The sequence below is a fragment of the Amborella trichopoda genome, chromosome 7 (genome assembly GCF_054954075.1).
Source record: "Amborella trichopoda isolate Santa Cruz 75 chromosome 7, AtrichopodaSantaCruz75HAP2 v2.0, whole genome shotgun sequence".
Lineage (NCBI taxonomy): Eukaryota > Viridiplantae > Streptophyta > Magnoliopsida > Amborellales > Amborellaceae > Amborella > Amborella trichopoda.
Window position 1 is genome coordinate 4,650,362 of NC_142342.1, and position 116,218 is coordinate 4,766,579.

Below are 116,218 nucleotides of genomic sequence, written 5' to 3' on the forward strand. Positions count from 1 at the left end.
GTAACAAAGGGGCATCACCCTTGCTTCTATATGCCCCTTTTATTAATCTTCTGATGACAATATTTGTCATATGTTGCTTGAATGCATGTTTTCGTAGGGAATTTGGAGGTTGGTAGCATGGAGACGTGGAAAACATTTTAACCCAGATTGCTCTATTGCAGCCTCTTTAAGGAAATAGTAAGTATTCAGATTCAAGTTTGATGGCATCACTAACATTTGGCTCTCTCTGTTCTTCACAACAATATGGATGATTTGGGAGGAACGAAACCATCACATGTTTCAAGGAAGGAGAGTCACACGAGAGCAGTTGTTTAGGAGGATTGCTTGCCATGTCCGTGATTTGGTAGATGTTAAGGCTTGAACCTAGGCAATTACTGAAAATTTACGCCTCACTTGGAGGCAACAAAAGATCAACCTACCCATAATAGTGGCTTGGTCATTTTCACATCCACAACATTTTAAGCTAAATGTTGATGGGTCTTCAATCCAAAGTCCAAGAAAATCAGGCTGCGGGGGTGTCATTAGAAGGGATGATGGTTCCTTTATTGCTGCCTTTTCTGTTCCCTTGGGTACTGCTTCCAATAATTTTGCAGAATTTCGGGGTTTAGAAGCGGGCATTGATTTAACGATTCAAATGGAATATTTTCCTCTTCAAATTGAAAGCGACTCCTCCCTCCTTGTTCATGTTATACAAGGCAGCTATAAATCTCCATGGGCACTTCTCATCATACTTGCTAGCCGTAAGTTCATACTTGATAATTAGTTATGGTCCATCTTCCATGTCTACCACAAGGCTACTATGGTAGCTGATGTACTTGTAAAAAATGCTACGATTTTTGCGGAGGCCACCATTTGATGCTCTAGACGCTCCGATTTTTTTCACCTTCATTTACTTCATGATGTAGCACAATTATGCTATTGTGGGGGGCCTTCTCCCCCATTGATTTACCCAAAAAAAAAAAAGTGTCAACCTTATACTATATAGGTAAGGTACACCTTAAAAACCCACTAGAGAAAGTTGTTCCATGCTGGAAAAGCCTCAAATCGATCATCACCACCTCAAGATTCATAACTATGAAAAAAAAAAAAAGAAGGGGTGTTTAGTCCTAAAAATATTTGATCTTCTAATAATTTATCTGGATCGTCCATTTCAAGATTTTCAAGTGTTTATAGATCTGCCTAATCCTCACCATTTATAGAACTTTAACTTTCATAATTGGGGGCAACAATAGATTTTTCATATCATTGCAAGGCTTTGCAGCACCAAAACTGCATCATTTTCAACATAATTTTGAGGTGAACCTTACTTCAATAGAATAAGGTTGACACCTTATATTCACCCTATATATATATATATATATATATATATATATATATATATATATATATATATATATATATATATATATATGGGTGTGGTTTCTATAAGGTTGTAACCTTAAACAATCCAATTAAGGCCCATCTTAAAATTTTATCATAACATGTAATTTTCTTGTAAAAATTTATTAGTACCGTCTTAAAATATATTTTCATACCCAATTAGAAAAGTTTAAATCCAAAAATGGTTAAAATCAAGTAGATCTATAAATATATGAAAATCTTGAAAATGGACGATCTAGATAATTGTTGCAAGGTGCACTATTCTGGGACTCAAAAACTTTTTTTTTTATATTCATATATCTCGATGTCAAGATGATCGATTAGAGTGTTTTTTCAACATTAAAACAACATTTCCGATATATTTTTGAGATGCATCTGTGATTCTACATTTTAATATTGCAACTTTATATAAACTTTTTCATATATATATATATATATATATATATATATATATATATATATATATAAGAAAAGATGGGATTAGCCCACTGGCTTATATGAACATTTGCGTCCAACGTCCCGGATTGAATCTGGGCCGATCTGATGATCACGGATGTCTGATAGTGTTTGAATTTTAGTTTTTTTTTCTATAAATCTAAATAACTTGAAATTTTAGATGTGTATTTATAAAAAATAGGTTAATCTTTAAAAAATATCAAAAAAATATTTTACATGATATAAATTGATCAAAATATCCCTTAAAAGCTTTGGGGGTATTTTGATCATTTTATTTTTCACAAATAATTTTTTTTTATATTTTTATTAGGTGCACCTTGATGAAAATAATACACACCTAAAATTTCAAGTGATTTGGATTCGTAGAAAAAAAAATCAAGCACTACCGGACATCCATGATCGTCAGATCGGCTCATATTCAATCTAGGTCGTTGGGCTCATATGTTCATATGAGCTAGTGGGCTAATCTCATCTTTTCTCTATATATATATATATATATATATATATATATATATATATATATATATATATATATATATATATATATATATATATATATATATACAAAGATGTTACAATCACTTTTGTCTGTCAAATTCCAAATCGCTAGGTTGTAAGAATATTATTGACTAGACACAAAAAAAAAATTTTAAAAAAAATTATCGAACATTATGACACACCCTAAACCATCCAATTTGACATCTAATGACCAAGACTAGTTTTGGAGTCCTTGCATCAAAGATAAATTATCTCATAGTATACAATCTCTACACATACGCATATAATTTATATATATATGGAAAATTTTGATAGAGATGCAACCCTATCAAAATAAGTAAAACTGTACCTTATAACTCAATGAAAATTGCAATTCAAGTATTGGAAAACTTTTACATCAATCAACTTGGCTTGTATGCTATGGATGTGAAAAACTTAGTATTGCAAGCTCTATAAATAGTGTACATTGTAACAAATTATCTAGACCATCGATTTTTCCCTAAAAACAAGTGTTCACATATCTGCAAGATTTGTACCATTTTTTTAGCTTCGAATTTTATTGTGGTATTGAAAATTAATTTTAGAACCATGATGGAGATTTCCATTGCTAAAAGTGCTTTATGGATGAGGATTTGAGGTGGGACTTTATTTTGTTTTCATAAAGCCTAGGCCTTATAGAAACTTCATCCGTAAATATATAATATAGTGATAAATTTGTCTATATATGCATGATGTGTGTGTGTATTTGAAACATACTTTTTGAATATTTTTTAATGGGTTTGTATAGTATGAGACCATTTATTTTTTTAACAAGGAGGTTACAATCAATTTTAGTTATTAGATGTGAAATCCAATAGATTGTAATGTCACAACAATCGAGAAATTTTATTTTGGACATTCTGCCTTATCAATGACACATCCCCAACCATCTAATTTCACATCTAATCGTCAATAATGATTGTGACCTCATTTTCACAAAAATAAATGGTTTCCTTGTTTACATTTCCTTTTTTCAAAAACCATTTTGTTAGATTTTAGACTAGGACTTGAAAAGGGTCGGGTCGGATCAGATCGGGTCCAAGTTTTGTACTTGATGGATCGGGTCTGAATCTGAGTTGAGTCTAAGTCCAGTTCAACCAGGATCCAGCCCAACCCAATTCCACCCCAAACGGGGGAGCTCTATAAAATTTTTGCCTATATGGGGTTAGGAAACATTATAATCATCGAAGCCTTTAACATCACCCCTCGAGCCCCAAGATTGTGACTTATGCAGTTTATGCTCTAAACTCGCACACGTGGTAAGCTACCTCCTGTTCATTTTCTAGTTAGAAGAAGATAGAATGGGGCCAGGACTTATGGTAGTTATGCACTTTAGTATATTGAAAGATACCCCCTTAAAATTTGCTTTTGGGGGGTTGGGAGAGAGAGATGGAGCTCTGCCAAACAAATAGATACATCATTAGTTAAGGTTAAGAATGGGTCAGATCTTGCCTAGATTCGGATTCAGATCCAAAATATATATATATAACTTGATTGGATTGAGAGTATTTATCTCCAGCTTTGGATTCATATCTGGAATATATACATGGGTTTTTGATCTGATTGGATCCAAAAAATTGTTTATTTTGTATCTATATAAATATATTATATAATATATTTTAAAAATGTTATAAAAATATGTTTATATATAAAAATAATAGCTAAAATTTTAATAACCAGGTCTGATCTGGATGGATCCACCTGTACTCAGACCTGATCCAAATTGCTATTCAGATCCAAGATTTATATCTAGATCCAAGCCATCAAATCCAAATCTTGAACCCGTACCCATATCCGAATCAAGTCATAAATTCAGGTTTGAGGTTGAATCGGGTAAATTCTCAGCACCATCATTAGCATGAGTTTTTGGCACTTTTTCTACATGCAAGTGGCTATGGATCACTTATCGGTTATTTTTTTTCATTTTCAACTGTTAACAAACTCTTGGTTTAATAAATCAAAAAAGTTGCACACCGAGATACTTGTACAAAATTTCATGGCACTAACAAATGGGAATGAGCACTACCAACTTTAAACCCCATCAGAATTCTATACACTCCAAATACAATCGGTTATCTTTGTAATAAATTACTTGGAAACTTACGACTTTGATGGGGACCTTGAGACATAGACATCGACACGTGTATCATGGATTGACACATACTTTAGAATAAAACAATTTGGGCATCAAAAATCTCCATGACGTCTTTAAAAATAATTTTCAATGTAAACTACAAAATAAAAAAATAAAAAAATAATATAGATTTTACTAATCCATGAAAACTTCTTTTTAAGATGAAATAAACAATCTAAGATAATTTTTTATAATTTACACAGTTTTTAGGATTTGAAATCCTTCTTTTTTTTTTTGTAATCATAATGCTAAAGGTCGAGATAATCGATTTAAAAGGTTTTTGACACCATAATTACAATTTTCAATAAATTTGAGATGACGCTTTACGTATTGTAATAGGACCTCCTCATGTTACAATAAGATCATCGTTGAGGGGGAATCAAAAAACGTGATCAAGTGGTGCAACAATCCATACTCTATGCCTTGGAAACTTAGCTCTATAATGGGCGTCATCATCTGTAGATTGGTTTTTTTTTCTATCATATTCGTCGTGGCTTCAATTCGATTGTAGATTCTTTTGTCAATCTAGAGCATCTCTATCTTTTTATTTTATCTTTTTTTTTTTTTTTTTCTTTGTCTTTTCCTTGTAAGACCTTTTATCTTAATCAAATAATCGTAATACTTCCAAAAAAAAAAAAAAAAACCATATCAAAAAGAATTCTCATAATATAATGAACTATCAAAATACTCTCTCTTCCCCATCGAAAAACATTTATATTATATTAATACGGAAACGCCGCTGTTTGGGGATAAGGTGGAGTCCACCTAGACCATGAAACAAAAGCTGACAAATACAAGTATAATCCGTCATTAAGCTAAACATGGTTTAAGGGCAATTCCGTCTTTTTACGATCATTCAATGCGACAAGGGCTCTTCTTAATCGTACCCATCCGTTTGTCCATCACGCCTCCCACAGGGACGGTGCTGATTCCCCGAATGAAACGTCCATCAGCACGGCTGGAACAAATTCTTTTTCAGTATAAATCGGCGTCAACTGGCACGTGTCACAAGTGTATGCTCCGTTGTTCATTAAACTAGGGTAAGGGTATTTTAGAAAATCTCCTTCAAAGTAGGAATAATTGGGGTATAGAGCAAAATATCCTTGCAGCTTCTCCTCTTCCTATAAATACGCCATCAAACAAACCCCTTCCCCTCTCTTAATTGCCCTACTATATAGGGAAAATGACCTCTAACCCTTTTTTTAAATTTCGATTCCTGTTAACTCGCTGGAAATTTCGGTTCTTGTTAACTCGCTAGTAACCAAAATCCCTTGCGCCCCTTCGAACCTTTTTTTTTTTTTTTTTTTTTTATAAATTTGATTTTTTTGTTTTACAAAATATCAAACCCATACATTAGTCATCCTTATTTTTTTTGTGACTGGATGTGTAAATTTTATTGATGATAATAATTTATAATTATTATAAGAGAAGTGATCATATAGGAGTGTGATGCTGATTCCTGTTATTATTATTATTAATTATTAATAACAATAATAATAATATATTAATTGTTAAATATTTCATCTCTTATAAGTATTTTGATAAATTTTTTTAATAAATAAATAATGATAACCATTAACAATAGTAACAAATATCTTGATTAATTATTTTTCAAGTTCAAATGATATTGATATAATTGTAAAATAGGTCATAAATGTTAAAAAAGAATTCATTTTTTTTTTTTCATGTCTAAATTTATAGAGTGGGATCCAAAAATTGGTTTTAGGCAATGGAAGAGAAAGAGAATGGACAATTTTGTAAAAAAAAAAGATTAAATTTGTAAAAAAAAAAAAAAAACAATTAGAAACCTAACAATCTCAATATTTTAAATTTGAAAGGTACAAAAGATTTTGATGAATACAAAAAGCTGATAGGGATAGAAGTTTTTGGGGGGGAAGATAAAGGTAAATTTTCCCTATCATATATTCAAGGCCATTGCTTTTCTCAACCCACAAATACTGCTTCTACTTTATCTCTCTTCTCCCCTCTGATCATTTCTTTCCTCTCTCTACATACATCCTACCCTTTCCGGTTTCCATGTACATTTCTCTCTCATCCCTCTCGATAAATTGCTCCCTGTCCCTTCTTCTTTGTCATTATCATCGTCTCAACTTTTTTCCGATTATTTAAAATCCGATACACCAATTGTATTATATCTCACTACTATCATCTGAGTTTTTTCCAACTATTCGAGATTGACTACACAGCTCTTGATCTTGATCTTGATCTGTCGTTCCAGCAAATAGTTTTCTTTTATCTACAGTATATAATAATTTGTCGCGCCATCGCCGTGCACCCAGTCCTTGCTGACCTTCAATAATACTCTCTCTGCGAAATGCCCTTTTGGGACTTTGTACCTTGTTACCTTCTCTAATTTTGTCACTTAGTCTATTCTTTGTCTTTTCAGTGATGCCACTCAATTATATGTCTCCGGGTTAGGTATGCATTGAATCACAGCCGTCCACCTGTCCTCTTCTTCTCTCATGACGGCTCATCTTTCTTAGGCCAGCCCCATTTTCATGCTCCCCAAAAATAGAACCCACCTATGTCAACAAACCCCACACTGCATCTCTCTCTCTTCTGTGTGTGAAAATCCACCTCTTTCCATTCTCTAAAAACTCTCTTCCAATTTCTCTCTCCACTCAAACCCTTTCAATCTCATCCTTCAGATCAGAACTCCGCCCCATTTGGCCGGAATCCGGCCGTCCATCTCCATAAGTATCCCCACTAAACAACCCATCTCTCTCTCTATAAACATCATCTCTCTCTACCTTCCTCTAAAAACCTCTTCTCTCTCTAAAATCCAGGTTGCCAGTGAGAATCCCATCTAAACCCATGCCCGCTGAAAACTCACGCTCCTCTTAGCTCCGTTTCTTTTCCCTTTCTCTTTCTCTCTCTAAGTTTTGGCCCTTCATTTTTTTTGAAAACATTACTCTTTTATTTTCCCATTTTTTTTCTTTTTTGGAGCGTTCTCTCTCTCTCTTTCCGTGTAGACTTGCTGACGTGGAATAAGGCGTCGATAGACCGGCATGTCAAGTGACAGTAGAGCGTCAAAAAAGAGGAAAATGAATCCAGATTTCGACGCTCAATCCTCAAAAGACTCGAAACAATGTCGAGCCGAGGCCGAGCCGGCTAACAGGATCTTGGCTTACTATTTGGCTCACGAGTTCCTCTCTCGAGGAACTCTTTTCGGCCGCACCTGGAGCCGACCTGTAGGGTCGAGTCGCGCCGACCAGGATGGGACGAATTCTTCGATACGTGGAACGTCTCCGAATCGTCCGATCTACACGAACGTGTCGCGCATCCTGAAATCTGAAAACGTTCACCTTCAGGGCATCGTCAACCCCACTCAGCTCTCCCATTGGCTCCAGCTCTGAAGCATGTATACGCGCGTGTTATCAGCCCTGAAACCTTGCACATGTGCAAAGAGGTTCGGAACGAGTATTGCCCGACCTTTTTATCTTTTTTTTTAATTTTATTTCGCCGTGCCTCGTGATACGGAAAGTGTTTGCATCGCCCAACTCCTGTCTGGCTGCGTAAGCCGTTTTGGATGTGGCGCCCCAAAATAATAAACGGATATTCTAAGCTTGGTATTCAAAATAAGTGGATATTTTAAGCGGTGCTTAAGTGACACGTAGCACTTTATGAAACACTGGATAAGGCTAAAGCGGGCCTTTTAAACATTGGACAAGGCTAAAGCTAGACCTCCACCAAGGCCGTCACGTAATTCACATAGCTGAATGTCCACAAACAGCAAAAACTACAATGTCGAAATAAAATGGTTGATGCATATTACTGAAACGTGGCTTCTTCCATTAAAATTACAACTTTATATAAATTTTTTTTTTTATATAGTTGCAATCATATATAAATTTTTTTTTTTTTTTTTTTGTATATGCACTCTTTTGCATTTCCAGTTGTTAGATGAAACTTTCATGTTCCCCCTTTGTTTAAATTTTTCATGACGGATCCTATTTTGGGGACGAAAACTTCATATTATGATCTAATGGATCCACGAATCAGTTTCTGATTATATTGATTCCAATTGAAGCTTATTGAATTCCTTATTGATTTGAAGACAAAAAATGAGATAACGAGGAAATTAATATAAATATCTTTTAATTTTTTTTGGGATTTAACCTAAAATGGGTTATGTTAATATGTTTACATTATAGAGTAATTTATCATTGTACGTATCAAAATTAGAAATTTCTATATCCTTGTTTTGTACATAGGACTTTTTTTAAGTATACGTATTTTGTTTTTTTTTGGAAATTATCACAAATATAACTATATTTTAGTAAAATCGTAAAAAAAAACCAAATTTGTAAAACCTCGCCTATACCTTTTTTCACTATTTTCGGTTTTTTTTTTACCAAATGACCTTCACGGTAGTCTTTTTTATCGTAAAGAGCATTACGGTAATTTAAATACCTTAATTTGTAATTTATATACCGTAATTCTTAGGCATTTTATACGGTAATTTAATTACCGTAATGTATTAACATAAAATTACGGTACTTGAAGTACAGTAATGTCTTCCACATGTTACGGTACGGCCTCTCTCTCTCTCTGTCTCTATCTCAGGTATCAAAAAAACCCACTTCTCCCGAGCCTCTTTCCTTCGAAAATTTTTTCTTTCTAGACTCCCATAATTGAACCTCCAACCTCTTTTCCCTTCCTCATGCATTTTCTTCACTTCTATGCAAAAACCCACATCGTTCATTCTTCTTTCCACGCCTTTTGTTGCCTTTCTCTCCTATGTAAAGAAACCCATTAACGCTTTGAAACCCAATTCTCTCTCTCTAACCCTTCATAAAAAATCTCAATTCTTGGTGCAGGATCAACATTAACAAACCCTGATTCACGGCAAAATCTGCAACTTTTTTCGACCACCCAATTGACTGAACATGAAAAATCTTTCCTCCTTTTTTTCGACGAAATTTGGTAATTTTTCATTGAAATTTGTATGCATGCACAACTCTTTCATAAAAAACAATGAACCGAGAAAAAATAGAGAAAAACCCCACTTTTATTATAGAAATAAATGCCTCAAAAAACTTGTATAAATCATGAAAAGAGAGAAAAAAACCCAATTCAATAGCCATCTACTAGAAGCTCCCAACCTTACCAATCCCTTTGCTCGAGTTCTCTCTCAAACTCAGCTTTTCATCTGGTTCACAGAGCGCGGGAGGAGAGGGATAGCCCTAATATGCTTTTCCTCTGGTTCACGTAACGCAGGAGGAGAAGGGTAACCCTGACGGTTTGAAGCTTTTCAACCAATGGGCGTTTAGAATTGATCGGGAACATATTACGGTAATAAGAATACCGTAAAGACTTCCCTACACATTATGGTAATTACATTACCATAATAATAATTCAAACTATTACCGTATTTAAATTACGGTAATATTATTTGAATTTTTTATAGTGTTTTAATTACCGTAATGCTTAAAATGTATTACTGTAAAAATACTACCTTGAAGATCATTTTGGTTCAAAAAGAGCCGAAATTTGAGAGAAAAGGCGTAGGCGAGGTTTTGAAAAGTTAGGGTTTTTTTTTTCGATTTTACTAAAATAAAGGTATATTTAAGATAATTTTTCAGTTTTTTTTTTCTTTTTTTTAAAGAAAAAAACGTTATTCGGTATTGGCATTAAGCCAAAGTTAATGTTTGGTATTCATTGTATGAAGATTATTTTTGCAATTATGAAGCTACGAACTTAGTTCAGTATTCCGATTATCAAATTTAAAGGTATTTTGGGTAAACACTTAAGTTGGCAAATTTTGAACACGATGTCTCGTCTCTACAATATTTTATTTTTAATTTTTTTTTCATAAACTATTTTGACACCAAATTTTGAGCGTCCATTCCTCTATTAAACTCGCACTAGCGAAATATATAAAAAAGATATTTTCAAAAAAATAAAATGATCAAAATACCCCTAAAAGATTCAAGTGATATTTTGGTTATTATATTTTATCGAAAAATTATTTTTAATATTTTTTATAGGTGTGCCCCAATGAGAGGATGGCACGCACTAAATTTCATATTCATACAATTTGTATAAAAAAATTAAAATAAAATACTTTGAGACGTCAGATCTAAGATCAAATGGTGAGTAGCTCTCTTGATCAAAATTGGACGATTGGATGATAGGGGGTTGGATAGAACTTCTATGTTGTAGGGGAAGCATAGAAACCCTTCCTTGTTTTAAGAATATGGTTTATACAACTCCACCGACTCATATGTAGATGTGATCCTCTTTACATGATCATTTTTTAGATGGATTTTGGAACTTAATTTTTTAGAATGTATAATATATAACATGGAGATCCTTAACTATGTAAAAATAAAGAAATTTAAAAAATAATAACTTGGAAGAACAAATTTAGACTTTAAGTTTTACTCTTGGAAAATGGTTTGATAGGATGTAGCTCTATCAAAATAAATAAATCCTTACCTCATAACTCATGGAACATTATGTTTGTAAAAAAAAATTAGGATTTCAATCTCTAAAAATAATATATATTATAACAAATTATGTAGACCATCTATTTCATATTAAAAATAAGTCTTCACATATCCACATTATCTATACTATTGTTTTAGTTTCAAATTTTATTGATGGTGTTGGAAATTGATTTGAGAGCTATCATAGAGATTTCTATCGCTGAAAGTACTTTCTTGATGACGATTTGAGGTGAGGCTTTATTTTGTTTTTATAAAGCCTAGGTGGGATGGGATGCTAAAATAGAAGTACATCATGCATAAGACACTTTTATCCTTGAAAATAGGAGACTTTTTGTTAATTGCCCAATAATATGTCACAAAACAGACAAGTCAATGATTTTTAGGGTATTAGACAGCCATTTTGGGTGAAATTTGACCCAACCCTGCATAAACTTCACCCTATTTTATATGGGTGCGGTTTGTATAGAGCCTAAGCTCTAAACGATCAAATTTGAGCCTACCTTTAAATAGTATCGAGAAATGTGGTTTCAATATTGAAAATCTTTGTGATAGCCTTAAAATATATTTTTATATTTATTTATATAGTTTAAAGCTTTAAAAATAGTGTAGATCAATAGGCCTTTGAAAACTTGAAAATTGAGTGTCAAAAAATGCATTACAAAATAACTATTGCCAAAACTTGAAATTCATTTTTTTCTCATGTCCATGCATCTTGATGTTGAGATGATCACTTGAAGATATTTAGGCATCAAAATATTTTTGAGGTAGGCGCAAGTTTGATTTTTTAGAGCCTCAGCTCTAAATAAATTTTTCACATAGCATTTTGATTAAATGAAAGATTTGTTGTCGCTGAAGAAGCAAACTGTGTGTTTGCTAATCAAGTAAAACTCATGTTAGGAATATCTTTTGCACACCAAATTTTAGGGATGTAACATCTAGAATATAACAACAAACCTTACAGGAAAAAAGAAAAAGGAATTAAGTCAAATCTCTATATGCCTCAAAAAAGTAACGTCCCAAAATTGAACAAGAACGATCCCATTTCCAGAGGCACAATTTAGGTATTCAAGAACCTAAACAAGTTTTCTTTTGAATAAAATCATCTGGTGATACTCAGATGGATCCGAAAATTTAGGATAAAAAAAATCTTTCCAAATTGCTATTCTGATAGAGGGAGTTGATGTACATATGCTCCTATAGGCGCATGCTATAAAGCTCTTTGATTGATGAACATTTTAATTAAGGGTGAGGTTTGTATAAGGTGTCAACCTTAAACAGTCACGGTAAGGTGCATCACAAAATCTCATTAAACGATGTATTTTCGGTGCCAAAACTCTTATCACAGCCTGAGAATCCATTTTTCACCCCAATAATGAAATTGAAAGCTCCAAAAATGATGCAAATCTAGCAAATCCATGAGCACTCGAAAATCTTGAAAATAGACGGTCTAGATAATGTATTATAAGATGGACTAATTTTAAGACTTGAAATTTATTTTTTATTTCATATCCATATGTATCAAGGCCAAGATGATCAATTGGAGAATTTTCTAATAATGAGACAACTTTTTTTATTGGGTTTTTGAGGTGCACCATACTTCTACAATGTAAGGTTGACACTTTACATAAACATTTTCTTTTAATTAACTACTAGGGTTGAACCTCATTGCAAGTTTAGAGAGCATTGTTGCCCTCTGTCTCATAACATTAATCCAAAGTGACTTGAGCAAGGGCCACAAATGGGCCAGGCTGGTATTGTTGTGCGTGAAAGCTCTAAACCCAATGGGTTAAATTTTGACAAATAAAGTACGAGAAATAAAACATAAAACACACACCACAAGAACGCAAAGATTTATATGGTTCATCCCCAAAAGGGCTACATCCACGGGCACGGCAAACTGAAATCCACTATACCAAAGATTTTGGAACAAACCACGACAAAAACAATAGTCGAGCAAACCCTTTTAAAACATGTTCTCCCAAACTGTACTATGCCAATCTCTCATCTCTATTCCATAACTAGACCACCATCTACAAAAAAAAACAACTTTGAGAGCAAATGAGACTTTATCTCAATAAAAAAGGAAACAACCCAAAAACTCCATGAGAACTGCTTCTCTACTAGAAACTAATCTCTCACTCTGCAGGAGTCTTCAAGTGGCACTATCAATGTTTCTCTTCATAGGAAGCTATCTTATTTAAGAGGAAATTGCATTTTATGAAGAAATTGTATTTTATGCATAGGAGGCTCTGCCTCTCTCTTTCTCTACGGGAACCACCATTCCTATATGATGACCCAAACGGGGCAAATAAAATCTCTGCACTTTCATCGCATATATATAAGATTAGGAGTCCATACTAAATATGAGATTTCCTATATATATCAAAACTAAGAGATATATCCATCCAGGAGTCCTAATCTTTTTCGATTTCAATTTCCTATAGGAAACTTATCAATAGCAATATCAATCCCACATAATATGAGATTTCTTTTAGTGTGTGGTTTATGATAGCACCAAATCCAACAATCTCCACATTGATATCAAAATCACCTGCTCACCATGCCAACATCTATTGGATAACTTCATAAAATCTTCATCTTTTGCCAAATAAAATTTTCATCATTCTTGCTGAAAAATAGTGTTTCCAATCAAATTTCTCATATTTTATTTGTCAAATATTAACCTATCAGGTTTAGAGCTTCCATGCATAACAAGTGGTATCAGAGTCAGGTTTGGGGTTTTCAGTAGGATGAAAGTGCAGAGAATTTGTGTGTCTTATTTGGGTCACCATATGGTGATTCCTCTAAAGAGAGGGGGCAACAGAGCCTCATGTGCATAATATGCAATTTTCTCTTAGAGAAGAGAGCTTCCTATGAAAAGAAACAATAATTTTGTCTCCTGAAGACTCATGCGGAGTGAGAAGTTGGCTTTTTGTGGAGAAGCGGTTCTTATGAAAATTTTAGGTTGTTTCTTTTTTAGTGAGATAAAGTCATGTTTGCTCTCAAAGTTATTCTCTTCTTAGAGAGTGGTCTAGTTATAGAATAGAGCTGATAGATCGACATGGTGCCATTTGGGAGAGTAGGTTTAAAAGGGTTTGCTCAACTGTATTTTTGTCAAGATTTGTTCCAAAATCTTTGATGTAATTTTTATTGATATAGTGGATTTTAGTTTGTCATGCTCGTGGATGTAGCTTTTTTGGGGTGAACCACATAAATCTTTGTGTTCTTGTGGTATTTGTTTTATGTTTTATATCTCGTACTTTATTTACTCGTATACCACTTGTTATGCGTGGAAGCTCTAAACTAGATGGGTTGATTTTTGGCAAATAAACTACGAGAGATTTTTAACAAATAAACTACGAGAAATAAAACATGAAACACATACACAATAATACAAACGTTTATGTGATTCACTCCATAAGGGCTACATCTATGAGCACGTCAAACAGAAATCCACTATACCAATAAAAGTTACATCAAAGATTTTGGAACATAGAGTTACCTCTCTAACATCAACAAAACTCAGTTAAGCAAACCCTTTTAAACCACTCTCGTTTCCTTTTCTTTATTTTTGGCAATTATTACTAACAACACCAGATAGAGACCCGAAAGTAATGAGAAACTGACTTTCTCTCTAACTAAATGAGGAAACAACTCAAAATCTTTATCAGAACTGCTTCTCTACAAGAAACAAACATCTCAATCTCTAGGAGGCACAATCAAAATGTTTCTCTCTATAAGAAGCTATTTTCTCTCTAAGAGGAACCTTGCACTACCCCCCCTCTCTAGAGGAACCACCAATCCCATATGGTGACTCAAATGGGGCACGCATTCTCTTTCTAAAAATAGCCCATTATATAGAGAAAAGAGACAAAAAAAAGACTTACATGAGAGCCCCTTTATTCATTCTTTTATGGGAAACTAATATTTTTATCTTTAAATATGGGTTTTCAAGTTCCTCCTAATCCAAATAGAACTTATGAATATCAATCGCAATCACAATCCCAAATAGAACTTATGAATATAAATCTCAATCACAATCCCACATGATATGAGATTTTCTAATGTGGGTGATTTTGGATTGCACCAAATCCAACAATCCCCACCCTGATATCAAAATCACTTGCTCACCATAGTAACATCTATTGGATAGCTTCATAGATTTTTCATCTTTTGTCAAATAAATTTTTTAATCATTCTTACTGAAAATTAGTGCTTGCAATCAAATTTTTCCACCTCAAAATTTGCATTCAAAACCTTTACTGCTATACCGAAACCCCAAACCAAGCTTTGATACCACTTGTTATGCGCGGAAGCTCTCTCTAAACCTCAAAAAAACCTAAGTTGAGTAATCTTTCAAACCACTCTCCATTCCTTCTCTTTACTTCTTATTCTTTTTACTTCTGGCAATCATTACCGACAACAACAGATAGAGACGCGAGAGCAACGAAAAATTGATTTCTCTCTAACTAAAACGGGAAACACTTAAAATCTCAATAGGAATCGCTTTTCTGCAAAAAAAAAGCTTCTCCATCTTCGAGAGTCTAAAAGAAGCACCGTCACAATGTTTCTCAATCTTCGGGAATTTAAAAGAAACACCATCATAAAATTTCTCTCCATAGGAAGCTATGGAGACTATTTTCACTCTAAAAGGAAACCTTGCATCTTATGGCCCTGCCCCCCTCTCTGTGTAGAGGAACCACCATGTGGTGACTCAAATAGGCATACAAATTCTCCATACTTTTATCTCATATGTATAAAATTAGGAATCCATACTAAATAGGAGACTTCTTATATATCTTACATATATCTCAAAACTAAGAAATATATCCATCAAAGAGTCCTAATCGTTTTGGATTTTTATTTACTTTAGAAAATTTATCAACATCTATATCAATCCACATATATGAGATTTTTTTAAATAGGTGATTTAGGATATCACCAATCTAACTGGATTGAGATTTCTTTAAGTGGGTAATTTAGGATAGCACCAAATCCAGCAAGATTTGGGTCGAGTCGAGATCAATACTAACCCGACAATGTTTAGGATGGACTTAAATAATACCTTAGTCAGGTCCAGGTTAAATGGACACAAAGCTCGCCTATCAAATCTAGTATTTGAATCCAGACATACCAGGGTCGTGTTGGCAGGGCGGAGGGCGGATTGATGGGTGGATCCAATCCAATTCATACCCCGAACCTAAACGTTTGTAAATCTTCGATAACATTGTTAATTATTCGGTTTGATTGTTAATAGGCAAATTTATCGAAATACTCCTATTTTCAACTATTTAATATGCTATTCTTTATTCTACTATTCTAAATCAAAATCATACATATTTTGATGAAAATTTTGAAATTAAATAAAAAGAAATGGGCAAATGGTTAAATACTTAACATCTTGGGTGCATTTTGACGTATCTCGCTTGTTAATAAAGTGAAATGATTTTTTCTCCCATGGAGGTATAATGTTCTTTCAGTCCATAATGTGAAACCCATGCCTGGAGTATTTTTAGCACCCCAAATTTTGGGGATGTAACCTCTTGAACCTAGTGATTGACTTTGGAAAAAAATAAAAAAAATAAAATTGCACATTCTATTTATCTAACAAAAATAAAGCTTCAAGATTGAGCATAGACCATCCAATTTGTAGATGGAAAGATCTAAATTCTTTTAAAACCCAAATTTTATTTTTTTCAGGGTACTTATATGGCATAATCCTTTACTATTTGGAATTTAAAAATGATCTAGAAAAACATTTCATCATTTGTTTTCACTTCTTAAGAAGTAGTACCCTCCAAGGGTTTCTGATTAGAACTACATTAGTTATTGTTTCGGATTAGAACTACATTAGTTCTTACATTTATATCCATTCAATATTCACAATCTATATTTTTAGGTGAATCAATATTCACAACCATCACGTATACCAATCGAGATTTATTCGGACGGATGGGCCTCCTTACCAAAAAAAAAAAAAATTTAAATGAAGGAGTAGATTAAGCAGGACGGTATTGTACTCTTGCGTGACTCTATTGTAATTTACTCCCTCGGGTATACCCAATTTAGTTGCAATTTCAACCCCTTCAGCCAATAAATTCATTTCATGGGTTTTTTTTTCAATTATTTGGAGATAGTTACATGAATCTTGAATCCTGTAAGTCATATTACCACTAAGTCTGTAAGTCCTATAGAAAATACCCTATTATAAGTAGATACTGCAATTCAAGATTCATAGAAAGTTTTGATGAAGTTTTTTTTTCTTGGGTAAGTATTATGGTAAAACCTCATTTACCCGAGCTTGGGATGGGTCAAGAAAAGCCCAAGGTCTTCACTCTTTTTAGAACATCTTTAATTTATAAACTAATCTTAAAATATAAAAAAAAGAATGGGCTCAAGGCTAAGTGGGAGGGGCACAAGGCTAGAAATGGGCTCTTCTAAGGTTGGTAGATTAGTTTCGCTTCGGCTGAAGAGGCTAAAGTCTTTAGATTTTTGGCCTAGATAGAAGCAAAACGAAGCTCAAGTGCATCCGTTTTGGCCCACTTCAATATGGTTCGGTCGAAGCACAAAATTACTTTTTAAAAGGACAATTTTGTGCTCAGCTTGCTTCGGTGTGATTCCGCCTCTGCTGCTGAAGCTTCTGCCCCTTTGGCTGAAGTGTAAAATCATCTTTTTTTATTGAAATTTTTATTTTAAAAATTGTATTATTATTTTTATATAAATATATATTATTAATATTAATTTTTTTAAAAAATTCTAAAATCTGAACCAAATTGCTTCATTTTTCAAGCTAAACTAACGAACCTCGGAAGCGAATGAATCTGATAATAATGGGCTTCTTGAAAAGAGTGACGTCCCGTGAACATAAACGGTCCAATTTTTATAACCATCTACTAATCCTCCGTGGCTCCCAAAATTTAGATCGGAAAAATCCTCCTCCTTTAGGGACCGAGGGAGCAGGCACACAGTGTATATACTCCCGCGGGAGCACAGCATACACGCTTAGTAATTTGCACGAGCCGCGAGGGCCGGCTCTGCGCTGTTTCCAGAACTGGACCAGAGATGGCAGGAAGGATCGCAGCGAGAAACATTTCTACGGTTTTATGCTCTCGAACCAGGCACTTTCTCTCTCCTTCCTTCATGCCATTTGAGTCCTCTCTAGGTTGCCTTCCTGTTGATCCCACTTTCACCGCATACGGTAATAGTTTCACTCCTCTTCTCTCTCCTTTGATCCTTTGACTTCCCTCTCTTCAGACCTTTCTCTCTCTCTCTCTCTCTCTCTCTCTCTCTCTCTCTCTCTCTCTCTCTCTCTCTCTCTCTCTCTCTCGATCGCACTGAAATTCTGTCATTTGGCTTCTACCTGGTGTGTTTAATTGACGATTCTCATTTACGGGTCCGTGTATTTCATTGAGCATGATGTGTAGTCTCTGATGATTGAAGTGCATTCATGCTACGTCCATTGAATTTTAGGGTTCGGTTCTCATATATGAAACCCTAGATTTAGCTAGAGTAATGCATTATTTGTGTTCTTTCGTTCATATGCTGGCCTTACTTTCTAAATTTCTTGCCCGAAACTATAATTTATAATTTTGTTATTAATTATTGTGGAGTAGAGTTTTGAAATTATGTAAAACTTGCTTCTTATGATTGTTTCTTTTATCTATGTTTGTGGCCATTGTGTGTCAGATTAAAGTGATTAATTGTTTACTATTCTTTTTCTTTGATCAGTAATTAGTTTTCAGTTGTAATGTAGATGAGAGCAAATTTCATATTGCGTATAATGCAAACTAAATTGAAAACTAACAAAAGAAGGAAAGGAAATTAGCGAAAAAAAATCAATGTTTTTAATCTCGCCTCAGGTCCCCTGACTTGGCCCTGACCCGAGGCACGTGACTCAGCCTAGTGGACTCGGGCAAGTAGCGGACAGGGCCTAAAAGGCCCTAAAAAATGAAAAAAAGTTAAAAATAAAATGAAAATTGTAAAAGTGAAACAAACGGAAGGCAAGATAATAAGTTCAAAAAACGCTAAGAAAATATATATAAAACATAGATTTAGAAAAAATTGATTCATGATTGGAGACATATTAGAAAATTCAAAATGAGAGGAAAATATATGTATAGGGCAGATGGAAACAGAATTAGACACAAATTATTGTTAAAAAAAAATCCAAATTATACATAATTTTTATACATTGGTTCCACATTTTTATATTCTTTTACGTTTTTTTTTTTTTTAATTTTAAGTGGCTCAAGTTGCGTCCGAGTACTTGGCTCGGCAAGGAGTTGAGCCCAAGTAACTCAGCCGAGTCTGAGTGGACTCGGATGCGTTTTGAATCATTATTAAATGCATAATTATGTAAAGGAAAATTGTTTCATGCGGGCTGGACCAAATTTCTACATATACGGTCTAGAAAGTGTAAAGCATCCATCTTAAAGATGGATGCAAGTAGGTGTTCTAAAAACAATGGAAACTACCGGTCCGAATGTTTTCTTACTAGAATTATTATTTCAAGGTTTTAAAATTTACTTATTTTTTCATATTTATGATCTCTCTATTAGAGATTATACTTAAAAATTAAGTCTTAAAATCCATCTAAAAAGTAGATTTATTAAGAGGCCTGCATTTCTACATATGCGGGCATGGCCACATAGAAACTGGCTCCTTATGTAAATGAATGACATATGATGCATATATTTGGCAATGGCTGGTATGCAGTATTTCATCAAGGTTTGCCAATTAGTTAGAACTTAAAATTGTTTGAAAAAAGGAAAAAAGAAAAAAAAAGAAAGTGGTTGAATTATTTCATACAATTATTTGATTGAATGCACCCTAATCTACCTCATTCATTATAAGATTCTATTGATTGGTCATCATCATCACCATCATTATCATCATCATTATTGTATGTTTGCTTTTTCCACAACACCCTTAGTTTTCAAACTAAAAGGTCCTCTTGTTGTGCCAACTTTAGGATGATGATCACTTTTACCCACCCAAAAGAAGACAACCTCTTCTGTTTCAGTTTCTCTCGTATCCCACTTCAACTAGGTTACTACAATACTTAAACCTTTAGTGCTCTAAACAATTCAAGATCTTGGCTTTGGAAGACCATATGTAATTCAAATCAACCTATATCTCCATTAGATGCCCTCAATTATTCTTAACACAAAACGTTCTCCCTTGCTTATGCTTCCCATGTTCTAGACTCTCCTATTCCACTTCTTGGGACAACTGTTTCCCATTTTGCCAACAATGCACACTGACAACTGTCTAATGTGAATAATGAATGTTTTTCATTATCATATTTTTTAAGTGTTAAATGGGTACTTTTTCTTTTTGCTATGTTAAGCGTTTTTGTTCCTACAGTCCTTATCTTTGGATATTGCACATTTTATCTTCCTTCTGGCCATAGTTCTAATTATGATCTCGCCCTTGCATATTTGTACTGCACTTTTGTTGACATTTTAGGCATGCTTGTATTGATTTCTATTTCGTAATTTTAGGACGATCACTTGATGTTACCCCCAGTTCAAAAAATAAAAAATAAAAAAATATTTTTTTATTTTTTTATTGTTTTGAACCAGCTGTACCTAGATACTGACATTACTCTTGTGATTGGAATGCCAACAATGTGCAGTTCTTCCCATATAACTATAATCTATTCATGAACTGGCAATTGGGTTTTCCTTGTAGGGCGATGTTCTGATGGGGACATATAGACTGCATGATGCTATCATGTCCTATTTTTCACATTCCGTGACATAATTTTGAAAGACTCATCATGGTCATTTCAAAGATTCCAAAATGTTTGTAAGTTATTTTAACCTTGGCAAACATTTGTGGTTATCTCCGTTAGTATTGTGAAAATATTGGACTTAATTTTGAGATAGTAATTTTAACTTGCAGTTGGCTGCTCAGAAATATTTTTTATATACTCTGTCATGTGTCTATAATCTTGCTCATGTATGCCATTATCAGTTCTGGACATGGGACAGCTTTTTTCTGCATATTTCCCTTTACTCAATGAGAAAAACCTGTTTTCTTCATCCACTGATTTCCCAACCCTTCTGACTATGCTATACACTCCTTTCTGGGTAATCTACAGGCTTCCTTTTCATGTTCACTGAGTTTCAAGACATCCCGTGAGTGTTTTTTACTCTCTTGCTAAGCCTCTGACTCATAGTCTACATGATTGATGAGATACTATTACACCCAATGCTCAAGTGGCTTTGATGAACTTGCAGAAAAATTTGTTTACAAGTTTTACTTTAGCAATGGTTTAAAAAAGACTTTGGATAGATGTCCACGTACTAAAGCAAAAGGGAGGAGAAACTTCCTTGAATTATTCGCCCAACTAAGAGATGTCGCATCAAGGCCTCTCGAGCCCCCAAGAGGCAGTTATTCTTCATTGGCTTCTTTGATGATATCTTGGAGTAATGCATTTGGAAGACTTCTCGACCTATAATGTAATGATAGGAAGATTCAGAGAAAGCCATAAGCAGTCCCTGGGAGTCTACTAATTGCCAACTCTGAAATTCATTAAGCCCTGATTACAAAGAGAAGGAATCCAAGGGGAAAATTTATGTCCATGTGGAACACCTCTCGAACAAGACTAAAAGGCCTGAATCCCCCCAACCAAATTTATAAGTCTATAAACCTTAGTGTAAATGGGCCTATAAGTCCTAAATTTTTATGTGTAACTTTTATTGATAGGTAGCAATACATATTCTACTTTTTAAATTGAAATACAATTTCTGAAAATTAAGCAAATTGAATTACTATGGTTTTCTCCTAGTGACCGGATACACCGGAACTGCAGAGTGGCTTCATAGAGAATCAGTATTTGTCATCTTGGTCATGGGATCTGGATATGGGTCGACCTTGAAATCTTGGGACCAGTAATATGGTTAACAAGTGGTTTGGCTTAAATGCCCATGAGGATGAGGTTCTGTACTTCCCTCTTTTTGCAACAGGATTTTCTGGTCCATTTTGCACTTCATATGCACATGATTGATCATTTGCCCATAGATACCTGAATGTGTTTACATAGTTGTCCTCTCAATTTACATTCATTACCACTCAGCTTTTACAATTTTAACTTAGCATCTAAATTCTATATTATTGCAACTAGCAGGCTTCCTGTTTTAATGAGAATTGGAGACAGACGCTCATTCAGTGCAGATGTGAGTCAGTTACCCGTAATAACTGACCCTGATATCTTGCCCCCATTCAAGGATTTAATGGCTGCAAGTTGGGACGAGCTTCCCGATGCTGTTGTCCATGATGCCAAGAAAGCACTTTCAAAACTGACTGATGACACGGCTGATCAGGATGCCTTGGCAAATGTTTTTCGAGCTGCGGAGGCTGTTGAGCAGTTTGGTGGAGTCCTTGTATCTCTGAGAATGGAACTCGATGATGAAACTGGAATTAGTGGCGAGGTACATTCCATGCTTGATTATTTTCAGCATTTAGTGTAATGAATTTAATTCATTTGGTTTGGGGGCATGGTCTTTGGGATGGGGAGCGGGATAGGGGGACCATGAAAGGCAAGAAGGTCCGTATGGTTGGAAGCGTAATGCATATGTTTAGGATCAAGATCCCAAATGCTAGGGACCTCGACCCCACCCTTGCGGGGTTCTTGTTCCTGACCCTTTTGGGTTTCAACCGCAACCTTTTGGAGATCTTGCTCCCATCCTTAAAGAGTTTATATAGTTTAGGACTTCATATATTCTTTAAAGTAAAATATAGTTGCATTTCAAGCTAACTATAAGTAAACAAAATCATCACTTGATTGTTATCTTGGTCTATAAAGTGGGGATCAAGATCCCTAACAGTGGGGTATTGTTCCCAAACAGTGGCAATCAAATTCTAAAATTTAAAAAGTTGAGATCCCTTGAAGATCCCTTTCCCAGAGCACTGCGAGGTGCCGAAGCGTGATCGCCACCTCTGTTGGGGGATCCCAGCAACCATGACTGGGAGGACATGTTGTTTATATTTTTATTGCAATGCCATAAAAGAAAAATGAAGTACTTTGAGAAACAATTTTCTTTTATTGTTAAGCTGGATCGAATATGCTTGGACTGACCCAGTTCAGACTGATTAATATGCCAAGCCGATCTGGCTAGATTGAACTTGAAAGAGGGAATAATTGAGCCCATTTCCTTTAAATGAGCTGGACAGGTTCGTTCTATCATTTGAACTACTGAATAAGCATGATTGATATAGAGTGTTAAGTATATTTTTGGAGGGGGAAGGGGGGGGGGGGGGGCGGGGGGGTACTTAATTTATTCAATCGTAATTCAATTGGTTGGTTTGGCATTCAAAAGTTTCCACTGATATATTAATATAGACAAACATTATTTGAAGGGAAATTTATCAAGAAGTACCCAAAAGATTAACTATTTAAGATCTCACCCAGTCTTTGATTGAACTTCAAATAGCCCATCAAAGGGCACAATCATGAGCCAGAGTAGTTGATAGTTAAAGTGTGTTTTGAGGGTGAAATGCTATGCGGTTGATGTTTTATGTGTGGTTAAAATTCCCTTATTTGAAATGTACCTATTGAGATTTCATGGTCAAAGAAAATGGACGTGAACCTGTCCAAACAGGATCGCCACACTTTTTGTGTTGGACCCAGTCCAGCTTAGCTCCAGTTTAATATAAATAAGGTTTATTTGAACTAATGTCGATTACTTTATTGTGTCTTGCAGGCTGTGTGTCCCTTGTCAAATGAGCATCAAAAGCTAGGCATGCAGCATATAAGCGCTACGTGGCATATTTAGACCCTTTTGGGCCTGATGAGACATATCTGAGAAAGAAGGTCGAGACAGAGCTGGGGACAAAGATGATACTCTAAAGATTCGATGTGGTGGCCTTGATTCTGAAAGGGGGACGGTAAAATTTCATGTAGTATTGTCTTTTGGACGTCTATTTTGCTAGTGCTAGTAGGTCAACAAATTTGAATGTTCAGTGCTCAACATTCCAGTATTATGTTTTATCCTTGAATCTTTTAAGGAAATTATAATTCCTATGCTTGCGTACTTGCGAAAGAAAAAATGTACTGGTCGGTTCAGTTAAACTTGAAGCAGCGCCTGTTTGGCTAGACCTTATAACTGGCGCTGAACTAGCCAAATTATCAGAGCAGTCTGAACCCTATCCTTAACCGCCCACTCATTTTAAGCTTTGGGAATTTCTCTTTTGTATGGGATAGGGACCATGGGCAGGATCTAAACCTCTACCTCATTAAACCCAAGCACAAAAATCATCTCATGAGCATTTCTACTTGTTATTATGTTGATGTTTCAATTAATGAATGCATATACTTTCTTGTTGGGCACATAATACTATTAACGTAGAGAATACATTAACTTAATGATATTAATCCTGGATGTTGAAGTTTGGAAAATGCTAGTATACTCGAACTCTGCTTGCTTATCGTTGTTATCCTCAAATGATGTGTAATTTGTCATATTTTGCAGATCACGGTTCTTGGGACATCAGGACTTTCAGGATCCTACATTGAGCAAAGAGCTTGACTGTATGGACATACATTCAGCGGTGGGCATGCCTCTTTTCCTTGGGAAGATATCCTCTGCATCCTTTGTTGAGCATCCAAAACTGCAGTGTAATGCTTAATTTATTCAATCGTAATTCAATTGGTTGGTTTGGCATTCAAAAGTTTCCACTGATATATTAATATAGACAAACATTATTTGAAGGGAAATTTATCAACAAGTACCCAAAAGATGAACTATTTAAGATCTCACTCAGTCTTTGATTGAACTTCAAATAGCCCATCAAAGGGCACAATCACGAGCCAGAGTAGTTGATAGTTAAAGTGTGTTTTGAGGGTGAAATGCTATGCGGTTGATGTTTTATGTGTGGTTAAAATTCCCTTATTTGAAATGTACCTATTGAGATTTCATGGTCAAAGAAAATGGACGTGAACCTGTCCAAACAGGATCGCCACACTTTTTGTGTTGGACCCAGTCCAGCTTAGTTCCAGTCTAATATAAATAAGGTGTATTTGAACTAATGTCGAATACTTTATTGTGTCTTGCAGGCTGTGTCCCTTGTCAAATGAGCATCAAAAGCTATGCATGCAGCATATAAGCGCTACGTGGCATATTTGGACTCTTTTGGGCCTGATGAGACATATCTGAGAAAGAAGGTCGAGACAGAGCTGGGGACAAAGATGATGCATCTAAAGATGCGATGTGGTGGCCTTGATTCTGAATGGGGGACGGTAAAATTTCATGTAGTATTGTCTTTTGGATGTCTATTTTGCTAGTGCTAGTAGGTCAACAAATTTGAATGTTCAGTGCTCAACATTCCAGTATTATGTTTTATCCTTGAATCTTTTAAGGAAATTATAATTCCTATGCTTGCGTACTTGCGAAAGAAAAAATATACTGGTCGGTCCAGTTAAACTTGAAGCAGTGCCTGTTTGGCTAGACCTTATAACTGGCGCTGAACTAGCCAAATTATCAGAGCAGTCTGAACCCTATCCTTAACCCCCCACTCATTTTAAGCTTTGGGAATTTCTCTTTTGTATGGAATAGGGACCATGGGCAGGATCTAAACCTCTACCTCATGAAACCCAAGCACAAAAATCATCTCATGAGCATTTCTACTTGTTATTATGTTGATGTTTCAATTAATGAATGCATATACTTTCTTGTTGGGCACATAATACTATTAACGTAGAGAATACATTAACTTAATGATATTAATCCTGGATGTTGAAGTTTGGAAAATGCTAGTATACTCGAACTCTGCTTGCTTATCGTTGTTATCCTCAAATGATGTGTAATTTTTCATAATTTGCAGATCACGGTTCTTGGGACGTCAGGACTTTCGGGATCCTACTTTGAGCAAAGAGCTTGACTGTATGGACATACATTCAGCGGTGGGCATGCCTCTTTTCCTTGGGAAGATATCCTCTGCACCCTTTGTTGAGCATCCAAAACTGCAGTGTAATGCTTAGTTAAGAAGGTTGTTGAAACCAGAAATCATGTTTCTGAATTACTACTTCAATCTAAGGGAAATTTGAGTGCCCTATGAGCTGCTTTCACTTGAATGAGAAACTAGCTTTTGTATCTTGGCAGAGTATGAATAATGAATCACAATTTTCTGGCAACCTTTTATGATAGATGCCATGCATTCCATATTTTTCTTTATATGTTACTGAAATGACAATGTTTTTGCTGCCCTTGAGCAGTCCATGGTTACCTCACCTTTAATTCAGAGTGGGTATTTCTTTGTTTATATAAGTTCTTGCATTGGGCAATCAGATATTCATGCATTTTTAGCTGCTGATTTTCCTTGGAACTCACAGTTCTTTACCATTTTAGCAGAAACAAAGAGCTTTGTGTATTCTGCTTCTTGACCTAGGCCACAACAAGTGTCACATAATCGCTCTCTCTCTATCAATCTCTCTCTCTCTCTCTCTCTCTCTCTCTCTCTATATATATATATATATATATAAAAAACACTACGCAACGCCTATAAACAAAAATGAACAGTGATTTCGCTTACCTCTATCACCGCTTAAAGTTATCGCACAGTCACAATTGTCCGGTAGTGTTTTATTTTTCATTTTTTTCTATAAGTCGGAATAACCTGAAATTTGGAGCGTGTATTCATAAAAATTAGGGGAATCTTCGAAAAATATAAAAAAAGAATTGTATATGAAAAAAATTGATCAAAATACCCCTGAAAAGTTTTGGGAGTATTTTGGTCGATTTATTTTTTACAGATAATTGTTTTTATATTTTTATTAGATGCGCCTCAGTAAGATGTACATACCCTCCAAATTTCAGGTCATTTCGATTTGTAGAAAAAAAATGAAAAATAAAACACTACTAGACAATTGTGACCGTGCGATGAAATTTGGACGGGGATGATGATAGACGAAATCACTATTCATTTTCACCTATAGATGTTGGGAAGACTTTTCCTATATATATATAAGCCAGGCCACAACAAATGTCACATAATCTCTCTCTCTCTCTCTTTCTCTCTCTCTATCTATATATATATATATATATATATATATATATATATATATATATATATATATATATATATATATATATACATAAAGAGGATAGAGAAAGGGGAAAACACTTACAAACATTCGTTGTTCATGAGTTAAGGTCTACAGTACTTCACTCATGACTCATTATCTTCCAAAGTCTATCATAGGGTTACAATTGTTTCATAATATGTGAATTTTAATAATTTTTCTACAAGCTTGATTGACCTGAAATTTGGGTTGTATGTATATATAACCAACTCGAACCTATATAAAATATTAAAATAAAAAGGTAAAAAAATACCCTTGAAATATTTATAGCGGTAATTTGGTCATTTTTATGTTTGAATTATTTTTTATATCTTATTCAGATGCACATCACTAAGGTGCACACATGCCCACAATTTTTGGTCAATTGGATTAGTAAAAATATATATTAAAGTTTTAACATTATCAAACAATCGTGACCAATCGATAAAATTTAGACATTATCAAACTTTCTATGGATTTGTCAAAAAAAAAAACTAATAAATTTAAATACTATCAGATAATTGTGATCTTTTAATAGATTTTGGGCGGTAATAGAACAGAGTTAAGTATTAAAGAACTTTATATGTGTGTGTGTGTATGGAAAAAGATAAAGTGCACAGCCTAGCTTAGATAAGCAAAATGCGCCAACGGCCCAGATTGAATATGTGCCGATCTGACGATCACAGATGCCCGGTAGTGTTTGAATTTTAATTTTTTTTCTATAAATCTAAATCACTTAAAATTTTAGGCGTGTTTTCATAAAAAATAGGTAAATATTTTAAAAATATTAAAAAAATATTTTACATGAAAAAATATTGACCAAAATACCCCTGTAAAGTTTCGGGGGTATTTTGGTCAATGTTGTTTTTGTAGATAATGTCTTTTTATATATTTTTATTACATGTGTCTTGATGAGACGAACACACAGCTAAAATCTGAAGTAAGTTGGATTTGTAAAAAAATAATTAAAATTCAAACACTACTAGACACTACCGGCCATCCGTGATCGTTAGATCGGCCAAGATTCAATCTAGGCCGTTGGCTCATATCTAAGCTAAGATGTGCACCATATCTTTTTCCTATATATATATATATATATACTTCCCGGGTCATCTAATTCCTTACCTGATTTTTTAACCCGTGAATTTTTGCAGGGGGGGCAACACTGACCCTAACGACGAACAGCCCTTATCACTTGCCTTGCAACTGTTCGAGGAAAATAAGAATATTAATATTTCACCTTTACTTTCACCTATCAATATGGGTTCTAGAGACACTTCTCGTAGAAATAAACAACCCATAAACAGTCAAATAATACCATATGAAAGGGAACAACCGCCTTTGGCAATCCGTTCACCTTCTCAATCTCCTGTGCATCAAATCACCTATCCTGAAACAACAGCTTCAAAACCCATATATTCTCCTGCACAAAGTAAATCTGCTACTCCATCCAATATACCCAGATCTGTCTACCTTGAAAGAGCTTATCTCATGGATATCACTATCGATGAGAAATATATTAATACTGAGCCTATAAAACTTGCTCCTCTTTATTTGCTCAACCATCTTAACCCTTCGAATGAGGTTAAAACAAGAGAATACTTTGAAGCAATATTAATGGAAACAGGATCTATTTCTGTAGTCCATTATTACCAACAAAATACTCGGACTATTGCATATAGTAAAGTCCAGATTAAAAATATACTTCCTTATGAAGAGTGGGGTTGTAATCCCGCCCATGGGAAGAAACTTCAAAATCCAGACTTTTCCTATAAGTATTTTAAATATGCTGAATATATAGAAGCATGGAACAAATTTTTCTATTATCAAAACCCCAACTATACTCATAGTTGGTATATTCAATTTAGATTACCAATATTAGAACGTTTTCCCACCTGGTTCAAAAATTGGTTTTTTGTGTGGGGATCAACTGTGCAAATTTTACAACCTGCATTCAAAGAAGTGCAAGACAAATTCCAAGCCTATAACCAGAAAGATGCCACCATAGACCATCATCTTTATTTTATGCCCTTATACCAAATACCCTGGATAATGAAATGGGACTATACCATTTCTCCCAATACTACCTTTGATTATACCTTTATACCCAGACTTGGAAAGACCATTTCAGTAAAATGGTGGGACATTTTCAATATGGACCCATCTTCACTCACTCCAAAAAGAATTCCTCCAAAACCTCTGGAAAAATCCCAAAGCCAGAATACAGCCAATACTTCTTTCGATTTTCCCACATACCTAAGAAATATGTTACAGGCAAATCCTAATGCCTCAAAAGAGACATTAGAAAACCAGATGAAAGAAATATTTGCAGAAGCTGGGAGAAAGCCAGTCTCCTCTGATGAAACCGTACAGTCCTCTCCCAATATCAACCAATACCTCAATCTCCCAATAGAAGATCCGAAAGAAACTGATCCAGATGAAGATGAAGACGACCCAAATGAATTCAGCCAACGACCATAAAAGACCATCACCAAAATCAGAATTACCTTCATCATCCCCGACAAGATTGTACAAAGATACTCCATTAAAACCTGTCAATATCTCCACCGAAGCTGTCACCTTTATCCAAAAGACAAAAAGCATCAGGAACAGTAATCACCGACGCAAAACGACAAGCAAAGACTATTCAAAGATGCTTTATACTGTAGCCACTAAGCACTGTAGCCACTTGGCACTGTAGCCACTAAGCACTGTAGCCAGTTGGCACTGTAGCCACTTTCTCTTTTAGTCTTTTCTTTCTTTTCTTTTCTGTCTTTTTGTGCCGACAGTTGCTTTATCTTCTTTGTCTTTTTCTACCGACGTTTGTCCGCTCTCACCGACACCTGTCCTCTGCCACCTAGGCTTGCTTATCCTCTAAGCAAGAGCGTCTATAAAAGGGGACGAACCCCCTTTCATTCAGCAGGTCGAAGTCTCTTCTCTTCCTTCTTCTCTTCCTTCTTCTCTCTTCTCTTCCTTCTTCTCTTCCTTCTCAACCCAGACCTGAGAGGTCGAATTCTTCTCTTCTCTGCTTAGACCTTATGGTCTACTTATCTCCTCTCCTCTAAGACTGCTCTCTTAGCCTCTCCTTACTCGACCAAGGAGTTTTTCTCTGAAATACTCTTCCAATCCTTCTTCAATCAGAAAGAATCAGATCATCAAATATCAGACCCTGTTTTCCAAACTACTCCAGGTTCCATACTATCTCTTTACTTGAAAATATGTGTGATTGCAATTTCCATTCTCTCCCAACATATTGTCCAGATAACTGGAAACTCTTTTCCAGCTATTGCTTATGCACCCAGTAAGTCCTTAATACTGTTTCTTTTCTGAGTCATTTTATTTAAAGTGTGCTATACTATTTCTGTAAATATCAGTGTGCTTTCAGTGTGGTTTATATAAATATCAGTATCAGTGTGCTTTCAGTGTGGTTTATATCAGTGTGCTTTCATGTAACCAGTATATACTTTCAATAAAGAATGTTGTGAATTATGCAGTTTAAAATATTATTCAATATTAAGATTAGAGAATTCACGTATGCACAGTGGATAGTAATAGATATTTCTATAATTCCTTTTATCTGCATAATATTGTTTGTTTTTAATTATTATAGGATCTTGCAAGAATTACTAAAATACAATAGTATCCTATTTACTTATTTACTCTGAAATCAGTTAAAACTATATGCGAAAAATAGTTCAAATTATATTCTAAATTCAAAGAATCAAGATAATACGATATAATACGACAGTGCTGTAGATCCTGGCGTAAGTTGGTATCAGAGCCAAACAGTAAAACTGTCACGGTTACAACAGTAAAACTGGTCAACAGTAAAATTGTGTAAACAGTTCAAACTGTCGCAACAGTGAATCTGTTCTTATTTCCCAATAGTATGAGATAAAAGTTACATCTTGACTAGTGAAACTAAGTTAAACTAACATCCTAGAAAGTTGGTCCGAGAGTTAAGACAAGAGACAAGTGAACGCCTATTGCAAAGTACCGCCAAGGCCAGGAGGAGCCGCTTAGGGAAAACGCTGGGCCACTGAATGTCTAGATTGTCATTATCCGCAACCTACGGATGGCTAGTTTAATAAAGAATCTAACTAGAAAAAATGCAACTTCATCTCAAACTCTTAGAATAAAAAATAAAGAACAAATAGTCATAAATGACATCGAACATAATATTCAAAATTGGAATATACCTAAGGTCCCAATCCATGACATTTATAATAAAGGATCATTCAAATTCAAGATGGGTTATGCCATCAAAACTGTAGAAGAAAGTTTATCAGTAACACAAAATCAAGAAGACTTTCATCTACTATCCAAGAAAATTATTGAAAAACATAAAGAACATAATTACAAATATTTACATATTGGATTAATCCAAATAGCAGTGAAACCTTTGACCCGACTAGGGTTGAACACCTCTGTGCTTGTATGCCTAAGAGATACAAGACACAATATTTTCACAGACTCGCTACTTGGAATGGTTGAATCCAGTCTCTGTAGTGGTCCCATATATTTTAATTGTTTTCCAAATTTTTCTGTTTCTTTGACTGACCCAAATATTTTAGATATACTAACAATCAATTTAAAAACACATGGTTTTAATATGATACAAGGTTCTCAAAACCTAGCCATAGTATATAGAATATATTATAAAGTCATGAATACCTTATGTCCAAATATTATGCAAATTGATCAAAAAGATCAAACTATCTTATTTCAAACAAACATAGAAAAAGCAAATATGATTGTACCTAAAACCATAAAATGGTCAGACATTAGATTACCTCAATCATGGGCATTACAAAATGCCAATCAAACTCAAGAAGCTCCTCAAGATCATATTCCTAATCAAATAATAGAACATCATGATGGTAATATTGAAATAAAATTCAATCACTTACAAGTCCAAGATGATATTAATATCAATAGAAAAAGGAATATTAAAACTAAGATACCAAGTAGGAAATCTTATTCTACAGACCCAAATGTATATATACTACCACCTCTTAGTGATACTTCAATACCTAGTTCTTCAATACCCAGTTCAGAATTACACTTTCAAGGAATAAGGAGAACATATGATCATGTTGTTATACCTATCTATACTCCTGAAACTCCTATCACCAATACTATTGAACCTAGTATAGAAGAATTAAAAGATTTCCAAATATTAACTTTACAAATAGAGGAAGATGATCAATATTCAGAGGAATATATAGCAGCATATTTAGCCGCTAAATTGGAAAGAAAAAAGAAACCAATTAATCATACTTATATTAAACACGATTTTATATCTGAGGAAAATAGACAAATCAGACAATGGTATTTAACAAATATACAAACACCATTGAGAAAAATATTACAAGCTAAATATAATAAATTCCTAAAAAATGAAAGAAAATCAAAAGGATATTTTTCATGGTTAAGAAATAATTATCAACACCAGCTTCATATCCCTTCTTCTTTTGATGAAGAAATTCAAACAATAGAAGAAAAAACTTATATTAGTACAGATGGTACTACAACTGCTAGTATCCATCCTCCTGAGAAAAGCTTAATACTTAAGACAATTATGCCAATAAAAGACGAACCCACAAAATCACCATCTTTATATGATATAATTGCTACTCCATATAAAATCTTACCTAAAGAAATTGGTAAGAAACAAGAATTGATTCCACATATAATTGAGCAAAATAATTATACCAATCTTTATATGCAATCTTTAGGAAAACAAGCAGAACGAATAGAAAGACTTGTTACTAAAGAACAACCCTCTACTACAATCATACCAAGATCAGTTTTGTTCAAACCACCTCCAAAATTAAATAAAAATAAATTTCATATAGGAGAAAATAATAATCCCTTATGGATCAGTTAATATCAAAATTATCCCAACTAGATATTAAAGGAGTATCTTCTCCACAAATAGCCATTCCATCACCTATTGTTAATATACCACCTGAGTCATCAGATAAAGGCAAAGCAATAGTACAGGAGCATGAAACCATGATGCTCCAGGAAGAAGAACCAATGATAGAAGATACAATCCAAAATCAAGAAAAAGCATTTATGGATATTACTCCTATCACTGAAACCATAAATAGAATAGCTTATGGCAAATATTGGAAACCGATAACAGCTTTACCATATCACAAAAGACCTACACCTGTTGATGTACAAATGGAAGAAGATGCCATACAACAGGCAGTGTCATATTCAGGAAGATCAATAGTCAATTGGCAAATAGATGGATTATCAGAATTAAAAATATTGGATGTAATGAGACATATGACTATGTATGCTTCTGCTAATAAAATGGCAGGCAACCCTGATCAAGAGGTTGCAAAAGCAATAGTTAATGGATTTACTGGCTGGTTAAGAGGATGGTGGGATTTTTATGTAGATGATGAAACCAAACAAAGAATCCTCACCAATACTAGACAATGGACCGCCAGAAATGAACAAAACCAAGAAGTGAATATACAGAAAGTGATGCTGTTAATACTCTCATATATACCATTACACTTCATTTTGTAGGAAGTACAGCCTTACTAGCAGCAAGATCGGAAGATCTGCTATCTAATTTACGATGTCCTACCCTATCCCATTATAAATGGTATAAAGATGTATTTTTCTCAAGATTATTAATAAGAGAAGACTGTCAGCTAGACCACTGGAAAGAAAAGTTTATAGCTGGTCTACCATATTTATTTGCTGAAAAAGTCAAAGAAAGATTAAGAAAGAAACATAATGGAATTATTGTCTATTCATCATATACACTCGGAGAACTCTCCGCAGAAATATGTGCTGAAGGTTTAGCTTTATGCACAGATATGAAATTAAAAAGACAATTAGATAAACAAAAGATCACTAAGCGAAAAGAGCTTGGTGACTTCTGTGAACAATTTGGTTATTACCTTGATAAGAAAAATATGCCTGACAATTTATATAAGAAAAAGAAGAAATCCAAAAAAGAAAAATATAAAACCAAAAGTAAGGATAAAGAGAAAAAATATTATAAAAAATCCAAAAGGAAACTAATCAATAAATTTTCTCCTAATACAAAGAAAAAGAGAAAATTACCGATATGTTATAAGTGTGGTAAAGTAGGACATTATAAACATCAATGTAAATTAAAAAAGAAAATAGAAGCCTTACAATTAGATGAAACAACAAAATCAAAATTATATAATATAATGAATTATGATTCTTCATCTTCCACTTCTTCTGAATCATGCATAGAAAATATACAGGACGATGATTTGATATGGACAGAATCTTCTGAATCTACGAGTTCTTCAGAAACAGAATCCGTAAGTTCAAAAGATAAAGATAATTGTGGTTGCCCAACACATAATGTCCACACACTTACACAAGAAGATAATTTTATCTTAGATATTATTGATAAAATAATTGATCCCGAAAAAAAAAGAGCTGTCATTACTCAATTCATTAATATTACAAAAAATAAAGCAAAATCAATTCCTCTTAATAAAACCCCTGATGAATATAATTTTGCTTCAATAATGAAAAGAGTTAGTAATCAACATACTTCTCAACATAAGGAACCTACCATTTCAGATCTTAAACAAGAAATTAAAGAAATAAAGACTGAAATAGTTCAACTCAAAAATAGAATCAAAATACTAGAATTACAACAAATCTCTCCACAAAATTCAGATACAGATGAAATAGAATTTGATGAATTAATAAAATTGGATTCATCATTAGATATTCCTGAATCATCAGGAACCAAGATACCACATATTCCTTCGGTAAACATGATCGATCAAATAATAGTCCAAAAATGGTTTGTATATGTAAAGATTATTATTGCTCAAGATTATAGCTTTGAAACATCAGCCTTAATAGATTCCGGGGCTGACTTAAATTGCATCAATGAAGGACTTGTACCTTCAAAATATTTTGACAAAACCACTCAGATATTGAATACAGCAGATGGAAGTAGATTATTTATCAAATATAAACTATCTAATGCCTCTGTTTGTAACAATCATCAGTGTTTAAATACACCATTTATAATGGTAAAAGGATTAAGCCAAGCAGTAATACTTGGAGTGCCATTTCTCACTTTGTTATATCCTTTAACTATAAATGAAACAAGAATATCTTCAGTCATTCAAAATATTCCAATACATTTTAATTTTATACACAAACCAAAATTAAAAGAACTCAATAGTGTTAAAAGTCAATTGGATAATAAAGAAAAATTTCTTTGTACCCTTAAACAGGACATAAAGTATAAAACTATTGAAGAACAATTACAAACTTCTGCAATTCAACAGAAGATTCAATCATTACAACAATATATAGAAACCTCTATATGTAGTGAGCATCCAAATGTTTTTTGGGAAAGGAAAAAATATAGTATTAGTCTACCATATGAACAAGGATTTGATGAAAAACAAATACCTACAAAAGCTAGACCAATACAAATGAATACCATCCTATTAGATATGTGCAGAAAAGAGATTGCAGATCTCCAACAGAAAAAACTAATAAGACCAAGCTCCTCACCTTGGAGTTGCGCAGCTTTTTATGTTAATAAAAATGCTGAAAAAGAACGAGGAGTTCCTAGACTTGTTATTAATTATAAACCTTTGAATAAAGTATTAAAATGGATACGATATCCTATTCCCAATAAAAAAGATTTATTAGATAGAGTTGCTCAAGCATGCATCTTTTCTAAATTTGATATGAAATCTGGATATTGGCAAATACAGGTCCAAGAACAAGATAAATACAAAACTGCATTTAATGTTCCATTTGGACAATACAAATGGAATGTTATGCCCTTTGGTTTAAAAAATGCTCTATCAGAATTCCAGAAAATAATGAATGAAGTATTTAATGCTTATCATCATTTCATGATAACTTATATTGATGATGTGTTAATATTCTCAGAATCAATAGATCAACATATTAAACATATTAATACATTTATTCATGTAGTAAGAAAGGCTGGATTAGTTGTCTCAGCCAAAAAGATAACATTATTCCAAACCAATATAAGATTCCTTGGACATATGATTCATCATGGAACTATTATTCCTATAGATAGATCAATACAATTCGCTGATAAATTCCCCGATCAAATACTTGATAAAAAAGAACTCCAACGATTTTTAGGATGTTTAAATTATGTTAGTGATTTCTATCCTAACCTTGCTTTAGATTCTAAACCTTTATATGATAGATTCAAAAAGAATCCTCCACCATGGACCAATATCCATACGAAGGCCGTACAGGTAATTAAAAGCAAGGTAAAGACCTTAGACTGTCTCTCATTACCTCATCCAACTGCTTTTAAAATTATAGAATGTGATGCTTCTGATAAAGGCCTCGGTGGTATTTTAAAACAAAAAATTGATTCTCAAGAACAATTACTTCGATATACTTCTAAAGCTTGGAATACTACTCAATTAAATTATTCCATGGTTAAAAAAGAACTCTTAGCAATAGTTCATTGTGTTTCAAAATTTCAAAGTGATATTATCTTGATTCTTTGAATTTAGAATATAATTTGAACTATTTTTCGCATATAGTTTTAACTGATTTCAGAGTAAATAAGTAAATAGGATACTATTGTATTTTAGTAATTCTTGCAAGATCCTATAATAATTAAAAACAAACAATATTATGCAGATAAAAGGAATTATAGAAATATCTATTACTATCCACTGTGCATACGTGAATTCTCTAATCTTAATATTGAATAATATTTTAAACTGCATAATTCACAACATTCTTTATTGAAAGTATATACTGGTTACATGAAAGCACACTGATATAAACCACACTGAAAGCACACTGATACTGATATTTATATAAACCACACTGAAAGCACACTGATATTTACAGAAATAATATAGCACACTTTAAATAAAATGACTCAGAAAAGAAACAGTATTAAGGACTTACTGGGTGCATAAGCAATAGCTGGAAAAGAGTTTCCAGTTATCTGGACAATATGTTGGGAGGGAATGGAAATTGCAATCACACATATTTTCAAGTAAAGAGATAGTATGGAACCTGGAGTAGTTTGAGAAACAGGGTCTGATATTGATGATCTGATTCTTTCTGATTGAAGAAGGATTGGAAGAGTATTTCAGAGAAAAACTCCTTGGTCGAGTAAGGAGAGGCTAAGAGAGCAGTCTTAGAGGAGAGGAGATAAGTAGACCATAAGGTCTAAGCAGAGAAGAGAAGAATTCGACCTCCCAGGTCTGGGTTGAGAAGGAAGAGAAGAAGGAAGAGAAGAGAGAAGAAGGAAGAGAAGAGACTTCGACCTGCTGAATGAAAGGGGGTTCGTCCCCTTTTATAGACGCTCTTGCTTAGAGGATAAGCAAGCCCAGGTGGCAGAGGACAGGTGTCGGTGAGAGCGGACAAACGTCGGTAGAAAAATACAAAGAAGATAAAGCAACTGTCGACACAAAAAGACAGAAAAGAAAAGAAAGAAAAGACTAAAAGAGAAAGTGGCTACAGTGCCAAGTGGCTACAGTGCTTAGTGGCTACAGTGCCAAGTGGCTACAGTGCTTAGTGGCTACAGTATAAAGCATCTTTGAATAGTCTTTGCTTGTCGTTTTGCGTCAGTGATTACTGTTCCTGATGCTTTTTGTCTTTTGGATAAAGGTGACAGCTTCGATGGAGATATTGACAGGTTTTAATGGAGTATCTTTGTACAATCTTGTCGGGGATGATGAAGGTAATTCTGATGTTGGTGATGGTCTCTTATGGTCGTTGGCTGAATTCATCCGGGTCGTCTTCATCTTCATCTGGATCAGTTTCTTTCGGATCTTCTATTGGGAGATTGAGGTATTGGTTGATATTGGGAGAGGACTGTACGGTTTCATCAGAGGAGACTGGCTTTCTCCCAGCTTCTGCAAATATTTCTTTCATCTGGTTTTCTAATGTCTCTTTTGAGGCATTAGGATTTACCTGTAACATATTTCTTAGGTATGTGGGAAAATCGAAAGAAGTATTGGCTGTATTCTGGCTTTGGGATTTTTCCAGAGGTTTTGGAGGAATTCTTTTTGGAGTGAGTGAAGATGGGTCCATATTGAAAATGTCCCACCATTTTACTGAAATGGTCTTTCCAAGTCTGGGTATAAAGGTATAATCCAAGGTAGTATTGGGAGAAATGATATAGTCCCATTTCATTATCCAGGGTATTTGGTATAAGGCCATAAAATAAAGATGATGGTCTATGGTGGCATCTTTCTGGTTATAGGCTTGGAATTTGTCTTGCACTTCTTTGAATGCAGGTGGTAAAATTTGCACAGTTGATCCCCACACAAAAAACCAATTTTTGAACCAGGTGGGAAAACGTTCTAATATTGGTAATCTAAATTGAATATACCAACTATGAGTATAGTTGGGGTTTTGATAATAGAAAAATTTGTGCCATGCTTCTATATATTCAACATATTTAAAATACTTATAGGAAAAGTCTGGATTTTGAAGTTTCTTCCCATGGGCGGGATTACAACCCCACTCTTCATAAGGAAGTATATTTTTAATCTGGACTTTACTATATGCAATAGTCCGAGTATTTTGTTGGTAATAATGGACTACAGAAATAGATCCTGTTTCCATTAATATTGCTTCAAAGTATTCTCTTGTTTGAACCCCATTCGAAGGGTTAAGATGGTTGAGCAAATAAAGAGGAGCAAGTTTTATAGGCTCAGTATTAATATATTTCTCATCGATAGTGATATCCATGAGATAAGCTCTTTCAAGGTAGACAGATCTGGGTATATTGGATGGAGTAGCAGATTTACTTTGTGCAGGAGAATATATGGGTTTTGAAGCTGTTGCTTCAGGATAGGTGATTTGATGCACAGGAGATTGAGAAGGTGAACGGATTGCCAAAGGCGGTTGTTCCCTTTCATATGGTATTATTTGACTGTTTATGGGTTGTTTATTTCTAGCCTTTATACAATCAAATTAGAGCCTACCTCAAAATTTCACTAGAAGATGTTGTTTTGATGCCCAAATATCCTCACATTGATCATCTCGACATCAAGATGCATAAATTTGAGAAAAAAATAGATTTCAGGTTTTGAAAGTAGTACATCTTGTAACGCATTTTTGGACCATCAATTTTAAAGTTATTCAAATTTTCATAGATTTTCTCGATCTACACTATTTTTTAAACTTAAAATTTATAATTAAAGATGAAAATATATTTTAAGGCTAATCAAAGATTTCCAGCATTGAAACCATATTTCTCGATACTATTTGAAGGTGGGCTCAAATTTGATTGTTTAGAGCCTTGGGTCTATACAAACCGTACCCCATATATATATATATATATATATATATATATATATATATATATATATATATATATGAAAATGAACAGTGATTCCGCCTACCCTAATTACCGTCCAAAGTTTATCGCACGATCAGGATTGTCCGATAATGTTTCATTTTTCATTTTTTTTCTACAGATCAGAATGATTTGAAATTTGGAGAGTATGTACATCTTGCTGAGTTGCACCTAATAAAAATATAAAAAAATAATTCGCAAAAACATATTTGACCAAAATACCCTCAAAAGTTTTTTGGGTATTTTGGTCAATATTTTTCATGTAAAATATATTCTTCTATATTTTTTGTAGATTCGCCTATTTTTTATGAACGTACGCTCCAAATTTTAGGTCATTTTGATTTGTAAAAAAAAAAAATGAAAAATGAAATACTATCTGACAATCGTGACCGTGCGGTGAACTTTAGGCGGTGATGAGGGTACGCAAAATCACTGTTCATTTTTTTCCTATAGGTGCTTTGTAGTATCTTCCTATATAGAAAATATTATGCAATGCCTATATGTGAAAATGAATAGTGATTTCACCTATGCTCATCACCGTCTAAAGTTCATCACACGATAACAGTTGTCTAGTAGTTTTTCAATTTTCATGTTTTTTTTACATATCAGAGCCATCTGAAATTTAGAATATATGTTCATCAAAAATAGGAGAAACTAATAAAAATATAAAAATAATAATTTGCACAACATAAGTTAACCAAAATACCCCTGAACATTTTTTGGAGTATTTTGGTCAATTTATATTTAGTAAAATATTCCTTTCATATTTTTATTAGGTGCGCCTCACTAAGATGTACACACACTCCAAATTTCAAATCATTCTGATGTATAAAACAAAAATGAAAAATAAAATACTACCAAACAATCGTGACATGTGATGAACTTTGGACGGTGATGAGAATAGGCGAAATCACTATTGAAGACTTTTCATATATATATATATATATATATATATATATATATATATATATATATATATATATATATATATATATATATATGTGTGTGTGTGTGTGTGTGTGTGTATGTGTGTGTGTGTGTGTGTGGAAGATACTTCAAAATGGCTATAGGCGAAAATGAATAGTGATTTTGCTTACCATCAAAACTTCATCATATAGTCATAGTTGTTCGGTAGTGTTTCATTTTTTTATTTTTTATTTTTACTAGTCAAAATGATCTGAAATTTGGAACGTGTGCACATCTTAATGAGACTCACCTAATAACAATATGAAAAAAATAATTCGTAAAATATAAATTAACTAAAATACCCCCATAAATTTTTGGAGATATTTTGGTTAATTTATATTTTATAAATTATTTTTTTTCATATTTTTATTAGGTGCGCCTCACTAAGATGTGCACATGTTCCAAATTTTAAGTAAGTTGGATTTGTAAAAAAAAAAAAAAATTGAAATACTACTGGACAACTGTGACCGTGTGATGAAGTTTGGATGGTGATGAGAGTAGGTGAAATCACTGTTCATTTTTGTTTATAGGAATTAGGAAGAGTTTATATATATATATATATATATATATATATATATATATATATATATATATATATATATATATATATATATATATATGATCCTATAGGACCCTCCCCCACTCATGTGTATAGGACCTCAAAAGATCACTATTAAAGTTGCCATGGATCTTTAGAAAAGATATCACATGGGTGGGGGAGGGTCAATAGGATCATTTCTCATATATATATATATATATATATATATATATATATATATATATATATATATATATATATATAAAGCTAACAATAGCTGGGCAGCTATAATGAATAGTAATATAGGTGGAATGGAAACTATCAGATCTTCATCATGTGGTTCAAAATGCATATCACTATATGAATTTTAATATTTTTTCTAAAAATGGGATCATAATGAAATTTTAGACGTGCGTACTAAAAAATAGGGCGCACAATTAAAAATATATAAGAAATATTTTCCAAAATATAAAATGATCGAAATACCCCTAAAAAATGACTGGGGTAATTTGGCCATTTTAAATTATTGAAAATAATGTTTTTATATTTTTTATATGGTGCGCAATAGTGTTAGGTATATACATCCAAAATTTCATCGTAATCAGATTTATAGAAAAACAAAATTAAAATTCATATGGTGATATGCATTCTGAACCACATGATGAAGATCTGATGACTGGGATTCCGCCTATATTACTATTCATTATAGTTGCCCAACTATTATAAATTTTACTATACATAAAGCCTAGGCTCTAAACAATCAAATTAGAGCGTACCTTAAAATAGAGTTGAGAAATGTGGTTTCAACAGTGGAAATGTTTATAATAGCCTTAAAATAGATTTTTATTTTTATTTATAAAATTTAAAGCTTAAAAAATAGTGTAGATCAACATATGTATGAAAACTTAAAAATCTTGACAAATGACGGTCCAAAAATGCATTACAAAATACACTATTTTCAAAAGTTGAAATCCATTTTTTCCTCATGTCCATGCATCTTGATGTCGAGATGATCAATTTGAGGAAATTTGGCTTCAAAACAATTTCTTCTAGTGAAATTTTTGTAGGCTCTAATTTGATTGTTTAGAGCCTCAGCTCTATATAAACTTTTTTATGTATATATATATATATATATATATATATATATATATATATATATATATATATATATATATTACATGGGGGAGATTGGCATTGACTGGCTGACCAAATTGTTCAACAAGGCATTGAGAACAAAGAAAAATGGCAGGTAAATGAAGGAAAAGTACACTGATACCTATTTATAAGAACAAATGAGACATGCATAATTGTGTGAACTCTCAAGGGATCAAACTTTGAGCCACACTAAAAACTATAGGAGAAAGTAATTGAGCACCGACTAAGGCATGAAATTTGTATATCAAAAAATCAATTCGATTTTATGCTAGGGAGGTCAATAACTAAAGCTATTTTCATACTTAGGCAATTGATATGGCAAACTGAAAAGCCCTCTGCATGGGTTTTAAAGAATGCTTCTGATAGAGTACTTTGATATTTAATTTGGTGGATGTTGGAAAAAAAAGGAGTCTACATTGACTTGGTGAGAGATACATATGAGGGAGCACTAACTAGTGTGCGAAGAACTAGTGACTAGATTAGCAAGTTTTAAGTGATAATAGGTTTACATCAGAGGTCACCGTTAAGCTCATACCTATTTGTCTTAGTTATGGACAACTTAACTAAGCACCTACAAGATGAGGTACCATAGTGTATATTATTTGTGGACGACATAGTTTTAATCGATGAGACCCGAAACAATGTTGGCACAAAATTAAAACTCTGGAGGTATGCTTCAGAATTTAAATGTTTCAAAATTAGCCGGATTAAAGCATGATATACTGAATGCAAGTTTACTAATAATATGAGTTAGAAACGAGGAAGTAGTTAATATTGATATCCAAAAATTACCAAAAAGAGCGTACTCTTGATATCTTAGGTCGATAATCTCGGAAATAGAGAAAATGAGGAAGATGCCACACATAGAATAAGAATTGGGTGGGCGAAGTGGAGATTTGTAACTGGAGTTTTACTACACTCTAATGAGACTGAAAGGGACGTTTTATTGGACAGATGTGATATCAACTTTGCTTTATGGGGCACAATGTTCGTCGGACAATAAGCAACATACCTATATGATGAATGTAGCTGAGATGAGAATGTTTATATGGATAAGTGGCAAACAATAAGGGATAGAATTCAAAATGAATACATTCAGAAAAACTCGATGTGGTACCAAATAAGAGATAAGATTGGAGAAAGTAGACTTAGTTGGCTTGACCCTATTTAGCACATACCCAGTACAGCACTTGTTAGGAGGTACAAATTAGTTCAAGTGGAAGACTTAAAAAGAGTAAGGGGTAGGCCCAAAATGGCATGGTTAGAAGTAGTGAGAAAAGATATGGGGACTTATAGCCTCATTGAGTGTATGACTCTTGATAGAGCTAAATGGTGAACCAAGATTCGTGTAGCCGACCCCAAATAGTTTGGGAAAAGGCTCTTGATAATGATGATGATGACATAAGTGTGGTATGTATAAGGTTAAGGCCCTAAACAATCAAAGGGAAACCTCTAAATAGTGTCGAAATATGTTTTTTCAATAGCAAAAGTATTCGTTATGGCCTGAAAATTTATTTTCATCTCTAATTATAAAATTTAATTCTTCAAAAATAGTGTACATCAAGTAGATCTATAAACACTTGAAAATATTAAAAATTGTTGGCCCAAATAATACATTACGAGTTGTAATATTTCTTAGACTTGAAGTCCATTTTCTTTTCACGTTCATATATCTCAAGGTCGAGATGATCAATTTGAAGGTTTTCCGACATCGAAACAACCTCTTCTAGTGAATCTTTGAGGTTTGTTTTAATTGAATTGTTTAAGACCTCAACCTTAATATATATATATATTGTATACAATAAGACTTTTACTTTTGATACAAGGTGGTCACGAATAATGGTCAAGAATAATGTGACCACCTTGTATCAAAAGTAAATGGTCTGATTCTATACTTTCCTATATATATATATATATATATATATATATATATATATAACCTTATCAAAATAAACAAAATCCCACCTCAAATTCATGGAACATTGCAGTTTTGGTGATGGAAAACTTTCAAATTGATCATGTTGATCTTCACCATTTTAGTTGTGAAAAAAAAAAAAAGGAAGGATTTTAAGCTTTAAAAAATAGTATATATTATACATTATCTATATAGTCTACTTTCACGTGTTTATGGATTTGCAAGTTTCATAATGGGTGGAAATTGACTTTAGAGCCATCATATAATTTTCCATGCGTCCCACATGTACCAATTTTTCACAGGTAAGAAACTACTTCCCCCTCATATTTTACAAAGATGCTCGATAAAATAATTTATAAAAGTTATGAGAAACTCAAAAAATAAGTTCAAGCTATTTATCGAGTTTCAAATTTTTCTTAAACCCGTGGAAAAATTATGCCAAAGAGAATTTGATCCCTAGAGTTAAGATTTCCATGTATCCATTCACAGCTAAGGCACTCCACTTATCTATTATTCTAGAACCTTCGCACATGCAGTAATGGATTAGGGGCAAAATGGGTACCCTTTTCCAACACGTCTCATTATTAAAAAAAAAAGACTATCCAATACAGTTATTATATAGGATTGGCATATGAGAATTTAGCACTTCACAAACTTCTCAATCTAAACATAAGTAAAATACGTATTCTTTCGCGTCACCCACTATTAGACATATCTTTGATCTCAACAAATGATGACTTTAAAAAATCTTCAGGTGTTTTAAGTCTCAGCTACAAAGTTCTATCCCAAGCCTACACTATCAAACTTAAGTCAAGTCATAGGGTACTAGAATGTACACCAGATTTGGCACTCCCAGCTGTTGATGGGGATAGAGACGCATGGGAGATGAAATTTGTCAGCTATTTTCAGCATTTATTTACCAAGGATATGGTTTTTACTCCTACATTGCATGGGTTGAATTTTCAAAAGTTGTCATTGGAAGAGGCTAGATCATTGGAAGGATGGGCATCTGAGGAGGAGGTGAAGCGAGTTGTTTTTGCTTTGCCGGGAGATAAGGCTCCAGGACTTGATGGATTCCATCTTAGGTTTTTTCAAATATTCTAAGATGTTATGAAAATGGAATTGATGATGATGGTTAATGAGTTTTTAGAAAGGGGTGTTCTCAATAAAGCAATAAATTCAACATATATAACGCTTATTTCAAAAAGTGACTCTATTTCAGGGATATTGGATATTTGCCCTATCAGCCTGTTAATAAGTATGTATAAAATTATTACTAAGATACTGACTGAAAGATTGAAGAAGGTGTTGCATAGAGTTGTGGTGGGTCCACAATTAGCATTCATTCAAGGGAGAGTTATTACTGATGGGGCTCTCATTGCTCAGGAATGTATTCATTCAAAGAATTTATTGGCGGAACCTGGTATTTTGTTAAAGTTGGATTTGGAGAAGGCATATGATAGGGTAGACTGAGATGTGCTTTTAGAAGTATTGAGATGCATGGGTTTTAGGGAAACGTGGTGCGATTGGATAAGGGGTTGTCTAGTGAGCACCCATTTTTTTATTCTAGTGCAATGAAGCTCAAAAGACTTTTTTAAAACCTCGAGAGGGCTAAAACAAGGTGATCCCTTGTCCCCTTTTCTTTTCACCATAATGGGGGAGGCTTTCAGCTGTAGCATTGGTAATGTGGTAAACAGGGGTCGGTTTAAAGGGTTCAAGGTCTCAGCTAATAGTCAACAAATTTCATACCTTCAGTATGCTTAGGATATGCTTCTCTTTTGTAATGCATCTATAGAACAAATTATGAACATTAGAATAATGCTTTTGTGCTGTGAAATGGGGTTAGATCTCAAGGTGTATTTTGAGAAGACTTCTATTATTGGTGTGACATATGAGAATGGAATCGTGAATCATTTAGCTAATATTTTGGGGTGTAAAGTTGAGGCATTTTCCATTAGGTACTTGGGATTGCCAATCTCCGACTGTCGGTTTGGGATCCCGTGATTGAAAGGATGCATGCCAAATTGGATTTGTGGAAGTCGAAAACTCTATTTCTTGGTAGCAGGACGACTCTTATTAAGGCATCACTTTCTAATTTTCCTATGTTCCAGATGTATCTACTAATGATGCCAACTTCGGTCTCAATGGTTATTGAAAGACTGATGAGAAACTTCCTTTGGGGATCAGGTGAATTTGGAAAGAAGTATCACTTGGTGAGTTGGGATAGAGTGTGTACACTGATTTCTGAAGGAGGCCTTGGAGTTAGGAGAGTAAAGTATGCTAATTATGCTTTATTAACAAAATGATAGTGGAGATCTATGGATGGTGAGGAGGCACTATGGAAAGTGGTTATTAAGGATAAGTATGAAGAGGATAGAGATAGCTTGTAGTTGAGGAATAATAGGAGTTCGAGGTTGCAGTCAAGGGTTTGGGAAGGTGTTATGCAAAATAGAAGGTTCATGTTGAGTTGTTCGAGATGGGAGGTGGGGGATGGTCTTAAGACTCCATTCTGGCATGGGAAATGGATTGGGGAGATTCTGTTAAGGTATTATTTTTCTCTGATCTACAATACATCATCTAACCCTATGACCAAAGTAAGTAAGGCATACTGCAGGGAGAGGGGAATTTGGGATATAAAGTGTACATATAATAGGGTTAGTGATGAATTTATCTTGAAGATGGAAGAGTTACTTAGGCTGTTGGAAAATGAGAAGTTACATCAAGACTTTCTTGATGACTTGGTGTCGGAGGATGAAAGTGATGGGGTCTTTTCTGTGAAATCAGCATATAATCTTCGAATCCATGATAGGATAAGGTGGAATAGGGACTCGTTGCATAAAATATGGTCTTGGAAGATTCCACAAAAAGTGAAGGTGTTTCTTTGGGTGCTATTTCAAGGGAAGTGCTTGATAGTTGATAAGCTTATGAAGAGAAGGAGGATAATGACAAATATTTGTATGTTATGCAAGGAGTGTGATGAAAGTGGTGACCACTTATTCTTACAGTGCCCTTTCACTTATCATATATGGTGTTGGTTTCTCACATGATGGGAATTGCAGGATCATTACCCCAAAGCTACATCAATATTATTTACTACATGTCTTTTGATGGGCTACCAAAGATTGGAAACTTGATCTTCACGATCAGCAGGGCAGCAATCCTTTAGGAGATCTGGTTGGAAAGGAATAGAAGAGTGTTTGAAGGGCTGGTAATGGAGAGGGATTTGCTGAAGAAAAGAATTCAGCATACAATTTGGAGTTGGTTCTCTATTACAAAGGAAGGTATTGGGATCTCAAAGGTTGATATGGAAGTGAACATGAAGAATTTAATGATGCAAAACATGATGATGGCGAGGCACAAGGGATGACGGATTGTTTCGAGATTAGGAAGTATAAAACTGAATTGCGATGGGAGCTCCTTTGGGAATCTGGGGCCACCAGGCTTTGGACGTGTGGTAAAGAATCACCTTGGACAGTGTATTTTCTGCTTTGCAGGACCATGTGGTATAAAAACAACCAATGAAGTGGATCTGATTGCGGTGCAAAAGGGGCTCCAAACTTTAAAAGATAAAAGCTTACATGAAAGATGTGTGATAGAATGTGATTCCCTAAATGTGGTTAATTGATGTAATTGTATGTCTAGACCTCCTTGGAAGTTAAGGTCGGAATGGATGGAACTAGTAGAATTGAGTCGGGATATGAAAGTGACATTCCAAAATGTTTATAGAGATGGAAATGAAATCGCGGATATTTTAGCTAAGAGAGGAGGTGCGATGCAAGATTTGATTGTTTCGGATGTTTTGATTACTTCATTGCATTATAATCTCTTTTGATTAATAAAATGATGGAATATTGTCACAAAAAAAAAAAAATGGAAGTGCTACACGTCACACCACGTCATCTATTATGAGTTCCGCTCAAGACCATATCCTTCATTTCAAATGGGCTTTCAAGTGCAGATGTGCCACACCTCGTTCTACCTGTAAACTAAGCTCCCACTCAAATTAAAATTAAAAAGGTTTGATTTGTACAGAGCCGAGGCTCAAAACAATCAAATTAGAGCCTACCTTCAAAAGGTGTTGAGAAATGGGGCTTCAATTCTAGAAATATTTATGATAGCCGTAAAATATATTTTCATCTTTAACTATAGAATCTAAAGCTTCAAAAATAGTTTATATGAAATAGATTTATGAAAACTTGAAAATCTTAAAGATTGACGGTCAAACAATGCGTTACAAGATGTACTATTTCCAAAACTTGAAATCCATTTTTTTCTCACGTCCATGCATCTTGACGTCTAGACGTCGAGATGATCAATTTGAAAATATTTGAGCATCAATACCACTTCTTATGGTGAAATTTTTTAAGTAGGCTTTAATTTGACCGTTTAAAGCTTCGGCTCTATATAAACTTTTTCCAAATAAAAATGTATCTTTAAAAACCACAAAACCCAACAAGAACTTTCAGTAGCATGATACGCCCTTTTTATGGAGCAAACTCATGCATTTGACATACACAAGTCCTTCCCTAAGTATTATTGAAACCTAGATAATATTTCTTCACCCAGTTTATCTATACTGAACTCACTCATCTTACCACTTGCATTTCATTTATCAATACTCACCCTCTGTTGGTCTCACATTCGCGTATTTCAGTTATCACCTTATAGGCTTCTACCATATCTAATCTCTTGTGCTATTCCAAAATAGACTTTCATGCATCTTAATCAATGAGTTCTTTCTGTGGTATGACAGAGATACACATCAAAAGCACAGTCCTTTTGGGGAACACTATTTATTTTCCATAAAGAAGGGTAGAGGAATTCCATCTCTGATTCAATTTGGTGACCTATATTTGTTTCGACAAACTGTCTGACTTCGAAAAGTACTCCATATATCATTAACAGAGCTAATCAACTTATGAAGGTCCCATTCATGTGGGTTCCTGAGGAATCTTGACAGCTTCAGCTCCTATACAAGCTTGTGTGATATAATTCATGGGATGCCTTGGACAAGCGACAGAAAGGATACAAAGATGTAATGCCATAAGTTCAATATGAGAAACAAGGGATGCCTTTTGACTTTTGCTTGGAGAACAGTTTGTTAAGCCCTCGTATGCAATGAGAAGGTTGGGTACCCAAAACGTTTGTATTCTGTGGATAAAATGCACAAATGCACGGGAGATAAAGATGCGATAAGTTGGATGGATCCTTATGTCATTAAAGGGAATCTCGTTCCTTGCTTTCTTCTTGTGAAACTCGGCGGCCATCATAGTTGGATAGGAAGAATGCACTCTGATTCTTTTGCGTGAACCTGTAAATGAAAAGAAAGTGACCTGACTTCAGTCAAACTGCTACATACCTTGATTGAAGTAATTTCTCGAGTATGGAATCTTACTGATATGTAAATATACACATGAATTCTAAAGAATAAAATGAGTGCATATGATGCATTGCTCCAGGCGAACTCATCCAATTCATTCAACGTAGTGACTTGTTATATTCAATATTAGTTGTAGCATAGTACCTATCAATTGAAAGTAACCGTATATAAAATTCTAGAGCAGAAAAACTTCAATGGCTATTGACCTTTCATGAAAACTCTTTAACTTGTAAAACTATGATGCTAACGCACATCTGACATGTAGGTTATGCTAATAAGTCTAACAAGCTATGCTCAAACTTAATGCCATTATGGGATCATTACAAGGCATGCATTTGAATTTAACTAGTAGATTGCAAGCAAGTACTGAAGTGTGGAAGCTTTACTGAAATGGTCCTAGCAGAAGTATCTCATTACACTGGTTGTTTCATTCGGATTGTGCTATGTATGATGAAGATGTCAAGAGGAAGGCATCACATCATTCTCTGCTCAATTTGTCCAGTTAAAATAAGGTTTTCCAAACTTGGATCGGTCTCCACCGGATCACTTTATGGACCAGTGGGAAGTCTTCACATGCATAATAAATTATAGACCCATAAATCCACATTTCATGGAACAGACATAAGCATGTGAACTGCTGTGGAGGCTTAGCATCTTGTAAAAAGGTTGCATTTGGGGGGTTTGAATTGGATGTGTTAGACAACCAAAGATGCATTTATTAGTCTGTATCTTGTCCGACGAAGCATTTGTTACTGCTTCCATTTTGTTGCGACAACTATCTGAACCACATTTTAAATACCCATAAAGAAGAAAAACAAAATGTATTTACAGGGTAGCCCATTTTGTCTATTTATGTCGATGGAAAAACAACTCCCTTTGCATTCATGGTAACTCTCAAGTATGAAAGGTTATCAGTATTTTAACCTATTTTAGATACCCCATATGTATTCTACTTATCATGAACAGCTGATAATATATTGTTTTATCATACCCTTCATAGTAATATAAATTATAACAAGGCTATTATAACAAAGACAAGACTTTCACTACAACACTAACCAAACGCAGGGAAAAAAAAAGAAAGAGTTCTATACTAGTATGCGACCTATATCATGCAACAGTATTGCACCACCCAAGAATTCAGAGTGGTGAGGGGGTGTATGCTTGTGAGAGCCGCATGTTCTTTGAGATTGTAAAATTCACTTGAGCAAATCAGGAAAAATAGAGGTTTCCAAACGGCAATAGATAACTACCAACATGGATCGCTCTAGCATATTACTTAAAAGATAATTGACTTTTTCCAAGAATGTTAATCTTTAAAGGAGAATTAACTTATTCACCTGGATGTTGCTTTGTAAGATGCATTTAGTCTAATTCTTTTGTGCTAGGGAGGGGAGTTATGACATTGATACACCTAAGCAAAAAGCCAACTACACAGCTCAGGGTATTGAAAAGAACTAAAGGAATGACCACTTATATTCATTTTGAAGTTGTCCCTTACTTCATACAGCACCTTAGTATCTTGCCGCATTTTCGCAGGATGTTTGTTGTAAAGTAGGAACCTTTAGGAATTTTTTACCTCAGATGACACCATGCATCCTCTTAGAAACCAAAGACGAGGCTCACTTTCTCAATCATGCAAATGGCATAAGAATATATATTTTGGGCCTTTGTAGTTGTTAGGGCATAATGGCTGTGCTACTATGGTCTTGGCTTCAATTCCTAGCTTACTTGAAACAGGAAAAGAAAATGCACTATCTTAACCTAAATAAATCAATCCAAAGAACTAAATAATAACTAAAGACATGAATGCATTCTTTAACAACCTAAATAAATAAATCAATCCAAGAAACTAAATAATAACGAAAGACATGAATGCATTGTTTAACAGAGTGAGCTTTTTGTCCATAAGAAAGAAATAATGGAACTCAAATTCTAGTAAGATAACTCCTAAGATGAGGGACATAACCCTGCCTTGATTAGCTTACAATTTTCATAAGCTTTGTATTCATAATTAGACAATCAAATTAACATGCATAACATCCATTATGCCCATGCATGTAGAACTATTTAGTTTCAAAATCAACTCTGAAGAGCATATGAATGAGTCATAAATTAACTACGAATAGAATATCTCGGGAATAATATAAGATGAAAGATTATACGCTCTCAAAGGAGCATATCATCAATTCATTCCCACAGTTAAAACCCCATCTAAGAGTATTTTTGGAACCTGAATTTTGGGTAAGTAACCTCGTCAATCTAGCAACCGACCTCATTAGAAAAAGAAAAAGAAAAAGAAAAGAATCATAAGCTTCCATATGTGCCTAATGTCCTGATGTTGTACAGAAACCCACTAACTTTTGGACAGCCAGATCCAAGTGTTTATCACATCAAATCCCAAATTTCTTCTTTTGAAAATATTCATCTTGTAATTCCAAAGTGGAATCCAAATTTCCATATTGAAAAATTCCTCCTATGTAGCTCATTTACCCAATGGATTAAGTGTATAGCATGCTCCCACAGGAGTACATAATACATGCTCACAATCTGATGTAAGATGGCTACTTTTTCTGCACAATCATGTCATCCATGTAAACATCGACTCTTGACACATGGCAAAACCAAGATATCAATGATATTTGACATATAGTGTGGAGGCAGAGTTGGTAGATCATTGTAGATTGCTCGACATAAATAAATAAAAACTATTTTTATTATTAAAACAGTAAGGGTGGTACAGAATAATTATTTGAGATGTACTTTGTTTTATTTGCACAGACTGTCTAGCAATCTTCTCCAACATCATAATCGACCATTAGGACAGTCTATTTCGAAATGGTTGGAATTTCGATTTCACTGTGATTGTTGTCCCTAAATACTCTTCATTGTTTACTAAAAACATTTGTATCTATCTACCTCTCAAGCTTGTTGGAATCCTTTTCTCTAGGAGATATTTCTTTTGCACCTTCTTACATATGCACAATCTTGCTTGAAGGTGTCTCTATGTTCTCTAAGATCTATGCACGACAAGCTAAAGGTAGCTGAGCTTGATAAGAAAAGGATGAGATATACCCATGGGTTGACCTGCTTCTTTGTAGGTGAGAACCAGAGGAATTATAATTATTTTGCATCATCATATTTGTATACAAGCCTGACCAAAATGCACTTATGAATGAAGGTGGAGAAAAAGTAGGAAGCTGTCACATGCTTGGAAGGAAATATCAGAAGATTCAGAACCAATCTTATGAGGCTCACTTGTGACATGCATAAACAATGACAAAACACCCTTTGGTTAATGGAATGACATATGAGACCTAACAATATTATATATGATGAACAAACCAGTAATGTAATATCTCTACACGCATAGATGACAATAATGTCTGGAAGCACAAACCTCACGTATTAATGTAGGGAAGTCAAAAGCAATAGTTTTTCCACAAGAAAACAGGTCGTTGGTCTAGTCATGACCTCTGTGGTGTCATTTTGCTAGAACTCAGAAATGAAAGAGGGAATTCAATATCACCCAAATAAAATGGCAATAGAAAACAATCATTTGGATCCTCCTTGAACAGAGTTTGCCATTAGCATGTACTGGTGAGAGCATAGAAATGCATAACCCTGGTCAGAAAGACGTCTCTGCAACTAAAAATGTCACTACAACAGACGACCTTGCCTGATATTTTGCATATTTACTGGATTTAAAGCCAATCTAATCATTCTTAGAATTCCAGAATATCAAAGTTTATACCAGAAACATATACAATCCTATAGTACAGAGTCAGGTTTTGAGACATTCGGCTCAATCAGTATTTGTATGAAAACTACATCGAAGGACAATAAAAATGGAAGCTAAAGAGAATGGTCACTGGTGACATGAAGAATCAGATGACGCGACCAACTGTTGCCCAGTGAAGATAAGAATGATTGAATGTAAACTGACCACAGCTCAGGATGAGCTGAGTCGGGACAAATCAGCATCAAGTAAGGTGGCTACCAACAAGTCATATGTACGTCATGGGCTTTCCCATAGTGAATTCCCTCAATGTTGGAGCATTTGACATCTAGCTCCAATGAGTCCATCCATTTTTTATATACGAGGTGGGAATATAACAATTAAGTTTTGGGAGTGCACCAATTGAACATACAGTACATTTCCATTACTAGCACAGAAGGATACTATGGTAAAGTTTGTCAAACAAAGCCTATGGGGCTTGCTTGAGACCATAAAATACCTTCTCAAGCTTGCATACTAGATTTGGATTGGGGAAATATAACTAAGGTGTTGTTGCATAGATAAGGTTTCCTTCAGATGCCCATGACAGAAAGAATTTTTGACATCCGCCTGTACTGTGGTCATTTGCCCAAGGTTTCATCGAAGTCCATTTCATACCCCTGTGAACCTCTGGCTAAGAGTAAGACCCCATAATAATCCAGCATTTCATCAGGCCCCAACTTCCGTGCATATGCCATTTGAAACTGATAGGTTGTTTACATTACCAAGTATGATTATCATGCAAACCCTGCAATTCCTTTTGCAGGGAACTCCTTAAATTCTCAAATTTAGTAATCTTTGAGTAAGAAGATGGACCAGAAGTGGAATCCAATGTAGCTAGAAAGGTGAAGTAAAGGAAAAATGTCATGGATAGAAGGGAACACAGTAAATCAATTACCTGTGATGTGTTAGTTGCATCTACAACTGGGCCATGTTTTGGCAGGGGCCTCTGGACAGACAACATGATGCCTTATCTTCCATATTTGCATGTGGAGGTGACACTCTAACAATATTAATTGACTAAACTATATTTCCCCCAAAAACCTTCTTCAAAGGGTTGGTTTTTCTTTGTTTTTTGGGATATCAATACATATGAAAAGAAACAAATGATGTATTTCGAATCTTTAAGTAGAAGGAACATAATTTAGAGTGGAATAAATAATTATTTGCTAAGTCTTATTTTATGATGGAGGATGAAACTTCATAACCTGATAGACAAACATGCAGCCCTTGTTTTCAGTCCATTCTCCAAGGGACTACACAAAGTTACATTTTAGGCATTCATGTTATCAACATGCTTATGGGAAAACGAAAAACAAAACAAAAAAAAAACCATTTCTTGTCACAGTTTGGGCTTCAACAACTTAAAATCCAAATTATATCCAGAAAGAAATTCATTAAGCATACTTGAGAAAATCATGTAGTTTCTGCTGCAATTGTGTGGCTGCCTCCTCTTCCAAGTTGACATAGGCCAATAATTCAGGAAGCTTCACTGCAGGAAATCCATCATTCTTAGTTTTATATGATAGCAATCAAAAGAAGTAGACTTCATTATTTGAGTACAATAGTTGAATGCCATAAATACCGCTCTTAACTAAAAAAGCCAAGACAAAATATGAATAACAAATAAATAATAATAGCAATTATACATTTGCACCCTCGTAAGTTAATCTTTTAATGGGTAAGATGTGAATAAGTACAGATTGGAACAGTATAAGAAAAGAAGGTACAATCACCCTTCAATGCTGTAAAGTAAACCAAGATGTACGCATATAACCAGAAAAAGTCAATTTATGGGTGTTCTTCAGACCGTGGCTACTATCATCATCATCATCCAAGCCTTATCCCAATAATTTGAGATCGACTACATGAATCTTGTTCATCCATTATTCTCTATCAATGGCCATACTCTCAGTAAGACCAAAAAGTTATATAGGTTCAGGATTCATAATAAGATGTAGCAACGTGTTAAGCTAGCTGCCTATCTAACACAACTCACTTCCTTTACCCCGAGCTTGGGACGGGTCAAGGGAAAGTTTAAGGTCCTCACCCTTATTAGACTACTTCAGAAAAAATTAAATAAAGGAAAAACATTACGAAAGTTCCCATATCATGCTAAAAACTATCAAAATAATCTAAAAAATCATTTCTAAGCAATATCTATTTTTAAATTGATGCAAAATCAGCTTCAATTAGCGAGAATCCACCTACCATCTCTCTCCATTTCACTTGACAATTTTATAAGTAATGACCTAATAAGATCTAGGCCAATGGAGAATAGTTAACTGGAACTGAAGCATTGTTTGGATGAAATCTCAACAGTTAACATATCATCATCATTATCATCATCATAACATTTTCCCAACTGTTTGGGTTCGGCTACACGAATCCTGGTCCGCCATTCTCCTCTATCATAGGCCATAATCTCAGTGAGGCCAAAAGTCCCCATATATTTTCTCACTACTTCCAACCATGTCCTTTTGGGCCCTATCACTCACTTGCCCTTTCTGAACCATATCTTCAGACCGTGGCTATCTGGACTGTATTTTGGCATTCAACTTGCCTAGGGGTTTGATGCATACTAAGTTGTACCCCCATTGCCTACATCAGGAAAGCTTTCTTCTGGCAACAGAATGCTAAATAAATTTACAACCCTGACAGCAGTTATATTTGTTCAAAGAGATGTATAGGAGATGTCAACCCTACCATAATATGAAAGAGTTGTGAAATGAGGTCTTCATACACTAACTATAGTGACTAACATATGGACAGCATATGCAATTTTTGGTGGTTATGTGGCAACAAATACAAAAGACTGCCACTGCCAACCAATCGTCTTTACTTTGCTAAATAAATCACAGCCATCTTTTCTGTGCCAATAAGTTCATATTCGGTTCAAGTGGGTATACACTACTCCAATTTGTTACTTACAAATTTTAATCAAATGAGTTTTATCAATAAGTTGTTACTTTCAGGCACCCACAGTCCTAACTCCTAACAATACGATGTTTCATCTCTTGGACAGAATATCATCCACAACTAGGCTAATACAGACCAACAGGATACTCATGAACCCTTTTCAGTGACGTGCATCTAGGGACTAATCTTATCCAGCCCTGGGTGTGGGTCCACTCTTCTAGCCAAGGCCCAGTCACACACCAAGGCAAGAGTGATGGAGCCCCTGCCTAGACAGAGAGAGCTCCAACCAGCTCCAATGGCCTATTTCATCCAAGTAAAACTCATCACCCTAATAGCATGTTTCATACAACTTCAGATTGGCATGTTTCATTCATTCTAGTCCAAAACTCTCAGCCAAACACGTAATAGTACAAAAAAGAGCTTTTATCAAAAGAACAAGCGTCAAAGTCCAATTTAGGCCATAAAAGTCCAACAAAAACAATCCAGTACTGCCATGATCAGCTTCTCCTTTGGTTTCTCTCTCTCTATGGATCACTTTATCAAAAGAACAAGTGTCAAGGCTGATTGAGGCCATAAAAGTCCAACAAAAACTATCCAGTACTGCCATGATCAGCTTCCCCTTTGGTTTCTCTCATTATGGATCCTATTTTGACCCAAAAAGCTCAGCCCAAAGTAGAGATACTTCTCCATGGAGAGTAACTCAAGTATATCAGCATACATGGCTCCGTCAATCCCTCTAACCTAGAAACCCTAAAAATGCCCAGAAATGTAGAGAGAGAGAGAGAGCACTAAAAATGCCCAGAAATGCAGAGAGAGATGAAATATAGAAGGTACAAATAGAATAAGCTTCAGATAGTGATAGAAAGGAGCTTTTGAGAGAGGGATATTTCTGCAAAAAAGGAAGAAAGTGTTTGTAGAAAGAGATAGATAGGGGGAGAGAAGAATCAGACATGCAAATCAATTTTAAATTGTGATTTTCTTGTGAAAAAATGGGAAGACACAGAGAGCGACAGAGAGAATCAGACATGCAAATTGACATTGGAGATGACATGTCAAGAAAGAGATCCACCAAGAAAAAAACAGAGAGAGAAAGAGAGTCACACTTGCAAATCGACAATGGAGAGGAACCATAAAGAGAGATCCGCCAAAAAAGAACAGTGAGAGATCAGACCTACAAAACTAGATAGAGGAGAAAACCTGCAGGATTTTTTTTTTCTTATTAATAATATCCCCGGACTGCCCTAATCAGCCGAGTTGGAGCACCGGGTCCACTTGTCCAACTCGGAACCAGTGGGTACCGGTTTGGTACACCGAGCCAGTTTTTTTAAAATTTGGTCTTCGTCAATCGTAGGCCTGGCATATATACCTCTTAGGAAGAATCTCATCAACAGGGAAATAAATATAAGGGAGCATTGGACTATTCCTTTCGCATTCAACTCGAATCAGAGAAATGCATAAGAACAGTGAAATCTTGTAGACCTTTGAGGTCAAAAACTTATTGCATTCAATTTTGTATCCCTTCTAATATATCTCAAAGGGAAATATCTTTAAATTATAAATATAAAAAATTGGGAAAATGGTTAAAATTACGAAAAGAATTTCTGGGTTTTACTTTTGGCCGGTTTAATCTAGAGCAACTGAACTAGTAAGTTCAAGCTCCCTTAGCACTTTTTTACCAGTTTTGACCTATTATTTGTTCAATCTGCATGCTCAAACAGTTTTTGGTCGCAGCTCCAGTCCAGTCCAATTCTGATACCATTGCTTTGTCTAGAACTCAGTTGTACAAACCTTGTATATGGTGACGTTCCCACTCCCATGACTTCCACTGCATGGGTGATTCCCAGGCCAAGCCGCTTAAAACATGCTCTTTGGTCACACTAACCACACACTCCAACAGGCATCCTCAAGGCATTACTGGTAACTATAATCCAGAACTATTTATGTGATTTTGTCATCATCCGCAAACAATATATCATCTACATATATTCGTAGAGCAACACTCTCAGATTACCATCAAGGAGCAAGCAATGACTAGAACCAGAATGTCGAAATCCTCCAAGAACGATTACCCCTAAAGCTACAAAAACCAGGCCAGTTGCCTACTAAGGAGCACATAATTCCTTTCAGATTACTGTAACATAACAAGTAAATTTCAACATAGATGATGATGAAGAACACATTCTTCACACCTATCTTGGTTGAAGGCTAGCGTCAAACAGAAGCTACTGCAATAGAGGTGCCTACAGCGGTCCTGTTTGCAACAACAGCCCGTGCCCCATTAAAAGGCATCTCGTACACTTGGGTATACCTTAGCACTACCAAGTGAGTATTCTAACTCCCTAAGACACCATTTACAGAATTCACCATCATTCATTTATATCACCTCTAAGCCATATGCAAGCTGAATTTGGTCACAAGCAGAATTTGGGTATTACAAATTATTAGGCATGACTCCCTTGATACTATTAGGTGGAGAGCAGGGGCATTCTCCTATCCTTAAAGACTGAAAAAGAATGTTTTGGGAATGCAGGACTTGCACACGGAATCTCATGGTGTGCTGTCATACTCAAACTACTAAATGAAGGTTCTTTGGCAAATACATTGGCTGATTCAAAGCAGAGAGGAAGGGGCGGTGTCACCCATTGTTTACCTCACTGTTTTCCTTTTTTATTAATGATTTTTGTTTGCAAACATGATTTTTGTATGCATGATTTCACCATCATTCAATTTGCAGACATGTAGAAATAAAATCCCTTTTCAACCTGCTTGTACAGAAAGTGATTGTGATATTTACTTTCTTTCTGTGAGTTATCTTGTACAAGATATCATATCTTTGAAACTGATTCAAGAAGGATGTAAGGAAATAATACTCATGTATGCAGATTCTCTTCAAGCCATTGATCATACTTGTGTTTCCAAGACTTACAATTCAATGGAATTGCATAAACTGCGGCATAAAGGGCTAGGTCAATCGAATTTGATATGATAATGTTCGAGTTCAGTTGCTTTTCTGTTATAATAAATAAACCTGATAAAGTAGGAACTGTCCCTACCTTAGCAATTAATTAGTCCAAGCCCAACACTGTTGGATCTGTTTTTTTTTTTTAAAGCTTTGCTCTTTCATCAAGATTCACCATTGGGTAATTCCTCTAGTAAGGATCCAATGGTCATCCAACAGAAACTTTTGAGAAGAAAAATGATACAGAGCTATTAGGCATGGATTTATAGCTAAGTAGAGATCAGGGTCCGATTTCATCATTCCTTTATAATAAATGCAGTTAATGTGACATTTATATTTTGGCCAGATTACAAATTGTCCTTTCTTTTCCAGTTTGATGAAACCAACAATGCAGCAAAGTAGCACTCCCTGGTACTCCTGCCCTTCTTGCCCCTGAGTAGGTGCTCATAAATTTATTCTTAAAGAACCTTTCTTGAAAATACGATGGACCAACATTCATCAGTTATCCACAGACAACAATGTAGAACTTTAATCTTGCTTACTCCTCCAATAGTAATATGATAAAAACAAGGATCTTCACCATCTACAACCTCTCCGTTAACCTTTAGCTCAGATCAGCTAGTGAATAATTGCAGCCCTTTGTTCAACATTAGTTCCTATCATTCGTATGGTCATTGTCACAAATTTAATGTGTTCGTTGATAGTGTCACAAAACCAAAGAATTTCAAAGAGGCGTCCTAAATTATTGGAGTTCCCTAGGGGCTTGCATTATTTTCCAGAACTCTCCCTATGTGACTACAAAATTAACTCTTAAAGTCCATGGGCTAAGGTTCTATGGTCATTCATCAAAAATCATCTTGCACATCCTAGAGTTAGGGCGATCCACTCAAGTAACAAGCTGGTTTTATCTTGTATCATATTATTAGCTCAACCTAGTAATCCTAAAGACTAATGCTTTAACCATGTCCAAAGTATATCTTGTTCCACATCATCATCATTATCACCATCAAAGCCTTATCCCAACTATTTGGGGTAGGCTACATGAATCATGTTCTGTCATTCCACTCTATCAAGGGCCATACCCTCAGTCAAACCATAATTCACCATATCACTACTCACTACTTCCATCCATATCCTTTTAGGCCTTCCCCTTGCCCTTTTGGAGCCTTCCACTTGAACCAAGTCACTCCTCCTAACTGATGTTGTTCCAGGTTGACGCTACACATGGCCAAACTACCTAAGTCTACTTTCCCTCATCTTATTTCCTACTGGACCTACTCCTAAGTTCCCTCAAATATTCATTCTGAATTCTATCATTTCTTATATTGCCACTCATCCATCTCAACATCCCCATTTTAACTACTCATATTTTATAGATATATTATTTCTTTATTGCCCAACACTTCCTCTTCAATTTCATTGGCATCCGACAATCACATAAGACTCCAAAAGCACATCTCCACTTCGTCCACCCAGCTCTAATTCTATGTGCAACATCTTCCTCCAATCTCTCTAACCTCATGGACTATCGACCCAAGATATCGAAAAGAATCTCTTTTAGGTAACAATCTCTTTTAGGTACATCTTGGCCATTAATCTTGATCCACATGAACTTGCGAAATGATCATATTCTTTGATTGTTTATTATGAGATCCTTTAGATGATGTCCATGAAGGCCTACCAACATAAGGGGTGGCCCCTCGAGTCCCATTGCTGTCCTGTGGTCCCTGCCCATGCATGCATTGAACCATAGAAATATTCAAGCAAGATCCAACAGATATTAGATAGACAGAACCAACTGCTTCAAATACCCTAACTATAACTGCATTAAACCAGGAGACTTGATCTACTTGTCAAATAGGTCCATCATCAGTTCTGGCCATTTATCCCTATTTGGTTTCAACAAGGACCATAACTCTTGTGGGCATTGTTCCTGGCCTCAACAGTTAGACAAGATAGTCCATCTAACACTGGCTTCAACTTAATCTTAAAATATGCTCATACAATTTTAGCACACATTGAAGGACCCAAATATAGCATAACCCACCGCTGGTCAGCAATACATGTCATATACCATTTGCACAATTAGCACACAATATAATGAACTTGTAAAAGGAAAATAAGGAAAGCAGCAGGGAACCAGAGATGCATCGTGAAATTGTTCAGGAATGATTCATTATTTGCATGAAGTATAATAGAATTGAAAAGGGAAAAGGAAAAGGAAAAGGCACAGTTTTAATTTAGCAAAAGAGCATACAAAATGACAAACAATTAAAAGAATCAAATAAGAGACATGAAGATAAAGAGTATTCTCGTTTAAATACATATGACAGTGAAATATGAGCATACCAAAGAGGCGAAGAAGATGCTCAGCACCATAGATGGTAGAAGGGGAGATGTTACTATTCTCTGGAACCAAATCATGATATTGTTGGCGCTCTTGTTTGTATAAGAGCATTGGTCGTAATGCTTTATCAAAATAGCAGCGTAAGCCACTTAATATCTCTCCGACTGACTCTGCAATCCTGCATAGGACAACAGCACAAGTAATAGATTTTTCCAAGCCAAGGAATAAAACTTTCAAAAAATTAGAAGGCAAACAAAAGTTTCACGTGAACTTCTGAAATAAATATGCATTATGATCCTATGCACATCATTTCTTGTAACTAGAAGCCCAACAATATAACAAGAAGTCAAGCTAAAACACAAAGGAAATGTTGAAAGCGAGCCAAAGTCCAATGCAAGGATCCCTCCAATCCTTCTTACCTAAAATCATAAAAAGAACAGTAGCAGAATGCAACAATGAAACCGTGGTAGATGTAGAATTCTAAAAAAACAGCTTGTTTAATCAATAAATTTTGAAAACTACATAAATATTCAACACTGACGAAAGAAATTAGGATTTGCAACAGTAAACATCCGCACTTGCACAATCGCAACCATTTGTTGCACAGATAGAAAAAGTGATGGAGGCCCCAATTACGTTCGATTGCCAGCTTAATCAACTGATTTAATTAGTTCAGAGCCAATCAGAGTCATTTTTGCATTTTTTTTTTTAAAACCATGTGGGCAGTCCACCATTTTAAGAAGCTACAAACCTGAACCACATGGGGCCCACTTACCTTGCCGAGGCCACCTCCCCTGTGTCATAACGGTCATTTTTGTAATTATAACATTGAAAAGATTGAACTAGGCATTCAAAGAGTGCTGGCAAGATATGCTAATTGTATGCAAGCTAAATAACCACAAAATCTTGATAATAAATGATTTTCAAAAGGTCACATCTTATAGTAAGGCTCCAGGACTCGTGATCGAACAGAGACACCCAAAACCAAGGATTCCATAAAATTTACAAAATGTAGATGGCATACCCTAGACTAACTTAGAAGGTAATTCCCAGTAAACAAATGATTCTTAAAAATAATGGGAGTAAGAATATGAATCCCACTCTATGATCAAGGTCTGGGAAGGATTTTCAAACCTAAATGGAATGAAGACCTAGCAGAATGTATGTGGTTCAACCAGCTACGTTGACAGCAGCTAAAAAAGGGAACTTGGAAAGCATAGTTGCGGGGATCTTGGTCAGAAGGTGGCGATCTCCTCCTAGAATCTTGATCCGGCGATCTCCGAGCCACAGCCCGAGTGATACTCGCTTCCTCCCTGCAGGGGATCTCAATCATTAGGATCCCGGTTCCTAACTTATAGGGATCTCAATCCTTGATTACAAAGGATCTTGATCCACTCCTCCAAATTCCTTTCTTAATTGAAGGTTTCTAGTAGTTTATATCATTTCAAAGTGAATTAAAACGATGAAATTATTACCTATATTTGCTTTTGTCTCTTCATTTTGGTTTAAAATCAATAATATATGATAAAAAAAATCCTTTCTTGGATTTCATAATGCCCTTTATTGTATCTCACTTCAAATCTTCCCTAAAATCTTTTCGTTGATTTTTAATTATTAATATTTTCATACATTATATTTTTTTAAACAAAATGTCTTATCTACCTTTCAAAAGTGTCTACGCAATTGATGAACTTTAATTTCACTTTATTTTGTTTGAAAGTATGTGAAAATAATAACATTTTTAGTGATTTATTTATGCTCTTAACTGTCATTTAAAATATTTTGTTTATAATAGAAAATCTTTTATTGGATTTTACAATGCCCTTTATGTCTTTCATTTCTTAAATACTCAATTGAATATCTTTTCATGCATTTACTGTATCTCGATTCAAATCTTTCCAAAACCTTTTCCTTCATTTTTAATTATTAAGATACTTGTACATTATATTTTTTAACACAATATGCTACTTGAATCCCATATAAACTCTTCTATTATAATAGAAAATCTATTTTTAGATTTCGTATTATATTCTTATGTTTATTCTAAAATATTTAAAATCATCACCAGGCAGAGGATTGTTTTTGTGAATCATCACCAAGTTGGGGCTTATACAGATGCCGATTGGGCTGGCTAGCTATGTTATGCACCAGAGATCTACAACAGGCTCTTGCACTCTAGTTGGGGGTAACTTGGTCACTTGGAGGAGTACAAACAATCATTTGTAGCCCAGTCAAGTGGAGACGTAGAGTATCGTTCTATGGGTCATGGTGCATGTGAGTTGTGGTTCAAATTCCTACTATGGGAACGTGGTTTTACTATGATAACACGGCTGCCACTAGTATAGCTTACAATCCTATTCCGCATGATCAGACCAAACATATCAAGGTAGACCGACATTTTATTCAAGAAAGAGTTGCTACAAGAGAAATTTGTCTTATGCAAAGACAGAAGATCAGCTAGCAAATATTTTGACAAAGACTATTATTAAACATCGACTACAAGTTATTTTAAGCAAGCCGGGCATTGATTGATACTATGCACCATCTTGAGGGGGAGTATTGTGAGAGTGATTATTGAAGACTTAGTCATCATTATATTGCATTTAAGTTCTAAGGACTTATTTATCCTTTCTACCACAAAAGGACATTCTTGTACTACAAGTAAATCTTTTATAACTGATATAAATATATGAGAGGTGCTGGAGGTCAATATGACCTAATATCACCTTCTCTCTTTCTTCCTCTAAATGTCCTCATCCTTCCTCTTTTTCTCTCTCATTGAGCACTTAATCTCTTCATCGTTTTTCTTCCTTTTTTTCTCCTCCTTTCATTATTTACTGTTGTAATTTAACTATTAAAAACTTGTTTCAACCCATTGAATTCTTTGGACCAAACCTTAGTTTCTGGGATAGGCACCACTCTATCTCAAGAAATTTTACTCCAAGTTCCTGACAGTGGTACAGTAAAAGACACTCTTCACTCTTTGTAGTCACAAAAACCTAATACACATATTCTTGAACTCTCAATGGTTTTCCAGCGAGCCAAGGGAGATACTTCATTCATTAGTGGATTACCTGAACAAGATCAGGGCCTTTTTCTGATCAACTAGTAGCCATTGAAGATCCCGTTTCCGTCAGTGACGAAGTTATGTATACACATTGGTTTCGTCATGAATACATGACCTTTGTGGCCTCGATTATGACACAGACTCCCATACCAACCTTTGATGAACTGTGCCTCTTGCTTCTACAACATCAATCCATGTTCGTGTAACCGAATGTGTGTTTAAAAGAACTGCTTCTACAACATTAATCCATGTTCATGTAACCGAATGTGTGTTTAAAAGAACGGGGCATTAAGGAGGAAAATCATGTCTCAAATGTAAAATTGTCTTACTTCCTGAAGAACACTATATAGTCACATGTTGCCCAATATTACAGATTCAACATTGTGAATTACATAAAATGGTAAAAGATCTAGAAAACATATATAATAGTTCAAGAGACAAAGAGGGAATAAAATATAAATTGTTAAGATAGAAAAAATACAATAAACTGAAACAAACTAAAATTGAACAGATGAAAGAGTGGCCTGGCTGAAAGATAAATCAACACTTGGTAGAAATTATTTCCAGCCATTAAAAACTCACATGCCATCCTTCTTTGACCGGTAGTCAAGATATCTCTTCAAAATATCATCAACCGATGGAGAGCGCGGAAGTTTAACAAGCTGTAAGAGAAACTCATTAACACCAAAAGTATTGCAGAAGAGAAGAACAACTTTATCTCCTTCAGCAATAATCTAAAGAGAAGATTACAGATAACTCAATTAAATTTCAAACACTTGCACTTTGACCAACCATGTTTCTGATATTACAGAGACATGATCCCTTTTAAGCCTCTCACACACATAAATGAAGGAGCAAAAGGTTGATTTTGCCCATCACCAAAAAGTGGTCTAGATTTTTAACTTAATAGAATCTTACTATTTCAGCCCCAATACCAGTATAGCAAACCTAGGTATTTCCTTCAAGAGAGCTCATTATGCTCTAAGTGGAGACAATCTCTCTCCTCCCTGCCCCTCCAAATGCCAGCTACCCCCTAATGACCGAGAGACAGAGAGAGAGAAAGCGGGAGAGAGAGAGAGAGAGAGAGATGGGCAAGATAACAGTTAGGAGAGTAGCCAGAATGTTGGCAGTGAAAGAGGGAAAGAAGGCAGAGGGAGACTAGAGACCTTGTTGGGAAAGATTAGTTTGGTTAAAGTTACTCAGCATGGACTGATAGTTCAAGGGGGAAAATAGTAAATTCCTACAAAGATACAGGTTTATAGCAATTTTGTAATGGACAAAGTGGACTTTTTTGCCCCTTTAAATGGCCTCCATGTGTGTGAGGATGAAAAAGATCATGTTTCCATAAAATCGAAAAATATAGATGATTGAATTGTAAATCTGAGGAACTTGATAATCTATATGTTATTATCTCTTGAATGATATTATTAATCATATTACTAACATTGCATAATTAAGATATCCCGATTCTTTGAGATCATCATCATCATTTTAGCCTTTTCCCAGTTAATTGGGGTCGGCTCAGATTCTTTGAGATGAATATCCAAATAAATATACCAATAAACAGCAAGAATATATTATGTTTGTATGATATTTGGTGGGATTGATGAATCTGAGATCATAAACTTCAGAGAAAAAATCAGAAGGATTTTGTAATGAGTAGCAGAGAACAATCATGAAACCTCCCTTACTTGAATTAGCTAAAACCAAAGAAAATTTGGAGACACCATCCTATTTTCCTTTTATTTTACAAAATTTTTTGGGAAAATTTAGAAGTTGCATTTATTCAACACTCAGCAGAAGTTCTTTGCATGAAAGTTCAAGTTAAACTGGACATCAGATTTCTTTCAACCCAAAGCAATTCATTGATGTCAGAATTAAAAAATTCAATGATTTCATGTGAATAAAAACAATGACAGATCATTCAGTGTTTATTTGGAAATAATTGTTTTAGCCGTCTATGTTGATGATATTGTTGTTTTTGGTAATGATCAAGAAGGAATCAGTCATTTGAAGACACATCTAAAACAATATGTTTAGATGAAAAAAGTCGGTAAACTAAGGTATTTTCTCAGAATTGAAGTAGCAAGATCAGAGCATGGCATTAGTTTGTCCAAAAGAAAATATGTGCCTGATTTGTTGATAGAAACTGGAATATTGGGTGCTAGACCAGTGGATAGGTCTATGGATTCAAATGCAAAATTATTGCCTAATCTGAGAGAGTTGTTAAGGATCCAGGACAGTACACAAGACTACAAGGCAAGCTAATTTATCTTTACCATCACAAGAGTTGATATTGCCTTTGCAGTAAGTGTTGTGAGTCAGTTTATGCATACTCCGAGGATTCCTCACCAGGACGCATAGAATTTTAAGGTATCTAAAAGGAGCCTCGGGTCGAGGTTTGATTTACAAGCCAAATAATCATTTAGCCATTGAAAGTTACTAAGATAATGATTGGGTAGATTCACCATTTGACAGGTGGTCTATCACAATCTATTGTATATTTAATGGTGGAAACTTAATAATATGGAGAAGCAAGAAACAAAATGTTGTGGCCAAATCTAGTGTAGAGGTTGAATGTGGAGCAATGGCACATACTACATGTGAATTGATGTGGTTGAAAACATTGTTGCAAGAGATAGGATTTACTATTGCAATAAAGATGTCACTTATAGAGCCACTAATCCAGTGTTTCATGAAAGGATTGAGCACATTGAAGCAGTCTATCATTTTATTTGAAAGAAAGTTGCTAGGAAGCTACTCCATATGTGAAATCTTAAGAATCAATTGGCAGACATTTTCACCAAAGGACTTGATCGTAATATATTCCAAACAACTTGTTCAAGCTTAGCATGAATGACATTTATGCTCCAGATTGAGTGGAGCATTAATAATCCTTTAATCTAGTTCTAGGACCCAAATGCCCTTTCATATTTTGTACGGGCGGTTTTGCTCTTTTACATTTGTTTAACAATATATAAGTGGTTTACGAGGTACGTGAGGGCTCAGTTTTCAACCTCACTTCACTCTCTAGTCTCTCACACATCTCTATCTCTCTCTCTCTCTCTCTCTCTCTCTCTCTCTCTCTCTCTCTCGTCTCTCGTATCTCTCTCTTCTCTCTCCTTTTTCTCTTTTCTCCTCTCTCCTCTGACAAGATGAAACACAAGCAACAAAACATGGACAATAACAAACGCTCTTCATGTTCTTCTACTTTCTAAAGTCCAAGTACAGAAGTACTTAAAGAGTAGTTTATGCTCCAGCCGATCAAAATTAAACCAGGAAAGTAAGACATGAAAGCAGTTGATGAGATGATGTATCATGATAACAACAGATATAAATCACACCATCCAGAATTTCTTAAAAAATGATGCATGATTACCTTACCGAGCTGAGTAACAAACTCCCAGTCATCAACTAATTGCTTCTTCAAAGAGGCAGGAAATTGAATCTTCACATGTTTTTCTGGGGAATCTGCATCTTTCTCCTGATTGTTCAAAGAGCATGCGATTAAACAAAGAACCAGAAAGCATCAAGGTTCAGTCCAATAGGCTTTGATAAAAATGATGGATCCATTAAATCAATTACAACTATAGCAAAACGGTTTTCCTTTATTGTTGACAAGGTTACATAGGAATGGAACTTGAGACATAGTGCTATAAAGACCCAGCTGCTACGCCTTGACCCAAGCCCGATTCCTACTGTAGCAGAACATGTTACATAGGAAAGGAACTTGAAATGTAGTGCTATAAAAACCCAGCTGCTACCGCCTTGACCCAAGCCCGATTCCTACTGTAGCAGAACATGTTGTCAACACCAACTATATTATGAATAGATAGAGTAAAGAAAATAACAAAAAGCACATATTAACAATGGAACAGAAAATTGGTGCATTTTTTCCCTGTTAATGTCAAAATCCGCACTGCTCATAAGGGCCTTGAGATCCAAATGCTAAAAGGATTGAAGGAAAGGCGAATATATGTCTCATATTGAAATCATAATTATCATCATCTGAGCTTTATCCCAACTATTTGGAGTCACTTACACAAGTCCAGTTCCACCATTCTACTTTATCAAGGGTCATGCCCTCAGTCAGACCATAAGTTACCATATTCCTTCTCACTACTTTCATCCACGTCCTTTTGGGTCTTCCCCTTACCCTTTTAGAGCCTTTGATGTGAACCCATTCGTCTCTCCTAACCATTGTTGTATTAGGCCTATGCTGCACATGGCTACTGCACTTAAGTCTACTTTCCCTCATCTTATTACCTATTGGAGCCTCCCCTAAGTTCCCGTGTATCTATTGATTCCAAATTTTATGCTTTATTGTCTTGCCACTCATTCATCTCAATATCCTCATCTCACCATCCTATGGATATGTTGTTTCTTGACTGCCCAATACTCCGTCCCATAAGGTGTGGCTGGTCTTCAATAGTCCTATTAAACTTTCCTTTAGTTTATTGGTATGTGGTGATCGCATAGAATTCCGGATGCACATCTCCACTTCACCCACCCAGCTTTAATTCAATATGTGACATCATCTTCAATCTCTCTATTCTCCTGGATCATCGACCTAAGATACCTAAAATAATCACTTTTAGGTATTTCTTAGTCATCAATCTTAACTACTTTCTCATCTCTACTCCTATTATTACTAAACTTGCATTATGTATATTTTGTCTTAGCCCATGTAATTTTTAAAATCTTTAGGTTCTAGAGCATTCCTCCAAAGTTCTAACATTGTGTTGACGCCTCCTCTAGTCTCATCAATTTTATGCCATCCGCCAACAACATGCACCAAGGTACCTCATCATGTAGATGCCTAATTAAGTCGTCCATAACCAAAACAAAGAGATATGGGCTCAATGCCAACCCCTAATGTCAGCCTACGATCACTGAAGACCCACTTCTCTCCACTAGACACCCTCACACTAGTTAGCGCTCCCTCGTACATATCCTCACGACGTCAATATCTCTTCTACAGACTCCTTTATTTTCCAACACCCACCAAATTAGCTCTCTAGATACCCTGTCATATGTTTCTCTAAATCAATAAAGACTATGCGGAGGTATCTTCCCTTCTCCCTATACTACTCAATCAGTTGCTTAAATAGGAAAATAGCCTCAGTTGTTTACCTCCCTGGCATAAAGCCAAACTGATTTTCTGATAGACACATTTATATGCTTCATCTTGAAATGATGCTTGTAAATACATTAACCAACCACCTGAAAACCACTGCAAGTTCAAGAAGGGAAAGGGTCAATGAAGATATGTATAGGCAGCCAAAACAGACATAAAGCAATGTGAGGTAGCAATCAGCCCAAATTGACATAGAGCAATAGCAATAAAAAATATCAGCCCCAAACCGGTAGTGTGGTCTCTCTTCCTTTATGCCCTTCCAACTATATTAAAAAAGTGAGGATTCATATTGATAGATTTTGTTCTAGCGACCAAGAGAAACGATATTAACAGATTTCCTCCACTCTTTCCATAAAGTTTGGTACACATTTGAGCTTGTTCCATAGCATTGAAAGTCAGCCCTTATCACAAAAGCAACAAGCACCATCACATCTAAGTTCCTTTGGTATTCATGGTCAATTTGCATGTGAAATTCTGAATCCCTACACAATAGTGTTCTCTGTCAAGGATTCGCACGACTATGAAAGCTAGCAGAATGCCCTAACTGGCCTAAGAATCTAATCATGAAATACCCAATTACCAGGCTTGATAACCTTCCATAATGCATGCTCAGAGCATCTTCCAGTCAACGTTGGCTCAATCAACATATCAAATGGGCCCAAAGAGTTGTACACTACAGAGGAGAACGATTATTTTTTGTCATTCACCAACAATACAGCTGATCGTCTAGTCAAGGAGAACTTGAACTCCCAGCTCTGATGCATGTGGGAATTCCCACCCTACAAGATGGTTTTCGGCCTACGCCACTTTCCTTGCGAATTTTTCTTCTCAACAAAAACTAATATACATGTCTCAATTTGTTTTCGCTACTTACCCAAAAAAAAAAAAAATTTGCTTTCGCTTAATTATCAACACAAGTATTTTTTAGAAATCACCATACTTTTTCTAGCCTAGCATTAATTATGAAAAACAAAATTAGCTACCTAACCAGCTCCATCAAAGTTAAAGAATTACAGCTGCGATGAGCAGAAAGAAAGTTCAAGTAAACTTCAACAAGAAATTATCCGAGAAGGCAATGAATTGGAAGGAACTTTTATGATACAAAAATCATCAAGGTGATCATTAATGCAGGAGAATATTTCTTTTTCATTACGAATAGTTCATTAATTTATAACAGCTTCCTTTAGCTAATAAAAAGACGAAAACTATAAGGAAATGTGTGTAGGAGCATTCAAAAGGCTGGTGATGTGGTGCAGTCTTGAGGTAAGAAGCTGGTAGCACTCTCTCATGTTGACTAGGACTTTTCAAGTCAGTGATTAAGAAGGAATGGATGGCCAAAGCTCAGCAACCCAGTGTTTCATTATATCAACAATGAAACCATAGAAACTTCTAAAAATATTATATGTAAATGATGCTGCAGATTTGGTTCTTGAACGTAGACATTAGTATTTTTCTAAATTCATAAACAGATCTCATTTTCTCTAATGGTTCAAGATTGATAAAAAGAGGTAGATCACATAGTAAGTGCGGATCTGCAGATCATGGTAGATGCATATAAAAGAAACTAAGAGAAAAAAAGAGAAGTGGTAGCGGAGGTAGAGGTGGGGGGAACAAATGGAGGAGCAAGCAAGGAATTGTGTACATTCAACATGAGGAATTTGAGATTGCAAGAGAATACTTGAACACTCAGCCAATAAAATTGATCGAGAGTTGGACCAAATTATAATGTATTCAACTTGATACACTCCTTGCTCTTTTAGTTGCAAGAAAATTGCCACCAGTTGCCGATGCTTTGGAAGACTAGTACCACAACTAAGAAACCAAAACATCTAAGATTATCCGTCATGTTCCCATTTCTAAATTGCAAATTTATAACCCCGAAACATTGACTATTAGACAATGGTAACTCAATTCAAAATAAGGACAAGTTTTTGACATCACAATTTAACTGAAAGAAGAGGAGTACATACTTTCTATTTTTCTAAAATGCTATGGTTAAGTACATCATGTACCTTTACAATAATTTTTAACCAAATCCTCATCAGAATGAATATCCAAAGATAAAAGCAGTGTTAAATTCCATAGCTTCGGCAAGTTACTTGGTCCTTGCCGAGATGAGAATCTCTCAAAATCCTAAAAATAGCAATTATGATAAAAACTGATAAAACAATAGAAAAGCAAAAGTTTGAAAATGATGAAATTTGGTGTTATTTGCTGAAATTTCCATATAGAACTCATGTAACATCTAATGATATTGTATCCACAAAAATGAAAAGTAAAACAAGAAAATGACTATAAATCAATTGTAACTATAATTGATTTAGTAAAAAATGAATCAAATATATAAGTCTAAATTGTAAAAGTAAAATTTACTCGAAATTTCTAGGCCAATGCCCCCCAATATTCGCACTTGGTGTCAATCTATGCCCCCCAACCCTTGTCAAAGCTTCCCTTATACAGCCCATATGAAAAACCCCAAACTAGATTTGGGTTTCCAGTTTAGATCTAGGAGACTCGAGCTCTTAGAAAGTTCAGATGAATAGTAAATCTGAATTTGAAATCTCTCAAATCCTAATTGTTTGTGTTTTCTTGTAAAAACAAGCCAATGGTTAGGTGAAGAACCCAAAAACAGGCTTAGGGATCAAATTCCATTGAAGATCGACCACCCATTGAGAAGAAATCACAATCTTTCAAAGTCGGGCAAACCCTTGGTTGAAATCTTTGAATTACCAAATCCACAGAATTACATTTTTCTGTCAAACCTAATATTTAATAGATAAATCAGGAAAAGATCAAGCTATAGACTAAATTTGGCTCAAAGGCACTCCCTAAGGCTCCAAAACTTTAAAATGAAGAAAAACAAAAGGGCCAATTTCTGCCCTACCCATTAAACTGCAATTTGTAGAATACTCAGGAGAGTACCATATGGACTCACTCAATTACTATACAACTATGAAGTACTTATCCAAGTACGTATAGGGTACATATACATATGCTAAGGACGGATAACTCGCCTGAGTCCAAGTCGACTCTCACTAGATACACAATAGTCAGATGTTCAAGTAGAGTTCATTAAATATAATGACTGACTTTTCAAAAGGCAGTTTGCTCTGATAATCCGAATATACTAAATAAACAATGTCTTATGGTTCAATTATACAAAAGGTCTCCAAATCTGACAGAACCAGTGAATTTCCTTGTTCAACTTGGAACCAGTGGGTAACTCATCCAAATCCTTCCCTAAATCAAGACACGAACCTATTCGACCCCAAAATCATAACAAAAGATAATATAATAAAAGAATTGTGTTTTTAAAATCATTTGAAGTTTCTCAACCTTGATTGAATATTTTTTGTTTTTTTAAATCCCCGGGTCTTCTAATTTGGTAGTTCGACTTGAAACTGATGGGTGACGGGTTCAACACACCGGTCAGATTTTTAAACATTGATAAAGATTATACTACATGATAACAGTAACTTAATTGTTATTTATTATTATATATACACCATAACATAATCAATAAGATTATATGAAGGTATAGGAATGTAATTTTATGTTATTTAAGATTATTTGAAGGTATAGGAATGGGTAACATGTCAAATTGACAAGCATCTCAACAGAAACTCAGCATGCTCATAACTGTGCATCTCCATAAACAATGACGCTCATTATCAGATTCAATAACTAACACTACTTTTTGAGCAGCTGATAGAGTAATCACTGCTCTAAGGTTCTCAGTACATCACGGATGAACATAATTTATGCGATATTAGCAGTATTAAGACCAGATCAGACTGGGAACCAGACTTGGAAATGGTCTTGCCTGATCACTGAACCAGCAATAGGTCAAAACCTAGCACAACCAGCCAGTTCAACCAGATGGAATGGTTAAAACTAGTATTGACCAATTAAAGAGGGTTTTAACCAGTTTTTATATTGTTTATTTTTTTATCTATATTTTTCAGGCCAGTCTTGACCGGTGAAGTAGCCGGTTTGACCGATTCAGATCATACTAGTGCACCCAAAAGTAGGATGACGGGTCCAGTCCTGATAACATTGTTTCATGGTGAAGCATCATTAAGGTACTACTTAGGCTTGGATGAACTACGGAGGTCAAATATAAGTGCATACATCCATATCGATTAAGGTACTACTTGGGCTGGCTATTAGCTTTCATTCTCCTCAAGAAAACATGTAATATAATAGAGAAACTACCGATGAACTTGTTATGGGCCGATGAAGTAGAGAAAAAAGGTGTTCATCTATAAAATGGAAAACAGTGTGTCTCACTCAAGATGAAGGAGGTCTCGGGGTAAGGGAAATGGCGGATTTCAATATCGCAGGAATGGTGAAGTTAGCATGGAAGATTTTGGAAAATCCATCATCGTTGTTGACACGTTTCTTCAAACATTGATATTTTAGAAATTCTTCTATATGGGAGGTTGAAGGAAGAAGAGGATGGAAGGGGATTTTACTTGGCTTATTGCACTTGAAAGGCAATGTACAATGGAATATTGGTAATAGTCAGATCGTGGATTTCTGGGTGGATCCATGGTTAGTAGGTCAGTCACTATCGGATTTGCATGGTAATGACATTCAGGAGGATTTGGGGGCTGCTGCAGGGAGGAGGGTTTCAGACTTTACAGGAGGTGCACCTCAATCTTGGGTTTTGCCACCTCCAATATCTGATTTTTTAATAAATATATGGAGAGAGGTTGAGAACTATACTCTTCTTCTACATCACAAAAAGGATTCACTGATTTGGATTCAATCTGCTGATGGCCTATTTTCTATTAAAGGGGCATGGGACTTTATTAAGCATCATGGTTCATCACAACCTATTTTCCGTGCACTTTGGTCTTCTAAATCCCACGCATGGGCGAAATGGTTCTCATGTCTGGCCTTGCATAATCGATTGCCCACTTCATTTTTATTGCAGCAGTGGGGCACGCAGCTGGACTCTTTATGTCCCTTTTGTAGCAACCATGATGACAGCCTTTTCCATCTATTATTTCAATGTCCTTTTGCGCATGGTATATGGAGATCATTAGCTTGGAGATGTAAAAACGGTTTGTCCTCGGTACTTCTGTCTCTGATTTACTTAGGTGGTGGTTACTTTTCAAGTATAAATCTCATGGACTTCGGTATATTTGGTCTTCCATCTTTTTTACCGCTATTTGGTTTCTATGAGAAGAGCACAACAGAAGAGTCATTGAGTCAAGACCCACCAGGAGAGAGCTTATTGTGAAACGGATTACCTTACATGTTCAAGAACTAGCAGAAGTCAAAAAGTGGTCTCTCAATTTATCAGAAAAGGCCATTATTGGTAATCTTCAAATAACTTAGCATCAACAAAGGTTAGAATCCCTTATTCTGGTGACGTGGTCATTTCCCGAGGCTCAGAATTATAAGCTCAATATTGATGGTGCTTCCTTGATAAATCCAAGTTTAGCACGTAGTGGTGGAATCATCAGGAGCAGAGAAAGTGGTTTCATCGCTGCTTTTGCAAAGCCTTTTGGTTTTGCTTGCAACAACCATGCAGAATTCTTAGCACTTGAAGGAGTCCAGTTCGTTCATCAGAGGAATTGCTTTCCAATACAAATATAAAGTGATCCAACCCTGCTTGTGGATGTCATTCAAGATCGATGACGTGCTCCATGACGGCTAAAGCGATTGCAAATAATTGTCATATTAGACTTTCTTCTCATCGATGGTCCATTGCACATGTTTTTCAAGAGGCAAATATGGTTGTTGATGCCCTCGCTAAGAGGGCATCTGCTGGCCCCGATGCTACTGTGTGGCACCATAGACCACTAAATTTTCTTTCTTCTCTTTTATTACATAATCTGGTACAACTGCCCTTCTATAAGGTTGTATGATAATTGTTTTTCTCTGCTTTTTTATTAATGAATGACTTCTCCTCCACTGACTTACCCAAAACAACTTGATAAATGAATAGTTATAAATAAGCATTTAGGATAGTAAAGCATACCTCAGCACCAGAATCACTCTTCCGCTTCTTGCCTCGTAGTACTGTAAGAAAATATAACAGGAAAAAAAATTAGCACTTGTATGAAGCTATATTCCTGTGAGTTTGATGTCATGCAAAAACAACTAATCAAGACCATCCAAGCAAGTCACCATATATTGCATGAGTACTACATTTTTTACAACAATAATCACGACATATATAATGAACACATTCATAAATTTATAAACAATGTCATCATCAAAGAAAACACTCGCTATAAAAAAATAGAAGTTTTTAGAGGGAAGATAAAGGTAGGAGGATAAAAAATTCCACCATTGAAAACTTTCAAAACTATAGATAAACCAAAAGAACCAATGATACATGGGTTCCTCACCCTAGGTCCATACCCACATACGGGACATTTCAACAGAAGGACAATAGATACGGCTTGAACATAGCTGCATTGTCCATGCCAAATAGTCTTGAAAATAAATACTTGGAACAAATAGAACCCTCAAATTCAAGGGCCCTGATTCTTCTCATGAAGTGTAGGGATTCTTTCAAAAGAAAAATCCAGTAATAATCTATATTCTTTTAATTCACGTGATACTTCATTGAAGCCCTACCAAGGAGAAGGGTCGCCCCATTGAAATTTCAAGTTCCTCAAATCCTAATTACTCCTATATCTGCCACAACCAAACAGTTTTGAGTCCTTCGCTGAACTTTGCCTGATTCTTTATTCATTGTCATCTTTTGGGACCAGGAATTTTCATGCATCTGATACTTGGCAGTTTCATAGTTATAAGGATGTGAATATCATTTCTGTTCTTTTCCTTGGTATAGTTTTTTGCTTCAGTAAGATTATGGTCCATTCTTGTAATAGCTGTTTCCCAGAATCCTACTTTTTAAGGCTTAAAGAACCCCTCACCTTAACCATGTCAGACACTGACACCCATATACCAGTCTCCATGGAACAAATATAAATTATGTTTCATATGTGTCTCACTCTGATACATGACTTTGTGCAGGATCATGTGAGCAATATGTACACAGGAAAATAGGGAACATAAATAGTTTCACGACTGCAAATTTAGTAACATACTAACAACATTATTTCTCATTCTAGCATTGCTTATAAATTGTCGCTTACAAAATTATTTCCAATTGCAAGAATATAAAAACAATTATGTTTTAGCATGAAACAATTCACAAAAAATAATTACATGGCATATCCACCATTCTTCCTAACCTGGAATTTGTAAATCTCAAACAATAAATTCAGCACGCATATTGGGAAAAATCAGCAGAGAAACTCGGACTCAATTAAAATATTACAGAACACACATGTTATGAAACCCCTTTTTCAGAATTTTGGGCATATATTAATGTCTCAAAACCTAATATGCTAGAGAGTTTCAAGAATCATAAAAAGAAGTGATGGATAATATTTTCAAGACTTCCATAACAGATATCTAACTTAATAAAGATACATAAACATAATGCGCATGTGCTAAAATGGGGGCTTCAGGTAAGAAATCCAAATTCTTTTCATTTTTCTTCCACTTTTATATTCCAATCAAATAGAATGAAGCCAAAAATAACATTCTGACAAAGCCTATTTTAAATCTAGGTGGGTCGTGTCCTCTTGTTTCCTGGATTTTATTTAGTTCTCAACTTAGGTCACATGGCCGATAGAAGAAAAAAAGGGAAGTTGAGCACATCACACCTCCTTTGCTCAAAGCCAAGTATGGGGGTCACGATTCCTTTTTTCTCCATAATTATTAATATGTTTCTTTGGTTAGCCTGTGACAGCTGACATAAGCTCTCATTGATAACTCCATATGAGGCGAAGTGGTACACCCATGGGAACAGCGTAACCAAGCAGTGTATCAGGTGATAGAGGATCTGCAGTCTCCTTCGGACACACATCGCCATCTCCTCTTTCCTTCATGTCTCTACTTTGTCCTTATAATTTTATGCCAAATTTCTGATAAGGAAAAGGGTAATGTCTTAGGTCCATTCGTGCCACACAGAACTTATCCTATTTCGACATAAGAACATGCTGAAGGAAAAGAGAGATCATACCAGGAGGAAAAAGGGAAATGGCACTTCTTGGATTTGATAAAGGATTCTCCCACAACCAGCAATAGAGAATGTTCACACAGTTCAACCCCTCTCGTACTCTAGAGTGGTTCTTAACACAGATAATGTGGAAGTAACCAATATATATATATATATATATATATATATATATATATATATATATAAAACGAATAAAACACAACACTCTCAGCCATCCGGAACAGAACTCTTCATATAATGGTACTAGTAAAACTTAATCAAAGCCTCGAACATTTCAAAGACTGCAACTAGCTACCATCCACAAGGATCAAGTTGGCTTAAAAATGACGCCCTGGCAGAATGTCCTTCATAATGCACATAACACATCATATATCTAAGGGGTTTCCCACCACACATCACGAGCCCAAAGAATTTGCCAGACATTTCAATAGATCCAGAAACTAAAAAACCAAAAAACTGTAGAAAAGGAAACACCAGAAATACTGTTGGTCATTCACACGCACCAAGGGCTATCCAAGAACTAAGAAAATCCACTATACAGAAAAACAATTTAATCAAAGTCAGAGCAATCTCACACTAGGTAAATATTTCTTGACTTCCCTTAAAATGTGAAATATGATATTTAAGATTCCTTAGTTTCCAAAAGAAGAAAATCATTATTCCCATAAACAAGTTCCAACAACTCAGAGGCCCATGAGAATTGTATCTTATGTTCTTCTAGCTTCAATTTTTTTTGTAAGTTAAAAAATAATTTTACTTTTTATAATTCAGAGCACATCAAACAAACGATCGAATCCATTTTGCGATTTGAAGGAACGCTTTCAAAATAAACATCAAACAACTCAAGATCACTCTGATAAATGAATAAGGGTCAAGAGACAACAGAATTGCCCAAAAAATCTCAATCAGCGATCAAGAACCCCAATATAAATGGACCATGAAAGGTTTTTTTTTAATTAATTGCCAACAATGAATTGATTTTTTTTCATTCAAGTGCTCCAGTTCAAGTGAACCCATGAAACACCACCATTATTTCGTTAAAGCAGATTGTCATTAACTGGTACAGTCATAATCCAACAAGATTTGCAGTCAATACTCTAGCCATCACCCAAGTTAAACTACATAATTCCCTCGTCGTACCTTATAAATATAAACAAAGAAATGGTTCCTCCCATAGTTACTGCAATCTTCCATCTAAGGGGGCACTCGTGCAGGATAATGCTCCTGAATGCGTCCCTGCCTTCCAAGTAACTCTTTCCATGGTTTTCGAGGTATAGGCCCCTCTCTCCTTTGGTGGGATCCATTCTTAGACTCACAAAATGCATCTGAAGATAAATTTCTGGGTTTTAGAAAATCTTCACTCTGACTGAATTTGAATGAGAACTCAACGATAAAAAAACTTAAGTTATATTTCAAAGTTTATCTTTTTAAAATAAGGTTTTTTTTTTTAAGATATTTATTTTTTAAATCTTTGGTTCTTGGTAATTCTTATGGCACTCTCCAATTAAGAAGCTTCTGGCAAACAATGATCATCCACCCCTAATCCTGTTCCCACTCCCAATGTCAATGGTTCTTCTTCCTATTCATGACGACCAGAGATTCCGAGTCCTATTGTGATCTAGGAAACACCAAATACTAGATGCAGGGACTGTAAGCATCTACTATAAGAAGAAATTTTGAGTATACTTTCCAATCTATGAGTGCAGCATTACATGTGAAGTTAGCCATGGGTGGTTGACAAAAGTAGCATCTTCAGGGATCAACAAATTGTACGAGTTCTGACATGCACAAGTCAATCAGTAAGGACCGTACTCCAGACAGGAATTTGAACTAAGCCTCTTTTAATTAGTCAAACTGGCAGTTGTTACTCACTCATGGGAGTACACCATGGTATTAAAAAACGAAATTTTCAGCCATTTTTTTCTGGTAAGCAGGATTTCACCTTAATACAGCCATCACATCATAACGGCCCCACCTGTTACATGGTATAACTATGACAGGAAAGATGACTAATGTGCTTGTCAAGCCTAAATAAAGGAACAATTTTTTAATACAAGGCTTTTACATAACAGTATAAAGCATGTTATATCGGGTACCAAAATTTACAAAATAACATGTATTCCATCCATAACACCAGTTCATTATTTTTCAGAAAAGATTGTTTCCTAAAAAATTCAATAATTGCTGAAGTAGAAATAATATCGCCCTTTTGAACAACTATAATGTCCATTACACAACCTAGAGTGATTGTAAAATCTATTAATTTTAAATAATGCTTATATTCAATATTTTAAAATATTAAACTACAATTTAATTTGTCCTAACTTTCTCCATTATGTACACTATAATGTTTGTTAACATAGCATATCCCAGCATATTATGGTATGTTATTACGGATTTTGAATCTGGGAAATGCATACGTTAAAACAAATGAAAAAAAAAAAATGACACAACAAGCATAGATTTATTTAAACACTAGGAGACCCATAAACAAGAACATCATTAATTTAATGGAAAATATCATTTAAGGGGTTGATACCCCTTACATCACTAAAAAGGTCAAATGATCGCAATTAACATTTCAGGGTTATGTTTCCTTTTTCATTTCACTCACGTACCTCCTCAAAAAAATTAAAAAGTTCCCAAATTGCTCTTGTTCATGATTAGGAAGGAGCAACAATCGAGGGCATTTCAATAATCGGACCTCCAAAAAGCCCCAACAGAATGATGAAATACCCTGCTTCTTCAGGGTTACAAATAAAGAACACGTTATCCAGGATTAGTAATGAGGAACAACTGGGGGTATATTTTTCATTTGGCATCCAAATGCTTTGCATCCATCAAATGACAAAATACTCTAGTTGCTCCTCATTACTAATCTTGAGCAGTGTGTTCCTTATTTATAATGAGATGCATCTTTACTACAATTTTGCAAGAGAAAAAGATATCACACGCATTGAAATCACTTCTTTTTCTAGTTTTATATATTTAAAATGAATCTAGAAGCCTATCATTTAAACACTTATTTAGCTTCTATTTTCAATTTTCTAAATTCGCAATTCCCATCATTCCAAATTTAAGCAATCAGTTCAAAAAAATCTAAGGACCACCTTGTTTGTGCCTAACATCAATTTAACAATTATGCTACCTAAAGGTACATGTAGAAGTACTTGGACTAGAAGAAGCTCAAAACTTAGTAAACTCCTACTGAACATGTTAGCTCCATGCATCTGAAGAATTTTATACAGTGGCCAAGCAACTAAGCTTGAAGTAATAATGTTTCTCACTCTTATTGCCAATATACTTGCTTGTGTAGGATGTCTGGGCGAGATCACATTGGCTTGGTAGCCCATGTGTGGGGGAGATCACATAGGTTTGGTAGCCCACAAGGATGATTAACACCCATTATAATTTCAATGGTATTTACAGGTTGTTATCACATCCAACAATTCAAGATACAACATTACCAGAAAAAAAAAACATAAAATGCCAACAAAAGCAAAGATACATGAATCTTATTCAGATTTTCATATTTGTTTTAGCCTTAGATACTTGCCTCTAAACTTCAAAACTTCAAAAAGTGGGTGGGCAAAAAGAGAGAGAAAAAAAACTAATCATAATTAAAATATATTTAAAAAAAATGTTGACCAGGGACCTTCACTAGTTGGCATGTAATGGGCAAGAAGAAATCAATGCATGGTAAAATGTGGAGAGGAATTAGTTAGAATGTTTTGTAGGAACGATGGGGTATCAATAAGGAGTTAGGATAGGGGCAAGTAGCAGGTGGTTCCATACCCTGCCTAGTGGGACTGGCTCCATCTGTAACATGATTTTTTTAGAAGCATAGCTTTAAGAGCATGTGCTCAAGCAAATTTTCTTTTTTAACTTCTACTTTTAATTCACAATTCCCATCATTCGAAATATAAATATATTGTACAATCTCCAATATAATATTTTATGTTTCAGCTATGTGTGGACATATCACCCCATACTACATTATTAGGTTAACATGCCTGATACCAATGATAGGAGATTTGCACTGACATGAATCAGTGTCCATGCAACAAGATGACACAAGTCCTCGTCACTAAACTAATGCATAAACTAATAAGAAGCTGGAAAAATAGACCTAGGGTGCAGGTGATAATGACAAGAAACTAGAGCAATTCAGTGAGTCCTTATTATTCCTAAGAAAACATAACATGATACAGGCCCCAGTGACAAATAAACAAGCTTCTCATGCTCTGCATTCACTAAACTTTATTGTTAAAAATATTATGCACATTCAAGACGTAAGGTGTAACTTTTTCTTGATGACAATACTACAAATGAGTAGCCACAAAATAAAATGAAAAAAGGGTAAAATCTGTTTCTAAAGAAAGGAAAGTTGGTTGTGGGAAAAGACTATCAAGAGAATGTAAAAGTTATGATTTTGCAAAGTTCACTCTTTATACTTTTGATTTATCACCAAAAAATTATGGTTGAGTAAACCTACCTCAAAATTATGGTATGTAAAATATACAAAGATCTCAGGTGCACAAGTAACATCTTAAAGTTAAAAGCATTAAAGCACATGGTGACCTAAATAAACAAAGAGATACATAAATAAAATAGAAGGTATGATTCTAAAAGGCTGAAAAAATAGCAGCCTCTTTATTTTACACAAAATCACAGCTTCATTCCTATATGTTTAAATGTAAGGATAATCTCCAATCAATAGATATCCAACATCATCACCACTAATTTCCCGAATGATTTGGGAAGGCACATTAAACAAAAATACGTTGGGACAATTGCAGTATTGAGTCCCTTAAAATAGTTTAGATTATGTATAAACATTATGTATATACAGTACTCCTGAACAGTACTATGAACAGCGCCATCAACAGTAACACGAACAGTATAAAGTGTCAAAACTAGAGAAGAGAGGGGAAAAGAAAGAGAAATGAGAGAAAAGATGAAAGAGAAGAGAGGAGAGAGTGACATGAGATTCAATCACCCCATGCCCCACTAATATCTTTGTTATAAAGTTTGTTTAGGGTTTACAGACGACAAAAATATCCTCAATGAAAAATAAGCGTCCTAAAGTATATAAAAAAGACAGAATACATTAAAGTTATTCTTTAACAGTATGGAAGCATACCCTGCAATACAAACATAAAGAATTTGCATCAAGCAGAATAAAAATGATCCAAATCCGGACGCATCATATTTAGTGGAACTTTCGTCAAAGTTTCATGTTTCTTTCCAAATGTTTATTGCTTTGTCCAGATGCAACTGGAAATAGTAACATGCATCAGAATCATGAGAAAATGTGACCATTACATTCTAGTTTTCCAAGATCAAGAAAAAGAAGAATGCTGTGTGATCTCACCATTAGTTTTCGTGTCCTCTTTTTCCACTTTAGCATCTGCATTACCAGTGAGACTGCAAGTAAGCCCCTTCAGAATGGAATCAAGAAATACTCTAAATAATAATCTATTGCTAAAGAAAAGAGGGAAAAATACTGATTATTATAAGAAATCCTAAAGCTTAGGAAATCTTTCCTAAGCTAAGGAAAACTAATAAGGTCCATTCGAATTAAATACACGAAATCTTTTCAAAGTCTCAACGGATGCCATATCAAGTAAAAGAATATTGTCTAGTGAGCATTTGCAGGCCATACACTAATAAAAAAGAAAAATCTGTAAACCATACAAAAAAAATTGTTCGTATCAAAAATAGCCAATACATGTGCAATAGCAATAGAGAACTGAGAGAAAATCAAACAGGTAATCAGCTTAAAAATATTATCATTTTAGGTGGCATATTGTAAACCCTTGGACTTCACAAGGAACTTTATCTGTTCCCATGTCAACTCAGGAATTATATTCTTACAAAAATAGAAAAGGACTTGAAATTGTTTAGCTTGATTTTCCTTTTAAAATTTTTTAACTTAAAAAACTTAGATTTCTAACACATTCCATTGTTTTTATTTTGTTCAGTTCATTTCTCGCATCATACAATTTAATTAACGAAATTATACAACAACATTTGAATTTTTTTTTCTTTTTTCTGGGGATGGGAAGGTCGGGGGTGCTCTTCTTTTTTCAAATGAAAATTATGAATTTCAAATTGTTTATTAAAGATTGTATTTTTCATGTTCCCTCCATGCCTCGATAAACTATGAAAACCCTGGGTCATTTGCACTGGAAAAGGACTAAGGTAGGAGAATGCTACGGTAGAAAATTGATATAAAAGGTTCTTCTGAAGCATTTCCCATCTTCCCTTGGATAAGAAAACCAATGATATCAGGGCAGGACTGCTAAACAAACCATTGAGGCTACCAATCTGACCCAAGCTGGTGGGATCAGCCAGTTCACTGGTCAGACCGATCTTAAAAAATAAATGAGAAGAAAACATAAAATATATAATAACTAGTCAAAAGTGGGTACAAGTTCAACCAGTCAAATAGGCAAGTAAAAACAGTCAAAGTGTTGAGCTAGCCAGTCCAAACCGGGTTAGTCTGGTTCTGAGTCTTCTGATCAATCTGCTGGTTAAGTAAAACAGATGGGACTGGCTACAGGTGCAATTCCTGGTCCAGCCAGTCAGACTGGCCAGTCCAGTTAGGTCTTAAATAACATCAAAGAAAACATTTCCATATATACACAGCAAATCCAGAATATAACCACCTATTAGCAACCTCAAGTATATCTTATCTTCAGATATGCAAATTGCAGAATATTAGATATGAAAATTGCAGAATAGTAGAACCATTTCAGAATAGTAGAACCATTTCTGGAGTACAATCTGAGATACATCATGTAATCCGATGTAAACTTCAGTCTTGATTCTAAGTACTATTTTCTCCACATATTGTCAAAAGGAAAAGCAGAAAATTGACAGAAAACCGACCACAATTCACATTGGTATAAACCAACCACAAGTCACATGGGTCATATATAATTGTTTAAAAAATAGTCAGAAAATGCATACCATTTAAAGTAGATAAGTTTGAGATTGTCTGATTCTAAACAATAAATGAATGACTCTAAGTCATAAATGAAGGAACTTACCAGTAGAGCTTTTTGGTTTAGATTGTGCCGCACGCCCTAACTTAATATTCTTATCTGTACTCTTATTTTTCAACAACTCCTGCTGCCTTTGGACATTCTCTTCATTGATCTTCAATAAACGATCCGCTGTGACCCATTCATCCCAGCTGTTGAACATAAAACGTTTCAAAGCCCAAACTTTGCTCCCCTTGCTCACACATGAATCAGATAGGAGATTATGCTTTTGCAGATACAGCAGCATACAGTTACGATGTGCAAAGCCAAGCTAAGACAAAAAAATCTAGTTAACCCGGTTGTCTTAAGAAACAAATCACATTTCCAGGTTCAAGGTAGCATTACTCATGATCTGACACCAAGCTTATGTGAAGGAGCTTGAAGGTGTGGAGTTTGTCCCTCATGCAAACCATGACTATCTACAGAGGGGAAAAAGGTCTTCCAACAAAGATGACAGGATCAAGAAATTATACAATACTGCTTAATAAATTGAAACTTGCTTACTGGAAAACATAATAATGGAAGAAAAATAATTTCTACTCTATGGTGGCTATTATTCCCTTATGGTGAAACTGCCTAACTCATGAGCAACTGCCATGCAGAGAGTATTTGCTAACAAGGCCAACAAGATTGTATGTTCAAAGGAACCATATACTAATTCTTGTAGTGTGTATATTGAGGCCTACTTAGACCGGCCATCCACCATCCATACTTATGAACAGAGAGTGGAGGGCAGCTGCAGTTCTCCCAGTAGACTTAATAAAAGCGGGATAGCAGCTCATGTCACCATCTGTTGATAAGTAAGTATGGCATAGCTGATTTGACTATCCCACACCATGAGCGCTTCAAGTAATTGATCAGTTTTCTTGTTCAAAACAACATCATTTCTTCTTCTAAATACCAAAGTACGCTTTGATGCTTAAAGCGGAGGGAAACTATATGCAACACGTATGTCGGAACTAAAAACTCAAAACCGTGTGGAATCTTATAAATAATTATTAACCATCTCCTCTCCAATCTATGAACTTTGAGCAAGTTCCCCACCATCTATCTCTGAGGTCATTGTAATCAATGAAATATTTTCAACAGACTTTTGTTGATTCAAAGTGCTGATGACATTAAACACATGGAACATGAGTAAAGAAATACGAATATAAAGGAAGCACATGGAATAATGTTTAGCAAGGTGGATTAGAATGTGAACAAGCAAACAGCACCAGGACGATCAAGATAAAGAACAAAGGAACAGGCAGGTAATACCAATTACATATTTCTAGTGGCTATAAATCTTAACAACAGAATGCAGAAAATGGAGTAAGAGCATCAAACTTCTACAAAATCAACCAAATGTTCAAACCAATCATTCTACTTCAAGTCCTGAAGATCTAAAATGTACAGGGGTAGCATGGCTTTTCTTTTCATGGCAGATGCATATACAGGTATTCTGTGATGTGTAAATAAGTAAGAGACTCAAAGTCAAAACTACCCACATTTGATTTCATCATACGTAAGAAAAAAGGTATTTGGCCCATCAAGAGAAAACAAAATGCTCACTTCAAAGCATAAATGAATTTCAAACACAGAAGTTCACTGGATACGATGCCAAGCATGTGATGTAAGGACTACTCACTTTTTGTTCCACCCCTGAAATGAAAATGATATCATGTTACAAAGAACTCCAAAAGAAAATGGATATATCATACAAACTTCTGCACGCACTTCACTAAATCAAAGCATACAATCATCAACTTCACCAAGCAAAAGACCAACAAAAATAAGGATAAATGCAAACTGGAAAAATCAAAACATTCATAAAACAAGTAAAACAGCATCTAATGCAATAGGCGATACTCACAAGATAGTGAACGAAGTATTTCCATTCTTTCTTCCGAACCTCAGCTCTTTGAACCTAAAGAATGTAATACTGAATTAGACGCAAACCAAGCATCAAACTTTTCAGAAAAAAACAAATGTATACAATATGGAACGGAAAGGAACATGAAGGAAAGCAAAATAAGTAAATAGAATCAAGCAATTGAGTATTTGCGACCAAGTCCCCACTCCCCAGGCCTTTGGTCCAATGGTATGGTTTGCAGGAGAGAGGTCTAACATCGCTCGTGCAAACCGAGTTGGCCTACCTAAAACCGATATAGAAAGAGTATCAGAGATCATATTCAACTGAAATATAGAGTTCTTAATGAAGATGAACATTTCCGAATGAAGACACATCTCCTAGGTGAACAAACTAAATTGCTTTTAAATGTATGTCTCCTAATAAAGACATGTCTCCTAGGCCATCTAGGAATCCATGTAGGTAGCTAGGCACCAGGCGAGCACCGAGATGGAGCACTGGGAGCCTAGGCAAGAACCTTTTTACATGGCCAGATTAGGCAGGCACCTAGGCCACTTCAATTCAGTGGGGAGCCTCAATGGCCCAGACAGAGAGGTGCCAGAATTCTAATACATTGGTAGCAATTCAACAAAGTAGAGGGAGGGAGTGAATAATCCTTGTCGGTTTAAGGTTAAACCCCTTTTGCATCATGAAAACCAAGGCAAGTGAATGAGAATTATGGAAGCCAACTCCAAAGATCATCCACTCTTGGAATATAATCCAATCTCTACACAAATAGGAGTCCTTACCCACTTTCATAACGCTAGATCCTTGAACTCTCTTGCCATTTATTTGCACATGTCAAATCTACATGTATTGTTTGGCACTATCTTTAACACATCTATACGCATGAGCATCACACTTGATTTAAAAAAAGCAAGCTAACACAGGTACAAGCATGCAAATGAGTATTATTTTATTGAATACAGATATGTATGGAAGCCACACATCCTCAGGTAGAGAAACTTAATCCAATAAGCAACCATGACATATACAACATGCAACTGTGGCATATGTATATCATGCGTATATATGCGTATATGTTACATGCATATGTACAAGAGAACATTCACCCCTAGGCTTAACCCACAAGGCAAGTAAATAATATGACGAAACTACCCGTGACAGTTTTCTAGAACTCTGCAGGCTATGCCAATTATTTTAAGGGAAGAGAAGGATAATATTGTCATTTTACAACTGCTCACAACCTCCCTAGTCTTAAGAACTAAGCAAATACATAAAATTCTGCTTTTCTGGATCTTTCATTCAGGCATGCACATGTATCTTCGTGTTTTCAAAAAGGCAAGCTTTCCCAGGCATGCAAAGGCAGCACTCATGTCCAACCTTTTTTTTTGCTGTGTGACATTTCCAAAGTGAATTCGCTTTTGAACTAGCTTTAATCATGACAAATCATTACGTGCCTAAGGTACACCATCATCTAGCCAGCGTATTTTACAAGGTCCTCCATTGGAGATTCAGTAACGTAGGGAGCGAATCCCAACAATAAGAAGCCCACATATCATGACAACAACAAGAAACAATGAGAACGTCAGACCAAAAGGAAGAAAATAAATGCACCATATCCAAACAATCATCCAAGGGAAATACAAAATTTCCCCAAGCAGAAATAGATGCAAACAAGCAATGTAAGAGATGAATTAACGAAGTGGAAATTCTTGAGTTTATGAAGTTTCCTCAACAGTGCCGATCAAAGAATTAAATTAAGTATGAATATTCCCATTATTAAAATTCATTGGACTACATGCATATGTAACTAATATAATGAAGATGAAGGCAAGTGCTACCCCAGCCCATCCATTGAAGCACCCAATTCAAATAACCTGTACACCAGTTGAACATAAGAATGACAGGCGCAATAAGAAGGAAGCAGAACAGCATGTGAGCAGAAAGCTGCATCACAATCCCACATTGTGTTGAGTTACAACTCTTTCCTTCCTTTAGACACAATTAAATATATAATCAAACACAACATTTACTGCCATATTGCATAGTGCATTACAAACATAACACATAAAACTGAACTGGGGAACCTAAAGATAAAGGAAATCAATGCAAATCACGCAAAATGTCTAGCCTCCCACCCCAACCAAGCCATTTCATCTGCCTTCCCTCCAATCCAAATTTGTGTCTTCACACCGATAATATTTTGGCTGGATACTAGCTTTGCCAAATTGAGATTCCATGGTTTCAAACTACTCATGACATAGTCTCTCTATGAAATTCAAGTACTGTGATCCCCTAGAAAACACTAAATGAATCCTCTAAAATGTGAGCATTCTTCCATTTAAAATTCTCCAAAGTATAGCAGGACACAAGTCCATAACAACAAATGATTCCACTGAACTTAAATCCATACCTCTAAAGAAAACAACAACTCAACTCAAGATCAGGCCACTCTGTGCTAAAAAGGTTAATAATTCTGCAACACTCCAAGGAAGGTCAAACAGTACATCTAGATGATCTTAAGCTCTATAAATTCTATATAAAGATGTTTAAAATGGTAACTGCCGAAGTTAATCCTTGCATGCTATGGCCCCATGGAATAGCATTCAAAAAACACATCTAGTACACTACAACTCAAAGCAAAACCAAGTAAGGCCACCACAAAAGCTACATATGATATACACTCTATTTTCCATGTCAAGGCCATTCTAAGGTATCCCATTAACTGCTTTGGATGCTTATCACATTAGACCAAATATGTCAAACATTGCATGCACTGGGAAGGTGGCATGAATACAATCTTAGCTTCAAAGATCCAAGGCGCCCAGGAGGGTTTAGGGTGTCACGTGCTTAAGCAGCAACCCAAAACCTCAGGGACCCTGAAGTGTCAAATATACATATATATGCATATATGTGCTGTCCAAACGCACATATTTGAAAATACATGCGTCAAATATATATATTTATGCATTTAAATGTAGCCTAACTTTTTTATGCAAATATACGTACATGAATGTTAAAACACATTCAAATCATTGAAAATTTTGACTCTTTGAACAAACTGAAATAGTGAAAAACAAAAACAAGTCCTTAGAATATTAGTGATTTAGTGCCCATAATTCATACAATCATACTCATAGACTCCAAGTCTCCAATAAGACCAAATGACCTATACAAAAGGATGCAATACAAAAGAAAAGAAAGACATCTTTAATTATTCGTATCACTGATTCAAAGTTCAATCATCAACTTCATTCTTCACAATCTTCATCCCTAGCACCTCCATATGAGTCAAGGCCATCATCAACAAAATCATCACCCTCTTCAAGATATTGGTCCTCCTCCTCCTCTATCTCCCTCATCCTCTATGAAGTACCAACAGTTATTGTTGATCTAGTAGCCGTCCTAGGGTCAAAAGTTGGATCTGAAGCCTCCTCAACTATATTCCAGGTCGAACCCTCCACAGGGAAGACCTCTTTAGTCCAATGGTCTCCAATCAAACACTCACCAACATTCCTCATATCCTTGGAAGGGATTGGGATCCTCTCACGCTAGTTAAACTTGTCCTATAGCCTCTAATTACATCTAACAAATACCAATTCACTGAGACTTCTTTGGTCAAGCCTCTTCCTTCCTTTACATGCATCTATAAGAAAAAATGCCTGAGCACTACATGAACTATCTAGAACTTTAAATTCAGACTTAGAGAGAACTAAAAAGTCAAGGGAAATTTATTTAAATACCCGTGAGAGATGCACTATTTACATTTTACACATTTGCAACTATTCCAAGTCATGATCATGCGTCTTTTGATGGGCATTTTTAAATTAAATCAAACTATATAGGTAAAATGTTAAATAGTTGTCTCTCATAGGTATTTTGATTAATTCCCCAGAAGTCAAAGTATAATCAATACTATAGCTTCTATAATTAGAATAAAAATGTAATTTGTAAATAAGAAAACAACCAAACATACCAACTCAAACAAACTCTAATTTCACTCACAACCAGAAGACCTCAGAGTTAAAACTCAAGATCGGTATAGACATCCTTTGGAGGTTTGGAGCACCACTCATGTACTGGCTCCAACATTAAACTGCAAATTGGGTGCAATCTCTATAATTAATTTAAATCTATTATAAATCATTTCTATATTTATTAGAACATTTAAATCTAACATAAACTTGTAAGGTTTAAGTAACTTAAACTTGAGAAAAAAAAATGCAAATGAAATATATTATCTAGATCAGGTTTGGTCCTTTTCCTTACCACCATTACCTTCCCAAATGACTTCACTGCACATTTGTACAAGATCAATTCCTCGGCAGATATCCTATCTTAGATATTTGGCTCAGGATCAAGTCTCTCAAGACACTCATTAAATCCATCCAAAATTGTGTCCCCACTCTCAATTTATCCCTACTCTCAATTTCTAGGCCAGCATCTAAAAGTTTCAGGTTTAAATAGTACCCAGTTGTATACAACGGTCTATAAAGCTGCCTTTCCCACCCAGTTGTATACAATGATCTATGAAGCTGCCTTTCCCAATTTCCATCTATGATCTCCCAAATTAGCCTATACTTTACCTCATCATAGCCCAAAGCCTCAGCTGTCTCCTTCTTAACTCCATCTAGAGCATCATATATAAAGTCCATAGAGGGCACATTACTATCAGCCAAATGCAAGACCTGGACTAAGGGTAGAAATATATCAAAAAACTTTGTAGAGAATAAAATCACGGGCCCTCTTCCCTTCATGATCTTTAGACCACCTGCATCAACTCCAACCCTTTAAAGTGAATACAGATCTCAACAGGGTCCTCCAGTCACACATGCTCTATAGTCTCAAGTAAGCAGTAGCAAATCTGGTGAACCCAAGCCTCACTAGATCCTTCTTTTTTGTGAACTTGCGCTATATGCTAAGAGAATTGGTGTTCACATACATAGCCCTAGAAAATGTCCTTTTTACACTTGGAATCTCGCCAATAGCCTCAAGCATGAGGTCTATGCAACGAGTGCCACGCAAGGTTCCTAAAATATACGAAGCCTCTTCTGGAAATGAAAATAAGCAGTAGCAAAATTAGGAGCAGCATTAACTATGATAACTTGGATTACATCTTCCTGTCCAACTCCTTAATGTCCTTATCAATCAAAGATAATATGTACATCATGAACATCTTGAAAAGCATCAATAGGTCTCAAAAATATTGTACCTAAAGGACAGTTCACTAACAAACTCAGGACACTCCTGTCACCCCATGAATCTGTCATAATAGACACCCCAAACTGAGTCCACCCATCTCTAGCCCCGAGTTGTATGTACAACTCGGGGTACAAAAAAAGGGTGCGGTTTGTATAGAACTGAGGCTCTAAACAATCAAAGTAAAGCACACTTTCAAACAGCATTGAGAAATGCTGTTTCAATATTGGAAATCTTTGTGATAGCCTTAAAATATATTTTCATATTAAATTATAAAATTTAAAGCTTCAAAAATAGTGTAGATCAAGCAGATCTATGAAAACTTGAAAATCTTAGAAATCGACAGTCCAAAAATGCGATACAAGATGCGCTATTTCCAAAACTTGAAGTCCATTTTTTTTCTCATGTCCATGCATCTTGATGTTGAGATGATCAATTTGAGGATATTTGGGCATCAAAACAACCTCTTCTAGTGAAATTTTTTATTTGGGCTCTAATTTGATTGTTTAGGGCCTCGGCACTATATAAACTTTTTCCCCAAAAAAATAAACAAAAAAAATCCCAACGATAGTAAAAAATAGGGGAATGTTGTGTAATTTTTTGTATATAATTTGGATATGTTTGGCAAAGGTTGATGAGTGTTTTATGCCATAATATCCATTTTTATATTTTCCTTTTTGGATTTTTTTAATAACCCCATTTATAAATCCATTCTTTTTTAGTTGTAATTTTTTTATACTTCTTTAAGCTTATTTGGACCTTTAAAGTTTGATTTTCGTTTTATTTTACTTTACCAAATTTATTTTATTTTTCATATTTTAAAATTTTTCTAAGGCTTTTTTCACTGTACAGGACTCGAGCAAGTCACTCGGATTTGCCCGAGTAACTCACCTCGGCCAAAGACTAAGTACCTAGGCCGAGTCGAGTAACACTGTCCTAGAAATTACACCTCACAATTCTCAGAAGTCAGAACAAATCACCATAAAATTAACCTGACCAGGTTAAGAATTAGGTCATGAAATGTTCATATTATCTGTAAAAGAACATAGACGGCCAAGCCCTGCATGCTCGGGGGTAAAATCTTCAAGCACGAGTTGATATTAGAAATCAAAATATAAAAAAAAAAAAAAAAAGGACCCAATGAAAAGCAACAAAATTGAAGAATATCAATACGACGACACAAATAAAATAAGATAAATCCATCAATTTCCCAATAAAATGAAGACTAGAGAAACGAATTCATCAATGGAAGCAAGCAATAATATACACGAAGAATTGAACGAGCAACAGAAGAGAGAGAGACCTTGGCCTCGTAGATGAGGGGGCCGTGATAAGCGAGGACCTTTTCACCTTCGGAGAAGACACGCGCCTCTGAAAGGGGAGGTTCTTCCCCGCTGCCCTCTGCGCTCTCCTCTTTCCCACCAGTGTTCGAGCTTCCCATTCTCTCTCTGCAACGGGGTTTCTCCCCTCTTTTTGACTTCTCGATTTGCCGCCACACCCCCGCTAGAACTTTTCCCTTACTCTTGATTTCTCCGAAATTTTGCGCGTGCTCGCCCCCCCTAATGTAGGTTTCATTTTACATTCATAACTTAAATAACAAAATATAAAAAAAAACAAAAATTCCATAAATACTGAGATCCAATGTCATAGCTTTTAAAAGAAGAAAAAAGTTTATATCGAGCCGAGGCTCTAAACAATCAAATTATAGCCCACCTCAAAAAATTTACTAGAAGTTGTTTTGATGCTTAAATACCTTCAAATTGATCATTATGGACATGAGAAAAAAAATAGATTTAAAGTTTTGAAAATAGTGTATCTTGTAATACATTTTTTGGACGATCAATTTTCAAGATTTTCAAGTTTTTATATGCTCGATCTACATTATTTTTTAAGTTTTGAATTTTATAATTAAAAATAAAAATATATTGTAAGCCTATCACAAAAATTTTCACTATTAAAACCACATTTCTCGACATTATTTGAAGGTGTGTTTTACTTTAATTATTTGGAACATCAGCTCTACACTAACCTCACCTTAAAAGAAATGTCTTGCGCATCTAAAAATGTTTGATTGTTTAGAGCGTCGGCTCTATACAAACAGCACCCTTAAAAGAAATGTGTTACACATCTAAAAATGTTTTAAGTTACAAACTTGAGGACTTCAAAATCCCTAGTTATTTGAGCTCATATTTTGTATTGGCTCCGAGGTCATGAGGTTTCCTTTAAGATTTAAATCATGGCTTTTGATGGTTCAAAATCATAATTATAAGAAATTGCTTTGATCTTAAAGATCTAAAGTCATCAAATTATTGTTGGGTTTATGTGGCTTTTAAAGGTTTTATAAGAGCTTGTATTAGCATTTCATATAGTAGAACATAAACTCAGTGGGAGTATGGTCTTTTTGTGGATCATATTAAGCAAATGTTATTTGTTGATACTCAGACTAGGCTCGACGAGGTAGGCCAACCGAGGTTTGGAAAAACCCAAGATACCTGGGCATAGGGATTTACCGAGAAGGGTTTAGTGGATTATCCCTTGATGAGGTCGGAGTACACCCAGATGAAAGCTAAAGGACTGTGTGGTCCTTACGTGTGATGAATAGCATTTAGAGATAGGGTTAAAACATCATTGTTATATCATCACACGGCATATATATAGATAGTCGTTTTGAGATTCACCAATAAAGGTGAAGCATGTACATAGGGTCATGGGAACCGCTAGGTCAGTTTAAGAAAGCTAGGTGGATCGTAATTCACAGTTGAAGGTGGAGTGCTTCCATGTATTAATAATTTCCTAGATCTAACGGATCCGATTCCCATCAAAATTAATTAATTTTATATTATGTGATTTTTAGAATGTTTATTTGAATTTTTTTAAATCTTCTGATATTTTATTTTTGTCATTTGAATTTATAACTGAAGATAAATTAATTTTTCAATGTTTTAAATAAAATATTATAGTTTAAAAAAAATAAAATAAATTAAATATGAAATAAAATATTTTCTAAAATATTTGAGACCTCTACAAAATATAGGGCTCAAAATTTAAAAGGATGTGGATTAGGTGGGGCCCACACATGGCCACCAAAAGGGTGGCACACCTCCACCCACCCACGTAACATTCTTTGAATATTTGAAATATTTACTAATTATTTGAATCAAGATTGATTGGTCAAATAAATAAGGATTTGATATATTGAAATATAAGCTTTCTCTATTTGATTGGAATAGATTTAGAACATAGATGATAAAGCTCTAGCTCATCTATTTGAATCTTTATGGTGGATCAAAAAGATTGATGACTCAAATCTCTTACCCCACGAATATCCTTAGATCGACGGTTGAGATTTTACCCTACGAATTGAAGCAAAATCTATGGCATAGAAAATCTATAAAATGAAATGTTCCCTCAATGAAATATGTATTATTTTTTCTCTCTTTAATAATTCTCTCTCCCTACCAAAAATTCCACTCTCTTCCAAAGGGAAGCATGCCCCAATTTTATCTCTTTCTAAGTTGTACTATGTTGTGGTGGCATGCACCACTTCTATTCTATGTCGGTGGCAAAGGGTGGAACACCTTGCTAGTAGATCTCTCCCTCTTTCTTTTCATATTCATCTCTCATCTCTTTAAAATCAAGTTAAGAGGCTTAATGAAGATTAAGTCATTGAGTGGATTTTAACCATAGTAGCAAAATCAATATACCGATCATAGATCGCAAGCACCATAGGAGAATCGACGTGGGGTGTATTAAGCCCAGTTGAGGTAATCTCCAGCAATTTTACTTTTTTAAAATATTTACTTCTCTTCCCATAAAGCAATAAATTCTAGTTTTGTTTTTTGAATAAATAATTGTATTTGAAGACGCAGCAATTGAAAACCGATTTTATTTTTATTTTATTTATTTCAAGAGTGGTTTGATTAGAATTGGACATTGTAAGTGATCTTGCCAGTGTAGGGATAAATAAATTTTTAAATATATATATTGTGTGCTTTATCATAAAGTCCATTCAATTATGACTTATAATATTGAAGGTTCGAAGTCGGGGTATTTTAGAAAACAACAAAAATTTATTTTTTTTAAAAAAGGGGGAAATAAATGTGAAATACAACATATGAAAGGGATTTTTTAACAATGTAGGGAACATGAGCATAAGTTTCTCTAAGTTCTCCTGGATTTTAGAACCTGGATAGTCCCAAATCAGCCCTCCGAATGTTCGATCTACATCAAGGATTCTCCTAGTCAAATATCAAAGATTTAAAAACTTGTTACAAAATAAAATTAGTAGGAATCAAGCAAAATTAGTTTCATAATTGTACTCGCCCTCCCACCACTAAACCCAATCCAAAATCGCGTACCACTAAGCCCAATCCAAATTCGCCCACCACTAAACCCAATCCAAACTCGTTGATTCCAATCGTATCGTTGATTTTTAAATGCCTGATTACCTGATTTGTATAATGTATTGCTCGTAATATTTTTTATAAATGCACTGATGGGTTCCACAATTGGGTGTCTCTAAATGAATAAATGCATGCCTCCTTTAGTAATCGAGTAACAATTGATTGTGGTGTTCTCATTTGCAATAATAATAGGCTATATTTGATAAAATCGAGTAGTTAGGGATGTGCCATTGATTTGGCACAAAATCCATAGGGTTGCAGCCTTATAAAACATAATTAAAGCCTCACCTCATAACACATTAAAAATCGCAATTCAAGCATTGAAAAACCTTTACATCAATCATCTCAGCTTGAACATTATGGTTGTAAAAAAATTTTAAGTCTTCAAGCTATAAAAATAGTGTATATTGTAACAAATTATCTAGACTGTTAACTTTACCTTAAAAAATTGTTCACAGATCTGCAAGATTTGTACATTTTTTTTAGTTTCAAATATTATTTCAGTGATGGAAATTGATTTTAGAGCCATAATCGAGATTTTCGTTGTCAAAAGTGCTCTCCGGATGAAGATTTAAGGTGGGGTTTTACTTTGTTTTTGTAAAGCCTAGGCCTTAAAAAAATTTCATCCAATAAAATTTTCTTGAATGCTGTGATGATTTTACATCCAAGGGGTAAAAAGTGATTGTGACCATGCGGTACCAAAAGTGAGTGGGTGAGGCTTTAGTTTGTTTTCATAAAGCTTAGGGCTTAAAGAAACTTCATCCAATAAAATTTTCGTGAAGGTTGTGATGCATTTCAATGTAATGATTTTACATCCAATAGGTAAAAAATGATGCAATTTTTTTGAATGTTGTGATGCATTTCAATATAATGATTTTACATCCAATAGGTAAACGCTGTACCAAAAGTGAATGTGCTTCTCTTCAATTATTGGTAAACATAAATAACATTGGTATTGTATGCAATCTTTCAGATTTAGCATTAGATTTTATTTTATTTCGAGTGAGTTAATAAGGAGAGGGCCCTACTTTGGTAGGAATTGAGCTTAGGACGTAGTGTTGCAAATTGTTGAGTGCTAACTAGTTAAGCCCGGGCTCTTTTTCTAAACATTAGAACTTAATTGTATTGGTTTAGTTATGGAAAGTGATTATGGACTTTTAGGACTGATCAACAACAAATACAGTTTTCGAACCGCCCAACAATAAAAGCCAAGGGCTTTCCGAAACTCTTAAATGCCAAAGGGCAGCCCAAAAGTAGCTAACATGGAGCGCTCAATAGGTCGGATCAAGTTCGGGTCTGGCTAGACCCAAAAAAATGATATGGGGCCCGGATTGAATTCATCGAAACTAGACACAAACCCAAAATTATAATGTGGGACCTTAACCCAACTTAAAAATTAATATATCAATATATTTAATTATATTTCATAAATTGGTACTCAAAAAATACTAATAGACTTGGACCCGGACCGAATAGTGTTCGGAGTCAAGACTTGGACCTTGATCCAACCCGCCGGGTTGAATTTTTTGACCATATCTGGGCCCGAACCTAGATTGGATCTACCCCTGGAGTCTCAGGTTCTAGGTAGGGTCTGGGTCCGGGTCTATTGTCACCCTAGAACAATAGGCAATTTCAGAGAAAAAATAAAAAAGTATAACGTCAAAATAAATTACCCAAATAAATAGGCCTTTTTAAATTCTAAAATATAAATAGTCCTCACATAAATTTCTCTAAATTCTTTTCCCTATTATTAAACCCCCCTCCTTGAAGTTGAATAATTTCTATACTCCACCTAAAAAATTATACAATGGTTACCTTTCACGTAAATCTTCCCATCACACCGATGCAAAACGATAAAAGTTAATCTCGTTGCGCATAACTACCAAAATTAAAAGAAGAGAAGCATAATTCCTTCCAATATTATTGAAGTAGATAATACCATTGAATCAGAAAGCCAGACTAATTTAGCCCATAAAAGTTGCCTTGACATGAGGCCCCTTCCATTTCAATCTAAAGGACATCTCTCTCTTTTCTTTCTCTGAATTTTGAAGCACATATCTCTCTTTCTTTTTTTGTTATGAATCACAAATCTCTCTCTCTCTCATCAATTTTGGCAGCAGCAGTTGGGGTTACTTTGAGCGCAGCCATCGCCACTACCATATCCATGTCGAATGCAGTAGGCATTACAGTCTAGCACTGTGCCGCTGACTTCGCCGCAGACGGTAAAACAGGTAGCCCGCCGGACTTCAAGATTAACTCGTGTTGCATGAGCTGCATATGCAAGAAACCCCTCGTAAGACTTGTTACAACATGAGAGAGAGAGGCTAAAACATCAGAATAAACTGTTAGTTGTAAATGAAAAGCACTTAAAATGGGGTTATTTTAGAACCTGTAAGAAATAACAGCAGATGGATTTTCGAGACTAAATTTTTAAAATTGCAATGGTCAAGTAAAATGCATTTCAATGCAAGTTAATTTGCATATTAATGATTAACTTTCTCATTTGGGCTTAGTAGTATTGCACTAATGTGCATTTGAGCCAATCTTTTGCCATAGTTCATGCTATATCTAGATCAAAGAAATAAAAAAAAGGTCATTTATCAAATACTAGGGGGAAAATGAAAGATTTACCTGTTGACAGAAGGAACATTTTCAAAAGAATTGATAAGAGAACTTGAATCTTTGCCATTTTTCTCTGTTTCCTTGTTTGGGGGAAAGTGTATGTATTTTTTCTTCTCTAAGGTTGTCGATATTGCTGAACAATGCTGCTCTTTATGATACTAAGTCCAATGTCACTTACCCAAAAAATTCCAATGTCAAAATTCATAATAAATGTCAAAATTTATAATAAAATCCTCCTCTGATGTTGTGATAAGAACGCATTCAAGTAATTACTATTTTAAACTGAAAAGACTTAAATTTTTGGGGTAAATTACTGAGTATGGTCCTTCTATAAGTGAGAAAACGCATTTCATTGGTAGATACTGTTGGTTTATGTAGCTTTTAAAGGCCTTATGAGAGCTTTGTATGAGCATTTTATATAGTGGAACATAAACTCAGTGGGTGTGTGGTCCTTTTGTGGACCATATTAGGCAAATGTTATTCGCTGATACTCTCACTAGGCTCGACGAGCTAGGCCAGCCGAAGTTTGGAAAAACCCAAGATACCTAGGCATAGGGATTTATCGAGAAGGGTTTAGTGGGTTATCCCTTGATGAGGTTCGAGTATACCCAAATGAGAGCCAAGGGACTGTGTGGCCCTTGCGTGTGATGAATAGCCTTTAGAGATAAAACTAAAACCTCATCGTTATATCATCACACGGTATGTATATAGATAGTCGTTTTGATATTGACCAATGAGGGTGAAGCGTGTACTTGTGCGAGAGATTACCTCTGTGCATCGTAGAGTCATGGTTGCATCATGGTCTGGAGGACTATGATTTTTGTCTTTAGGGGAGAACCTGAAATCCATAAACTAGGATTGCGTCATCTAGTCTATTGGCTGACTTTGGTGGTCCAATCATGAGCCCCTGCAGTAGACTGTGGGTCATGGGAACTGCTGAGTCAATATCAGAAAGCTAGGCTGATCGTGATTCGCAGTTGAAGGTGAAGTGGTCCCATGTATTGATAATTTCCTAGATCTAATAGATCTGATTCCCATAAAAATAAATTAATTTTATGTTATGTGATTTTTAGAATGTTTATTTGAATTTTTGTGAATCTTCTGATATTTTATTTTTGTCATTTGGATTTATAAATTAAGAGAAATTAATTTTTCAATGTTTTAAATAAAATATAAGAGTTAAAAATTATAAATATGAAATAAAATATTTTCTAAAAATATATAGGACCTCCATAAAATAAGGGTCCAAAATTTTAAAAAATGTGGATTAAGTGGGGCCACACATTCACGTAATATTATTGGGAATAATGTTTATCATCTTTGTTGGCTTATCCTTTAGATATAACCAACTTATGTGACAATGTTGAACATTTGAGATATTTACTAAATCTTTGAATCAATATTGGTTGATCTAATAATTTAATAATTAAGAATTGGATGTATTAAAATATAAGTTTTTCTAATTGATGGAAATAGATTCAAGAAATGGAGGATAATGTTCTAGCTCATCTCTTTGAATTTTGATGGTGGATCAAAGAAATTGATGGCTCAAATCTCTCACCCCACAAGTCTCCTTAGATCGATGGTTGAGATTTGACTTTACGAATTGAGGCAAGATCTATGACACAGAAAATCTATAAAAGAAGGTATTCTGTCATAAAATGATATACGTATTATCTTCTCTCTAACTATCCCAAAATTTAGCTTTCTCTGGAAAAGGCTTTGGATTACCAAAGGAAGACATGCCCAATTTTATCTTTCTCCAAATTTCACCATGTTTTGGTGGCATGCATCACCGGGGTGGAACCCCTTGTTAGTAGATCTCTCCCTCTCTCTTCATATTCATCTCTCATCTCTCTAAAATCAAGCTAAAATGCTTGATCAAAATTAAGCCATTGAGTGGATTTTTGCCATGGTAGGAAAATCAACATACCGTTCATAGATCTCGAACACCATCGGAAGGAGCAAACTCGGCGTGGGGTGTACTAAGCCCAGTTGAGGTAATCTTATGCAATTTTACCTTTTTAAATATTTATTTCTCTTCCCATAAAGCAATAAATTCTAGTTTTATTTATTGAATAAAGAGTTGTATTTGAAGAAATAACAATTAAAAACCAATTTTATTTTTATTTTATTTATTTCAAGAGTGGTTTGATTATAATTGGATAGTGTAAGTGATATTGCCGGTATAAAGGTAAAGAATTTTTTAAATACATGTACACCGTACTTTATCATAAAGTCCTTTCAGATACTATTTTGAGATAGAAAGGATATAAATGTAGGTATTATTTCGAGTTAGAAAGGATAGAAATTTTTGGAATTGATATATAGATTTATAGTCATTCTAAAAATGGTTACAAGCATATGACATGTAGGTACAATTTTGAGGTAGAAAATATTAATTTTTTTTATCTTTTCCCACGTGTATTACTTGTTTTTAGTTTTTATTTTCATTCTTTTAAGAAATTTATCATAAATACACATTAGAGATGAAGTAATTAACATTTTATTCCATTTGCACCTATTCCAATTCAAGACCATGTGTTTTCTATGGTATTTTAAAACAAAATCAAAAAATATGGGTAAAGTACTAAACTATTTATTTCTCATAGGTAATTTGAGAATTTTCCCTTTATTTTTTCTAAGAAAGTTCTATTGGATGCAAATTAAATGATAAAGGCTCGCCAAGCATTTCCTCCATTCACTCGCTCGAATGAAATCATAAACCCAATGTAGGAGCGAGGGCAGCAATGGGCCGGGTGGCCCAACCATTAAAAACTAGTCTTGGGCCATAACATGTAGCCTAAGCACCAAGCCAAACTTGGGGTTGGACCACAACAGGTCCAGCTTAGCATTGTGGTTTTCCTTTTCTTCTTCTTTTTATTTTTTTTCCTGTTTTTCCCCTTGTCTATTACTCTTAGCGGGATTGGGGCAAAGTCAGGATTGGTCCAACCCATTGACAACCTATACATAGTATGATTTTTGAGAGACTAATAAAAAAAACAAAAAAAAAAACATACCATTTGTGCCTGAAAGAAATAACATCCTAGGAGTGACTAAAGATGGTCCAATTTTTTGACAATGAGATTGAAGTGTGTTGGAATAACTGGTCCAACAGTCAAAGCAAACGAAAAAATTAAACAACAGGGAACCGAGTATCATACATGAGTGCTCGCAAACAAATTTTAGTGAACAAATTTGAAGAGGGATGATCAACTTCATAGGCAAATTCGACAACTACTAGAGCTGTTGAAATCGGTTCTACACCATAAATCCCGAGTGAGGTGAAAGCTCACGAATACTCTCACAAGAACCTTATAAGGAGCAGTCCAAGCTCAACTCTCACACATAATTCTTTAAGACTCAAATGGGGGAGTGATTGTACTCTCTCTCTCTCTCTCAAAAGGAGCTCTCATACCCTTTATCGTGTATGTTGTTGTATATGTACAGACCTACACCCCTCCCATTTTATAGTGAAAGAAACTTCCTTCCCCCCTTTTATTCATGTGGGAGTAACCTCCTCATGAATGGGCACCATTGGAATGCATACACTATGCTATTCATGGAAAGCTCCCCCACGAAAAGGTACAACCTCTCCCCACCTCCTTTTCATGTAGGAAAGTAAGTCGTGAGGAAAGTGTGGTCTACATGGGTGTGCCTTCCTAATAAAGACGCACCCTCATATCTACAAAGTGTCTAGGCTCAAAGTCCATTTGTTTCAATAAATAGTCATCTATGATTCATGTAAACATATAGGAAGGTTCAAAAAGGGCAAAGTGCAAGTCCAAAACTCCAAAAATAGTTAAAATTAAGTAGATCTATAAACATATGAAAATATTGAAAATGGACGGTCTAGATAAGATGTTGTAAATGTACCATTTATGAGACTCAAAATAAATTTATTTTTTATAATCATACATCTCGATGTCAAGATGGTCAATCACAGGGTTTTTCAACATTAAAACAACATTTTCCGATGGATTTTTGAGGTGCATCCGTAGTTCTACATTTTAAGGTTGCAACCTTATATAAACTTTTTCCATAATATGTTTAGATATGAGTAAATACCATATGGTGCTTCGAAGTAGAGAAATAAAAATGTTGAATTTTTTTTGCATAAAGTCCTTAAAAATAAAACCTCAAGAAAAGCATTACAGGACCATTCAGGCATTGGCATAACTTTGGGCTATTGAGGAAAAAAAATAAGTCTTATTAAAGTAGAAAAACATCTAGCTTTAGACATTATTTATGCAAAGGATAAAAAGCCAAGATTTGGGAAAAATAAAAAAAAATATAAAAAGATAGAAAATTAACAGAATAGAACACTAAGATTATTTAGTTCAACAACTTACCTATGTTCAAAGTTCTCTACTAATCATAAAAGTACCACGCAAGCATGAAGAATACAAGTGTTTACAAGCTATCTCTCACAAGCCATAAAAACATGATTTTCCTCTCCTTAGACCTACCCAAAGGACTATAGGAACGCACATTCTCTCTCAATTTTTTAGGGTTTAAAAAATTGAGACCAAGATCAGGACCAACTAATCTGGATTGGGATCCGAAGGGACCAGTGTGGTTCCTTCAAATAACGGGAACAAGCCCATTCCCTTTATGAACAGGCCAGAACTGGTCCCACCTTTTTTAAACTTTTTTATTAGCCACTTCACTTGGCCGAACCATTGATCTGAACCACTGAATCTTCCGGATGGGTAATCGGGCTCACTTACTCATGTTTTTAAACCTTCCTATTTTTCCTTGCATTGATTATCTAAAGAGGAAAACCCTAGAGAATGACCACCACAGGCTAGAGTCTCTCTCTCCCTACCTTTTAGAAGTTGGAAAGCCTACATATAGGAATCATGTGACCCTTCCTATATCTACATGGAATCAAACCCTATAAAAATAGGACTTCCAAATAATAGTCGTTAGTGTATATATAAAAATAGTATATCAAAATAATAGTCGTTAGTTTATATGTCTATAGGGTTAATTATATAGGGTAATATTATCATCAATATATATAGGAAAGGTGGGTGTGGAATCCTGTATTTCATGGTGAGTATGGGTGTAGTAGGTGTTGGCGTATAGATATCTATATTGACATACATCATTATGAATACATATCAATATGGATATGCATATGTATGGGTATATATCTCTTAAGTGCCTAAGATTATTATATGATTAGTTAGTAATTTTTAATAATTGTTAGGGTCTATCCAGAATTGTTACTAATCGTATATTTATAAAAGGTATTGTATATATATTTTTATTCAATAAAGATAGAGTTCTCTGCAGTATTCTGAGTTCCTATCAGTAGGTGTCTTATCAATTGTTATTTGTTGATATAAGATAAGTTTGTATATTCATACATCAATGGATACTAAAAATCTCTTTAGAGAAACCTAATACTCTACTATTTATTAGAGCCATGGATCAGTTCTATTATTGTATGATCGATTCTGTTATTTTTTTTTGGCTCGATCATGTCTTTTTTTATCTATAAGCAGTTCTCTTATTGTTCTTTCAACAATCTCTACTGTTTTTCTTAATGTTTGCTTAACAAGTCTTAGATCATGCTATGATATACTGAACATCTTGACCTCTAGTAAAGATCACTCAGACAAGGAAAAGTCCCTCAAACCTCCTTTTGATACTTCTTTCTCTACCTTTAAGACTTTTATTAAAGCTTCATTCTTGTGGGCCATGCCTTCATGTATCATAGAGGTTATAGCTTTATCATTGTTAGGCCCTCTCTCTCATCAAAACCTGGTTCCATGCCATTGGAATTGTAGCAAGCTTTGGCTGATGCGCCAAACCACCATCACGGTGCCTGTCATCCACAACCCTTTTGTCATCCCCTACTTCCCATGCATATCTATGTTATTTTAACCTTCATGTTTAATATGTGTTATATTGGGTTTAAGTTTCTATGGTTTATTGATATGCAACCTCCGTCTCTAGGTTCATTCCTAGGGTTTTTGATAATACCCTATTTCTTTGATATTTTGGGGGTTGTTGTTAACCCAAGCTTTGAGCACGGATGGGGCCATTGGATGTGCGAAACTGGCTTTACAAAAGATTTGTGACGAATCTACCCAATTCATCTGTGCTTGTTGATCGCGCAATTTGAACATGACAACGATGATTTTTATTGGTCCATGCTATGCATATGAAAATCCGACAGCTCGTTTACATTACTTATTGTCTAAACTCCTACTGCCCTCTCAAAATATTTTGAGTTTGAGGGGGTGTGTTAAGAAAATGTTACTTATTGTCTAAACTCCTATTGCTCTCTCAAAGCATCTTGAGTTTGAGAGGTGTGTTAAGAAAACGTCACTTATTTGTCTAAACTCCTACTGCTCTCTCAAAGCATCTTGAGTTTGAGGGGGTGTGTTAAGAAAATTTATGTCTACCATGTTAATTATAAAAGGTGTATATTATAATCAATATTTATGAGAAAGGTAGGTGTAATACCATGTATTTTATGGCAAGTATGGGTGTAGTATACGTGTCAATGATTTATTTATATTATTATCATATGTTATTTGTTTGTATAAGACAAGTTTGCATATTCATACATTAATAGACACATAGAGTCTCTATAGAGAAATTTGAGATTCAAACAAATGTAAAGATCGAATTTCAAAAAAGAAATCTCTCCTTTTCTTAGATAAATATTGATATTCTTTAATGGAAAATGTTTTGATAGGGCTTTAGTCCAAAAAAAAAAAAAAACGGTTTTGATAGGGCTGTAGCCCTATAAAAATAAGTAAAGCTTGACCTCAAAACTCACTTAAAAGTACAGTTCTGGCGTCGAAAAATCTTCAAAGTGATAATTTTGATGTAGGCTATTATATTTCTAAAAGGAAAAAAAGTTCGGATTCCAAACCCTAACAATATTGTATAGTGTGATACATTATCTAAACTGTCTATTTTGCATTAAAAATAAGTGTTAGTAGACACAATTTTTTTTAGCTTCAAGTTTTATAATTAAAAATCAATTTCAGAGTCACAATTTTTTTTAGCTTCAATTTTTATAATTAAAAATCAATTTCAGAGTCGTCAAGAAAATTTTTTATAGTGTTTTCAAGACCATGATTCGGCTTTATCTTGTTTTCATAATGCCTAGGGCTTATCTTTAATGACCCGATCTTGGGATAATTCACATATGAGCATAATCCTGTCGTTTTCCAGGTGGGATCCACAAGAAAGGACAAAAAAGCGTGAATGCAGTGTAAGGGCAATTCCGTCTTTTCCCGGTCAATCAATGACAACGTGGCTCTTCTTACTCTTAGCCGTCGGTTCGTCATAACTGCATCCCACATAGACGGTCTAGATTCCCCGAATGAGCCGAAGCTTAGCACGCATGGAAGAAATTTATCTCTCCGAATAAAACTTCATCATACCTGGCACGTGCTTGTAAGCCAGAATATGGGCATTTCAGAAAGTGTGCCCCCAAAACGGGGATAATTTAGTACACCTCAAAATATCCTCGCAACTCCAATTTTTCCCTATAAATACCTCATTAACCCCCTTCTTTCTCTCTCTTAAATGCCGTGCTATATTGCTCTTCTCTCTCTCTCTAAGATTGCTTTTTCCTCTCTCTCTAAGATTGCTTTTCCTCTCTCTCTGAGATTGCCTTTCCTCTCTCTCTCCTTCTTTAATCATTTTTCTTCTCTCTCCATTTTTCCTGTGCATTTATTTCCTCTCTCTCCTCTTCCTTAATCATTTTTCCTCTCTCTCCATTTTTCCTGTGCATTTATTTCCTCCCATCCCCTGTTTATAAGTGGCTTTTTCCTATCTCTCTCTAATATATCGTTGATGGCCTTTAATACTTCCTCTCTCTACAAATTAGCCTATGGAAATTTGTACCTTAATACCCTCGCTACAATATATTGTTTTAGTGATACCAATCAATTCTCTGTCTCGTCCTTAGATTCCCATTGAACCACAACCGTCCATCTATTCTCCCTTCCTCTCTCTCTCTCTCTAGCTCTATTTCACTGTTAAGGACCGCCAGCCCTTTGTTTACGCTACTCAGCCTTCGGGAAAGACCTCTCTCTCTCCATTCATGAAATATGCACACTTTTTTTCTCTAAAAATTCATCATCCTTCCTATTTCTCTCTCTTCTCGCCTTGACCTTGTTCTTCCAATCAGATCCCGACCGAACGTAGATCGGAATCTGGCCGTCCATCTCCCTTCAAATCCCTTCTGACCAACCCATCTTTCTCACTCTTACTCAACTGATAAACCTCTTCCCCTCTCTCTCTGTAAAGACTCCATCTCTCTATCTTGACCAAATATCCACTGAAAACCATTTTTCTCTCTCTAGCATTTGCTCAGTTCAGTTTCTTCCACTTTCTCTCTCTGCTTCTTGGCCGTTCGATAAATAAAACTTTAGATCATATTTTCTCTTTTTTTTTCTTTATTTTTGAGCTCTCTCTCCCTCTTCACTCTTGCTGACGTGGAATAGGGCGTCAAAAAACATTATGTCAAGCAGCAACAGTACGTCAAAAAAGAGGAAAATTACTCTTGATTTTGACGCCCAAGCCTCAAATGACTCGAAACAAGATCAAGCCGAGTCTGAGCCGGCTAACCGGATCCTGGCTTACTATTTGGCCCACGAGTTCCTCTCTCACGGATCTCTCTTCGGCCTCACTTGGAGCCGAGCCGCAGGATCGAGTCTCGCAGAGCTGGATGAACCGAGGTACTCGACACGTAGTTCTCCTCGTAGCCGTGAGATCTATGCTGACGTGGCAAGCATCGTAAAATCTGAAGACGTTCATCTCCCTGGCATTGTCAACCCCATTCAGCTCTCCCATTGGCTGGAGCTCTGACAAGTCTCGCCTTGTGGACGCGCACGAGTCACATTATCTTAACCTTGTGAAATGTCTAGCCTGATCCAGTCTCTTTTCGTGCACGTGTGAAATGGCTCGTTTCGCGCATGTGACAGTCCCCTGAGTGTGGGTTTGTGACGTGCGATTCACATGACTGAACAACATGCGTTGTACTTCCATTTTGAGAAAATGGACGTCATGATTTCGAAACTCTCAACCGTTGATTAAAGTGTTGGTCCTGATGGCATTTTATAATGTATATAATTTAGTGTTTTGTTGAGATAAGGTTTGGACGATAATGAAAATGATGATGATATGGAAAATTTTTCAAATTGTGAACTTTTTAATGAAATTTTTAATTTTTATTGATGCCTAAGTTTTTATTTTTATTTTACCCTTGACTTAATATTGGAGGGCTCATACAAAAAATTAGGTGTGTGGTGAGTTTGAAAGTCTATGTTGGAATTGCTAAAAAACACAAAAAGAAAACAGTTCGATAATCCAACTTTCTAGACTTTCAAACAAAAAAGAAAAAAAAAAAACACGAAAGTGTGTAAGTAGTTTGAAAGTCCCACTTTAGAACTACCCGAATACTTAGTGTTCTTTTGTATAGTTTAAGCCTGTTTGAAAGTAGACTTTCAAATCTCCCAAACACTCATATTATGTGTTTTTGAGGAATAGGAGTTTCCAATCCCCATACTTAACATTTTATGTTTCAGGTAATTTGAAAGTGGAACTATTTAAAAGGGTAAAGTAGAAATGGAGAAAAGCTCAAAATGTTTGGATCTCACCTTAAAATGTCAAAAAATATGGTTCATTATTTAACCCCAAAAATTATTGTGGATCCGTATGTACATTTCCCAAAGAAATAAATTTTGGTAAATTTCCCTTATGTTATGCATCATTATCATCATCCAAGCCTTTAGTTGCATGAATCATGTTCATCAATTCTTCTCTATTAAGGATCATATCCTCAATAAGACAAAAAATTAATCCCTATTTTATGCTATATTAAAAAATAATATTTTATATTTTATTGCCTTTTTTTTTTCTTTTTCCTTTTTTTTTCAAAATACCCTCAATTTAGAACTTTTTTTTTGTAAAGAGATCAATTGGAAACTTGATTTTTTCATAACTTGGGTGGTTCAGAACTTCATTGGGAGCTTGAAGTTAGAAACCGCCCAAACTAGCCGAAAAGAAATGAGGTATACTGTGCCACATTGTGGATATAGTCTCTTGAACGTTAATGTAGAAAATCTAGTTCGTCTTTTTTGTTTTTTTTTTAAATAGTCATCTAATATCAATTGCAAAATTGTTGATAAAAAAATACATTTTACTTGAGGGAGCACGTGCTTGGAGGTGCACCCTAGGACAACGAAGTTAAATCAAAAAATTTGAAAAAGGTTCACATGTGTGCATTAATGAGATGAGCATCTCGAATAAATTGCAACGCATACCATTTCTCAACCTTTATATCTTTGTTAACTTTTTTTATGCATCGATATATCTGCTTAGCATAAGTTTGTTTTGTTCCTAAACATAAGCATAGTTTGGGTTTGCCCTCGACATATCTAAGAACACATTTTACTACGGCTTAGTATTTTACAAGAGGTCTACTTTGTGAAAAGTCTCAGGCTTCTCTAAAGAGACTCAGTGTCTATTAATCATATGAATATACAAACTTATCTTTTATAGACAAATTACAGATGAGAAAATATAAAAATAAATCACAGATTCATATACTATACTCAGACTTACCATAAATACAAGATATTGTATCTACCCTTCCCAAATATATAGATTAAAGTATACACCTTCCATATTAATGAGTTATACAATAAATGTTGTCCTTTCACACTTCCCCTCAAACTCAAGATGTTATGAAATAGAGCTGTTGGAGTTTGAACACTAATTGATATTATACACCAAACATTGTGTGTTGGAACACCTCAGCAGGTGTTGCTGAAATGAAAAATAGATATATTTTGGAAGCTACAAGGTCTTTGATGTTTCAGATGTTTGTTCCAAAAATTTATTGGTCTAAAGTTGTTTTAACTACTTGCTGTCTAATTAACAAACTTCTAAGTAAAATTCTTATGGATAAATCTGCCCATAAAATTTTAAAAAATAGAAAATTTGATTTATCTCATTTGCGAGTATTTGGATGCGTGGCTTATATTCATGTGATTGGGCACAACCGGGATAAACTTGATAAACGTTCTAGTAGATGCATCTTTTTTAGATACTCATCTACTAAAAAAGAATACAAATATTATGATCTCACAATCAAAAAAATGTATATTTCTAGAGATGTTCAATTTGTTGAAACAGAGTCCTATTTTCATAACACATTGAAAACTGATTTGGAAAATAGGACTTATGGGGAGTGTTCAAAAGGTCATTTGCCCTTGCCTAATATTAATACTAGTGATGTGTCCAATACACCGGAAACAAGTCATGATGATCTAGTCGAAGTTGAAGATACCTTTGAAACTCACCAATCTGGTTTGGAAGAAGAAGACTCTGCCGTGGCCCCACCTGAGCCCCCTTGCGTAAGTCTTCTCGTATCCCTCAACCTTCTTCTAGACTTCAAGATTTTTATACTTACCATGCATTTTTTATCCTGTTCAAAATCATATTTCCTATAAAAATATCTCCCATGACTATTTTACTTTTTTGAGTTCTATCTCTTATAATTATGAGCCAACTAATTTTCAAAATGCTATTTCTCAACATGCGTGGAAGAAGGATATGAAAGAGGAACTTCAGGCACTCGATAAGAACTATACTTAGGACATTGTTAAGTTACCTACAAGGAAGAAAAAAATTTGATGTATATGAGTTTTTAAAATTAAACATAATAATGATGGGTTTATTGAGAGACATAAGGCCAGGTTGGTGGCCAAAGGATTTACCCAAACTTATGAAATTGACTATAAATAGACTTTTGTACCAATTACCAAGATGAATAGTGTTCGTGTTCTTTTGTTTATTGCAATTAATTGTGAGTGGTATCTGCATCAGATAGATGTTAAAAATGCCTTCTTACATGGTGACCTTGAAGAATAAGTCTATATGAGTCTTCCTCCAGGCCATTCTAAAGAGAAGGAGAAAGGTCTTGTGTGCAAGTTAAATAAAGCTTTAAATGGATTTAAACAATTGTCTCGTGCATAGTAAGCCAAACTCAGCACATCCTTAGTGAGTGTCGAGTTTTTTAGAAGTTCAGTTGATTATTTGATGTTTACAAAAAGGGGAACGTCATGTACAACAATTGTACTGATTTATGTTGACGATATTATCATTACAGGTAATGATAAAGAAAGAATCATGAAACTTTAAAATCATCTTTACAAGAAATTTGGCATCAAGGATCTTGGTAAGCTAAAGTAGTTTCTCGACAGTGAAATAACACATTAAAAAAAATGAAGTCTTTATTTCTCAAAGGAAATATGTATTAGATATGTTGAAAGAAATCAAGACACTGGGAGTCAAACCCGTTGACACTCCTATTGATATTAATTGCAAACTTAATTCAACAAATGGAAAACTTCTTGAAGATGTGGGCCGCTTATAAAGACTTGTGGGCAAATTGGGATACTATCTGATATAATGTATGTGATTAGTCTTATTAGCTAATTTATGCATGTTCCTAGATCATGTCATATAGAGGTGGTCGATGGGATTCTCAGATATCTTAAGTCGTCACCCGACAGAGGTGTTTGGTTGAAACCGAATGGTTATATTAATATTATTGGTTATTCTGATGCTGACATAGCAGGTAGTCCAATTGAAAGGAGGTCCACTACTGGCTATTGTACATTGGTTGGAGGAAACTTGGTTACTTGGAAATACAATAAACAAAATGTAGTTGCTTGATCTAGTGCAGAGGCTGAATATAGAGCCGTGACTGCTACTACAAGTGAATTAATATGTCTAAAATACCTACTTCGAGATATGTCCCAATAGTCAATCCAATGGAGATGTTATGTAATAATCAAGTAGCTATGCATATAGCCTCCAATTCAAATTTTAATGAAAGAACCAATCACATAGAAGTTGATTGTCACATTATGAGTGAAAAGGTTCAGTAAAAAATTATTAGTACTTCTTATGTTCGAAGTGAAGACCAACTTGTCGATATGTTTACCAAAACTATTGCAAAGACAAAGTTCTATCAGATATTGTCCAAGTTGGGCTCCATTAATATCTATGCACCAACTTGAGGGGGAGTGTTGACAGTTATAAAACCAGATATTGAGTTTCCTATCTTGTATATTACAAGATATTAAATTTTATATATTGAGTTTCATATTTTATGGGATTACTATTGTAATGGGATTTGTGTCCTAAAAGGCAAGAATTACAACTCTATAAATCTCTGATAAACCAGAGTAATCCTCATGAATGAGATACTTGTAAGGCACCATTGCCGAACCACGTATATGTCTTGTTGATTTTTCTCCTTCTTGTAACTATTTTATTTATTGCAAATTCTACACCAACCCTTCTTGATCATGGTCACCACATGTCAATTGATTTTTTTTTTTAATGGCGTCTACTTTAACAACTCTTACGTCTTGTAAAGAGTGTAACACTTCTTCCTCTTGCTACTAAGCTTCTAATGCCCATCCAAAATGATTATTGTAGACTTCTTTATATAATTTGTAGCCTTCTATACCAAAATCTTTCGAGTGAGTAGAATTAATTATTTTATTTTAGTTTCCCCATTCAAACCATATATAACTTGACTCATCATTACTTTCCCATCTGGAGCAGAGTTGTAATGAGACACCACCTTAGTCTCTCAACTAAATGAGCTGAGTGGTTTATATCTTAATGGAAGAGAGTTGATTTGTATTACGATATGGCCTGCCACATTAGTCGATGAAGACTCAGCCTCTTAGCCGTATATATCTACAGCTATTGTAAAACGTGTTTTAGCTGTGTATTATTAGGATAATTAGTCGTGTATTGTTAGGAAAATCCCTACAATCAAGGGACTAGTTGTTCACCCATTCATGTACAATTTATATTTAAACACCAATCTCCCTCAATGAAAAGTGGCAATCGAGGCTTTCCCAAATTGTCTATCTTATCATGGTATCAGAGCATAGTTACTTGATTATGAGATCTGTACATTCTTCTTTGTAGTTGCAGATTTTTTCTTCCTCACAATGCTTTTTTTGTTTTCCTCATAAGTAGAACATATCTGCACGAATCAGTTACGCTCAGCCCTTCACTGCTATTCGAGAACAGCTTAGAGGGTATGTTCCTGCTTGTTTCAATCTGTCGTTAACAGCCTTCTGAACTGCAGGACCTACTGCTTGACAACATTGCTCGCCCCGTCTCACTTGCATCATCATCAAATATTGTTCTTCGTTGACCAGCAACATGTCTTCCACCAACGACCAGCACTCTGATAATCATGATGACGTCCAACCAACCAACAATAACGACAACAACTATTCATCCATTACCGACACATCCTCTTATTTTTCTTGCACTACTCTGACAACCCAAGTAATGTCCTTGTTTCTCAGACTCTTACAGGGGACAATTTTGGAACCTGGTGACGTGCAATGAGAGTTGATCTCGGAGCAAATAACAAGTTGTGCTTTATTGATGACACTCTTCCCAAACCAACTGCTCCACTTTCTGAAGTTAGAGCATGAGAGAGATGCAATTTGATGGTCATGTCTTGACTTTACAATGGTCTTGTTCAAGACCTTGCCGACAATGTAGTCTATACAGAGATTGCACGAGACCTATGGTTGGACCTTGAGGACCATTTTTCTCAAGGCAACGAACCAAGGATCTATGAAATTAAACGTTCTATTGCCACTTTGCAACAAGAACGATTGCCAATTGTTGCATATTTCTCTTTTCTAAAACTATTGTGGGATGAACTGGGCTCATATTCCAAGATACCCACCTGTATTTGTGGTTCTTTCAAGTAACTACAAGAATATCAACAAACTGAGAGAGTCTATCAATTTCTCATGGGGTTGAATAAGTCTTTTGGGACCATTCGAACACAAATCCTCGTCATGAAGCCCTTACCCAACATTGGGAAGGTATACTCACTTGTACTACAAGAAGAGAACCACGAAGGGCTGCAAGTCAGTCAACCGGCATCAGCCGATGCTACGGCTCTAGCTGTCAACAAGTCTAATAATGGACAGAACGAAGAGTTCTCTCCCCCAAGAGGATGACCCAACTATACTCACTGCCACAAACATGGACATACCCGAGAAACTTGTTACGATCTGCATGGCTACCCTGAAGGTCATCCCAAACAGAATTCCCATGGACGTTTCAACCGTCAGAAGGGAGGCAGACGTGCTAATAATGTCACTTCTGAAGCTGGTACATCTCTGAATGCTTCACAACAAAGAGGAATGTCATCTCTGCCACCTCTCACTACAAGTCAATACCAACAACTTTTCTTTCTGTTGAACACCAATTCTTAACCTTCCAATGTCAACTTTGCAGGTATAAAAAGTTGTTTTTTAGTCTCTCAACTATCTAAAAGTTCATGGGTGATAGATTCGGGAGCTACACATCATTTTACACCCCATCTATCACCTTTCATGACATCCATTAGCAACAATCAAAATAAACCAGTTTGTTTACCTGATGGTAGTACTACAACTGTCACACACATTGTTAAAAATGTCTTATCTCCTTTTGTTTCTCTTGAAGATGTTCTTTGTGTGCCAAATTGTTCTTTTAACTTATTATCTGTGAGTAAAATTACCAGTTTGTGCAGTCATCTTCCTCCCCACTTTTTGTGTCTTTCAGGACTTGACCACAAGGAAAATGATTGGATTGGAGGAAATATGTGATGGATTGTATCATTTCATTCATCCGTCAGTTGTTGTTGCTATGACCCGTTCGTCCATTGCCTCTGCTGAGATCTGACACAAAAGACTAGGTCACCCATCTCGAAATAAATTGTCTAGTTTTAAATTAAACAATATTTCTTCATGTCATGTTCATTTCTGTGATATTTACACCATTGCAAAACAGTCCCGTTTACTTTTTTATTCTAGCTCAAATAAATATGATATTTCTTTTGAACTAATCCTTTGTGATATTTGGGGACCGTATGCCACTGCTTCAAACTCTAGAGCACGTTATTTTCTCACTATTGTTGATGACTGCGCACGTTCTACTTGGACTTATTTGATGAGATTCAAGTCTGAAACATACAAATTTTTATCTCATTTATTTAAAATGGTAAAAAATCAGTTCCAATATCATGTTCGTCAAATCCAAACAGATAATGGAATTGAATTCTTATCCAATGTCATGCAAAGCCTATTCAATGAACTTGGCATTGTGTATCAACGAACCTGTGTTCATACCCCACAACAAAATGACATTGATGAACGCAAACATCGGCACCTCTTAAAGGTTGCTCGAGCATTGCGATTTCAAGCAAACCTACCTATAAAAATTTGGGGTGAATGTATTTTAACGGCATGTTACCTAATTAACCGAATGCCCACACCAATTCTCTTTGAAAAAACTCGTTATGAGATTCTCTTAAAAAAACAACCTACCTATGATCATGTTCGTGTGTTTGGATGTCTTTGTTACGTGCATAGCAATGATACTCAATGCCATAAGTTTGATCAATGTTCCAAACAGTTCATCTTTGTAGGATACCCCCTGGGTCAACGAGGAGACATAGTGTTTGACCTTGACACCAAAACCATTTACATCAGTAGGGATGTTATTTTCAGATAAGACGAATTCCCATTCAAATATTTACAACTTTTCCCAACTCATACCCATGCTGTCATCCCAAAACCAGATCTGACATCACTCATGACTTATCTCCACACATCATTGAAACAAGTTATAAAGAGGCTCCTCATATTCCTACCTCACCTCAAGTCTCTCATACAGATTTGCCATCACCTCAAGTGCTTCATCACGACCCATCACCACCGCCTATTCTTCGCCGGTCCACTCACACTCATGTTAACTCACAGAAACTTCAAGACTATATATGCTCTGTTGTCGATTAAAATCCATTACGTCAAGGACTCTCCTCCATCATGCCATCCTTAGGTCAAGCTTACGTTATACAACATTTTCTTACTCCAAACAATTTTAGGAGGCTGTAGATATACAGAGCTAAAATACGGTTTACAATAGCTGTAGATATACATGGTGAGGAGGCTGAGTCTTCTTTAAACCTGATTAGACTGAGTCTTCTTCTGACACGATTAGGAGGCTGAGTCTTCATCGGCTGATGTGGCAAGCCATATTATAATACTCCCCATCAAGCTGAAGTGTGAGTGTGAAGAACACCCAGCTTGCTTAATAGAAAATGAAATTGAGCGTTGCCGAGTGCCTTAGTAAAAATATCTGCAAGTTGAAGTTCGGTGGAGTTATGAGAAGTACAGATTAGCCCTTTCTGGATCTTTTCTCGGATTTGATGGCAATCGATCTCAATGTGTTTCGTACTCTCGTGAAAAATTGGACTTGCGGTGATGTGAAGAGCGGTTGATTGTCACAGTGGAGATGCATTAGTTGAGGATGATGGATGCCCAAATCTGAAAATAATGTTTTCATCCATGTTAACTCACAGGCAGTGGTGGCCATGGAGTGGTA

General features: G+C 35.1%; 1 protein-coding gene and 1 pseudogene across 10 annotated transcripts; one reads left to right on the forward strand and one right to left on the reverse strand.

Annotated features, from left to right (window-relative positions):
* The first annotated feature begins 17,937 nt into the window (after window positions 1–17,937).
* Window positions 17,938–26,119, forward strand: LOC110008396 (succinate dehydrogenase subunit 5, mitochondrial-like; annotated as a pseudogene). The gene is made up of 5 exons (XR_016059538.1): window positions 17,938–18,178; window positions 21,086–21,122; window positions 22,115–22,418; window positions 25,043–25,225; window positions 25,810–26,119. The product of XR_016059538.1 is annotated as a succinate dehydrogenase subunit 5, mitochondrial-like (transcript).
* Window positions 26,120–48,758: 22,639 nt separating this feature from the next.
* LOC18447270 (protein MRG1) lies at window positions 48,759–93,255 on the reverse strand. Of its 9 annotated transcripts, none has more exons than XR_016059542.1 (12): window positions 93,028–93,255; window positions 86,526–86,579; window positions 86,301–86,314; window positions 84,677–84,822; window positions 82,996–83,031; window positions 78,762–78,946; window positions 75,561–75,601; window positions 67,816–67,915; window positions 65,014–65,093; window positions 61,367–61,542; window positions 54,547–54,631; window positions 48,759–49,292 (listed from the first exon to the last, which is right to left on the reverse strand). XR_016059542.1 is itself a non-coding variant. In XM_011629847.3 (11 exons), the coding sequence occupies exons 1-11, from the start codon at window positions 93,163–93,165 to the stop codon at window positions 49,199–49,201; spliced, it is 969 nt and encodes a 322-aa protein (XP_011628149.1). In that variant the 5' UTR covers window positions 93,166–93,255; the 3' UTR covers window positions 48,759–49,198. The 9 variants fall into 9 exon arrangements, 4 of the variants coding, with proteins under 4 accessions (XP_011628149.1, XP_088728526.1, XP_088728527.1 ...); XR_016059541.1 differs by having other exon boundaries at window positions 67,811–67,915; XR_016059540.1 differs by lacking the exon at window positions 78,762–78,946 and having other exon boundaries at window positions 54,547–54,626.
* Between the last annotated feature and the right edge of the window lie 22,963 nt (window positions 93,256–116,218).

Bases quoted from the DNA above. Each gene is read 5' to 3' on its own strand.
- LOC18447270 (XM_011629847.3), bottom strand. From the start codon at position 93,165: ATGGGAAGCTCGAACACTGGTGGGAAAGAGGAGAGCGCAGAGGGCAGC. The intron at 75,602-82,995 runs GTGAGATCACAC...ATTTTCTTACAG, and splicing joins AGAGGACACGAAAACTAATG to TACTACGAGGCAAGAAGCGG. The intron at 61,543-65,013 runs GTGAGTTTTTAA...TGTCCTATGCAG, and splicing joins CGGTCAAAGAAGGATGGCAT to GATTGCAGAGTCAGTCGGAG.